Here is a 144,179-nt window from a genome sequence, read left to right as displayed (position 1 = left end):
GAACTTTCCTTGCATAGCGTGCATCTTGATGGCCCGAGAATGCCCCTTTTCTGTAACCTGTCGTCTGTTAGAATTTTTTGATGGCATAGCAGCCAGCAGAAGTGATCTATTTTTGGAATAGAAGGGAAATTCCAAATGCCAACCCAGGGGGCAGGATTGGGAGGCACGTGAGGCCACTCCATGCATTTGGTGTAGCCCTGAGCCACTGTATAGCCTGCCTGTTTCGGACCCCAGCCTCTCATATCTTTCCTCCTTGCGTGTGATGGAGCCAGCCCATGCAACATCGTTAATAGCGCAGCAAATTCTGTTTGTAATGCAGGTGGGACTGTGAGCTGTTTCCAGCTCGTCCAACTGTCGCCACTCCAGTTCGAAATGTCCCAAAGTGTTTTGATATTTGCTTCGTCCATCCATCCCTTCAGCTCGGTCATGAGGCCCGAGTCTGCCAGCGGAGGCCTGTTCATTATGCTATCATCCCACAAATTGATGCATTTGCCAGTGTGGTTTCTTTTCAGCGGGCCAGTTTTATTGCTTAGTATGCTAAAGGGGGTTCTGATGTGGTTTTTGGGCTGCTCTAGGCACCGTAGTCTCTATCCTCTGAAATATTTTCTCCACAGAGCTAAGTGAACCCATCCTGGTTTTGGAGCTTGTTGTGGCCACCAACAACCCCCCTCCTTATTTAGTATTAGCAATAACACTAGGTAAGTGGGGACCCTTAGTAAAAAATTCAAAAAATTCAATTAAAACTCATGTATTATACTCCTTAAGTAAATATCGCATCGTGTGAAGAAGATAAGACATTTCCTTGTGAGTAAAATGATAAATGCGAGAAGTGCGACGCGAAATCCATCACATCGCATGCATTAAGAAACGCTCATAAACGAAAACTTTAAGAAATCGCCGATGGCCGATATGCGACATCGCATATCGCAACATCGCAAAAACAACACATAACTATTTAACAAATTGTAACAATCTACGATCCTGCGATAATGCGATACTGCGATCGGCGATCTTGCAATCGCGTGATACAACAATCTGCGATAAATGTGATCGGTCAACCCTGCGATAACACATCTTGATGAAAATGCAATGCTGCGATGCGAATCGCAGAGATCGTCCATCGCAGATTTTCCCCGGCTCAACATTCAAGAAAAATTGAATACGCGCGTTAATGAAAATTAATGAATGTACGCCAAGTGTTAATGAAAGACAGTTTTGTGTTTTTCGAAGAGTTAGTTCACGTCAAGTGGCATGTTTTTGTACATCCGTAGAGCTCAGAGCTTTCTTGTCAATTTTTATTATCATTACTCTCTCCTTATGTGTGAACTGCAGGAATGAAAAACAGAAACAATATGAAGCAATGTGCAGGGAGCGATTAAGGAAAAAGGTAAAGCTCCAATGCTCGAAAGCAGAGAAGAAATGCCCTCATGAACGGATACTGCATGCAACAGAGCCGCAAATCCCAGAGCACTGCTGAGCTATCCATTACAGGTCTATCAGTCAGAGCCATGGTTCAATGAATAGTTGAACAATGCTAATATCAACAGGCGATTTAACGCTCAAGGTTAGAAGCTCACGAAAGCAGTATGTTTGCAAAATTTTAAAGCTTATACCCGGTGAAGGAAAGGCGCTAAAGGAAAAAAATGCACCAGAAAGGCCCGGATCAAAGAACGGAGGCAGTTTTCGATGCGTGATTCGCTGAGAAAATTGCTCAAAAAGCAAAGTCCCTAACTGCTTAGTCACTCGTAAGCCCAGAAAACGCAAGAAAGCAAAGGCAGAGGCAACTTGAGGGTTAACCAAGTGGAATTTGGGTTATTACCGAGTATACACAGTAAAACCACATAGTCAGAGATGAATCTCAAGTATATCTGCTATTTTGCTGGAAAAAATGGTGCCAGTGCTTGCCATTTCTGTTTGCTTAGCTCAACCAAAAGCGGAAGACAGTCAGCGGACTCTACCCAGGCAAATATTGAATGCTCGCAACATTAAGGAGCAAATGCAGAAATAGCTAGATATTAGATTTAATTTTTAGAAATAATTTTGCTTAGAAAAAGGGCGGTCATTTAATCTGTATCCTGAATCTGTGTAGTTAAGTTATTTAGTTAGTAGTATTTAAACCCTTCTCATGCATTTAGAGAAGGGTCTAGAAATTTATCAAAAACTTGTCCTCAGAACATGCACTTTTGCACCCTCAGAGGAGGTTTTGGTGAATGAATGGATCAAGATTTATTGATGTTTGCATTTGACATCTGCTACTGATGTTGCACTTCTATACTCTTAGTAGATGTTAGAGCAAGGAGAAATAAATCATTGTTGCTTGAAGCTTATGAGTAGGACCAGTCATAAATGATACTTTTATCTCTTGACCATTTCTGCTTATATGTTAAAGTGATATACAGTTTTTAGTTGTTTATATGTTATTGCATGAATGCTTGAGTTACCATTTGGCACTTTTGTACAGTGGTAGCTATTTATTTATGTTTAATGTATGAATAGCTTATTATGCGATATGTTGTTCACAATTGTTTTGCCTAACTTTTTATGCGAAATAGTTCATCTTAATTGATTTCCTTTCTTATAATCGCTGAATGATCTTTATTACCAGTTGTTATTTGAAATCTCTTTAGATCGCATAATAAAAGAGTTACATCCCGGGTTAGCATAGATTAGATGTGTTGTTTTTATTAGATTACAATAGCATAAAATTAGATTAAAGTTTGAATTAGAATAGCTTAGATAGTTACTGTTAGATCATCAACATCCAATTCTACACACACACCCCCATAGATTGGGAAACTGGTCCCATTATCCCCAGTCGGACCCGCTATACCAAACGGATAAGGAGCTGCCAACCAAGGTCCGGACCGGGCGGGTATCCCCCTTGTGGTCGACCCGATTTTCGGGGCTTCAACAGAGCTATGATTTTCCAAATCAATTTGGCTCCCATGGCTAAGTTTTGGGTACAGAGGTTTTTGAAGTTCAATCCTCCCTCCTGAAGCGGTCTGGAGACAATTTCCCAGTTGACAAGAGGAATTCTCTTCTCATTATGCTTGCCTCCTTTCCAGAAAAATTTTCTGATTAGCTCCTCCATCCTCTTAATGATTCCCACAGGAGCCAAAAGAACAGAGAATTGGAATATCGGTAGGCTGCTAAGCACAGATTTGATGAGCACTGATTTTCCCGCAATGTTGAGCCAGGAGGATCCCCAGGCCTGCATTTTTGCTTTGAATTTTTCTATCTGAGGATGCCAATCCTTGCTCAAGGCCCTCTTATGAAAGATGGGCAGCCCAAGGTATTTAAAGGAGGTCCAAGATGAAGATGCTGCAAAGCCTAGACATCTGGCTATAGAGCTTGCGGAAGGAGCAGAGATATTCCAGCAGTATATATGACATTTGCCCTTGTTTAATTCACTGCCCGAAACTTTACAATAATCTTCCAACACTTCTTTAAATTTGATTGCAGAAAGAGGAGTTGCAGCCCCCAACAACAAGGTATCATCCGCGAAGAGGGCGTGGTTGATGCTCTTAACCCCTCTTGCTATGCACAGGCCAACTATATCTTGGTCTTGTTGCTTCTTATCTAAATGAAAGCTAAGGACAGAGGCTTGCAGCACAAAGAGGAGGGGTGAGAGGGGGCACCCCTGCCTCAACCCTCTAGAAGCTTTGAAGAAATCAACAGCCCTACCATTCACTAAAGGTGCAATCCAGGGTTCTGAAATACAAGCTCTGATCCACTTGATAAAATTTTGACCAAAACCCAGCTTGTGCAGAACATCAAACAAAAAGCTATGTCTTACACGATCAAATGCATTAGCTAGATCTAGTTTAATGACCATACCTTTTTCTTTTCGACGAAGACTGGAATGGATCGCCTCTTGGACCAGGACGAAGTTATCTACTAGCTGTCTGCCATGTATAAATCCACCTTGATTCTCCGGGATGATTTTGGGGAGAATTTTCCTCAACTTGTTTGCTATTACCTTGGTTATCACTTTATATCCAATGTTACATAAGGATACTATCTTCATCATTTATTTTTGCTGTGATGAGCTCCCTTGGAGCCCTGAGATTGATTCCTCATCATCTTCAGGGTTTTTTCCAGTAGCTTCTCTAACGTTGGCTGGCTACACTGAAGCTTGTCCTTATAAGTTTCTTGTTCTCTTTTTTCCTTTGCAGATTTGCGTCCTCTTGTGGTTCTTCTGGGAGAAGATTGTGATTCACCTATTTCCCCTTCTTCCTCCGATTCCTCGGACTCTTGGGTTTCCTCCTCCTCTTTTGATATCTTTCCTTTGGAGGAGACCATTTTTTAGTAGTCAATTTTGTAAGATAGAATTTTTTTCAATTTTTTTAGTAGTTTTTGTTCTTTTGAGGTTGTAGGGATTTTTGTAATCGTTTTTTTTTTATTATTATTTTGCACAAAAATTAAGGTAAAAATTAAGTGAATTAGCTTAAAATTAAAGGACAAAATTTTTCGATTTGGAAAAAATTTCTACTATATGTTTTTTATCGAAAATTTTTGTTCTTTAATCAATATGGATCATAGAAGTCTCAACTCAGAAAATAGCTTAAAGTTTTAAAGTTATATTCTATAAAGTAATTTTTTACAACCAATAAGAAATTTACAACCGCTATTCCACCCACTTTGGAATTTAGAGATCTTATTTGGCCTCATATCAAGGTAAGATCTGGGTAAGCTTAGGTTAAGTTTCGATTCATTTGGAAAGTTTTTTGGTTTCAATTGATTAATGCTAACATTAATAGGTGAGCATTTTATGTTAAAATTACATGAACTTATATTTTCTAAAGGGAGGCAATGTGGTTTACACATGGCTCACCACTGTATATTGTTCCTACCTACACCTGGCAATGCGTTGTCATTGCGGTCAACCACACTTGTCAATGCGTTGTTATTGTTGTCAACCATCGCTATTATTGTCAACCACTGACCCAGAACTGTTGTGCTGGTGTTGCGGTATTGGTGTTGTTTCATTTCACTTCAGGTAGTCGGTTTTGGCTTAGGAGAGCTCTTGACCAACACAGTAAACTAGGGACGAGTAAAGCTCTTAACCAACACAGTAAACTAGGGCCGAGTAAAGCTCTTAACCAACACAATAAATTGTGCATGTTTCATGTATGATTTCTTGTCAGAATAACAATTATCATGGACTAAGTTGTTGAATCTAACATTGATATGCAATCTAAGTTGTTGGAAGCTTACCAGAGTCATTGTAGCCAATGTCGAAGAGAAACACCATTTGATTTACATGTTGCATCTACAACTCGCCTTCATTTTGCAGGTGAATCATCCTTCCTTCCTCTCCTTTATGGTCGAGCCACTTGTAGGCACCTTGTGGTTTGTCCTTGCTTTTGTAAATTTCTCATCTTGTCCTGGTCATTTAATACGTAATTAAATCATTATTGTTTTCCATTTTTGGTTTTTTTCATCAATCCCATGCAGCTAGCAAGCGCCTATCCCTTTCTCATTGAGCTTTATGTTCTCTTATAGCTTCACTGTTGTAACTACAACCCCGTGATGGCCTCTTATGCTTCTAGCTTGTCCCGCTCTTAGACAATTTCCTCTTCATTCCTTTGTAATTGCCACACTTGTATGACTATAACCAATTGAATTGAATCTCTATAAAAAGGATAGAAAATCTATATAGAGCTACACAATTTTAAAAAGTATTCAAGTTAGATATTTTAAAAAGTATTCAAGTTAGATATGTAAGTATAGTAATGATGAATAACTTGCATCAACACTTCATTTCAAAGCTCATAATAATGATTAAATTGCATCACCACTTCATTTCAAAGCTCATAATAATAATTAAATTGCATCACCACTTCATTTCACGCTCAGGTAGAACTGGTGCTAATAGAAATAAAAGTAGAGTTTAAGCATGGATTTGAGTAGTGTGATTCTACTTTTGTGAATTCAAGTTATTTTATTTGTTTGTTGACATCAATATTGTTATTTCATTTTTTTTCCAAACCCTATGTTGTGGAAATCGAAATGAATTATGTACAATATATATCACATGACAATAAATTATCCTAAATTGACTTTAGAAGTACCTTTAGTCATGTATAGAATATAAAAAAAATGATGATGATTGTTATTAGAAACAATGATGAAGGATATATAAAAGGGATTTTAAGGTAATTCTTGGTCTTTTCATTTTTGTCTTCTTGAAAATGGGATGATAAAGGGCATATGGAATGGGTGTCTCACAAATATTTATACACCACGTATTCATAACAAAATAGAGTGCGTCATTGAATGTCGAACCCTGTAACTTCCTCTGTTCGAACCCGACAACTTCCTTTGTACGCGCCATGCTTCTCAGACAGGGTGAGTTCTCCTTAGTTTCACGACTATTTATGCACCAATTATTTTCATAGAAGAACAGAGTGCGCCATTGAAAGTTGGGTCGATCCACCAGTGTTGATTGCTACGAATATTACCAACGAGACATATAACTACCCCATATAGTCATATTTAAATGCCACAACTTCATGTGTCTTCATCCACGTATTTCATGACATGTTATGGAAAATACAGTGAGGCAAGTGGAATTAGGGCATGTTGTGGAAACTAGAGTGGTGAGGCAAGTGGATCCATGAGGGTCCCACATGGCCAGAGGTGGTAGTTTAAATATTTGGTTCAAAATTATTTCACAAATCACTTTGCTGGGTCTTGTCATAATATAATGTTATAATGTCTGCATGGATTGCAAGTGTCTTACCGTGAGAGAAAAGGAATCGTCTAAATCCCATAAATATAAGTAGCTTAGAAGATTACAGTAGGAATTGTAGTTTGGTCCCAAGAACGAATGGTGTTCTTTGTACAAGCCCCGGGTTGATTACAGTAAATCAAGGTGTGAGCAACCATGGTTTTGAAACCATTTTGTGATGGATTGGAAACATTCAACCAAGTTTCACAGGTATAACTTCTCCTAGGTACTTAAAATATAGAAATGTTTTTGTTTCTTTGGATATAGAGGAGTTTGCTAGGAAAATTGCAGATGTTTGGTGTTGCTGCAACAATAATCGAAAAACCAGTGCAATCAATTGGGATATTTCTTTAGATTTGATGAAAATTGCAGATGCTTCGTTTATAATACTCATCCTCACATTCATAAATAACTCTATCAATACTTAAGATGGAGCTATGATGCTTTGCCCAATTCAAATGTCAACAAATTGCTTCCTATAATGTGTTATGTATCCTGAAGTTTCTGAAATTTCTCTGGAGGATTTAGTGCAAATATGGATTGTAGAGGGGCTCATCAAGAGCAACCGGGATTTGCGTGAGTGAGCAATTTGATAGGGCCAACACGCATTTTGGTAAGGCACATCATGCATTTTGCTAAGGCATTTTGCAAGATATCTCTTCTTTTTGTTTTGTAGTTTCAACTTCTCTATTTCTTGTATATAAGTACACCTTATGTGCAATTTTCAAAGGTTTCTCAGGGTAAATTATGTTATCTTTTACTGCATACAATCGAACTAGCACCCTCTTCATCCTTGAGAAAACTCTCCTAGTTCCCAATTTCTTGTTGAGTATTGCTAAAGGGCTCCTAAAACTCAAAATGGACATGTAGTTTGGGTAGAAGCATCTTGCACGTTAAGACCTCTACAGAAGAGTCATTGTCATTGACACAATGTTTGCAATGTTTCAATTGTAATTGCTAACTGTGCAAAAGGAACAAGCAACTGTTTTGCTTTCCCACAATAGTAATGTGTGATCGTAATTAATGAATGACCTTAGTTATAAAACAACTTTAGTCTTGGAAAAATGACCTTTCAATCAAATTTCAGAATGTATGCAAATGTCGGTCAAACCTCACATGCAGAACAAAATCAATTGTTGTATAATCATCAACAACATTCTATATGTAGCCTTTCCATTTGGTGATAATCAATAGTTTCTTTAAGGAGGAAGAAAAATTGAAATCCTAACACACTGTCCTTTTGCAAAGCTAAAAGCCATCCTAACAACAGTCTTTGCTCCTAGAGAAGATTACCCTTAGTGCTGACACCATTACAAAGAATATTACGTGATGGCTCTTATCATCGTCGTGGAAAATCCTTTACGTTGCTAAGCCAATGTTATCAATATTCTTTCCTTTTGATATCACAATGTGTTCTTGGGCTTGCTTCTGGAAGGACATATTCAACATAGACAAAAGGGACAAAGATTCAAGCGTAAAGATATTTTGCGGATTTCCTTTTATGCGAACGGGAAAAAAGTGTCGTATTTGTCTTATTATTCAGGCATAATTACACAATTATGCTGCTTTTTACCTGTTTTTTGTATCAGAGATTCCCCGAATCTGCGCCTTTATGGATGGCATGCCTGCTATCTAGAAATACCGTTCTAGGGGTGGACTCTCTATAGGTGATTAACGGGTCGACCTTCAATATGTCTCCTGGAGTTGATACCCAAGTTACGGTAATGATGTGTGGTTTGACAATAAGTCACATGGGTGAAGCCCCGACAAACTGAAGTTCAAATCTCATTGACCTGCTATGGTGGCAGCTAGAGGGGCGGATTCCCCTTTCCCGTGAGTCTGCTCTTCCTAAAATCATAAGAACTTAGTATACCCCACTTGCAGGTGGTTGGTTATGCTCTTGGTGTTATAGTGGCAGCTATGAGGTTTGATGCTAGGTCTCCCATAGATTAGGCTTGGGAGTTACCGATTCACCATGTGGTTAAAAAAAAAAAATTGTCGTAAGTTGATCAAGATCAAGATTGCAAGTCTTTTCTAATTTGCTCTCCTCATTTTAATTGGGCCTGTTATTCGCTTGTTTCGATCAATTTCTCTAACTGAAGCTCTATTTTTTATCATTGTCATTTGGTATTTGCGCACATGTATATGGGCTTGCAAATTTTAAACGAAAGGTCGAAGAGCTCTCAATAACATTTACCTCAAGTGGCTTATGTGCTAAATCATTATGTGAATTAAAGTTGGCTCTTCAGTACTCAAATGTTTTTTGTGCTAAATTATTAGCTCAAAGAAGCTTGTCAGATATATGTATTTCAAAGCTTTTTCTGACCTCAAATCAAGAGAATTGTATAATTTTATACGGTCTTATTAGAGAGCTTTGTAGCAATGCATGTATTTTTATCACAATTGAATTATAATTGTTGTTTGATTTACTTCTTTATGTGACATGAATATGATCATGGCCCCACTTGTCATAAATCTAATATAATGAAACTCTATTTGTCAGTATGAATATTTTAGAGACTTTACTAGATATTAAATCAACTTTCATTGACTTCGAGTCTTTCATAGACATCTAAGAATTATTATGGTGCTCTTTATATTCAACACTGAAAAGAATATGCTCTGCTCCTTGTAGAAGAACCATGGCGTCGAACAAACTAGGATTTGGTATTCGCATAATATACCCATTACGCTTTTATTTATTGAAGTTTAATAGTTGCTAGAGTTTGAACTCAAAAGTCACTGGCATTTGTTCTATATGTTTCATCTAGGACCTCAACGCTTATGTCAAGAGCACAAGTACAAGAATTAGCCTTGGGATTAGCGGTTAGTGAGGACTATTTACATCACATTAAAGATCAAGACTTTCTTGTAACTTGTGACTTGGGCACCTCAGTTGAAAATGTATTGGATTGGTGCAATTTCTTTATATCCACTCGTTATGTGTTTCTTCCTTCAAGCCCTGTTCAAGGCAAGGTATTGGATTGGTGCAATTTCTTTATATCCACTCGTTATGTGTTTCTTCCTTCAAGCCCTGTTCAAGGCAAGGACTTACTACCCTGCAACCTCCCTTGTTGAATTGTGTTTATTGAATTATGTTTTAATGTTAAAGTTATTTTTTAAAGTTAATTTTCTCTCACCTTTAAAGTTACTTTTGTTACAATAATTATATATAACACTGTATACCTAAATTAAAATCAAGATAGCTAAATTTGAAATTTTGCATCCTCAACAATGTGGATATACAATTTGGATATAAATTTTCTTAACTCGAATTGAATAACTCTCCAAATTGGATAATTTGTTCTTTATCGAGATTGAATATGGATCAAAACTAGTTCTACGTAATTAAAGTAAATTTACTTTTTTCATTTTCCTATTGAGTTATTTTTTTCATTTTCCTATGTGATTGCATATAATTTTTATTTTTTTCTTAGGAAAAATCGTAATTGTTTTTTCTCTTAGGAAAAATCGCAATTTCCATTATTAAAATAGTGAAAATTACATGTTGTAAATGCATATAGCATATAAGAAATTGTGACTGTTTAATCACTCAACAAACATTTTAGTGATACAACCACACATAAGTCTGTCAAAAAAATGTAATGTAATTGTTCCTCAATGTCTAATATAAGTACAAAACTGTTGATAAATATCATTGTCCATGAACAAAAACTATAAAGTTGTCAAAATTTATGTTCGCAGGATAAGTCTGTGTTATGTCAATGAAAATAAAAAAGTGTGCTAATTTGTTCTTAGATCAGATGTCTCAAGATCTATAAAGGGGTGATAATGATAATGATACTGGTAGTGTTCATCACCAACATGTTCAAAGATCAACCATGTCTTGCGAGCCTACTGCATGCCCTCCTTGGAAAGTTGATCGAAAAGAGTGTTCTTTTCCATGTAAATATGTTGACAAGTAATAACATCAAATTGTGCGAGCCTACTGCACGCCCTCCTTGGAAAGCTGATCGAAAAGAGTGTTCTTTTCCATGTAAATATGTTGACAAGTAATAACATCAAATTGTGCTTTGATCGTGATAACCTCCTCCAATAATGTCTTGAGTGTGTGCGAGTGACATGTAGTACGAAGATTGAACCAATCAAAAACAACACGGGAGTCACCAAAAAGTTGTAGTTGTTGGCATTCCTTTTCATGAGCAAAAAATAGAAGTAATTTTAGGTTGCAAATTCGGAGAAATTGTTTGTGCCAGCACCTAGACCACATTGCAATTTGAAATAATGATTATTATTGAGATACAAAACTGCCCCTCCTCCACATCATCTATTTTGTGTGGATATGTCAAAATATGCCCAAATAATGATTATTATTGAGATACAAAACTGCCCCTCCTCCACATCATCCATTTTGTGCGGATCTGTCAAAATATGCCCAAGGTCTGGATTGATCAATAGATTCGGGGAGGACGGTGCGAGGTCTAGTCCTTAGATCTTTATCAGGTAGTAAATTGTATATAGTAAGGATTTGTGCACCAATAAGTTCAGGTTGATAATCAACATCTAGGAAAATCTTACGATTTCGTCCAAGCCAAATTCCCCAACAGATCAGAAGAGGAAGATTTTTTAATTTATCAGGGGAGGCCTCGTTCCACCATTTGTTCTAAGCATCAATATAAGTATCATCGCCCCATCTAGCACTCATGTCTAAAGCTTGGTAAATAACAAAAAAATTAAAGTATTTATTTAATTTCATAATTATATCAACTTAATTTATATTTATTTAGAGAGGGCAATTTTTTTTCCATATTCAATATTTCCAAAAAAAAGTACACTTTAAAATTTTAGCTTTTTAAAATTTTGAAAAATATAAGATGAAAATCCATATCACAAATTTATTTATTTATTTATTTTTATATGAAAAAGATTTATCTCTTTTTTTAATTAACAAGAGCCATGTTGTGGTAATGTCACTGTTTTTTGTTTTTTTAGATGTATTTTTTGCATGATATTAAACTAAAGCACTTGACATTAAAACTTGGTTGTGTATTCTCCATTTTGTAAAGTTATATTGAGTATTTTATGAACTTTTATTAAGACCAATTATAAAGATTTTGATCAATAACAAAACTCAGTTAGTAGTGAACTCTTCTGATGAACCAAAACACATTATGATGAATTTGTATGGATTGTACGTACCATAGGAGGCAAGGTAAGCTCTCTGCACGTATTAACTGTTGGTGCGCATTAACTTTACAGACATGTATTTATTGCATAAATGAGCTAAACTCCAAGTGGCAATAGCAAGTCTAAATTTTTGACATGGACTTCAAATTCTCACAATATATACTTTGTTTATTAAAGTATGTTCAACAACAACAAAGCCACTGTTAATTCCCTTTATTGGTTGAGTAGCACAAAAGCCAAGAAGTTGTTATAAATTCATTTTTTAGAGCAACATTAGGTTAATCTTGTTGGAAAAATACCTTGATTACAATGTAATTTCACATATGAATATGGAGAAATTTTATTTGATAAAAAAATCTCGCTTTATTAAAGTTTCATGATCATCCCAGCTTTACCGAGAACGTTGCCTAAAGGTGAACCTAAAACCTCAATTTCAATTAGAATTCCAAATCAATGAAAACTCATATTGTTGTTTTGATCCATTCCTACTTAAGCTTGTGCCCCTTGTCTTTTATTATATCATGTTTTTTTTGTTTCAAACAATTTGTAACATTAGAATTGTAGGTGTTTTGGATTGAACTAATACATATTTTTTCCTCTTGATATCCTAGGTGATTTGACTTAAGCCAACCCATATTTTTTGCTCTTTGCATCTAGCTCATCAGTGATTTTGCTTAAGCCAACCCCTAATTTTTTCTAATTTTAGCTTGTGGAGGTTGCATGCACAACCCACTTCTTGTATTTTTTATAAAAGAAACAATTATTATTTATATTAATAAAAGAGAGATATTACAAAACTTTTGATAACTGGAAGTATCAAATTTCCTTGAAGGTTCAGGTTAGAATGTGTAGGAACAACCCAAAACCTTACTCGATGACACCACTCTACTTGAAGATTGTAATTGGTCCACTTGAAGACTTTCCAAAAAGATCCCAAAATCCAAGTAGATTTACAACACATTTTAAGATTTTTTAGTTGTTTGGGGTTTCACCTTTCCTTGAGGGTTGTCATTCGATTTTCTTTTAACTTGGGACCAAGATGAGAAATGTAACTAGTATCGACCTTCATAATTGTATTTGAGTCATGTACTTATCAAAAGAAAGAAAATGAGAATTTATTATAAAAGAAAAATTATTTATTAGCATGGGTTTCATGCTTTATTATTTTATTTCTAGGTCAAAGCCTCCATTGAAGGCTTCTAGGGTTGAGTCACGAGTCTATGTCCATGTCATTATGGTCTAGGCCCTTATTGGAGATTTTTTGTAAAAAAAGATAAAATTATTTTAATGTAATTCTCCTCTACCATCAAGTTAGCCTACAAATCGACCTCAAGATCCTCACGTCAGCCTCAAAGAACAACCACAAACTACTATATATACCCATGGGTTCTACTTAGTTTGGGGAAGAGACAAGCAAGATTCGATCTGCCGCTGCATATTCAAGAAAATAGTGTGAAAAGGTTGTTGAAGAAAGGACTTATCATTGCATAAATAAAGGAGACCAAATGAAGAAGAAGAGAGACAGAAATTTTGTGAAGATGTCTACAATAAGACAACAAAATTGCAAGACTGAAGATACAGTACGAATTTCAGAATTGCAGAGCTGAAGTTGCAGAAGTAAACAAACCCTAGCTGACTTGTTTTAAGATGCTTTATCTTGACTTGACTTTGGAATTTTGACTTGTCTTCATGAGAGGCTGACTTGATGGATGGAAGGAGGTCTTTCTCTTGGTCAAAGGGTCTTGGTTGTCTCATTTGATTTGGTTCTTGAAGAAGAGAAGATATTTTTGGGTTTTCCCTTGGCTGGGAGCTTCCATATTGTGTCATTGATCTTCATGTTTCGTTTTGGTAATTGCTTGATGATAAGAAGACATAAATAAATTAAATAAGAATTATAAGAAGACAACTAAAATATCACAAGAAATTATCAAGTTAATAAAATCTTTCTGCCTTTATGATTTTCCAACAGACTGATTTTCCGTTGAAACTAAAGAATCACCCAATTTTGGGGGTGTTTTGTTGTTGGGATCTGCCTTTTTGGCCTGACGAGGGAGGATCATTTTGCCTGGTCCGCCCAGGATAACACCTTTCAGGGATTGACAATTGTAGATGTGAACCCTACGGGGGATTCATATCCATTGCATTTGTCCAAAGGTGAGGAAATTTGCACCTTCCTTGTCTTTTGAAGGAGATCAATAGAGACAAAAGAGTTGTTGGTTTCCTTTGCAACAACCAAAATTTCTTCAATATTGTTTTCCTTTAACATAATTGAGGATATAGCAAGGGAGACTCAAGAGTTTCATTCTTTGTCTCTAAAAATTCTATACCCTTGTGCGTACTAGGACCCTTTAAGGAAACATGGTCATCCGCCATGTAAGAGCAAGGGGAAGCATTTGTTACGTTATCCATATATGAGGTGACATAGTCTTCCACCTTTAATCTCATCTTTTCTTGATTTTCAGCTGAGTTGTTTGATTCCTTTTTCAACTTGTCCTCTCAACCAGAGACTTCGAGAGCGTTCTCCTTAGAGATGAAGAAATGATCAAAGGTGGCTCCTTCCCACCATTGAGGCTTTTGACTAGATCTCTTTGCTGGATTTTTCCTAGCTCTGGGACAAGATTTGATGGAATGTCTATGGTGGGCTCCAGTATTGTAGCAATAATGCTACAACTCCTGGAGCTTCCTATCTCTAATTTTATCAACCCGGTAGTTCGTACAAACTTGGAAGCGATGGTGCTGTATGCACAAGTACTAGCTCTTGTCGCAGTTGTCACTTGGTCAGCTGGCACAAGTCCGCTAGGGCTCAAGCCAACTTCTATAGGCTCACAGAAGAAGCTTTATGAATGATGGACGAAAGCTAACTTAAAGAAGACTAATCTAGTTGCAGAAAGGAACTGAAAGCCAACAAAGCATGTAAACCCTAGTAAACCCTAATTTGACTAGCTAGACCCTAACTATGCAAAACTGTGAATGAAACCACTACCAATAATGCCATTACTTGCTGTGAACTGAAATACATGCATCTAGGCTACTTGCATCTGGAAAGACATGTTTTTGTATTTTTTCATTAAGTGGTTGGATTTATTGTGATGATGCTTTTGATTAGGGTTTGGTTGTGCAGGAGCGGTTGGAATGGAAGGAAAGCATGGGCAAGGTCAGGATGGCTAGGGGAGGTCCCAGAGGGTCTCTAGCATCGATCCACAGAAGTCTACCACGTTCGGATGCTCAGCAACCGAGTTTGCAGGCTTCTACAGGAAGTCTGCAGGGGATCCTACAGGAAACTCAAGGATTTCTACAGGAAGTCTGTGCAATTCTACAAGGATGTTTGGCCGTGGAAGTTTTGGGGGATGGTGAAGTGTTGGAGTGGTGTGGGAGGATAGGTGAGATGGAGATGGAGCTGGTGATGGCTCAGGAGCAGAGAAGTCAGATGGAGGAAGAGTGCATGCAGTGGTTTGATGGCTTGGAAGGATGGGATCAACGAAAGGTTAAGTAAATGAAGCTACGTGGCAATAGATGAGTTGGAGGATGAATGAGCTGGACAGAGGCCGAGTGGGTGACTTGAGGAGAGATCAAGAGGAAGAAGAAGGGCGTGGAATGATATGGAGCAGTGTAAATGAAACAAATGACTTATGTCTTGCACCAAAAATGAGAATTTATTAACCTATGATACCTGTGCCATTAAACCTATGAACAGCAATGTAAAACCGAGAAAAGAAACCGTGCATGGAATGGAAAATGTAGAAGTATGGTTCAATATCAACAGTGCATGGATGGATCTTCAATGACTATGTTGCAGCTTGCATGGAAGTAAAAGACTGTGTTTCTTTTTGGTGGTTGATATGGACTGCACTCCAATCCCTAAACAAAGATGGCAGTGATCTCTAACAACCTTTTTCTTGGAGCTCCTATGTATTACAAACCTCCTATCGAATCTAAGCAACTGAAAGCAAAGTAACCATAAGCTAATCCTACTTAATCACATGAAAAAGACTAAATCAGCAGACTGTATTTTCGAAATGCATGTCAAAACAAAGAAACAAAGTGCTGAAAAATAAAGACAATAGCAATACAAGGAAGAGGAGGTCTATTGCTCTCAGGTTGGGCCCTAACCTGAGAGCTATAGCTCCCTTAAAAACTCAGAATTGAATCCAAAGCTGCCTGTCTTTATTGAATAATCATGAATCTAACATCATGCCAAAACTGGCATACAAAAAGACTAATTATCTAACCAAATTGACTAACTAGCTAATCCCAAAAATGACCAACTGAAATGAGGTCTTAAGCCCTCTTATTTATACAATTTGAGGACCCAACAGTCCTCCTAAAATTTAGGGACTTGGCTGCCCAAGACTTGTAGTTAACAGCAGTCCAACTTGACTTGCTTGGCTGCCCTTGAGCTGATTGATTCGGTGGCCCTTGAACTCCGAGCTGATGGTGGAGAATTCGAGGTAAGGGCCCATAAATGAGGGGGACACCTTCCTACAAATCCTCTAGCTTGTTCTCCCACGAATTTGGCTGCCAAGTGCTCATTAAGACCTTCAAATTTGTCTCCAAGTTGACCAAAAAGGCTACACAAAGCACCCATTAGACTTGTTGGCATAAAGACTAACCGAATTCACTCTATTAACATAAAAATAACCAAAAACATGCAATAAACAAATGAGAATGGTGGACTAAGTCAAATTAGGAGGATGAATGAGCCCAAATAATTGTACATTTTTGGGGCTCATCATCACCCCCCTACTGAAAGTGTTGCTCATCCTCTGAGCAACCAATCTCTCTCCTTGTCTTTGATGGCCCTGATGGCCTCCTTGTCATGCCAAGCTTCTGAAGTGATGTCCTCTTCTCTGTCATGAAACCATGCTTCTTTGCTTCTTCCCACTACTTGCTCCTTTTCCTAAAGAATTCTCAGCTTGGGTATGATTGTGCAAGTATATTCAATCTGATGGCGGAAATGGTGGTGAAAGGAGATGAAACCAGTGGAGGATGGAAGAAAAGAGTGGTTGCATGCCTCCTCAATAGACTTCAAGGTTCAAATCCCTCTCCATAATTGATTCTGGCCTGCCAAAAGGCTTCTACAGGATGTTTTTGGTAAAAATACAGAACTTCCTGTAGAAAGTCCTGTAGCTTCCTGTAGAAGGTTGAACCGTGACTAAATTGTGCCCGAACCTTGAAAGAAATGAGTGTTCATGGAGGGGATGGATGTGCTTAGGGTGGCCAACACAGGTGCTGCCTCCTTAGCTAAAATCTCGGCCGATTTCTCCTTTTGCTGCCCTCTTTTCAAACTTCCTGTAGAAACAGTTCGCTGGCTTCCTGTAGAAACAGTCCTGTAGTGGCTTTTTCTGTCTTCCTGTAGAAACAGTATTCACTGTTTTGGCCTGCTTGGCTGAGGGTGCCTTCTCCTCGACCTGTGTTGTGGTTGCCTTGGGTGTGTCCCTACTTGTTTTGACATTTTTAGTCCTCTCTGCCCGTGTTTGAAACCATTTCTCCCTTGGTGTTTGCGTTTTTACTCCACCCACAGCTTTGGCCTCAGCAGCTTGTCGTTTTTCTTGCTTTTCCTCTAGCTTTTCTTGTTCCTTTACCTGTGGCTTTTCCTTTGGTGGTCTGTCTGGTTATATTGCTGCTGCTGCCCCAAAACTTGACGGTTAAAATGAAATTAGGCTCTCACAAACAGAGTGCAGAGCTTAATTTTCACACCCACCATCATACATATAACCATCTAAAATTCACATTTTTCACACAGGTTAGCCCTGACAGTGATTTATCTTTTCTACAAGAGAAAAAAATGTTGTAACAGGAACTACGGAGGAGAATATTGATGCAGAACCAACGAAGAAATTTCATGAAACCACAAGTAAACTGCTATTTTGACCCACAGGAAGACTTGTTTTAACTTTCCCTACTCCAAACAATTTAATTTACCACCTTTTGAAATTTCATGCACAGGTATGGCGTTTTTCAAGCCTACCTCTCTTCGAAACTCCAATTTGTCGGAGAAAAATCCATTTTCTCTGCTTTTGAAAGCTGTGTCATACTGTCTGGAGAACTTCTTCCTGTAGAACACTGATAAGCAGGGGGGTTTTTTTTTTTAAATAAAATGGCCAAGAAAGCTTGGTTTGCTGCTATGGAGCTTGTTGCAGCTGCAAGGACGAGGATAAACTAGAAATAATAGCTATGAGAGTTCGATGGCTGTTTATGAAGATTTTCGTTGATGGAGGGTGAGCTGGCCAACTACACGTTGGCCCCATGCAGACTGTCGGTCCTCACTGTAGTGTTTAACTATTTGTTCTTTGCCTATAATCACGTCCATCAATCACGCTGAAGTTTAACTGTTCACCACTGCCCGTTTTCAATTTCCTTCCTGAGATGGCTGAGCACACGTGTCTCATTCACCCACCAAGTGCTGTTGAACTGGATGAGGGTGGCCAGTTAGCTGGCCACCAATTTGTCTAAATCCAACCATCTCATTGTTCACGCAGTTCTCGAATTACATTCATGCAACAGAGGAATTAGTTTAGTCACGTACCTGCAAGTCGACTGGCTGCTGTGAAGCTTTTTGCTGCTGCATGCTTGGATTCCTTGGTTGCATGAGGGCGTGGCTGATGATTTTTTATTTCTTTTCCTTGTGCAGGTGTCCTCTGGCCGGATCTGAGCTGCATGCAATCGTTTCCACGTTCAACTCTGCCCGTTCAAGCTGCTGCTGCTGCATGGTCACAAAACCAGAACTTCTTTTTGCCATTTCTCCCAAACGGTAGATCGGATTGATCTGAAACTCGGTGAGCATGTTCCTACCATCATTATGCATCTCCCATAGCAAATTCGTGATCAATGGATGCACGAATTTCGAGAAAAATGGAAAATGGCTGAAGATTTCAGAGCTCGATTTCTCGGAAACCGTGCATCGGAATCGGCTGAAACTGCTGGGGTAGGCTACTATCACCCAAGTGCATCTCCCCATGAAACAGGTTTTAAAACGGATGCACGGATATGGAGAAAATGCAAAAATGACTGATGGTGATGGAGGCTGATTTCTTGGAAACCGTGCACCGGAATTGCATGAAACTTCTCAGGCATGTTGTCATCAACCTTGTACAATTCCCCATAAAACGGTTTGTCAAATGGATGCATGGTTTTCAAGTTATGGCATAAACAAATTCTGCTCTATGTGTTTTTGCTTCAAGGCACTTTGCATTTTGGTTGCATGGTATGACAAAATGAATTTTGGCTGTGATGCAGGTATGGAGATGATGGAGGAGGAGTTGGAAGATTGCAGGAGGACTTCTGAACCTTTGAGGAAGCTACCATGCTTGCCAAACCACTTTTTGAAATGCATGCCTAGTTTCCCACAATTTCTACAGGAAGTTCCTGTAGAAGCACAACGAGAAGCACAAGGAGGTGAAAAAATGATGGAGAAAGGCAAGGGATGGACACACAAGTGCTTGTAGGCCTAATCAACAGATTCCCACCATCAAATTCACTTTTGAAATTGGATTTGGCTCGTCCAAAGGTTCTACAGGATGTTTCCTGTAGAAATACAGAGCTTCCTGTAGAAGGCACAAGAAAGAGTCCTTTGACCTTGATTTGAGTGCTCCTCCTGTCATGAAACGTCCTTCTTTAACCTGCAATGTCATTGCTGCAACATGAACTTATTCAATGGAGATTAGCTTTATTTTTTCTTTTTCTTTTTTCTCTTTTTTTTTTTTTTGAAAAACAACTAGGGCGCCTCATGGAGGTTTTCACCCTAATTGCCTGCCCTAGGCGCCTCCAAGGGAGGTTTTCACCCAGAGATCTTATTCTCTTTTTTCCTTTTTTTCCAACCCATTGACCGCCTCATGGAGGTTTTCAATCAATGAGCCAATCTAAGGCGCCTTCGAGGAGGTTTTCACCTTAGATTTCTATTTTCCTCTTTTTTCATTTTTTCTTTTTCTCTTTTTTTTTTTCTTTTTTTTTTTCTTTTTTCTTTTTCCTACCCTACCCTACTTGAAAAACAAAATCATTTTCAAGTATAAGAATACTTCCAATGGAGCCATGTGCACATCAAGATTAGAGACAAAATTATGTGAAGGCTCGGAATGCATGCTTTGACAACTATCCAAATTTCAGAGACAAAATGATCTGACTTTGAAAGTACAAAACATAGCTGAGGAAGAGAATACTGCTGCAACTTAGTGACTGTCTGGAACCATGTCTCAATATAGCTTTGATATCCTTGGTCCTTTTTATGATCTGGATCATTCTTCATGTCACCTTCTATCATGACTTTCTCATCTTCCTCCTTTTGCTGATCTTTCTCTTGAATACATGGAAGATCTGATGGTAACCATGAAGGAACTCTCTCGATCTCTGATTCTGATCTCTTCTCTTCATTAAGTGCAGCCCATGGTTCTTTGATCTCCTCTTTGGAATATTCCTTTGCTGGATGTGATCCTTCAATGCTTTCAAGATGATCTCTTTTGTGCAATGCTTTTCCTGAGCTGTGGTGAAGATCATTGAGCTCAAAAGGAGTCATTTGCACATGTTGTGCCTCAGCTTTGCAATTGGGTTGAGCTGCTCCATTGCATGGTTTTGGAAATGGAGGTACGGGTAGCTGAGTGGAGGTGTGAAATTGAGATGGAGATGGATGGATTTGTGGTTGGGTAGGCATTTGAGGTTGCCTTGGTGGAGGAGGAGGCGATGGTTGTGGATGAGCAGGTGGTGGAGGAAAATGAGCGGGATGAGAGTTGTACTGGGGCCTCCACTCCTGATAGGGTGCATTCCACTGAGGCTGTGGCTGAGCATAAGAGTGAAACGAATGAGCAGCTGGGCATAGTATGGATCTGTGAAGGAATAAGGAGGAGGTGTGAACCAGGAAGGATGAGCAGGAGGACCCCAAGAAGGCATGCAGGTGGCTTGATAAGGGTCATAATAGGTCTCGGGTGTCCCTTGTAGTTCCTGCTGGTAGGGTATAGGTCCAAGTGGCCTCCTTTGGTTCATATAACAGAGTGATTCAGTGGCTCCCTTGGCTCTTTGATATGTAGCTTTGATTCTGGGCAAGGAAGGGCACTGATCTGTAGGATGGTATTCTTCACAGATGAAACACACTTCTAGAGGGTGCATTGGACATTCGTTCCTAGGATGCTTTCTAGTGCACCTAGGACAAAAAATGGCCAAAGCCCTCTTGGCTTCTTCTTGCTTCTTTTGGATCCGCAAGGTATCCAGTTGCATGGCAAGAAACTGCCTCATATCACTCTTGAAATCTTCGATCTGATTTGCAAATTCATCTTTGGACAAGGGACTGCTCCCAACATTTCTGCTTGTAGCCATTTGCTTCAGAGGAATGTTTCTTCTTCTTCTCCCCTAGAGGTTCTTCAGATATGTCTTGATGTCCACCCAGGGGTTCTTTCATCACAGCCATCGAAGAAGAACGTTGGTTGTGTGAAGCAGTGGGGGTGTTGTGCAATCATTTTTCTAACTTATCTCTACTCCTACAAAGCATGAAATGAAATCTTTTTGGTTGTTTTTTTGTTTTTTTCTACTTCTACTTGCAAAACTGAAATAGATTGAACTGCAACTAACTATCTTGCTAAAATGAAAATGCGGAATTGAAATGAAAGCAGGAAAGGACTAATCTATTTTGCTCAAATGAAATTGCAGGAATGAAATGCTAGTCTACGCTTGCAGAATTGAAATGCTAATCTACGCTTGCAGAATTGAAATTGCGGAATTGAAATGCTAATCTATGAAAGCGAGAAATGCTAATCTATGAAAGCGGGAAATGCTAATCTACTTTTGCATAAACGAAATTGCATAATGGAAATGAAATAAACTACTTAGAAGAAGATTGTAGTGGAAAATAGAAGAAAAGCGACAATCACCAATACTCTGACGCTTCCCCGGCAACGGCGCCAAAAAGATGGTGGGCTCCAGTATTGTAGCAATAATGCTACAACTCCTGGAGCTTCCTATCTCTAATTTTATCAACCCGGTAGTTCGTACAAACTTGGAAGCGACAGTGCTGTATGCACAAGTACTAGCTCTTGTCGCAGCTGTCACTTGGTCAGCTGGCACAAGTCCGCTAGGGCTCAAGCCAACTTCTATAGGCTCACGGAAGAAGCTTTATGAATGATGGACGAAAGCTAACTTAAAGAAGACTAATCTAGTTGCAGAAAGGAACTGAAAGCCAACAAAGCATGTAAACCCTAGTAAACTCTAATTTGACTAGCTAGACCCTAACTATGCAAAACTGTGAATGAAACCACTACCAATAATGCCATTACTTGCTGTGAACTGAAATACATGCATCTAGGCTACTTGCATCTGGAAAGACATGTTTTTGTATTTTTTCATTAAGTGGTTGGATTTATTGTGATGATGCTTTTGATTAGGGTTTGGTTGTGCAGGAGCGGTTGGAATGGAAGGAAAGCATGGGCAAGGTCAGGATGGCTAGGGGAGGTCCCAGAGGGTCTCTAGCATCGATCCACAGAAGTCTACCACGTTCGGATGCTCAACAACCGAGTTTGCAGGCTTCTACAGGAAGTCTGCAGGGGATCCTACAGGAAACTCAGGGATTTCTACAGGAAGTTTGTGCAATTCTACAGGATGTTTGGCCGTGGAAGTTTTGGGGGATGGTGAAGTGTTGGAGTGGTGTGGGAGGATAGGTGAGATGGAGATGGAGCTGGTGATGGCTCAGGAGCAGAGAAGTCAGATGGAGGAAGAGTGCATGCAGTGGTTTGATGGCTTGGAAGGATGGGATCAACGAAAGGTTAAGTAAATGAAGCTACGTGGCAATAGATGAGTTGGAGGATGAATGAGCTAGACAGAGGCCGAGTGGGTGACTTGAGGAGAGATCAAGAGGAAGAAGAAGGGCGTGGAATGATATGGAGCAGTGTAAATGAAACAAATGACTTATGTCTTGCACCAAAAACGAGAATTTATTAACCTATGATACCTGTGCCATTAAACCTATGAACAACAATGTAAAACCGAGAAAAGAAACCGTGCATGGAATGGAAAATGTAGAAGTATGGTTCAATATCAATAGTGCATGGATGGATCTTCAATGACTATGTTGCAGCTTGCATGGAAGTAAAAGACTGTGTTTCTTTTTGGTGGTTGATATGGACTGCACTCCAATCCCTAAACAGAGATGGCAGTGATCTCTAACAACCTTTTTCTTGGAGCTCCTGTGTATTACAAACCTCCTATCGAATCTAAGCAACTGAAAGCAAAGTAACCATAAGCTAATCCTACTTAATCACATGAAAAAGACTAAATCAGCAGACTGTATTTTCGAAATGCATGTCAAAACAAAGAAACAAAGTGCTGAAAAAGAAAGACAATAGCAATACAAGGAAGATGAGGTCTATTGCTCTCAGGTTGGGCCCTAACCTGAGAGCTATAGCTCCCTTAAAAACTCAGAATTGAATCCAAAGCTGCCTGCCTTTATTGAATAATCATGAATCTAACATCATGCCAAAACTGGCTTACAAAAAGACTAATTGTCTAACCAAATTGACTAACTAGCTAATCCCAAAAATGACCAACTGAAATGAGGTCTTAAGCCCTCTTATTTATACAATTTGAGGACCCAACAGTCCTCCTAAAATTTAGGGACTTGGCTGCCCAAGACTTGTAGTTAACAGCAGTCCAACTTGACTTGCTTGGCTGCCCTTGAGATGATTGATTCGGTGGCCCTTGAACTCCGAGCTGATGGTGGAGAATTCGAGGTAAGGGCCCATAAATGAGGGGGACACCTTCCTACAAATCCTCTAGCTTGTTCTCCCACGAATTTGGCTGCCAAGTGCTCATTAAGACCTTCAAATTTGTCTCCAAGTTGACCAAAAAGGCTACACAAAGCACCCATTAGACTTGTTGGCATAAAGACTAACCGAATTCACTCTATTAACATAAAAATAACCAAAAACATGCAATAAACAAATGAGAATGGTCGACTAAGTCAAATTAGGAGGTTGAATGAGCCCAAATAATTGTACATTTTTGGGGCTCATCAGTCTAGTCTCGTAACAACCTCTACAATGAAAATAAATGTTTTCATAATCCATTTTTTGTATCCATGAGAATACAAGGCATGTTAAATTGATTTCAACAGGGAAAGCCTTACTAAATTCCATTTCCACACATATGCGTGCATATGTGGGCTTTATGTAGAATTTTGTATCGACCCCACGACATAAGAATTTTCCTAATGCATTTCCAATTGTAGTCAAAGAAGGGAGATTCTACAAATGCAAAGGCAAGTTGGGAAGCCTTCCCGAAATCAGAGAAGATGAGAGTGAAGTCGTGAGGGGATCAAAGGAGGGGAACTGATGCAGGAGCATTGCTCTCAAGTTTCTAGCATGTTGATAGACCTAGGGGTTTGATATTTACTGAGGAATAGTTTCTCTAATCTTGCAATTATTTAAATTATGTAATGAGCTTTTAGAGAAAATGAGTTAAGTGAGCTTTAAAAGAATTAGTTGGGTACCTAATCTGCATTGTTAAGTTAAACCATGAGAGGTTGTAGGAGAAAAATCTTGGCATAGGATGTAAACTAAATTGGTTAGGTTATCATTTCTATGTTTTAATATAAGCATTGTAATGAATTGGTTAGGTTATCATTTCTATGTTTTAATATAAGCATTGTAATGAATTGGTTAGGTTATCATTTCTATGTTTTAATATAAGCATTGTAATGAATTGGTTAGGTTATCATTTTTATGTTTTAATATGAGCATTGTAAGCCAATAGACACAAATAGAGGTTGGGAAAATAAAGGAGGAATTTGGCCATGGAGACAACCCAGATAATTCTGAGTAAGAATGTATGTGCATTCTTTTTTTTGCTAAAGCAAGAGTCTTACCTTCTATTTCATTAAAATGGAAAACAAATTACGTAAAATACAACAGTCCCAAAGGAACTATGGGCCAAAGAAATATCAAACCACTAAAGGCCAAGGTCACCGAGCTCAAGGCTTAAAAGCTGAGCCAAGGTCCCACAAACAAAACTACAAAACCCACAAAAAACAAACAAGAACCTAGACCGTTCGATCCCCCCTTAGAGATCTGACGGTCGAGGCTCAAAACGGGGCGAGAACATGCATCCACTTTAAAAAAGATTCGGACCCGATGAGGAAATAGGGACCATTCTAAAAGGATTTCGCGTCCGAATGGGGGGATAACCCTCGAGCATGTCGTTCGCCCGAAAACCACCGATTCCCATCATGAAGCGCAACAAGCACAAAAGATAACGCTCACCCGGACCTGCATACTTTTCCTTGATCATCGAATCACCTCGCCAGATCCAACGGCGGAGGATGATATCGCAAGACCAAAAGGCATGGAGAATGACCGCGCGATAAACGCCCTGGACCCACCAACATGCTCGCTTAATCTTGACCGTGGAATCTTCGTGCTTGATCCAATGGCTGTGGAACATATCGCACACGCCAAGAGCACCGAGAATTACTGCGCGATGAGGGTGGTATTCCTTCCTGTCCCTTGGCCACGTGTTGCTTTGTGAGTGGAATCGCTCCCAACTCCAAAAAACCACTTTCAGCTTGAAGGCCCTGCGATAAACCCGAAACCACCCTGCGAGCAGTATTGCCACCACAGAAAGAGAAACAGGGGTTTTTGAGTCTGTGCGATAAACGCCCTGGACCCACCAACATGCTCACTTAATCTTGACCGTAGAGTTGTCGAGCTTGATCCAACGGCTGTGGAACATATCGCACGCGCCAAAAGCACCGAGAATTACCGCGCGATGAGGGTGGTATTCCTTCCCGTACCTTGGCCACGTGTTGCTTTGTGAGTGGAATCGCTCCCAACTCCGAAAAACCACTTTCAGCTTGAAGGCCCTGCGATGATCCAAAAACCACCCAGCGAGTGGTTTTGCCACCACAGAAAGAAAAACTGGGGTTTTGAGGCTGCCGAGAACGCTAGAAATCCGGCCCCTCGCCCCAACCCATCTCCTCGGGCGACTGAACCAAAGGAAGCTGAAAATTCCTCCGTTCCGCCGTCTATCCAAGAAACAACGTCTGCCTAGCAAACTCCCCCAGCGCCTTCTATGATTGTTCTTGCCAGGGTTGATGAGGCCGACAGTGACCTGCATCCCAAAAATAACCTCACTTCGTAAATAACACTTCATAAATAAACCAAAACACTTCATCAATAGACCAAATCAATTAGACCCCGTCTCTGTGGCTCTGTTGCGAAACACCATTCTGTCCTCATCCGCCTGATCTTGACATATCGCCTTTAATCTATTCTGAGGCATCTCTTGCCAACTCAGCTCAACCCTGCTTTTTGTGCAGAGCACCCCTTGATTGGCCAGGATGTCTGCCAATTTATTTTCCGTCCTTAGCATGTGGGTAAAACTCATGGTGCGTAAGCCCAGGAGGTGAAACTGAATCCATTGAAAGACCTGTAGTAACCTCCAGTGTTTTGAGACTTTTTCAGGCTCCGTGCCATAGCTGATTCTCTTGATCGAGTTAATGATTAACTCAGAATCAGCTTCAACAATTATATTCTGGAGATTATTCTGCTTCAGGAATTCTAAACAATGCTCAAGAGCCATTAATTCCACCATATTATTTGTGGCTCTTCCCAAATGGCAGTGGAAAATAAAAAGGATGCAACCATTTTCATCCCTTAACACCCCTCCAAAGCCAGCAATACCCGAGTTGCCCTTTGAGGCCCCATCAATGTTGTATTTCAAAAAACCCTGTGGGGGGGGGATGCCAGTAATCCTGCTTAGTGTCCTGTGTCATTACCTTCCCATCCAAGCCCTGTGGTATAAGCCCCTGCATACCCAACTGAAGAAGTATCTGCATTTCAGCTTCTAAAGGTGGATTCTTTGGGGAAGTTCTCACAATAGTACCTACCGTCTCCTTAAGCTGTCTTAGGATCTGCTCAAAAATGCGTTGGGAGGATCTTTTTACATTTTTGAAGATTCTGTTGTTCCGTTCTTTCCAGACATTCCATATTATGAAGCTTGGCGTTAAAGACCAAGCTGAGCAAAGAAATTCATAATCAGAGAAGTTTCGTCTCCAGTTATTTAGGGTGTTGATAATGCTCCCTTTGTCCCTATCTGTCTGTCGGAAAATAGTGGCAAAAGCATCCCACAAACTGGAGGTGAAAATACAACTATTGAGAAGGTGCTCCATTGTTTCCTCCTGGGCCTCACAGAGCTGGCATCTGGAAGGACCCAGAACACCCCTCTTCCGAATGTTTTCCCAAGTCAGAATTTTCTTATGATGAACCAGCCACATGAAGAGTTTGATTTTCATCCATCCTTGATGCCTCCATAGGTTCTGCCAAACCTTGTCCGGTACATTGGAGTCCAGTTCAAGGAGTTTGCTTTTTGCCTCCTTAAGATTGAAGGTACCTTCATTATTGTTACCCCATCTAAGTTGGTCATGCCCCCCTGTCACTAAAATTTTCCTTTGGTCCAACATTTTCAGAAGTGCCTCAGATTTTGCTTTCAAGGGGCTATCATCCCTGTAACCTATATTCTTCCAGGTTCTCCATTTTCCTTCACTATTGGTTTGGTCCCAAAAATATTTTACCCTAAATAACCCTTTGGCATCTGTTTCTTTCTTGAGGTCCAGAAAGTCCTCTCTTAACAATGTAGGTTCTTGTTGCCATTTATCCTCCAAAAACAATGCAAGATCTCCCTCTCTGATTTCCCAGAAGCTATTTTTTTGTACTAAGCCTCTATTCTCCCAGGCCTTATTCCAGATGTGTGAGCCTTTTATGATGCCATTCATCCTTATGTGATCATTATCTTGCCAAGTGCTGGCATATTTTTCTTTCCAGATACTAGCCCACTGAGCTTTTGGATCTTTTACCCAACGCCACCATAATTTGGCCCCTAAAACTTTGCTTAGTGCCTCCGGATCATCCAATCCAAGACCCCCATGGTTTTTAGGTTTGAAAATCTTATCCCAGGCTACCAAGGCCCATTTCTTTCTCTACTCCCCCTTACCCCAAAGAAAGTCTCTTTGAATGGTTCTAAAATGTTGCAAAACTCCTTTTGGTGCTGGAAGGGTTGATAGCATGAAGACGGGGATAGATTGAAGAACAACTTTTGTAAGCACTAACTGACCCGCCAAGTTTAAAGATCTAATAGTCCATTTCCTGATTTTATCCTACATCTTATTAATCATCGACTCCCAAATGCTCTTGTGCAAAGGTTTGTCAGTTAGAGGAACTCCCAAGTATTTGGAGGGAAGGACATCCCTTTGAAAGCCCAGAATTTTGGAGATATTTCTCTAAATAGCAATATTGGTATTAAAGAAAAAAATCTTAGACTTGGAGAGATTAACTTCCATACCTGTAGCCATGGAAAAGTCACACAGGATTTGTTTATAAGCTAGAGCTTCTTTGACCGTGGGGATTCCCTGCAGCATGGTGTCATCAACAAATTGTTGATGGGTCAAAGCCTGTCCAGTCTCAGACAGTTGGAGCCCCTTGATGTTGCCAACTTCTTTCGCATGCTTGATTGACTGACCAAGTCCTTCCATCATGAGGATAAAGAGAAATGGAGAGAGCGGATCTCCCTGCCTGAGGCCTCTTGAAGGAGTAAAAGTCTTGGAAGGAGAACCATTAACCAGAATTGAAAAGCTAGAAGAAGTCACCAGGGCCATGATCCATCTTACCCAGTTATGATCAAACCCAAAAGCTATAAGGACCTTCCTGATATAGGTCCAATTCAACTTATCGTAAGCTTTAGCTAGGTCCAATTGCATGATCATGCTAGCTTTCCTGTTGCTTAACAATGAGTGCACCACCTCATGCGCTTGAATGATGTTATTGAGAATTTGTCTGCCCTCCACATAACCAGATTGCTCCACAGAAACTAGAGTAGGAAGAAGTGGTTTGAGTTTATTGGCAATAACCTTGGATATTATCTTGTACACCACATTGCATAAAGCCATGGGTCTAAACCTGTTTGGAGTCTGAGCATTATCTTGTTTGGGGATCAAGGAGATGAAGGAAGTATTGAGCACCTTCAAAATGGTTCTATTCATTCTGGAATCCTCCACCACATTCAGAATGTCTTGTCTAAAAATGCTCCAGCAAGCTTTAAAGAAATCCACATTGAAACCATCAGGGCCTGGCGCTTTACCATTCTGCATTTCTTTGATGACCTCACTAACCTTCTCTTCAGTCACTGGCCTATTAAGATTGAAGTTATCCTCTCTTGTTACAAGCCTAGGTATATGCCTTGTTATATCCCTGATATAATGATCTGTGTCTGAAATGGTTTCCTTGGTTATACTTCGAAAGTGCTGGACTAATGCAGCTTCTATATCTTCATGGGAATTAAGAAGATGACCTCCCTCATCCTTGATCGAAGAGATCTGTTTGCCATGGTGGATCTGTGGAAAAATCGAGTGTTTCGCTCCCCTTATTTTAGCCATTGAACTCTAGATTTTTGTCTCCAAAATATTTCCTCTTGTTTACATAAATTCTCCCAGTCTTGATGATGTTTGGTAACTTGATCATTCCTGACTTTGTCAAAGCCATCCGTGATAAGGGCTTGATTGAGTTCCTGCATTTTGTCTTCAACAGCTTTTTTTGCTTCAAAAATTTTGCCAAATTCATTCTTGTTCTAGTCTTTAAGTCTGAGCTTGATGTGCTTTAGTCTTTTGTGTAAAAGAAACATTCTTGTACCCTGAATATGCAGATCTTTTGTCCACCATTTTGCAATGTTGCTGATGAAATCTGGGTGGGTGAGCCAGATGTTCTCAAATCTAAAAGGTCTGTTCTTGGGGGTACCAATGCCCTGAACCTCAAGTTGTATAGGCCAATGGTCCGAGCCTCCAAAGGGGAGAATTCTCGCTATCATTTCCTTGTTGGTTAGCATAAGGTCCTCTGAGATTATGAATCTGTCTAACTTTGAGGCTACTTGAGACTCTCCTCCTCTTTTATTGTTCCAAGTAAAGAGGCCATTACTCATATCAGTGTCAACTAGCTTCATATTATCTATAAAAGTTTGAAATGCAATGGAGTCTTTGCTTAAAGTTCTGGTTCCTCCTTTTTTCTCTGAAAGTGATTTGATCATGTTGAAGTCCCCACCTATGATCCATGGTACTCCTACATGTCTATCTCTTAAATCCACAAGAGAATCTAGAAACCTGAGTTTATCATCCATTCTTTGAGGGCCATAAACATTTGTGACCAGATAAGTCTCCCTATCTCCCACAGGTTGAATAACCACTGATAAATAATTCCTAGATGCCTCAGCATCTATTATGCCAAGCTTTTGGGGGTTCCAAAGAGTGAGTATGCCTCCTGCTGTATTATCTGCTTTAACTTCTAGAAACTCAAATCTATTGAGCCATTTGCTGTGAATTTCTTTTATTTTTTGAATGGAACATTTAGTTTCCTGGATAAAGATCATATCCAGAGCTTCTTGTTTCATTCTATTGCTAAGTATTCTTTGTTTTCTTTTACTACCTAGACCTCTGATATTCCAAGATGTGAACTTCATTATTAAAGATTTGTAAAGGAGTAACTGGTTAGGTCTTTCATCTTACCTGAATATATCATTAGCTTTCCACATTCCATCAATAACTCGTTCTGCTTTTTTTTGCCTCTTTTCTTTCCTGGGTTTCTAGGAGCTAACCCTGGTGTGGTTTTCATTGTTTTCACACCTTCGTTGCTCTGCCTTTCATTGTTTCTTTGCCCTTCCAACCCTTTAGCCTGTGTTTTCCATAGGAACAACTACTGTACTCTGTTGAACTCTTCTTGAGGTAATGAGTCTACCCCTCCCATGGTTCCCTGTTTCAGGAACCCTTCCAGATCTAGGTGTTCTCTATCAAGAATCTCCTGCAGTTCATGATCCTCCGTATCCATCTCACTCTGGGTCATTTCTTGGTCCATCTCAAGTTCTCCATCGCTCAGCATAGGCTCTTTCTGTTTATTACTATCCTATGTTTGTTCCCTATCTTCTTCTTTCTCCTTCTCCCTTGGGCTTCCTTCCTTTACTTGATCTATTTTTGTTATCTCTTCCTCTTCTTCGAGAACTTGGAACCTGTTCAGACTGGCCTGTTGCCCTCCTGTTTGTTGTTGCTTTTGCCCCCTTTTGCCCCCTTTTCCTCTATATCCCACTTTGTGAAAGTTTTCAGTATCTTTCATTATGGTTGCTTTACTTCTGTTCTCTGTTTTACTGAGAGGGTAGTCTCTAAATAGGTGCCCATGCTCATGGCACTTGCGACATCTAAAGGGAATATGTTCATAATTTACTGTTTGCACCCATTCTTCATCAAAAGCTTCCAAGATGACCTCATCCGGTAGAGCTCCAAAGAGATCCATCTCCACACATATTCGTGCGAAGGAAGTGTATTTTCCCCTTCTGGTGGCCTCAGAGGCTTTAACAAAACGCCCTAGTTTATTTCCTATGGCAGATAACGATTCCGTTTGCCAGTAATCAAGAGGTAGGGAGTAGAGTCTTACCCAGACTGGGACCGAAGTGAAAGTCTCTCACTCCAGGACAAAATTCATCATCCACGGCCACATGTAGAGGCCTGCTGCAGCATAGAAGTAGGGTCCTCCTTCAAACACCCTGTCTTTGTCCTCAATATTTGTAAAGACCACAGTGAAGAAACCCTTTGACCCAAGATGTAGGTCTATGCTTCCTTTTGGTTTCCAGTGGTATTTAATCCACGCTTGTAATGCCTTTTCAATGGGCCATAATCCCATGAATTTGCAAATGATAGCATAGGTCTGCATGTGGTCCCTGTGCGCCTGCAGAGCAGGATCATTTAAAACTACTTTGGGAGTAACCTCAGCCTTGGGTTTACATGGCCCCTTTTGCGCCTTGTTTTCTGCTCCCTGTGTCTTGTCTTCTTCCTCATTATCTTTTGTGCTGTTTTCCTCCCTTGGTTTGGTTAAATCCTGATCCTCTTCCATGTTCCTTTTCCCTTCTCCTGAAGGACCTCTGACAGATTCTATTGGTTTCTTACCTCGGCTAGCCACTGCCTACCTGTAGGAGAGAGTGGAGCTCCCCCCTTTGCGCGCCTCCATGGAGCTCAGAAACTTGTAACCCTAGCTCTTCGTCTGTGTCCTCTGTCCATAGTCGTAGCACGAAAAACCCAACCGATCAAGAATGTATGTGCATTCATTAATTAAATGAAATATGAATTTTCATGTCATTGTATTGTATTTGTGCAAATATGGAAAACTTTTGTTTGGTATGAATTAAGAATTAATATAAGTTTCAGTGTTGGTATTTATGATTGGACAAAGTGATAACAAAAACTTGTCATACAAGAGTACTTGGGAAAATTAGGGTTTATAGAGGAGAAACCCACATGTTGTACATTGATCATCATAAGTAGAATATGCATAAGAAAAGGATATGTACCCACATAGTAAGATCAAATTCCATGGCATGATTCATAGGGGAAATTATAGATGCAAGTATAAAGAGAATGGTCGTTGTGTAAAAGTTGAGCTCGACTAGAGAATTTGAAGAAGGATTGTTGTATGATTTAAAGTTTGTAGAACGAAAGAGATTCATTATGAGAGTTGACGCTATGTCCAAATGGGCACATGAGTTTGGTGAAGACTCAAGGAAGGTAAGTATGAGAAGGCATAAGGAGAGGAAATCGATTCTTTCTGTTGTGCAGTGTAAAGTTGTAATAGAGGAGGTCTTTGTATCTGGAATAGACAAAATGAAATTTCGTTGATGGACGAAGAGGAACAACCAAGGAGGAGGAAAATGTCTTTATGTTGAATTCATATTAGAATTGTGTGAGATTGGGGTTTGCACGATGTTGGACGATATGAATAAAACCCAAGCACAAAGAAGATAAAACTAAACCAAGTTGAATTGCTTTTTGACGCAAGGCTACCTGAAACAGGGTTACCTGCGTGTCCTAGTCTTCAAAACTTTACAGTTAAGGACCCTTTAAATAAACCTTGGTGGAACAAATTCATTACATTAGCCCAGTCTTGATAAACCCATCCTTTCCTCATGAATCTTCCATTAACCCTTACGCCACATATATAATCAATTCCCACACTTCCTTATGGTAAGGTTGGACTTACACATGAAAACAACGTATCGGTGCTTTATTTCATTACAAACCCTTTATAAGGGAAATACGCATAAACATGTTATTTATACCTTTTTCCGCCTATTCCATAGCTTTTGCACAGTTCTCGAGGCTCCTTTATCGCTAATCGCAGTCGTCGTCTCTCGCGGGTTCCTTTAACACATGCCTCTATCGCATCCGATATGCGATAATGCAATAAAGGATTTCAAATCCCATTAAACTACGTCTATATATTATCGGGTCCGCCTTATCGCCTGCATCAATACTCCTCCGCCGATAAACACCATTAAATGTTGCGATGCGATCACTCCGATGATCGCGTCGGCATTCGCTGATTAAATCTCGTCGATTTAAATACCCGCCATTGATCCTCCCCACAATTCCAAAGGTCCTCGCTCTTTCGCTTGATCGCAAACGGCGATCGAGGTTATTCACGCCCTTTTGTGCTCCTCCGATGCGACAGTTAAAACTCCGCCCTTTCTCTATGATCAGATCTCAACCGTTGATCGGTCAGATCCAACAGTCCCTGAGCACTAATTCTTCAATCTTTCGCTCCTCTATTATTTGGGTCTTATAACACTTCCCCAATGTTTCTCTGTGGTTTCAGGTTCCTCAATGGTTTTGGCCCTCCACTATTTCGCTGTGCAACTCTTCTCTCCTGAGCTTAAACTTGGTGATTCTTTAGTCACGAACGCTTCAAGCATTTCTTTGGTCTTTCCTTCGAATGGATTCAATGATCCATCACGATCCTCTGCCTCGTTCTCACTCTTTCCTCTCTGTGTAATCGCTATCCTCTTTGTGTTCGCCGAATTCGCCTGCACATATATATTATATTGTACAGAAACCTTGACTCATATTAAATTCAACATTCAATCACTGACACACACATTTATATTGGTTTGAGTTAATCTTTGCATATAACAAATAAACAAAGGATTACACATTGATACTCTGTCTCTCTCTCTAGCCTGCTCTTCTAATATCAGTGGCCTCTTTTACATTCTGCCCGTAGGCTTACAATCATACTCTAATTCGGTTAACTCTCTACTCTTCTTTCTTGTTTCCTTTTCAATACATCATTAACAGTTTCTTTTACAGTTCGAGGAACTGTTCCTCAGTTATGAAACAGTTGCTCAATAGTTTCTTCAAACAGTTCTTAACTAATCCTAACTTAATCTGTTTGCCTAATTTAAGAACTAACAATGGCTGAGTCAGCCTTAATTTTAAATGAAACAAATTAAAACAGAACAAAAATATTTCCCAGCTGTCGCCTCTTCATTCGGATGCTCCTGAATCTCTTTTTATTAAACCACTTGTTCTTGAGGAATTTTAACATGAGATGGGATTATGAGTTGGGTGGCTATAGGAGAATGTAAACTCAACCAAATTGTTACTATTAGGTGTTTCATTTCTGTTGTGGCTTTCCGGTGACCACAAGGGGATTCCTATTACGGTTGTACAATTTATATTACCATATGCAGAGCACGTTGGGACTAGTTAGCTCAGAGAAAGAAGGGCTAAACAATTAATTATCAATGAATAATAGCGGTTGATTTAAATAAACATTTAAATCTCCATTTGAAGATTGAGATGCGGGTGATATTGTAGGATTGGAGTGCTTGTGTGTAACAATTCTAGTTGAGGAGTTGGAATTTTGTTGAAGATGCAGGAAATAGGAGATTCCCGCATTAGGAACCATGGTTGCATGGAGATCCCTACGCTACCCCAAAACCACGAACCAAAGTTCGAGATTTGAGATATATCTTCAGCATTATTGAAAACCACTATGAAAAATCCTCTCGCTAGAGGATAGATGTTCACTTCATCAGAAATAAAATGGGTCCATTGCTTTGAGATCTAGGAGTGAAGGTCGACCAACCTTGGCCACAATCCAAATAACCTGCATATTAATCCAACTTCGGAGAAGAATTTGGCCTCACTTATCGTCTCAACCATAATTGATACTTCGAAAATAGGAGCCTCGAGAACTAACATCCCTAAAGAGAGGGGTCCGATAGCAAGATATTTTAAAGAATCTCGATCTGACATAGAAGGAGGACCCCCTAGGGGGGCAGCGAGAGGAAGATTTAACAATTTTGTTGAAAGTCAAAAGGGGCGCCACCGAGGAGGAGCTTGCCAATCTAAAATCATTAGACGCGACACATGTCACAGAAGAAAATGACCCTAAAGCACCATTGTAAACATGATTCAAATGAGAGGAAACTATAGATCTGGGAGAAAATCCCACGGGCTTAACAAGTAGGGTCGTCAATGGAACCATCATGAGATCTAACTTAGAGGAAAGGAGAGTCACAATGAGTAACAAAACCATTGAAGAGGGGGGAGAATCCAAAACAACAATGAAATCGAAGGCCTAGGAAGGAGCTCCCAACACAAAAGAAGGGGTTTAGGAGGGCAGCCCCTGGCTGGGCCAAACACTAGTCGCCACAATAGAGCAGTGGATGCCATGATCCCAAGAAGTCGTTATGCTTTTTTTACTACCCACTTCTTGTATTGCCTTCTATACGCTAATATTATTAACATTCAAAATAAACTTTGATAATGAAAAAAAATAGACTTTGCAAATAACAAATAACAAAGAAAATATTCATTTTCTATTCCAAGAACAATGCATTGAATATAATTTATTATGCAATTGGAGATGTATTGTTAGACATTGATGGTAATGGGAGCGTTGCCATCAAAATTGTTTCACCTACATCGTGCCTTGCACAAAATATATAATCCAGGACAATTATAGTGTGTGAACGAACTAACCCAGACTGTTGCATATCAGTTACACGTTATTAACGCAAACACTATATCTCAAACATACGAACATGTTATTTGAGTGTGATTGTCCATACCGCAGGATGATTGTTGTGCCCTACCTCTTCACCGAGGTTAACATTAACATTGTAACACATTTATTTCAGGGTTGATAATATCTAAATAATTTTTACAATGCAAGAAAACCACTTGTTGTGTCCAGGAACTTCAATAATGCTTCCCTTATAATTTAAGTGAAGACAATTTATTAAAAAAATAGAAACTAAAATTAGTAAATTTTAGAAATCATGTTCATTCAAATATTGAAAATAACTAACAATAGATGAAACTTTAAAAAGGTAAAGACCTAATTCAAAGATATGGTGAAGCCATCAACAAATATAGAAATGCGACTGACCAAGCCATTGGGATTTTTATAACCAAAAGCATTCCCGGATACAACGGCTGAATCGACCTTCACGTCCCTCAAATAGGTTTATAACTTACAAATAAAAAATATAAAAAGTTAACATGTGCTACTTTAGGCGCAATAAATATGTTAAAAACAAAAATCAAATTAAAAAGAACTTTAGACTTGAGTAAATTGTTTTTTGCATTAAAGGGAAATTGAAGCCTGAGATTTCGTTCCTTCTCACTCATGTAACCGCCATGACAATCATAAAGAAAACTTTAATTTGTCAAGTATAAACCACAAGGATTTAAAATTAAAGCTAAATTTGGCTTTCTTTACAACTCTTGCTTGAAACAAACACAAATTTGTGGGATTTCTAAGTATGTCTGACTTGCCAAAGTCAATGAACGCGACAAACCTCTTATTTTTAGCGATTTTTTTTAGGATGCAGAACTGACATGCTAACCATGCCTTATAGCTATGGATGGTGTATGTCGATGTAAAAATTAATGTGTAGATTCAATACTGCTCATGAAATTTGCTAAATCACGATACTTGAAGCTACTCTACTAATCCACGGATGTTAATTCACCATCTAAAATAAGAATCATAGACATGTAAAAGGAAACATCACACATGCAAAAAGATTTATCTAGGGAAAAACAACTGCTCAAAACCCCTTACTATCTATACTGCATTAATAAGATAATAGAGAAGAAATACATTGTTTGCTCAAGCCTGAGCGCACCCTGCAAGTGTATAGTCTATCCTTTTCTTAACTGACTGAACCTGACTAACACATAGCCAAATTCAAGCCTTCCCAAGCTCCTATTTCCTTGCATAGTTCCCTTGGGAAATTGCCTCTATTTCTTAGGAATTTCACACTCTAGAATTGCACAATTTTCTTAGGTCATTCTTTGACTGCATGCATCACTTGTACACATTGGAATATGCTACAATTGATAGTACACTGCCTTGGAATTTCCATCTCAACTGGGTAACTCGAATTCTCTGCATGCAACAATTATTTTGGGTTGATTGATCACTGAGTGTGGTTGAAGTTCCACTTCCACAATGTAATGACTATCTCGAATCACAGATAAAACATGATTATTAACATTCATACGAGGCATGCATATAATAGCTACATATGCGTACATCGCATGTATTGTACTAATATACATACTAACTAATTATGAAAAATGTCCAAGTATAGGATAATGAATAAATTATGGAAGTATTAAGTAAATACTTAACTCATTAGAATATAATGAATGTTTGAGTAGGGGTATTTAATGTAAGTATCATCATCATAATATATAACTAGAATATATCATACAAATAAAAGGTAAATATGTAATGAATAAATTATGGAAGTATTAAGTAAATACTTAACTCATTAGAATATAATGAATGTTTTGAGTAGGGGTACTTAATGTAAGTATCACCATCATAATATATAACTAGAATATATCATACAAATAAAAGGTAAATATAATGGATTATATAAAATGAAAGGTAAATACAATAGATTATACAAATAAACTAGAATATAATATATATTATATAAAAAGGGAATCATAATATCTATATTAATTTGTTATCCAAACCAAAAGAAATTATAATATATATGATATTAACTAAAAGGAAATCATATTATAGGCATTATATAATCAAAATAAAATATAATACAAAGTTTAAAGGGAATATAACTCAAACATGATCTCTAAAGTAAAGATTCAGTGGTCAACCAAAGGCGGCGACCTCAAATCAATTAATCTAATTATTTTAAATACATTTCATGAGTCATTCAATATATACAGACACACACACACAAAGAACACAGGGGGACTAAAAGTTAGAAAGGATAACCAGGTGGCAAGTAGTGTAGAAGGGCCAGGGAGGCTTTATGCATGAACGGTGGAGAGACAAGGGCAGTGAAGAGAGAAAGGACCTTGTGTGAGTATAAATAGAGGAAGGGGGTTCTTGAAAAAGGGACGGAAAATTTTCTGAGCCTTTCCAGGGAAGCGAAGACAAAGGAGGTTACAAAATGGAGCAATAGACAAAGGGATAGAGTGAATTTGTGCAGAGAAGTTTGATATTTGAGTAATTGTTCTTGGGGTTTTGGGCACGGGGGCCTGAAGACTTCTGGATCTGGAGAACGAATAGATTAATTCCTAGATAGGCTGGGAGAAAAACTCAGTTTAGTGATGGGAGTGTGAGCTGGAGTTAGAGCAACAACATATTAGAAATACTTTCAAACAGATAACCAGGTATTCTTCTGTATCCCAATTATTTGAATGTATGAGTAAATTGAAAATCAGAGTATCTTTTATGGAATGTTCTGGTTTAATTTTAAAATTTAGGGCACATTTCTAGATTCTAGTTAAAATGGGTTTTACACACAACTTGACCTCCACTAGTTCTTCTGACAGTTAGAACTAGTTAAGTTGACAATAACTCAAATTAACTGAAATAGATTGCTACAATTTAGAAATCAATCATGTAAAACTGAACTCAAGCTTCCCCAACTCGAATTTGCTGAGTTAACTGAGTGAAAAGTACCATGTCACCTCAATTAAAACCTCCAAGTATTTTGCTAAAATAGAAATTTGATTTTTAATCTAGTTTGACTAAGGTAAAGTAAAAACTAGAATTTCTTGTTGCATTTTCAATAGCCAATCGATCTCGAATGAAGGCGATGGCACACAAGCGGCCATGGTTGACGAACTAAACCTCATTCATTTATATGACAAGTTTGTAAGACCAACTCACAGTCTCACTGAGTTTGAAGTTTGTAAGACCAACTCAGAGTCTCACTGAGTTTGTTAAAACCAATAACACCCCACCTATGTTTATTATCTCGTTACTCTCCACTTAGTGCAAGCTACGAAGACTCAACAAAGGTCTATAAATATATGGGCGTGAAGCAAAATTGAATGCAATATAATCCATGAAGACTTAACTGAGACTTATTAATTTGCATACACAACCATTATTGTAGAGTAGCCATCTCGTTGAAACAAAATTACTTGCTTAGAGAAGGGCAAATAATGGGTACCTGATATTTCAGTCAAATTAGGCCATCTGGAAGGGATGGCCAAGCCAACACCGCCCCAGTAAATTCCAGTGCCCTCGTTAAAAGTATTTGATTTGGAAGTTTGCTGCACATGCAGAGACTCAAACTCCACATCACAAACTTTTGAAGTTTGTTCCTAACGTTGGCCTTTTACTGTTGGTCTGTGAAGCACTGAAACCAAACACACTCTTATTTCAAGCCTTCAAACCATAATACAAATGCTCTTAACTTCGTCCTCACTGTGGTAGGAGAGTTTCAATGACTCAAAATGAGCATTGAATTGTTCCGTAAACGAGAATAAACTGTACCCACCATTATTATTACTATGGTAGGAGAGTTTCAAGGACTCAAAGTGAACATTGAATTGTTCCGTAAATGAGAATAAATCACACCAACCGTTATTTATTAACATAATAATAAGTGTCAGCCAATGCGGGAGCTCCATGGGGATGTGCCATCGCATCAGGTTTGGTAGCCTTTTTGCGACGATGCTGCTGACATAATTGCTGGGAAAAAGTCAAAAACCAAAGTGAACCATGAAAATTGCAGGAATTTTTTTGTAGTACAATCCAAACTAATACCAACACACGAATCATATATATCACTGCGTACATATAATAATAAAAACCGCACGAATCATACACAATGACATGATACATGTGCAATGACATGATAATAATTATTATTATTAATTTTTTTTTTTTTTAATAATTTCAAACTACTAAATTTTTTAATAACTTAAAATAAAAAGAGTTGTCTAATACGGCGGAGGAATTGCCTGGACGGCCAAAAGTGGCTGGAATCGGGGTAAAAAATTCAAAAAATCTTGTAGAGACAGTGTTTGAATCGTGTTTTTGATGGTGGAAATGGATTCAGCACCATCAAAAACGTTTAGGACACCTAAAATTTTGAAGTTTAACAACTATAACTTGGATTTACAAAAATCCTTACTGGATTTTCTCTAAATATGACCGGAATTTCCATAAATTTCGGGCAATTCCTTCCGCTAATTAGACTACGGCAAAATAAAATTAAAATGATTAATTTATTAATCATATTGAACACGACCATATTATCATTATTTTGAACACTGCCATAATCACATATTTGATTATTATATATTATTGATCATGTCTCAGGGAAGAATCATATCAAAAAACAACATCTTGTTGGTTGGATGAATAGAATCATGTCTCTATGGGGGCGGATGGAGGGATACTCAATTCAGCGTACCTACAGAGCTCAAAACTCCCAAGCTGATATATTATCCAAAAAAGGTCTACTATCACATAAGGGTTTTTGGAATATGGATGTAATTTTTGAAGCGGAAACTTTTTCCATTAAGGAATTCTCTCTCCCTATTACATAACCTCAAATTTTCTTTGCAGACTCCCAGATATGTCTTTCCTGCTTATTATATTTTGGGTTTTATTATTCTTCTTGATGGTTGAAATGATCCTTTTTCTCCACTAGATAATGCTGGATTTGCATTTTCACTGTCTTTCTCTCTATCTAAATTGTCTTGTCTCTTTCACAAGCATCCTACTGTCTATTCCTCTACTATGAAGATATATTTAGGCCAACCAACTTTTCTGAAATTGATATTATTCAGATTTTGCCCTGATCTATATTACAAGCTATATATGATGTAATATATTTTGTCCTTTATATATCTTACTATCGAGCTTTTTTTGCTCTGGAAAATATTTAAAATTTTCCGCATAAATTAATTATATAATAGTCTTATATTTTGTATATTAAATTTCAGGTCTTTAAATTTAAAATTTTTAATATCGATAATGATTAAACATTGAGATGATACACTATACATCATAGAACGTAGAATACATAAACATACTGCATGGCATGGCATGGTACATCATACTAAGTCTGTGAAAGAGGACAAGTGCTTGACCCTGTTCAAATAAATTCAAATGAAATATCGGAGATGTCTGTGGCCCTTGGCTGAAAGGAAGGGCTGAGTCACCCTTTTTGTAAGGTCAATTCAAAACAATTTGCAAATAATGGATTGATGAGGTGGGTCATGGCGGATGTGACAACATATTTAATGTGAATTTAATAATATGAGTGAAAGTGATGGCAGTGAGTGATTCATTCCCCCTTGGCAAATTTCAAGAAAAGGTTACTGTTTTCGCTTCCCAGGCCGGACGGTCGGTCGGTCTGCAAGACGCTTCTGAGTTTCAACTGAGATGCTTTCACACCCTTAATCCATGAATTGCTTCACTCTTCTTCCCTTCATTCCGCCATTCGTAGAGGTGCCTCGTTATATCTTGACGTATTTTATCTCAGGTTTTCTGAGCTCAAGAAAGGGAAGAAACCCATTCATTTCCTCTTGTAAGCACCGGGCGAAGGCGGGATTGGGGTTTTTGTGTTAAAGGCATGCCGGGCAAGGGTTTTGTTAAGGACACGGTACTTGACTGCTGCCGGGCAACACCTCGCATGCGATGACTCAGGGAATTAGAGCTTCTTGCTAGCACTTGGGCAGGTATTTATACGAATTATGAAACCCTCCTTCCATACCTTTTTTTTTTTCTTGATTTTTGATTTTTCATGAATTTCTGTGTCTTGTTCCCATAAGACATTTGCCAAGAATTCGTATTTTGTTCATTGATCGTGCAATTCGAACATTGATCTCATAATTTGAATTGGGGATTAGAGTGTGGTGCAAGAAACCAAGATCCATCGTGATTGCACGACAAGGGGTTCTGGTAGGGAAATTGAATATGTGAAAGGGGATTCTAAGCATCTGCCTTGGTTCCTTCTGTTTTTAAGTTTTTGTTTTGATTGTTCATTTGTAGATTGTATACTGGTAACATGCGGTTGCAATTATGAAATTATCGCTACAATATAAATTCACAGTTGTATCCCAACGTTTGCCATATTGCCTGTCAATAAGAAATTTCTAGTGTTTTGATTTGGTCGTAAACGGAATCATTAGCTGATACACAATAACGATCGAAAATTAAATTCAGAGCCGCCGATACGGACCTCCCAGGCCATTGTGAGAATGTCTGTGTCTAATTGTCAGTGTTTATGTTAGAGATAATTCCGTGAGATCTTCGCCAGTCCAAATTTAAATTAACTGTTTGCATTCAATTATTGGTATCTGAAGAGATTGCAATCAGAAGAATTGAAAGACAAATCTCAACATGAGGATGTTTCAAGAACAGAAGAAAAGATACTTGTTATAACACATAGAAACCAAGTTCGAATTTGCATCCATACGGAAAATAATCCGAATAAGCGGATAGACCACAATGAGCAAAAATTAAATTCAAAGCGGCCGATACGGACCTCCGAAGCGAATGCAGTCTAAATTTAAATTTAACGTTGTTATTCAATAATTGCTATCTTAAGAGAACTGTTATTCAATAATTGCTATCTTAAGGGATTATAGATAAAGCTCAGCACGAGATGTTTCAAGAGCTTAAAAAAGGATACCTCTTAAACCCAGTTCGAATTTGAATTCATATGGAAAAAAATTCCAATAAAAAGTTAGCTAGCATACATCTTAAATCTATTGATCCCCTTGTTCAATACTACTAAATGATAGTCATTAAATGTGTATTCAGATTTTTAAATTTAAACATTTTTATTATTTGGTGCAAATTTTGATTGATTGACTACGTAAATTTTCTGAAAACACTAAACAGCTGGAAGAAGGGCTCACATATAATATGTTATTTTGTTATCATCAACTCACTTGTTATTATCAACTCACTTGATACAATGGGGTTGATCTCCTTCCTCACTAATTTATTTAAGTCATCATTGCACTGGGATGTTACTGATTCTATTATCTCTCTGTTATTTTAATTATTCGAATAATAGGATATATTAATATATAATATTTTTTTTTTTCAATCAACATTGTTTTAGTTTTAAGATTTTTATAAAAATTCAATATATCGTGACTTTTTATTTATTTATTAGAAAGATAGAATGCAATTACACTCCCCAAACCAATCAACCAACTGAGCATCCTTATCAACTTTCCAATCAACCAACAAAACATCTTTACCAACTTCCCTTCTGGAGTTTGATTTAAAATTGCAAAGTTGTCGATCAAACAATACTAGTATCTGTTACCAAATCTATCATTATCCTCATCGTTACTGAAATCTTCATCTCATGATTTCGAAATCAAATTTTAGTTTTCCGTTCTTGTTTCCCACACTATGGGCGTTTCCTATTTAAAAAGAATGAGTAATTCTATGTATAAACTTCTGAAAACTTATTTTCTCTTTTTCACTTCTGGAACTGAGAAAAAATTGTATATTTGTATATGAAGTTGCTAAAAAATTCGTTTTATACGTGTCCATTTCAAATAAAAATTCGTTATTTTATTGATTTAAATAAAAAACGAGGTCAGCGTATACCTCGACGTCGTTTCTGAAAATTTTTGTTTTAGAAATCTTGTTCTATCTCTGGAAATTCAGGAATGTTGCTCATGTATTTTTTCTGAAGGGTATTCTTCTGCATAGTGATCTTGTCTCTTACCTAAGCTGCATTCTTTGGGAACTGCCTGCTGGTTGCTTTTCCTGTCGTTTCCCTAGGTTGCATTCTTCTGCAATTGTAAATAGCAGGGTTGTGGATTCATGATCATTAGGGTTGCGTTCTTTACGCGTTCATTTGGTAGTCAAGAGATGCGTTCTTCACATTGCTAAATGGTGCATTCGCATTTGGTGTTCTGATTGGCTGACATTTCTCTGTAATGGTTAATGCTTTCCAATGACTCTTCCTGCACAATGACATGTGGCTTTTTGTTTGTTTTATTAGTCTCAGTAGTATGTATGGACCTTTTCACATTTTGACTTCAGAAACTTGATAAAAGTAATTTCAATGATCAAAGAATGAATGGAACTTGGATTCCAACAATAACGTAATATGTTTCCACGCTTTCTCATCATAATGCAATCCAACATATCCATATGATAATACAGTCAAATCATCACATGCTTTTTGTGGACTTTTAATCTTTTGATTAATATGTTGCAGAGACCTTTATAGTTCCAATATCATGTTGGAGATTTCAGTAATAAAAAGCGCGTCAGACAATTAGATTGGAGTCACATAAATATAACATATTATTATCATTGATCATTGAATAGAATGGGTTGATCTCTTTTTATTTCAGGACTTTTAATCTTTAGATTTAAGTGGTCCAGACACCTTTATGGTTCTGATACTATGTTGGTGATTTCGGTAATAAAAAACGCATGATACAGTTAGAGTGGAGGAGCATAAATATATTATATTATTATCATTGGTCATGGCATAAAATTAGTTGATATCTTTTTATTTCATTTTCTTAAATTTTTTTAATTAATTATTTTTCAAAATCATTATTACATGTTTTTTTATGTGGTTCATTTTTTCTGGAGATTGGAGATGTCCACAGAATATTTGTACCAGGTAGATCTATTTGAAAAAATCACATGTTTCTGGCTCAACCACAGAGCCTGACCTCGAGAGTGTTGAGAAAATTGAACCCTAATCTTTCAATAACAAAGATGATTTAATAACAAGGATGATTTAATAACAAGAACAGGACTCGACCAACTAAACTATAACCCTTAAAACTAAAATCATCATTACATTATAATATAAAACTCCTATTATTAATTCGTACTTATTCCAATAGATTGTATTCGTACTTATTCCAATAGATTGTATTTTGAATACGTTACTTTATGAATTTGATCCCACATTATAAGTTCACGGTTGTATCCTAACCTTGCCATATTGCCTGTCAATGAGAAATTTCTAGCGATTTGATATGGTTGTAAAATCATAATAGACTATAAATTCATAATAATTGAAGTATAAATTCATAAGTGGCTGATGTGGACTTCCCAAGGCACGGCAAAAATGTCTCTGTTTAATTGGTTATGGTGTAGATAACTCCCTAAACTTTACCATCTCAAAATTAAAAATAATATTATCCAGTGGTATCTTTAAATATTTCTATGAGAAATATTAAAAGATTAAACTCAGCTCAAGGGTGCTCAAAATTAAAAATTATTTTGTCATTGAACTCTCAGATATGGTAAATCTTTCGATTTATGTGGTCCAGAAACCTTTATGGTTCTGATACTATGTGGAGGAGCATAAATATATTATATTATTATCATTGGTCATGGGATAAAATTAGTTGATATCTTTTTATTTCATTCTCTTAAATAGCTGTGTTGTGTTAATTTTTTTAATTAATTATTTTTCAAAATCATTATTATATTTTTTATGTGGTTCATTTTCCTGGCGATTGGTGACTGTTATGTTCACAGAATATTTGTACCAGGTAGATCTATCTGAAAAAATCACTTGTTGCTGGCTCAACCACAGAGCCTGACCCCGAGAGTGTTGAGAGAATTGAACCTGTGATCTTTCAATAACAAATGTACTTTAATAACAAGGACTCGACCAACTAATCTAACCCTTAAGACTAAAATCAGCATTACATTATAATATAAAACTCCTATTATTAATCCATACTTATTCCAATAGATTGTATTTTGAAAATGCTGCTTTATGAATTTGAATCCCACATTATAAGCTCACGGTTGTATCCCAACCTTGCCATATTGCCTGTCAATGAGAAATTTCTAGTGATTTGATATGGTTGTAAGATCATAATAGAATATAAATTCATAATAATTGAAGTATAAATTCATAAGTGGCTGATGCGGACTTCCCAAGCCACGGAAAAGATGTCTCCTGTTTAATTGGTTATGGTGTAGATAACTCCCTAAACTTTACCATCTCAAAATTAAAAATAATATTATCCAGTGGTATCTCAAAAAATTTCTATGAGAAATATTAAAAGATTAAACTCAGCTCAAGGGTGCTCAAAATTAAAAATTATTTTGTCATTGAACTCTCAGATATTGTTATCAGAAAAAGTAAAAGATAAAACTCCACCCGAGAATGTTTAGGAAGTAAAAAAAGGATGCTGGTTTCAACACACAGGATTAAGTTCAAATTTGAAGTCATACTGTAAAAAAATCAATTAGAAAACATTCCCTTAGTTAAAAAAATAGATATTATACATATTAGATATTACTGACATTGATTTTGATATATTTATTTATTTTTAAAGTTAGGTAGGTGAAATTATTCATGAGATGCATTTAACAATGCACCTATTCACTGGTGACTATCCATTGGCACAATCTGTTTATCTATGCTTTAGAGCAATTTTACTTCAATTTTTTTTATTAGCCCAATATCATATCCAGAATAGCAATCACATCAACATGATAGTAAAATGCAGATAGAACATAAACAATAACAGTAGAAGACAAGCCAACACAAGATGACAGAAGATATGGCACCAATTAGGGACAAACCCCAATGTGGGGAAACCCTTGATCAATTCTTTTTATAATTCTTCAAAAGTTCAGCAGAGAGAGAGTACAATTTACAATATTCACTTGCCCAAACTGATCAGTCAAAACAGCAGAAACAGAAAGCCCTAACCAGAAAGTCAATGCTGGTCAACAGGGCTGAAATTGACCTCCAAAACAGCTCGGTTAGCTTTGGTTAATTTGGTCTCCAACAGCAAGATAATGCAGCCCAAAATAGTCGGAAAATAACCAGTAAAATCTGGTCAACAAAAATCAATGCAACAACCTGAATTAGGGCAGTCAATGCTGGTCAACGCAGGGGTCAAACTGCCTCGGTTTTTGTGCCCAGAACAGCAAACAGAAGTCTCCCTCACAAAACCGAGGTCAAACAGGGTCAATGCTGGTCAAAGTCAGCCTCCTGAAATTTTGGCTTCCTGAAATTTCAGTAAAATCTGGTCAACGCAGCAACTAGAAAAGACAGTCTTCCTTTCGCATGTGTGGAGAGAGAGAGGCCCAGAAATCCGTACCCAATCAAGATGAGAGAGAGAGATGAATGAGATGAGATGCCAAAATGAGGAGGAGGCACTTTGTATCTATATGCAACGTTGAACGCTGGAGGATGCTAATTTGATGGCTGGTTGACCTTGACAATTTGTCCATAATCAAAATAAATTCATAATTTCATTTGTACATGTCAAATGGGATGATCTTTAGATCAATCCTACACTTTTGGAAAGAGGAATCCAAGAAAAATATCAGCTGCCTCATAAGAGCTGTCCAAAGAGATGTTAGGCCCTAGTTGCCAAATTTAGCACTCCCTCTCCACTAGGGAGAACATCACCTGCCAAATTGTCTGACAATCTGTACCATCCCTGTCACTGCAATGCTCTGCTAAACCATGAAGAAAGAAGAAATGATCGAGAATGTATCATACCATTCTCCACTGACCCGAAGTTAGTCTCCAACAACAGATTGTGTCATACCACTCTTAATTGACCCGTAGTCAATTTCCATTGATCCCAGATCAATATCAACATCTTAGCATAGGGATTATGGTAGTACATCATGCGTCCATTGGTAGTACTATGGTCCCTATTCTCATTTCCCTACTCATTGGCCAAATGAGAGGTACTTTCCATGAGTCCCAGACTGCATGGGTACGATGTGCCGACAGGAAGAGGTGAACCATTCATCCTGCTCATATGCCAGAGGGGAGGGTGAACCTCTTAGCCTATGCATATGCCACCATGGAGTATCACAGGGTAGGTGAACCATTCACCCTGTACACAGTGCACCACTAGGGGAGGGTGAGTCACCCTATGGTCGCTCATCGCTCCAAGAAGTACCCCAAGCCCCCGGAGCTCCCAGAGCTCACTATCCATCTCATACAGGACCCTCATAAGAGGGTCTTTCCACGACTCCAAATCGTTCACGGAAGGTTAAGAATTTGACCTTCTCAAGGGGCTTCGTAGGAATATCGACGACTTGCTCATCGGTCCCAATATGATGGAGCCTTATTGCTCCCCACTGTACCATATCCTGGATAAAGTGGTACTTGATATCAATATGCTTGGAGCGATCATGCAACACGGGATTCTCAGAAAGACGAATCCCACTCTAGTTGTCACAAAAGATCACGGTGGTATCCAACACATGTCCAACAGCTCACTAAAGAGCTTCCTCAACCAGACAACTTCATCGGAGGCCAAACTAGCAGCAATGTATTCAGCGTCAGTGGTGCTTAAAGCAATCAACTTTTGCTTCTTGCTTATCCATGACAGTGAAGAAAAACCTAGAGAGAAGCAACATCCTGTTGTGATTTTGCGATCTACCACACTGCCAGCCCAGTCTGCATCAGAGTAACCATGGAACCTCACATTCTCGACAACGTATCTCAGTCCATAATTCCAGAGATATCTCAAGAGATTCTTGGCAGCAATCCAATGAATATGATGAGGCTCGACCATAAACTAACTCAACGTGTTCATTGCAAAACATATGTCCGGACGGGAGTTCACCAAGAACATCAGGGCCCCTATGAGTTGACGATACTCAAAAGGATTTCCCAAATCGGGCTCGGCAGCACTTCTGCATAACTTCTTGAAGTTAAGTTCCATCGAAGTAGTCACGGACTTGCAGTGCACCATCCCAAATCTTTCAAGTAGCTTTACAACATATTTTCCTTGAGAAAGGAAAATCTCATCTGGCTTTTGCCAGACCTCCAACCCTAGGAAGTAATGCATCAATCCTAGGTCCTTCATATCAAATTTGGAAGCCAACTCTCTCTTACATTGATGAATAAGAGGGTCTGCACCTGTCAGAAAGAGATCGTCCACATAGAGTACCAAGATGAGAGGTCTATTATTCTCAACCTTAAAGTAAAGGTTCAGATCAGCTTCACTTCTTGTAAATCCCAACTTCATCAAATAGCTATCGATCCTCTCATACCAAGCCCGGGGTGCTTGCTTCAACCCATAGAGGGCTTTCTTCAACCTGCATACATGTGTTTGACGATCATGAACTTCAAACCCCTCAGGTTGTTCCACATAGACTTCCTCCTTAAGTGAACCATGCAAGAAGGCAGTCTTGACATCCATCTGGTGTAGATTCCATCCTTGCAAGGCAGCAAGGGCTATAATCGAATGGATGGTGGTGTAGCGAGCAACGGGTGCAAATATCTCATCATAATTTACACCTTCCTTTTGAGAGAAGCCTCGAGCAACAAATCTGGCCTTGAACTTCTCAACACTTCCATCAGCACCATGCTTGATCTTGTAGAGCCATTTAGAGATGACAATAGATTTGTCCCGGGGTCTAGGGACCACATCCCAAACATCATTCTTCATAATTGACTCGTACTCTTCGTTCATAGCATCCTTCCATACTTGTTGCTTCACAACTTCTTCGAATGAGCAAGGTTTAGACTAAATAATGGTGCTCATAGCAGTTAAGTACCCTTGGTACCTATTAGGCTTCTTGCTTTCACGAAAAGTATCCTTCGGTGCAACATGTCTCTCGGCATCTTCGAGAGTTTCCCTTAGCCATGAGGGTCTCCTTTTGGAGGAGGAGGGCTCATGAGGAGAAGGATCAATGGGATCCATCGGATCTTCAAAATCGGGCATCGACTCATCCTGCGAATCTCCCTGATTTCCTACATTTGCTTCTTTGCCCTTCCTTGGAATAGGAAGGTTGCTAATCTTCCTTAGGGCAGCATCTTCATTGAAGGTGACATCATGACTCAACTCTACTTCTTTTTGACCAGGCGCATAGATTCTATATGCCTTAGACATTTCACTGTAGCCCACAAAAGTTCCTTTCTTCCCAGATGCCTCCATTTTACTTCTCTTTTCTTTTGGCATATGAAAGTATATAGGACTACCAACAATTCTAAAATGAGAAACATCAGGTTTCTTACAGGTGAAAACTTCTTCAGGAGTTTTGGAGTCTAATGCTTGATGAGGGCATCGATTTTGAGCGTACACAACAATGTTGGCAGCTTCTCCCCATAGGAACTTTGGAAGTACTTGATCATGAAGCATGGCAAGAGTGGCTTCTATAATGGAACAATTCTTCCTTTGAGCAACACCATTTTGCTCAAGAGTATATGTAGTAGTAGTCTCCCTCTTAATGCCAACTTCCCTACAATAGTCATTGAATTCATTTGACTCATACTCGGTTCCATTATCAGTCCTTAATATCTCTTCTTCCCTGTTTGATTTTCCACCAAGGCTTTGAAGCCATGGAACCATGAGAATATTTCGTCCTTCTTCTTCAAGAAATACATCCAAGTTTTGCGAGAGAAGTCATCCACAGACAACATAATATAAATATCCTCCTAATGATGTCACAGGCGACATACCAGATAGATCAGAATGAACCAATTGCAAAATGTTTGTGGTCTTGCTATCACTTGAAGGGAATGGTTCCCTTGTATGTTTTCCCTCGGCACATCCCTGACATACACCTTCATGCTCTATTTTGAATTCGAGCATACCTGTAACCATCTTCCTTGCATCGGGGAGAGCCTTATAGTGAAGATGAGCAAAACTCTGGTGCCATAGTTCGGATTGAGGAGATGTGTCGCAAGACATGGCTCCTAGTGGACTTCCTCCAACTTGATATAAACTGTAAACCCTGAATCCAAGAATAATTGCTTCTTTGAAATTTCTTTTCCACACACGTACCTTTCCATCGATGAATGCCACCTTGAATCCTTTATCTTCCATTGCCGAGATAGACACTAGATTCTTCTTTAGATCAGATACATATAGTACTTCTTGAAGATGAACGGTGTTACCTTGATTCAATTGAAGGGTAACATTCCCAACTCCCTTCATGAGATAGGTGGCATTGTCTCCAAGGATAATTTCGAAATTTTCATCCTTCTCTATCAGATTTGAAAGAGCTTCCTTGTACCCGGTGAAGTGCCTTGAAGCACCACTATCAATCAACCAATTTTGCAAAGTATTCGGAGGAGAGGCAGTAGAGAGGGTAGATATAAGATAAAATTCCTTTTGCTTAGAATTTACAACTTTAGACTCATCATACCTGGAGTTTCTTTTTCTTTTAGAAGCTTGATCATTTCCAAGTTGTGTAGCAGAAGCATTCCTTTTCCTTTTGTTGTTGAGCCTGCCATTCCTTTGGTTGTTGTTGTTGCCCCTGGAATGATTGTGATCATCATCATGAGATTTGTCCCTTCTATTTGGATAAGTCGTGGCATTGTGACCAAACTTGTTGCAAAGGAAGCATCTTCCCTTGCTTCCATTTTTGAATCCCGGTCTTCCTTGACTTTGCTTCTTTAAACCTGCATTGTTCTTCCTCTTGCCATGAGCGGAGAATGTGGTAGGATTATTCCTATTCAAAGGCATCTCCAATTCCATTATCCTTGTATCTTCTTGAGAACATCTCGTCAATAATTCTTCAAAACCTGGAATTTTGTTGTTATTGAGAATAGTAGTGTTGAACACATGCCATTTGGGAGGAAGACCTCCAAGGGCAATGAGAGTGAGCTGCCCCGTTAGCAATGGCATTGCCAATCGAAAGAAGATCATTTTTGATGACGGAAATCCTCATGAAGTAGGATTGAATATCCTCACCTTTTCCCTTCTTTATATCCTTCAGCTTGTTCTTGAGGAAAAGAATTTGATTTGCATTGGTTAGATTTGAACATGCCAACCAACTTGTCATATATCTCCTTTGATGTATTCAAATTGGAGATGTAAACAACTAAGTGCTTAGGAATAGAATCCCTGATGATCTTCTTGGCTTTGACTTCACCCTTCTTGTACTTTGATTAGTAGCAACTGGTGCATTTGAAGGAAGTTCCAGAATCTTTCCCTGCACATAATCCATGGCATCTTGCTCTTCTAAAGTCAAATCAAGAGACATTTTCCATGCATGATAATCAGACTTATCATATGACTTGAAGTAGGATGTGGAGGTCATTGAGACTTGTTCTTGATCAATGATTGCTCCTCTTAGTGATTGCTCTTCACTCTTGTTTGGGCTTTGTCTTCACCTCAGCTCTAATACCATGTTAATTTTAGGATAACAATGGTATGTTCTATGCTTAGAGCAATTTTACTTCAATTTTTTTTTACTAGCCCAATATCATATACGGAATAGCAATCACATCAACATGATAGTAAAATGCAGATAGAACATAAACAATAACAGTGGAAGACAAGCCAACACAAGAGGACACAAGATATGGCACCAGCCAGGGATAAACCCCAATGTGGGGAAACCCTTGATCAATTCTTCTTATAATTCTTCAAAAGTTCAGCACAGAGAGTACAATATACAATATTCACTTGCCCAAACTAATCAGTCAAAACAACAGAAATAGAAAGCCCTAACAAGAAAGTCAATGTTGGTCAACAGGGTTGAGATTGACCTCCAAAACAGCTCGGTCAGCCTTGGTTAACTCAGCCTCCAACAACAAGATAATGCAGCCCAAAATAGTCCGAAAATAACCAGTCAAATCTGGTCAACAAAAGTCAACGCAACAACTTGAATTAGGGCAGTCAATGCTGGTCAACAAAGGGGTCAAACTGCTTAAACTTTTGTGCCCAGAACTGTGGCCTGCCTAAACAGTAGTCTCCCTCACAAAAGCAAAGTCAAACAGGGTCAACGCTGGTCAAAGTCAGCCTCCTGAAATTTCGGTCAAATCTGGTCAACGTAGCAGCTAGAAAAGACAGTTTTCCTTTTGCATGTGTGGAGAGAGAGAGGTCCAAAAGCCCTACCCAATCAAGATGAGAGAGAGAAAGATGAATGAGACGAGATGCCAAAATGAGGAGGCACCTTGTATTTATATGCAACATTGAAGGCTGGAGGAGGCTAATTTGATGGCTGACCGATTTTGACAATTTGTCCATAATCAAAATAAATTCATAACTTCATTTGTACATGTCAGAATGGGATGATCTTTGGTTCAATCCTACACCTCTCGGAAAGAGGAGTCCAAGAAAAATATCAGATGCCTCATAACAGCTGTCCAAAGTGATGTTTGGCTCTAGTTGCCAAATTTAACATTAATTCACCAGGCCTTTGGCCTTGCGGGGTAGAGTGCCAACACAGAATGCCGCACTTATAGATGCCACAAGGGCTCACGGCTCTGGATAGCAGAACACACGGATCTCTAAATGAGGATTGGAAGGCCTAATTCACTCGCCAGACTAATGTTGGGAATTATAAATTTTAAAGGTAAACATTATTGAAAACTTATCGAATCAGTAGTTTTAAACTGAACAATTTGGTTGAACAAAATTATCAGCAGATTTTTTTTTGGGCCGCTTCGATTAAATTTTGTAACTATGGTTATAGCACATTGAAACCAGAATCAACACATATTTGAACATTGTGGCATAGGTAGATGTTGCCCCTTCTTCTCAGTTGCAGGTCTTCATAACTAATTTTTTTCCGCAACAGACAATGAAATAGAAATATGTAAATGGTAATTTTGAGAATATATCATTTGATGTTGCTGGGAGTGTTTCCTATGCCCTGAACAAACATACTGTTGCTGTGCTGCAGTAAGAGGAATTCCTTGCGATTTCAGGCTTTCGTCGAGTTTGTGCTATTTGAGTAAATGAATACAGCAATCTCTCGGCAAAGAAAATGCATCCAAATTTGAGCTTTCTGCCTCCTTTCAAGCAATTTCAGACTCTATAACAGCCCATGGGTCATTTCATTTTTGCATTTGGTGTGCACGTCTTTATGGCATTTAATTCTCCACTCATTTAAGGAGTTTTGTCTGATGTAACAGCTTTAAATCCATAGTTCTTAAGTGGCTTCCAAGGTAACTGAGGGTGCCTGAAGGAGCAATTAAGAATGTTCTTTCGTAGCTTATCAATAAGAGATGCAAACCAAAAGGAAAAATTGCAATAACTGAAGAGATTGGCATTCATCATTTTTGTTACAGAACAACATTTTTTCAACTACTTAAACCCTTTGTAAGATATCCTCTCTATCTTTTAAGAGATCAACTTGTTCACCTGCTTAAAAAGATCGAGTTTACATAAAACTTTGCCTAGAAGAATTAGTAAGCTGCAAGAAAGTATCCTTCAGATGTGTTTTACCTATACTCAATCTTCTGTTTCTTGAAAACGTCATTTTTTTTTTACTTTATAAAATTACCCTCCCACACTTTCGTAGTGAATGAAGATGATGGGTGGTAGAAGCGGGAGGCGTTATTCTTTGCCCCGACGATCAAACAGAGAATCAATATGCATGGTGCTCGGGTACAACATCCAATAATCAAGTTGAATTCCTAGCACTATGGCAGGGCCTGAAAATAGCAGTTGAAAAGAAAATTTCCAAAATATCAGTGTTTGGAGATTCTATGATTGTGATTAGCCAAGTGCGGAAAGCTAAAGGACCACAAAATCAAGCTCTCCCACCTATTCTTCAAAGAATTGCATTGCAAATATTTGAGATTTGAACAAACTGATTTGGCGAACTTCAACCTTGAGATCCGAATTTTGGCGAAGCTTAAATTTTTTTTTGAGGTTCAACGAACGTCATCGAACCTCATAGCGATTGACCAAGTCCATAAATCAAAACTCATAACCTCATGTCACAACTCAAACTTGTAATCTATCCCTGCAATTTCCATGTTCGTGATAACATTTTATTTATTTATTGATGTTGATATCTTACTAGTCTATCCTATATTTCATTTTAAATTTAATATATGTATATATATATATAGAAAATGTATATAGACGAACCTAATGGCGAACCTCATCAAAAAATTCGAACACGAAACGAACCTAATCATTACCGAACCCAAACTCGAACCCGAACCATGTGACTTAGTTTATAGAATTTTGAACAAAAAAGCAAATGTAATGTCCCCATTTTCAGTTTCCTCTATAGTACAACCATGATGGATTTTCATGATACGGGATGGCTAGGTCAGGGGAGCAGGATTCCATCATAAGGAGTCCCAATGGGGTTTTGAGGAGTTTTAATGGGGTCCGACGGTGTTCGCTTGGCATTTTCTACCATCAAGAGCAGTTCAGTACATTTTCTTTTGGTTCCATTGCATTATGGTGATTTTTGTTATTACTGAGTGTAACTTAATTAATTACGCTTAAGTTGGCATTCCAGAAGGAATATCTGATAGAACCACCTTGGTGTAATAGCTTGTTGGAACCAAAGACCTATAAGATGGGATGTCGAGGAGTCGCTTTTAGTTCCTAAGAGAGTATGGTGGGTGATTTACCATTTTCCCGGATTAAAAGTGACTTTAATTAGTCACATAATTATTTAAAATAAAAATGGTAAAATGACTAATTGGGGAAAAAGGCCAAAAGTGACTTAAGTAAATTAAAATTAAAAGGTCACTTAGATGGAGTCTAGAAGGAGCTTCTAGAATGGTAATAAAATAATAAAATACGACACTTCTAGAAGTTTGGAGATCTATCTATTGGATCTATAAAAAGAGGAGGAAGTGATCATTTGAAACATTTTGGTCTTGAGTATTTGCCTTTGGTGTGGATTGGAGAATTCATTTCTCTACCATAGTAGTCCTAGGACGAAAACCATCTGGTGATTCAGTGAGAGTAGGCGAGAACCCATCTCTCTCCTTGGTGAATTCATCCAGAATTCACAGGTCATTCAACTATTCAACTATTTTTGTAGGCCTGATATAGTTGCTGTAGGCTTTTGGGGAGGCCATCGCCTTAGCCATTTCCATATTATTGTACTAGCATGTGATATCTACTGCATATTAATAAAATAAGACTTAATTTTTCTGCACATTTATATTGTCTATTTCAGTGGCAGATTCTATTTCCAGTTTTTGCCATTAATTTTGTGGTGTAATTTGTGTAAATAATTTATGGAGTGGATAGCTAAATTTTCTAAAGAAATTTCTTGCTAAATTTATATTCGGAATATTACAATAGACTCCTTGACGAATAGAGGTACCACCATGGAGCAAGGGGTCCTAGAATTGGATCATTGAATATTAAATGCCCATCTTCCCTCAATTATTAGCAAAAAATGAAGGGTGTAAAATATGGTTATTTTTATAAACATCATACACAAAGGAAGGGCCAAGTGAGCAATAAGAAGTAAGGAGTCACATTGATCCTGGTTAAACAGATTAAGATCAACAATATGATGATCGCAGGGATGGAAGGGTGAACAACATTTAATTTCTAGCCATGCAAATCAATGGAAATTAACTCTCGTCTTTTCCAGCTTAACCACTGGCGTTAAGTGGAAAATGCATGTGGGCAGAGGAGGCCTTTTATTTTAATTTATCGAGGAAAGGAAGCACTCACACAAACAATTAGTGCCTCGAATTTGATACAACATTCAATTCGACATAGTTTGGAGTTAATGTACCATCCTCTCTGTATCCTTCGATCGTTAATCCAAGCAATCAAACAGGGTACTAAGATGGATTTGGCAGCATTCCAATTCAATGCTTCAGGATGAAGGGATAGGCACATTGAGGTTATATATGGCTCATCATAGTTCTTCTACAATCACCCTTTCCAATGTGAAGCTACTCCATTCGAGCGCAGATGTGGCTATTATTCCTTAGTGTTAAGAGCACGAAACAACATAGTTGCACCATGGTGGAGATCGAGACATCAAATAGAGAGGAGGAATAGGCTCATTTGAACCAGCTCTGGGCTAAATTCTCGGAGACACTCGAGGGTCTGTTGATAATGCTGAATTACAGATCCGTGGAAGAAAAGGAGGGAAACCTTTCAATTGTTAATGAATACCAAGTTTGTATTGTTGCATAGCAAACTAGAGATGTTTCATGCAAAGGTTCGTTCCCAATTGAAAATTCTGGGTAGTAAGGCGACTGAAATTAAAGGAAATTCTAGCAGTGGTGTTCAATTTGCCAATGAGGAAGTAGGGACCAACGCAGAGTCTCAGCGGAAAGAAGACATAACATCTCACGATGTAGATGTAGCAGACAAAGAATAATACACTTAGGATTTAGATGCACCAGCTGAAGCATGGATCTCTTTTGTCAGATAACTCATAATTTGAATTTTACCAATGTTATGTAGATACAAGCTTTTGTTCGATGGTTTTTGTAAGGTTTATTGTAGGCATTTTTTTTGGAATTATAGGAAAAAATAGCCATAAGAATAGGCTAGCAATAGTATGGGCTTCTGAAAGCAGTTTAATCCTTGAAAATGAAGACTTTTGTACGGGTTCTGGCCCATAAACCAACTGTTTATATTAATGCAAAATCTACTCACTCTTTTGAAAAAAAAAATGAATGAAGAAAATGGTACCTTGCCAGAGCCATTATGTGGGTTCCCCCATCTTGTTAAATTTTCATTGAACCTAACACATCGACACTTTATTAACCTAGCAGATTATAGGTGATTAGATATACTGAATAAAGGCATGACTAAGTTCTTAACACAATTAGCGGAAGCAAATTTACATGAATTTCAATTAGAAGTGACACAAGCAGATTCTGCCCAATCAATAGTTTTTTATTAATAACTCATAACCTACTTGGGATTTTGTCCTAGGATAATAGTCCAACTGAAGAAAATACAATTACAACATACCCTAGATCTGATCCAGCAGATTTGGCCCTAGATCTGATCTAGCAGATTTGGCCCTAGATCTGTCCTCGATCTTGGTTGATTTAGATCTCCTATGTTGCAATTTTGCTCTTCCTTGGGCTCGATACTTTTGAGTATCACACTCCTCAGTAGAGAAATTTTTCTCTCAATGGCTAGTGACACTGTATGGTGTGTCTTTCTCCTCTCCTTAGCTTCACTTTTATAACTTTACATTGAGCTAAATCCCTAACCCTAATCTCTAAAGTGATTGACGACTGAGATTAGATCTGGCCTCACTTAAGATCAATGGTTGAGATCAAACCATAATCACTAAAGTAAATTACTTTACTTCTCCTAAGTTTCTTTAGCCAACATAATTAATTATGTGCTTTTTCTAAGTTAGCCTAACTTACAATAGCAAATGTCCTAAGGAGACTTTAGGAGACTTCCGCATGCCTAGACACTTAAGCCAATGCAAAAGTACCTTCTCCAGCTACAAACATCAACACTCCCTCTTAGTGAGGGAGGTACTTTTGCCCTTGGAATTGGTTTCGATCCTAGAACTACATCCGCTGCCATGGCCGCTTCCTCTGAACTATAAGCCTTCCTTGCACCTAGTTTTGAAATATCCTCGAGGACCTATTTCTTTTGGTCTTGTTCCTAGAAGCCTCTTGTTTCTGAACATCTTGTAACGTTATCTTATATCAAGAGACATTTTTGACAGACTTGGTGGAATTTGTTGATTGCTCCTCCACTTGATCTTGAAGGCTGACTCCCTCTAAACTGCTTAACCTTTGGAGCTTCTTGCTCCTTGTTCTCTGTCACTGCTCTGCGTCTTGCCATTGCTTGAATACGTTGGCTCTTTAGCCTATACAAATTGCTCTCTCTAACTCCGTTGTTGTGGCCCCTGCTGGAGCTAGATCTCATGGGCCTGAGTAGTGCATGCCTATTCTGGAAAGCTCCACAAAACCCCTTCTTCTCTATCATAGATTTTGAGAGCAAACTCCATTTGAGTTTTGACACCCATAGCACGTCCTTTACATCCAATGTGCCTCTTGGCTCAAGTTGGAATATTAATGTTCCAACCCCCTTCACTGCATGTTTGGTATCAACACCAAACTCCACATGCAATTTTGAGTCCTACTTGGTCAGGCTGTCAAACAACTCTTGTGCCCCTGACATATGTTGTGTGGCTCCACTATCTAGTAGCCACGCACCAATTGGTAAGGTGCCTGAGGAAAGGTTGGAAACAAGTCCTTCTTCCTCTCTAGACACTATGAAGCATAGTGCCTCATCTTATGATAGGGAAAACACTTGACCTTGGTCAAGTCCTTCTTCTTCTTCGGTTGTGAGGAAGACTCCTCACTCTTGTTGCTCGAACCTTTGCCTTTGCTCCTCGTTGCCCGACTGGCAAGAGCATGATTCTTATCATCACTCTTGGGCTGGCGTCCTAATAGAGATTCCTTCCAAATCTCCTTTTGGATGAAATCATGCCACAGTCTATCCCAATTAGGAAGTTTCTCTCGTGTTATGATCCCCTTGATGAAAGAGCCCATGGCTTGGTGAAGCTATTCAGGATTGTCCTTACAATTTGTTTGTCTATCACTTTCTCCACAACTACGGCCAACGCATCCTGAACTTGTTTGATCTTGGTGAAATAAGTAATCATTGTATCTAATTTGGTTATTTTGGTGTTCCCGACCTTTTCTGTCAACACCATTTTCTTATTGCTGTTAGGGATGGGTTGGAATGAGATTCGGTGATACTTTGTTTTTGGGTTAATTGCACAAAAAGTTTCTTTGATTTATGCATGCTCTATCATTAAGCTTTCTTGGCACCTTTAAAACAATTCGCAACAATGTAAGGCATATATCAGGCTTCCTTTGGCAATGCTATCCCAAAACACTACAGAAAATTTAACAACATTGGCTGCAACAACAAAATTTAAAAATAATCTCCATTGTTGATGCTGAGTTGACTATGTATACTCCTGTATGTTCAGGAAAACAAGAAATAGGAAAGTAAAGGCATTCGTGTGGTACAAACAGTGTTGAGTTCTGAGATGCCAACAAAGTCTTGCTCATAATGTTCACACATACTTGCTACATTCTATTCTTTCCTACCTGTAAAACACAAAAGTTGTTGCGAGTATGTTGAAATTGTTGAATAATCTAGGGCAAGTGGGATTAATGTGATTCTTCTAGACTTGATAACAATTTGTGAAGTGCTTTTGCAATTTATCTTAGCTTGATCTTCTTCTTATTATTAGTGTGTGTGTTTTCTTCATCAAACTGCTACCAAAACAAAGAGACAAGAACACAAGATGTTTGGCTTTCTGCCAGGGCCAAAACCTCTCCCTCTTGGAGAGGAAAACCCGCACAAAATTATTCTTATAGAGATTCTAATTGACGACTACCAAGACCATGACCCTTGACCTATCAAGCCACTCCAAGACCAAGACACCAATCCTCTTCTTACTGCTGAGATCATCATCATCATTACTGCTTTACCAAGATCATCATTGCTGCACCTTGACTGCTCACTGAGATCACCACTGTACCTTTACTGAGATCATCTCTGCACCTTCATCACGATCACCATCATAACATCGAGGTCCATATGTATGTTACTATGTATCCATGAGAGCTGCACCGAGAACTTTTACAGGATCAATACTTCGTGACTATGTCTTCAACATATTCATGACAGAGACCGAGATCATGACTGCATCCAGATTATATGTCAAGTTAATGTGTGTCACTGTGGGATCACACCAAAACATGTCACTGCGAGATTGAGAGTGCTACTGTAGGATCACCGAAATCCTCTTCATCACAATTAAGCCGGGACTGTAACTGTACCGAGATAGTATACTGAGAGTGTAAATATGCCAAGACAGTGACTGCAACTAGGATGCTGAGAGAGTGGTACTCATCCGAAAAATACACAAGCTGTATCATGGACAGACTTAGACATTACCTTACTGTGGCATATGAAACCCTTCCTGTAACTGCCATCCGAAACTTCAGAGGAATGCGAGTTCTGCACCTATTCTTTTGCGAAGACCCTAGCCGCATATATATAGTGGTCAGCCTATGCATTTGAGCCGACATGACAGTGTGAAACGTTGTGTCTTTTTATTGAGCCGACATGACTGTTCTTGTTAATTCATTTGCAGGCCAACATGACTGTTCTTGTTAATTCATTTTGCTTGCTGCCTTCTTCAAGGGGATTGTGCTTGTCTTGGAGGGCTTGATCTAGACACTAGGTTGACTCATTTACATTACATATAAGCTCAAGAAGAGCATGACATTGACTCTTTGACTTTCCTAGACCTATGAAATGAGCAAGAAACTCATTCTTATAATTTACAAAAAATAATATTTCTTTTTCTTGACAAGTACAAAGATCAAATTACATTTGTAAATTCTGAACCTAGTTACACTTTCTTCAACAGAAATGTATAGAAGCATATACAGAAGTATGGTGAATTTAGTGTTCTGGAAAATGGAATACAACCAAAAGTGCAGAAAAATAGAAGATGAAATTAATAATGTTTATGTAGTTATATAATAGCTAGAACTGCAGAAAAATAGAAAATGAAATGAATAATGTTTATGTAGTTATATAACAGCTAGAAAACATACCTGATAGGTAATCACCATTTATAGACAAAAGCTGCCTATAAATAGCTTCATACAGTTATAAATATTTGGATACCAAAGTGTACCAAGACCCACTATTTTGCCTCAGGAAAGTTCAATATATTAAAGATTTTTCTTAGCTTTTCTATTTTGTGTCTAAAAATGAAATACAAAGATGCATTACTTCCCTGGACCTTTGGTAACTTTGTTTCATCACTGTTCTGCTTATTGTTTGTCTGAACCCTGAAATGATGCCAGAGGCAACACATCTTAATAGTATCTTACTACTACAGTGGTTAATATAGTGTCCATTAACAATACTATAAAACCCGAGCAAAGCTGAGCTCTACAAACCGTACAAAAGAAACCTGAACCCTGAAACAATGCCAGAGGCAATGCATCTTCGTAGTATCTTGCTACTGCTGTGGTTAATATGGTGTCCATTAACACTATTATAAATCCTGAGTAAATATGAGTTCTGCCGGTATGATAACTTATGCCAGATTCTACATGATTTCCATGTGTTCATATTGTGTCACATCAGCAACCGATACCGTGGTCTGTAATCTGCTAAGAACTCATCTCAGTTCTTTTTGGGATTACACAGGTGGCAGATATATATTATAAGCCTGTTTTCATGTATCAACTTCTTGATATCTAATTATTTATTTTCGATTATATCTTCTGGAAGCGATGCTAAAAAGAGATTCATAGAATATGATAATGTTGGAATATCCGTTAATGTACATTGTACAATGGCTAATGTAAGGTTTTGTACCCCTAACTCACCTTCACTTTTTTGCAGAGCAAGGAGCATTCGACTGCCTTTGCTGAAACAACTTCGTTGTGAGACAAGCTTTGCAGTGATTGTTTTCTATCTGATTTTGGACATGGTATGGCCTCTTGATGCACTGCATTGAATGTTGTTTCATGAGACATTGGGTTTTCACACATTCTCACGTAGGCAAGCATCTTGCTTTGATCTTCTTTGGTGGCTATCATTTCCTATTGCACATTTGCTCATGGTCTTCAATGTAACTCTTAACAAAATTCCACCATGAGATAAAGTAGATGAACCTATATTACCCAGAGCATTGGGGACAGGTGAGACAAGGTTCTGGACCCTGGTATGACAAAGAGTTTGAGATGTGGAAATTGTTTTTAGGATTTAAAAATCTGGAAAGTAATTTTGATGGATTTAAAACAATAAAATGCATGAAATTGAACATCAAATAGATTATTGGACTTGATAATAATAATAATATATTTTTAAGGTCATAGCAAGGTTACTTGGGAGTGGGAGCAGGGAGTGACATTTTCAAAAGCTCCCGATTTGGTAGCGAATTTTTATATAATATATATTTTTATATATTTTGATGCATATATGTTAACAAAAGCATGTAGAATGATGAACTAGGTATAAAAAGCATAAAAACATGGATTGAACAATATAACATCAATCATCTAGAAGTTATAATCTTCATCAACTGTGTTCACAAGTTAGTAACATACAACATATCGAGTCTCATGATTCATCAATCTTAAAGTTTCAAGCTTTCAAAATTCGATATATAACATTTATCATAATTGATCACAAAAGTTGTAACTTGTAACCATTACCTTTACCAAGTAACCAAACGATAACAAAGAATATCTAATATGAAACGAAATGTTTCAACTTTCAACTTTCACGAAGCATCATATTCATAATTCATTACCAATGAGTTATAAATGCCAACTTCAAACTTCAAACTTAAATTGTCATATATTGTTTACAAAAAACGCCATAATAATCATATATTGTTTACAAAAAATACCATAATAAATATGAAAGGGTCAATAGTTATAAAAAGTACTAGAAACTAGAAAAGACAAGTAAATGTATCATCTATTGCTTGATCCTCTTTGCCACGAGAAATTTCTAATTTCTTGTCTCATGCTTTATTGGGACTCTCCTCCTGCATGGTCGAATGACCTTGGTGCCCCTGATTAAATACATGTTCCATACCCTAGTACCCTAGGTGCTCTTGATTATTGGGAATCTCCCCCGCATAGAGGGCTTGGTGCTCTTGATTAAATACAAGTTCCATACCCTAGTACATGACAAAATCCAATGGAAACATTGCAATCCCTCCAATCCTGAAATCTTGAAAAAATGATAAATCTGTTGGATTTTGAGTGAGATCTAAAATTCCACTTTCTCCATATGAAATCCAATGAAGGTCGGAACCACTCTCAAACATCTTGAGTCATTTCATTGTAATGTTAAAAATTTAAGTAAAATTATGAAAATTAAAGATAAATGAGAATGAAAGATAAAGGAGAATGTCACTTTTACTTTAAGAGTTTAACATTACCACAAACTGCATATCATCACTAGGGCCAAATTCTTGTTTCCAATTTTCAATAGATCCCTCTATCACTCCTAAATTGGCGGCCAAGCCAGATACCAGATTGGTGTACGAGACCCCCTTGATTGTGGGACAAGCGACCTGCCTCCGCACAACAATTTGATTGTTAAAGTCTATGGAGGTATACATACTCTACCCTAGATGGATTTGAACCTGTGACCTTTTAGGAGGAAACATATGCTCTTAACCATCAGGCCCGTACATACTATGATACTCAAATAAGGTTATATTGAAAATTATGTAGTGATATAAAAAACAAAAAAAAAAAAATTAATGGCATTGGAAATACAGGGACATTTGCAGTATGTTTGGGATGTACCTTGACTATTCTTGGTTTGTCAACACGTTGATCCAGTACTGAGGATTTCCCTGTCACCATTCAGGAATGTTCCCTGATGGCCACACATTCACGGGACTGTGGGAAAGTAGTGGATGTGCCCCTGACCCTTGGGGATGCATCCTGAGGTAACACATAAATGAATAAATATTAAGGTGCACATAACCTTCCCTTCAAGAGAGAGTAGCCACTTCGGAAATTCTTAAGCACAATAATGAGCTTGGGCCCTAGACCCTCCTCCAGTGACCAAGAGTGAAATGTCTCACATTTAGCTGGAGGCTTTATCCTTAGACTCTCTGTGGTTTGTTGCTTCAGCAGATGCTTGTGGCATGTTTTCAGCGAACTTTTCTCTTGGCTTTTGATCCAAGCCTCAACCTAAATCTTAACGTTGCCCATAGCTGCCTAAGCTAATGCAATACACTAACTGATAGATGTCTCAATTAACTCCTCCTTTCAGTATGGTGCTTTTTAAGATTTTCTTCTCACTGGCCTTATTTGATGGTCAACCTTAGGAAAACCAGGGTGGTGATCTTCAACTGTTCTAACTTCTAAGAAGTCCCTTTCAGGTTCCCACTTTTACTTTAAAGCGGCGGAAGTTGATGTTACTAGCACATACACATAGGGTTTAGTTTTTAGGGCCTAGGTTCAAGTTGAGGCAGGCTCTTCAACCCCAAGTGAAAAAGGGGTATGTGTCCCTAAATTTGCAGGGGTATGGGGGTCAAGCTTGTTTGAGTAAGATTGGGCCCATACTGAGAGAGTTCAGACCCTTTTACTCCGTTGCATCATCAAATGCAAGAGGATGGTCCCGTGACCCATCATCTAGGCAGAGTTTTCGGTGCACCCTTTATGGATCAAGATTGTCTTCAAACTTGTAGATCTGCTATATGGCCTCTAGAGATTTTCTGACTTGGTGACAGGAAGAGATTGAGACTCATATCTTGTCCCAATCTTTAGCATTTTTATCAAAACCAGAGGAGTCGTCGAACTGGTAAACCCCAAAAATGTGAATCGGATTGGAACTAGAAAAATGTCAGGGTAAAAAATCGATTTAGCAAAAGATGCATAAAATATTCAAATTTTGAAAGAAAACATACTTATTCATTTGAATCCATGTGAATTCAAGCCATTATACACAAATATGCAAAGTTTCTCATATATACAGCAAGGGCGTATATGACAAAAATAGTGCCAAGTGCAATCCATCTCTGAACCAAAATTACATCAACAAAGAGGATCTAAATGGCCTCTGGAGGCCAAAAAAATCGTGCTACAACAAACAACTACATATCATTGAAATCATTGCCTATATTGGGATCCTCATCATCAATACCACTCTCTAGGAATTAAAATAAGATAGAAAAAGCTAAACATGCCAAATCAATGATTTTGTTTGATTGAAGGGTACATTTTTACTACATTCATGACATAGGAGTTCAACAATCAATGCCACCAACATTGAAGTACATAGAGGGCTGGGTGCTCATGATTAAATGCTAATTCCATACCCTCATGCATGACAAAATCCAATGGAAACATTGCAATCTTGCCAAATCCTAAAATCCTGAAAGCTGCTAAATCTACTGAGTTTTTAATGGAATCTTAAATTCTATTTTCTCCATATGAAATCCAATGAGGTTAAAACCAGCCTCAAACATCCCGAAACAATTAAATGTTACAAGTTTAAGCAAAAGGATGAAAATGAAAGAATTTAATGTAACCATTAATTATTAGGGTGAGTGAATTTAAGTGAGGGGGGTCTCTTTACGTAGCATTAATAGGGCTATAGGGTTGAGTATTAGGTTGCCCCATTCAAAAATTATTATTTAAAAAAAATTGAAATTTGTGGGTCCTAATTGTGTCGTATGGAACTCGCCCGTTTGGTACCAAATTGGCTTAAAACTATCTAAAACCACTGATTGAATTGATTCTCCTTTAAAATTGATTAGATTGGACAGTTTCGTTGGTCTAGATCTAGTTTTAATAGCACTGATCTTTAGAGGCCATCATTCAATCCACCACCCCTTCCAAAAGAGCATGATGTTGATATTCAGAGGTTTCTTGTTTCCTTGAGTTAGCTAGGATATTGGTAGACTACCTTCCCTCATTTAGTAGTCCTTGGATGATCCTAGTTACCTCTTGCCTAATAAGTACGAGATGAATGGGATTATCAAGGAGGATATTTACAAGCAGTAATATCTAGGTCACTTGAATCACCCCCTTTGGGGGTTTGGGACCTAAGATGGCCTTTTATGCATAGCACTTTGTTGGTCTCATAGATGACCTCATAGTGTGTCTCCCTTACACACTTCTACAATGGATGCATGGACTTAGCATCACCCTAGGCCAGTTTCAAGTGGGTTCTCATTGGCTTCGGTGGAGGTTGAGCACTAGATACCACGAGAGGATAGGATATTTTAGGTCTGTCATGTACAAGAGACAGAAACAGAGGAGCACTTTATTTTCAAATGCCGCCATTACTAAAAAATGTGGTTGGTCCATTGCCCGTTCAGGGAGTTCCATAACTCCCTCTCCAACTTTATTTAGTACCTAGAATAGTGTTACCTAGCCTTATACTTAGGAGAGGCTGTTAGGCTCAGAGTTCACATTCCCTTTCCTTCCCCCTCACCTCTTTGATAGGAAATTACTGAGAGGATCATAGTTTTCTTCTTGGTGTTTTCAGATAGGGGCATGAAGAGGCAACTCAACCCTTGATAGAGAAACCCATGCAGAAATGTCATATGGGGTTTCAAGATAGTTCACACCACATTGGCAGGCAACACCCTTGTACTAGCTCCCAATGGTGGCTTCTAGATAGAGACATCCTCTAGACCAAATATATCTTCTCCAACTAGTTTTATATATAGAGTTTCTTTCCTTCAGCCTTGAATGGTAGGAGAGCTTCCCTTTCAACTTCAAAGAAGAAACCCCTTTCCTTTGTCTGATAGCGGGCCCTTGGAGTATTGAGGCTCTTTCCCTTGTGCTCAACTCCGGAGCATTGTTTTTTGTCTTTTTTGGCATTGTATAGTGTAAATTTTAGGATAACAATGGTATGTTCTATGCCTAGAGCAGTTTTACTTCAATTTTCCTTATTAGCCCAATATCATATCCAATGTAGCAGTCACATCAACATGATAGTAAAATGCAGATGGAACATAAACAATAACAGTAGAAGACAAGCCAACACAAGAGGACACAAGATATGGCACCAGTCAGGGACAAACCCCAATGTGGGGAAACCCTTGATCAATTCTTCTTATAATTCTTCAAAAGTTTAGCAGAGAGAGATAGTACAATTTACAATATTCATGTGCCCAAACTGATTAGTCAAAACAACAGAAACAGAATGCCCTAAGCAGAAAGTAAATGTTGGTCAACAGGGCTGATATTGACCTCCAAAACAGCGCTGTCAGCCTTGGTCAACTCGGCCTCCAACAGCAAGATAATGCAGCCCAAAATAGTCCAAAAATAACCAGTCAAATCTGGTCAACAAAAGTCAATGCAACAACCTAAATTAGGCCAATCAATGTCGGTCAACGCAGGGGAGCGGCATGCCCAAACAAAAGTCTCCCTCACAAAACCGAAGTCAAACAAGGTCAACGCTAGTCAAAGTCATTGTCCTGAAATTTCGGTCAAATCTGGTTAACACAGCAGCGAGAAAAGACAATGTTCCTTTTACACATGTGGAGAGAGAGAGGCCTAGAAATCCGTACCCAATCAAGATGAGAGAGAGAAAGATGAATGAGATGAGATGCCAAAATGAGGAGGAGGCACCTTGTACTTATATGCAACGTTGAAGGCTAGAGGAGGCTAATTTGATGGCTGGTCGACCTTGACAGTTTGTTCATAATCAAAATAAATTCATAAATTCATTTTTACATGTCAGAATGGGATGATATTTAGATCAATCCTACACCTCTCGGAAATAGGAATCCAAGAAAAATATTAGCTGCCTCATAAGAGCTGTCCAAAGTGATGTTTGGCCCTAGTTGCCAAATTTAACACTCCCTCTCAACTAGGGAGAACATAACCTGCCAAATTGTCTGACAATCTGTACCATCCATGTCATTGCACTGCTCTGCTCTATTGAATCATGAAGAAAGAAGAAATGATCGAGAATGTATCGTGCCATTTTCTACTGACCCGAAGTCGGTCTCCAACAACAGAGAGAGTGTCATACCACTCTAAATTGACCCGTAGTCAATTTCCATTGATCACAGATCAATATCAACATCCTAGCATATGGAGTACGGTACTACACGATGTGTCCATCGATAGTACTATGGTCCCTATCCTCATTTCCCTACTTATCTGGCCAAATGAGAGGTACTTCCCATGAGCCTTGGACTGCATGGGTAGGATGTGCCAATAGGAGAAGGTGAACCATTCATCCTGCTCATATGCCATAGGGGAGGGTGAACCACTCAACCTATGCATATGCCACCATGGGGTATCACAGGGGAAGGTGAACCATTCACCTTGTACACAACGCACCACTAGGGGAGGGCGAGTCACCCTATGGTCGCTCATCGCTCCAAGAAGTACCCCAAGCTCCCTAGAGCGCCCAAAACTCACTATCCATCTCATACAGGACCCTCATAAGAGGGTCTCCACAATTACAAGTCGTTCACAGAAGGTTAAGAATTTGACCTTCTCGAGGGGCTTCGTAAGAATATCGGCCACCTGCTCATCGGTCCCAATATGATGGAGCCTTATTCCTCCCCGCTATACCATATCTCGGATAAAGTGGCACCTGATATCAATATGCTCAGAGCGATCATGAAATACGAGATTCTCAGAAAGACGAATCCCACTCTGGTTGTCACAGAAGATCATGGTGGTATCCAACACATGTCCAAACAACTCACTAAAGAGTTTCCTCAACCAGACAACTTCACACAAGGTCAAACTAGTAGCAATGTATTTAACTTCAACGATGCTTAAAGCAACCGATTTTTGCTTCCTGCTCATCCATGCTATTGAAGTGTAACCTAGAGAGAAGCAACAGCCCGATGTGCTTTTGCGATCCACCACATTGCCAGCCTAGTCTACATCAGAGTAACCATGGAGCCTCACATTCCTGGTAGTGTATCTCAATCCATAAGTGATTGTGCCCCGGAGATAACTCAAGAGATTCTTGACAGCAATCTAATGTATATGATGAGGTTTGACCATAAACTGACTCAATGTGTTCACTGCAAAACATATTTCTGGACGACAGTTCACCAAGAAAATCGGGCCCCTATGAGTTGACGATACTCAAAAGGATTTCCCAAATCGGGCCGACAACACTTTTGCATAACTTTTTGAAGTTAAGTTCCATCGAAGTAGTCACGGACTTGCAGTCCACCATCCCAAATCTTTCAAGTACCTTCACAACATATTTTCCTTGAGAAAGGAAAATCTCCCTTGGCTTTTGCCATACCTCCAACCCTAAGAAGTAATGCATTAGTCCTGGGTCCTTCATATCAAATTCAGAAGCCAACTCTCTCTTACATTGATGAATAAGAGGGTCTGTACATGTCAGAAAGAGATCGTCCACAGAGAGTACCAAGATGAGAGGTTTATCATTCTCAACCTTAAAGTAAAGGTTTGGATCAACTTCACTTCATATAAATCCCAGCGTCATCAGATAGCTATCGATCCTCTCATACCAAGCTCGGGGTGCTTGCTTCAACCCATAGAGGGCTTTCTTCAACTTGGATACATGTGTTTAACGATCTTGAACTTCAAACTCCTCAGGTTGTTCCACATAGACTTCTTCCTTAAGTGAACCATGCAAGAAGGCAATTTTGACATCCATGTGGTGTAGATTCCATCCTTGCGAGGCAGCAAGGGCTATAATCGAATGGATGGTGGTGTAGCGAGCAACAAGTGCAAATATCTCATCATAATCTACACCTTCCTGTTGAGAGAAGCCTCGAGCAACAAATCTGGCCTTGAACTTCTCAGCACTTCCGCCAACACCATTCTTGATTTTGTAGAACCATTTAGAGGTGACAACATATTTGTCTTGAGGTCCAGGGACCACATCCCAGACATTATTCTTCATAATTGACTCATACTCTTCGTTCATAGCATCCTTCCATACTTGTTGCTTCACAACTTCTTCGAATGAGCAAGGTTCAGACTGAATAATGGTGCTCATAGTAGTTAAGTACCCTGGGTAATTATTAGGCTTCTTGCTTTCATGAAATGTCCCCCCCGATGCAACATGTCTCTCGGCATCTTCGAGAGTTTCCCTCAGCCATGAGGGTCTCCTTTTGGAGGAGGAGGGCTCATGAGGAGGATCAATGGGATCCATCGGTTCTTCAACATCGGGCATCAGCCCATCCTGCAGATCTCCCTGATTTCCTACATCTGCTTCTTTGCCCTTCCTTGGAATAAGAAGGTTTCTAATCTTCCTTAGGGCAGCATCCTCATCGAAGGTGGCATCATGACTCAACTCTACTTTTCTTTGACCAGGCACATAGATTCTATATGCCTTAGAAGTTTCACTGTAGCCCACAAAAGTTCCTTTTTTCCCAGATGCCTCTAAATTACTTCTCTTTTCTTTCGGCACATAAAAGTATACGAGACTACAAAAAATTCTAAAATGAGAAACATCAGGTTTCTTATCGATGAAAACTCTTCGAGAGGTTTGGGGTCCAATGCTTGATGAGGGCATTGATTTTGAACGTACACAGCAATGTTGGCAGCTTTTACCCATAGAAACTTTGGAAGTCCTTGATCATGAAGTATGGCACGAGTGGTTTGTATAATGGAACGATTCTTCCTTTCAACAACACCCTTTTGCTTAGGAGTATATGTAGTAGTAGTCTCCCTCTTAATACCCAACTTCCCTGCAATAGCCGTTGAATTCATTTGACTCATACTCGGTTCCATTATCGGTCCTCAATATCTTGATCTTCTTCCTGTTTGATTTTCCACCAAGGCTTTGAAGGCACAGAATCATGAGAATACTTTGTCCTTCTTCTTCAAGAAATATATACAAGTTTTGTGAGGGAAGTCATGCACAAAGAGAACATAATATAAATATCCTCCTAATGATGTGACAGGTAACATACCAGATAGATCAGAATGAACCAATTGCAAAATGTATGTGGTCTTGCTATCACTCGTGGGGAATCTTCCCCTTGTATGTTTTCCATCGGCATATCCCTGACATACACCTTCATGCTCTATTTTGAATTCAGGCATACCTGTAACCATCTTCCTTGCATTGGGTAGAGCCTTATAGTGAAGATGAGCAAACCTCGTGCCATAGTTCAGATTGAAGAGATGTGTCGCAAGACATGGCTCCTAGTGGACTTCCTCCAACTTGATTTAAATTGTCAACGATGAATCCAAGAGTAAATGCTTCTTTGAAATTTCTTTTCCACACACGTACCTTTCCATCGATGAATGCCACTTTGAATCCTTTGTCTTCCATCGCCAAGATAGACACTAGATTCTTCTTTAGATCAAGTACATATAGTACTTATTGATGATGAACGGTGTTACCTTGATTCCATTGAAGGGTAACATTCCCAACTCCCTTCACGGGGTAGGTGACATTGTCTCCAAGGATAGTTTCCAAATTTGTATCCTTCTCTATTAGATTTGAAAGAGCTTCCTTGTACTCGAGGAAGTGCCTTGAGGCACCACTATCAATCAACCAATTTCCCAAAGTATTCGGAGGAGAGGCAGTAGAGAGGGAAGATATAAGATAAAATTCCTTTTGCTTAGAATTTACAACATTAGACTCATCATACCTAGAGTTTCTTGTTCTTTTAGAAGCTCGATCATTTCCAAGTTGAGTAGTGGAAGCATTCCTTTTCCCTTTGTTGTTGACCCTGCTATTCCTTTGATTGTTGTTGTTTCCCTTGGAATGATTGTGATCATCATCATGAGATGTGTCCCTTCTATTTGGACACTCCCTGGTATAGTGACCAAACTTGTTGCAAACGGAGCATCTTCCCTTCCTTCCATTTTTGAATCACGGTCTTCCTTGACTTTGCTTCTTTGAACCTGCATTGTTCTTCCTCTTGGCATGAGCGGAGAATGCGGTAGGATTATTCCTATTTGAAGGCATCTCCAATTCCATCATCCTTGTTTCTTCTTGAGAACATCTAGTCAACAATTCTTCAAAACCTGGAGTTCTGTCGTTATTGAGAATAGTAGTGATGAACACATGCCATTCGGGAGGAAGACCTCCAAGGGCAATGAGAGTGAGCTGCCTGTCAGCAATAGCTCCACCAATCTAAAGAAGGTCATTTTTGATCTTGGTAATCCTCATGAAGTAGGATTGAATATCCTCACCTTTTCCCTTCTTATATCCTTCAACTTGTTCTTGAGGAAAAGAATTTGTTTTGCATTGCTAGATTTGAACACGCTAACCAACCTGTCATATATCTTCTTTGATGTATTCAAATTGGAGATGTAAGCAACCAAGTTCTTATGAATAGAATCCCTGATGATCCTCTTGGCTTTGACTTCACCCTTCTTGTACTTTGTCTTAGCAGTAGCCGTGCATTTGAAGGAGGTTCTGGAATCTTTCCCTGTACATGTTCGATGACATCTTGCTCTTCTAAAGTCAAATCAAGAGATATCTTCCATGCATGATAATAAGACTTGTCATGAAGCTCATCATCATACTTGAAGTAGGATGTGGAGGCCATTGAGACTTGTTCTTGATCAGTGATTGCTCTTCACTCTTGCTTGGGCTTTGTCTTCACCTCAACTTTGATACCATGTCAATTTTAGGATAACAATGGTATGTTCTATGCTTAGAGCAATTTTATTTATTAGCCCAATATCATATCCAGTGTAGCAATCACATCAACATGATAATAAAATGCAGATAGAACATAAACAATAATAGTAGAAGACAAGCCAACACAAGAGGACACAAGATATGGCACCAGCCAGGGACAAACCCCAATGTGGGGAAACCCTTGATCAATTCTTCTTATAATTCTTCAAAAGTTTAGCAGAGAGTACAATTTACAATATTCATTTGCCCAAACTGATCAGTCAAAACAGCAGAAACAGGAAGCCCTAAGCAGAAAGTAAACGCTCGTCAACAGGGCTGAAATTGACCTACAAAACAACTCGGTCAACCTTCGTCAACTCAGCCTCCAACAACAAGATAATGCAGCCCATTGAGACTTGTTCTTGATCAGTGATTGCTCTTCACTCTTGCTTGGGCTTTGTCTTCACCTCAACTTTGATACCATGTCAATTTTAGGATAACAATGGTATGTTCTATGCTTAGAGCAATTTTATTTATTAGCCCAATATCATATCCAGTGTAGCAATCACATCAACATGATAATAAAATGCAGATAGAACATAAACAATAATAGTAGAAGACAAGCCAACACAAGAGGACCCAAGATATGGCACCAGCCAGGGACAAACCCCAATGTGGGGAAACCCTTGATCAATTCTTCTTATAATTCTTCAAAAGTTTAGCAGAGAGAGTACAATTTACAATATTCATTTGCCCAAACTGATCAGTCAAAACAGCAGAAACAGGAAGCCCTAAGCAGAAAGTAAACGCTCGTCAACAGGGCTGAAATTGACCTACAAAACAACTCGGTCAACCTTCGTCAACTCAGCCTCCAACAGCAAGATAATGCAGCCCAAAACAGTCCAAAAATAACCAGTCAAATCTGGTCAACAAAAGTCAACGCAGCAATCTAAATTAAGGCAATCAACACTGGTCAACGCAGGGGTCAAACTACCTTGGTTTTTGTGCCCAGAACAGCTGTCTGCCCAAACAGAAGTCTCCCTCACAAAACCGAAGTGAAACAAGGTCAACGCTGGTCAAAGTCAGCCTCCTGAAATTTCTGTAAGATCTGGTCAACACAGCAGCTAGAAAAGACTGTCTTCCTTTCGCACGTGTGGAGAGAGAGATGCCCCTAGAAGTCATACCCAATCAAGATGAGAGAGAGAGATGAATGAGATGAGATGCCAAAATGAGGAGGCACCTTGTAGTTATATGCAACATTGAAGGCTGGAGGAGGCTAATTTGATGGCTGGCCGACTTTGATAGTTTGCCCATAATCAAAATAAATTCATAACTTTATTTGTACATGTCAGAATGGGATGATCGTTAAATCAATCCTACACCTCTTGGAAGGAGGAATCCAAGAAAAATATCCGCTGCCTCATAAGAGCTGTCCAAAGTGATGTTTGGAACTAGCTGCCAAATTTAATATATAGTCATGCTTAGAAGCACAAATCCTTGTCTTTTTGGCATTGTATAGTCATGCTTAGAAGCACAGATCCTTGCTTTTATAGGAGTGGTCTTTGCACTCCCACTTTGTATTGCCACTTGTGTATTGAGCAGTCCTGTTGATCTACCTTTTGGTCACTTATTGGACATTAATAAACTCATCTTATCTTATATATCTACGGGAAATAGTTTCTTCTCTGGGTTTAAGAGCAAATATTGCCGTGTTCTGCTGTGTTACAGGAATGCGGAAGCAAGAGTAACTGATTACTAAAATCTCATCAAGATGGAGTCATGTAACTGCATAGATCCGCCATGGTCAGCAGATGATCTGCTAACAAAATATCAATACATATCGGACTTCTTTATTGCACTTGCATATTTTTCTATTCCACTTGAACTCATCTATTTTGTGAAAAAGTCAGCAGTTTTTCCTTACAGATGGGTGTTAGTGCAATTTGGTGCATTTATTGTGCTTTGTGGAGCAACACACATGATAAACCTCTGGACTTTTCATGTGCACACAAAAGCAGTTGCAATGGTTATGACTATATCTAAAATATTGACTGCCGTTGTATCCTGTGCAACGGCTCTCATGCTTGTACATATCATACCAGATTTGTTGAGTGTAAAGACCCGAGAACTGTTTTTGAAAAATAAGGCAGCAGAGCTTGATAGGGAAATGGGTATAATACGGACACAGGAAGAAACTGGAAGGCATGTGAGGATGCTGACTCATGAAATCAGAAGTACCTTGGACAGGCATACAATTTTGAAGACCACCCTTGTTGAACTGGGGAGAACTTTAGCTTTGGAGGAATGTGCTTTGTGGATGCCGACACGAACTGGTTTGGAGCTTCAGCTATCCCACACTCTTCGACAGCAAAATCCTATGACTTTTACTGTACCCATTCAACATCCTAGCATCAGCCAAGTATTCAGTACAAATCGAGCAGTGGTGATCTCTCCAAATAGTCCAGTAGCAATGATTCGACCACGGACAGGCAATTACATGATTGGAGATGTGGTTGCAGTTCGTGTGCCCCTTCTGCATCTCTCAAACTTCCATATTAATGATTGGCCGGAACCCTCAAAGAGATGGTATGCACTCATGGTCCTTATGCTGCCCTCTGATAGTGCTCGCAGATGGCATGTTCATGAGTTAGAGCTTGTGGAGGTTGTTGCAGATCAGGTTGGCATGATTCTTTGTCTTTTGTTTTTCCTATTTTATAAAGTAAACAGAAACATGACAGATGATAAATTACAAAATATCTATTCAAGGGAGGAAACTATTTTTATAGGATCTTAATTCTGAGTTATTGTATACTTTTCTGGTTCCTAGATTCTATTAGTGCTTGGTTTTGTTCTTCCATTTATTTGGAAGTTTGTAATGTTCTCCTTTCTGTTCTATGGCATTACCTGTAATTGATGCTTATTTTTATAAATTCTCGAGGACCTTGCTTTCAGAATCTGCTTTTTTGCCAAAGCTACCACAAGACATATTTTACAAGAAAACAAAATTTAGGCACCAAATGGATTTGAAGTTGAGTTTTCCAGATTGTATAAAGCTTTTATGGTTACCTGTTACAATGAGAAATATTTGAAAACATGTTTTAGACCAAAACAATATAGTATAATACATAAACATTCCACAATTTTTTTGTTTTTTAATAATGAATTTTATATATCATCCTCCTCTGTTTCCGTGGATATTTTTTTCAGGAGTTAATTTTGCAGCAGATCAATAGTAAATGCCTGGACTCCTCTCTATTTATAAGATGCCAGTTAACATGCATTAGACCATATCATGTACCCAATTCTGTCTGTGGTAACTTTAATTTGCAAATTTACAGTGTAGATGCTTGTCTGTAATGTCTCCTTATTGCACATACTTGTGAGGCTTATTGAAATTTTTGGAAAAATTGATAGAACTCTCTTGCTTTTTATAACTTTTTCTGTTTTGATTTTTACATACAGAATTGTTGCATAGATTTTTTGGGTACCCATTTTAAAGCATTGGGAGCTAGTCTTATTTGCTGGTGTTTTAAGGAGTATCCTTGTTAGTGATGGCTTTATTTCCAATCTGACTAGTTAAGTGGACTGTTTCCTCATCTTATGTATGCCTGGATACCTGTGTCCTTGGCATTGGTTTTAGTTTCAAGAATGAGGTGGTGATCCCTTGTCTAACCTCTAGTTCATTCATATTGACTCTAAGTGGACGTCATGCTTAAAATGTTAAATGCTTCTCTCCCAACTTTCATTTGTCGCATTGCACTAGATTTGTTAACAAATTCAGGTCTGCCAGCTGTCAAGCCAATACAAACCTACCATGCATATTTTCTTTGATCTGCCCATGATCCCTGTTACTGCAAAATCTAGCAGTCTAGTGCAAAGCCTCACTAGGCAACCTAGGTCCCAGGGCAACAAAGAGATCAGCCACCACTGTTTCCTCAATGGCTTTTCTCTGGCTGTTTTGTGGTCGGATATTATTGTAATGCCCCTTATTAATTTTTATTTGCTTATACTACCAAATTTCTTTCCAAAATGTTTTCCCGGTGTTTCAGACAAACACTTTCCACTATTTATATATTCAAATATTTGGCACGCAAATAAAAGATAATTTTCTTTGCAATAAAATCAAGTGTTGAGTTTTGTAGCTCGAAAGGTACTTCTAGTCTCGTGTCTTGACTAGAAGGACATTGATTTGCATTTTTAGGAGCTTGCATGTGACATGTAGAGTGTGCAAGTGAGTTGCACGCATGCAAATGTGTTGCATGTGACATGCATGAGATGTGCATGTAAAGCAAGCTAAATTTATGACTTGTACTAGAGTTGAAGTAAAGAAAACTAAAGATAGGAAAGTTAACTAAAGTAAAATCACTTATCTTTAGTTAACTTGACCAACTAATTTTGGTCGTCAATCTTAGCTTAAGAAAGTTGTAAATTGAGCCTAATATGAGGAGCTAAGACACAAAAACAACACAAGATTGAGAGATGCTTCTTAACTAAAGTAAAGTCACTTATCTTTAGTTAACTTGACCAACTAATTTTGGCCGTCAATCTTAGCTTAAGAGAGTTGTAATTGAGCCTAATATGAGGAGCTAAGAAACAAAAACAACACAAGATTGAGAGATGCTTCTCAATGAGAGTGTGTTGGGTCCAAGAGAGTGCGGAGAGGTTGGTGATCAATTTTGTAATTTGTATTTTCTCAGTTGGGCCATTATCCCATGATGGGAGGCCAAGTAAGTTATGTGATTAATTTATTAATGAAGAACTATTGATTGGGCATAAATTTGTTTATGTGTATGATTCAAATAGAGTAATTTTGCTTCTGCTAAATATTTTGGTTAGGAACTTAGCCGTGTATTCGCTCAGTTAATATTTGCTGGAAACCGAATACCAGGTGCTGGGTTCAGAAAGTCTAACATGGTATCAAAGCCCCAACTCTGAATTGATCTTGGAATTACAATTGACAAGTTTGTATTGGATCGCTGGAGACAAGTCAAATCGGATCTTACGAACATAATTTTGTTTTTAAAGGCAACGAGACTTTTTCAAGGCTGAGAGGAATAATTTTATGAGTTTTTTATTTTATTTTTTATTTGTTTATTGTTTTTCATTTTCTTTCTAATCTAATTTGTTTGTTTTTTCTATTTTTTTTATTTTTTATTTAATTTACGAGCGAAAAAATCGTAAAAAATGGCTAGTATTTTTTAAAAGAAAAAAAGGGGTGAAAATTACAGTTGGTGAGTGGGGTTTGAGATGACTACTGGGTTACATTATGAGGATCAGTTGGACATGGTAGGAAATTTCAGCCCATGGAAGGTGCGGATTGTTCTGTTATTTGAAGAGCAGGATTTGTGGGATATCGTGGAGAAGGCCATCAAAATACCATATATCTTACTCAGTTGGCTGAGTTTAATAAGAATAATGCAAAGGCCAAGAGAATAATCCTAGACTCCATCAAAAACCATGTTATACCTCGTGTGACGGGGAAGAAGAATGCCTATTGACAGCGTTGCATCATACCTAACCAGGTTCACTAAGATTAGAGATGACTTGGCAACAATGGGGGAAACTATTGATAGTAAAGAGTTGGTCAGATCAACTTTGAGTGGCATTCCTCTGAAATGGGATGTAATTGTTGATGGGGTCATCACACGAAAACATGTTGCCTAGTTGGGATAGATTGTGGGATGATTTCGTACAGGAAGAGACAAGGAGACATTTTGAAACTGCAGGCCAACAAGATGGTCGTGATAATGAGGGAATTTTGCTCTTGCTATGAAGGGCAAAAGTAAAGGGAAGTGGGGGATCTACTTCCGTGAAAGACACGAGCAAAGTGAAGTGCTTTGCATGTCACTAGACTAGTCACTATTCGAGCTAGTGTCTATACAAGGAGGAGGAGGATTAGGTGGTTGCATAGATTGATGACTTTATAAAGGAATTTGAGAAAGAATTCTCTTGTTGCCTATACTTCTGACAGTAGTATTGTTGTTTATGAGGACAACGGGTTATGGCTAGTGGGCAATAGAGCGTTCAGTCATGTGACGGAGATGAAGTCAATGTTCCAAAGTGTTTCAAAGACAGGCTCATACTGCAGTATGTTTAGTGGGACTAGTGCCAACCATGCAGTGAAGGTGACAAGGGTGTTGTTTGTTCTAGGGTCCGATGGTACACGTGCTCTCGATATCAACCTTGGAGGATGTTGGATATAGAGTTTTGTTTTGGGATGAACAAGTGCTTTTATATTTAGAGGGAGTGACCTTGGATGCAGCTATAGTGCTTGGCATAAGACAATGGGTAGTCATACAGGTTGTTGGGACAACTTGTGGGTATATCGGAGGGGATCTTTGATACAGGATCATTGTCAGTTGCTTAGAGGGAGTAGGTGGCGAGGAAGAGTGATTCTTTAAGTATTGCCAAGAGCCTCAGCTGGTATGATATGACATTGTTAGATGCCTAAGAGCAGGATCCTAGGAGCATGGTTGGAAGGAATAGGTCTTCAGGTTAGATTCCGTAGCAGGTAGCAGGGAAGTCTTCTTGTTTGAGGAAGCAGTTACAACAGTGGATCTAGGTGGAGGAGGTTCTGTCAAAAGTACCTCCCTTGCTAAGAGGGAGTGTTGAGTCTTGTAGCTTGGAAGGTACTTCTAGTCTTGTGTCTTGACTAGAAGGACCTCGATTTTCCTTTTTAGGAGCTCGCATGTGACATGCAGAGTCTGCAAGTAAGTTTCACACATGCAAATGTGTTGCATGTGACATGCATGAGACGTGCATGTAAAGTAAGCTAAAATTATAACTTCTACTTGAGTTAAAGTAAAGAAAGCCAAATATAGAAAAGTTAACTAAAGTAAAGTCACTTATGATCAGTTAACTTGAAGAGCTAGTTTTGGCCGTCAATCTTAGCATAGGAAAGTTATAAATTGAGCTTAAAATGAGGAGCTGAGACACAACAGTAGCACAAGCTTGAGAGAGGCTTCTTAGTGAGCGTGTGTTGGGTCCAAGAGAGTGTAAAGAGGTTGGTGATTTGTTTTGTAATTTGTATTTTCTCAGTTGGGCCATTATCCCAAGACGAGATCCCAAGTAAGTTTTGTGATTAATTTGTTAATGAAGAACTGTTGATTGGACATAAATCTATTTATGTGTATGATTCAAATCGAGCAATTTTTCTCCCGCTAAATATTTTGGTTAGGAACTTAGTTGTGTATTCGTACAGTTAATAATTGTCGGGAATTGAATACTAGGTGCTGGGTTCGAAAAATCTAACATGAAGGGACCACTAACCATAAATTTTCCCAATAAGAATTTCACAAGAAAACTCCAATCGATTTTATTATACTAATTTTGGAAAGTTACATGCAATTAATTTTATTGAACATGGTAGTTGCTACAACAATGGCACGACTGGTTCCTCCTGGAATCAATTCGGTCTTCAAAGAAAATTCAACCTTTTCAGAAAGTACTCCAACAACTGAATAAATCGCCCCACTTGCAGTAATTTAGGTTTCCTTACAATTCAACCCTCCTAGGGAATTAATTTAACCCCACAAATCAATTCGTCCTCCTTTAATTATTTAACTCTGACGTTAAGGTTAATCAACCGCTGTAATTAAAAACGACCCCCAAGATGATTTGATCCCTTGTATTCAATTCATCCTCCAAAGATGGAATTATGCGCTGTTGTAATAAATAAATCGTAGCCCCTTCTAGCGCCCATGATATTTGGTAAATGAACTTCTTTAGCTGAGCACCTATGAGAAATATGGATGATTCCTCCTCCTAGAATGGCTAGGGTGTGTTGATCACTAGGATGATTCCTCCTCCTAGAATGGCTAGGGTGTGTTGATTACTCTGTGTCAACTACCCTCTAACAATTCACATTTTTTCTCAAAGCATTCCATCATGTTCGAGCAGTCGGACATTCAATGGTCATCATTATTCTTCAACAATTTTGTCAAAATTGTAATTCAAATTGTGCAACCCTGTGTGACCATTGTAAAAATGATTCTAGTATGTTTATAAAGCCATGTAAAATAGCTAGGTAAGCTTAAGATTTTCAGCAAAGAGTTTCACCCTAGGGAGTTTTTTAACCTCAACTAATTATTTGTTTTTTCCTAAACATCAAATAATTAGTGGGGGTTTTCTCCCAAATATACCCTAAAGCTAGGGTGGGGCTCAATTGTGATGTCTTTGGTGAGTTCTACATTGGTATCATGGATTGGTTATGTTAGGGCATGCAAACATCATTTCTTATGTAGACTTTACACAGAGGTTGATAGATCGATTTAATCGAAAAAACTTGGATATACACTTTAGAGCGCTGGCACAACTCAAATAGACAGGGTCGCATGAAGAGTCTATCACATAATTCAAACAAATCGAAATCATGGTGACAAACATATGTGAAGAAGGGTTAATCATGCTCTTCACAGACGGATTATCCGAACCCCTATAGGTCTGGGTTAAGGCATTCAATCCAACAACCCTACAGGATGCCATAAAAGAGATTCGAGATATGGGAAATGCAACAACCAAATCTAAGACCCCTTCCAAGCCTTTCATCCCTTAAAATTACAAGCATAAAAAGTCCTTTCAATGTGATTGGCCTAAGAAGGATGATTCAAACGCCAAAACTTGAAGCGAGCTAGGGAGGAAGAAATTATGTTTCACTTGCAAGGAACCCTGAGACCTAGGACACTGATCCTTAGGCAAAGGAAAAATTCATTACATTGAAGTAGTCTCTAACGGTGAGGATGAAGAAGAGCCCACCCCATATGATTAGCCTAGTAGCCCAAGGGACGAACAATGACAAGGGGAGGCTAAAGAAGAAGAAAAACCCTACGAGGAGGAGAAACCTCGATCGAAAGTGAAGATTGCTTCTCTATTAGGAATCCCCAGGTATTACACTTTCAAGACCAGGGAAGTTATCAAGGGACAACACATTACAACCTTGGTTGATGGGGGAGCTAGTCACAACTTTATCGATGTAGCATTAGTAGCAAAAAGTAGTCTACCCACAGAAAAATTCGTAGGCCTTAATGTGCTAGTAGCAGATGGGTACAACATGGATTGCACACAAGTAATTCTAGGTTTGAGCGTAACACTCAGTAATTACACTTTCACTAGTGATTTTTATGTAATAGATCTTGCATAGTTTAATTTGGTGTTGGGGGTTCAATGATTATACTTGTTGGGAAAAATCACTATGGACTACTAAGCAATGGAGATGTAATTCAAAGCATCAAATGGCAGCAAAGTAGTCTTGAAAGGCATGGCAAATGGAAACCTTCAAGTTGTTTCTGCCAAAAGAATGGAGGCCATATTTCGGCATGGAGACATAGCGTACGCTGCAAAATGTGTGATTACAGGCCAAAAGACAACCAGTTGTAGCAACTCATAGTACAACACAGACATTCAACAAGTGTTGAATAAGCATGGCCAAGTATTTGATGAGATTCCCCCATGACTACCTCCCAAAAGAGGGTTTGAACATACCATAGAGTTGGAAGAAGCGGCCAAGCCTGTAATCACCACACCATATCGACATCTAAAGAAATTTAGGAATGAGATAGAGAAGGCAATTCAAGAATTCCTAGCTATGGGCCACATTAGGCCCAGCTCAAGTCCATTCGTTTTGTCAGTAGTTTTGGTGAAAAAGAAGGATGGCACATGGAGGATGTGTATTGACTACAAAGCACTCAACAAAAAAGGCCCATCAAGAACAGGTACCCCATTCACAAGATCAGTGAATTACCAGATGAATTAGATGGAGTTGTATACTTTTCAGAGATTGACCTACAATCAGGATATCATTAGATTTGGGTTCGAGAGCAAGATGTGCCAAAAACAACGTTTCGATCTTTGTTAAAACTGGCAACTAGGGCCAAATTCCATCTTGGGACAACTCATTTGATGGAGATGATGATTGCAATTGGATCCCTCTTTTCGAGAGGTCCAAGATTGGTATAAAGAGCATCTCATTCGGACAAGCAGAAGTGTGATTTTGAATTTATGCCCACACATGTCTAAATTGATCAGGTTGACTTCATTATTATGTAGGCTCAAGAAGCCCAATGGGTGTGTCTCTTCACCTACAACGAAGTGTATAAATACAAAATACCTCATACCTCATTGGACATCCATCACACACACATTTCTTCTCTCTCTCTCTTCATCAGATTGGTTCGTACAACTCTTGGGAAGCTCTCTCTCTCTCTCTCTCTCTCACACGTGTGGCGAGGAGGACAGATTTTCTGGGCAGAAATTACAAGCCGAATTTCAGACTTCAAGGACATGTTTGACCAGCATTGACCAAAGCATTTTTGACTGAGTTTGACTTCGATTTTTGGGTCGGATTTGATTTTTCCAGATTTCATTGCTGGGCACAAAAACCGAGGATTTCTGGGTTGGTTGATGTGCTTGGATTTTAGGGTTGACTGCTGTTTGACTGCAAAATATTACAACAATCTTCTCTCTCCTTTGACTGAGTTTGACTGAGCTGTTTTGGGCTGAAATTGACCTCCTAATCAGGCTGAGTTTGACCAAGGAAGACCGCGCTGCTTCAAGGAAGAATACTGTTGTTTTAACCAATGTTGACTTTTTGGTTAGCGCTGAAGTTGATCGCAGAATTTTACAGGGTTGTTTTGACTTTGTATTGGGCAAGTCAATTTGACTTTTGTACTCTCTCTCTCTCTCTCTCTGTGTTGAACTTTTGATTTAACAATAAGAAGAATTGATCAAAGGGTTATCCCCACATTGGGGTTTTTCCTTGGCATCGCCAAATCTGGTGTCCTCTTGTCTTGGCTTGTCTTCTGTAGTTTGTTTTATGTTCTATCTGCTTTTACTGTCAATGTGATTATTGTGATTGCTATTGGAAATTTGAAATTGATATTGGGATGCTAAGGAACATTGAAGTAAATTGTGCTAAGCATAGAACATGCCATTGTTAACTAAAATTTAACATGGTATCAGAGCCTAGGTGACGAGAAAGCCTAAGTAGGGGTGAGAAAAGAAATCACTAAGGAAAGTCGTTGGACAAGAATTTCTAGCTAGCTTCCATGACAACTAAATCATACTTCAAATCTTAGGACAAGCTTAAGGACAAGTCCGACTATCATGCATGGAAGATGTCTCTGGATTTGACTTTGGAAGAAAATGATGTTATGGACTATGTAAAGGGAAGAGTGGTGGAGCCTCCTTCAAATGCACCTGCTGTCGCAAAAACGAAGTACAAGAAAGGAAAACAATGCAATTCAAGTCCTCTTTCTCAACAACAAGTTAAAAGACTTCAAGATGGATAGAGGAGAGTCCATTCAATCCTACTTCATGAGGATTACCGAAATCAAGAATGATCTCCCATCTATTGGAGAAGTTGTTGGTGACAGGGAGCTCACTCTTATTGCACTTGGAGGTTTTACAAGAGCATGGGATGTGTTCAACACCACCATCCTCAACAATGACAGGATTCCGGGTTTTGATGAATTATTGGCTAGATGCACTTAAGAAGAAATAAGGATGATGGAGAGATACAAGCCCTCAAATGGAAATGATCCTACTTCTTTCTTCGCTCATGCTAAAAGGAAGAACAATATTGGTCCAAGAAGACAAGGTCAAGGATTTAAGCCGAGATTCAAAGAAGGAAGAAAAGGAAGATGCTTCAATTGCAATAGGTTTGGCCACTATGCTAGAGAGTGTCCTCACAAGAAAGATACTCCAAGGGATGATGACAACAACAACCACCATAACTATAAAGGCAATGGCAATCAAAGGAACAACAGTGCAACAACAAAGGAAAGAGGAATGCTCCCACTGCTCGATATGGAAATGGTTGTCCTCCCAAAACAAGAAATTCTAGGTACGAGGAAAGTAATGTTGTAGAAAAACAAAATGAATTTTATCTTATTTTCGCTTATCTACTGCATCTCCTCCGGATACATTGGATCATTGGTTGATTGATAGTGGAGCCTCAAGGCACTTCACTGGGTACAAAGAGGCCCTCTCAAATTTGGTTGAAAAGAAGACTAACTTGTAAATCATACTTCGAGATAATGCCACCTTTCGCGTGAAAGGAATAGGTATCGTCACTCTTCACTTGAATCAAGGTCAAACCATCCATCTACAAGAAGTATTGTATGTGCCCGATTTGAAGAACTTGGTATCTATTTTTGCGATGGAAAATAAAGGCTTCAAGGTAGCATTCTTTAATGGAAAAGTACGTCTTTGGCAAAGAAACCCCAAAGACGCATTTACACTTGGATTTAGGGTTGATGGTCTTTATCAAGTCGGAGGAAGTCCTTTGGGATCCATGTCTTGCGACACTTCTCTTCAATCCGAATTGTGGCACCAGACATTTGCCCACCTTCATTGCAAAGCCTTACCTGGGGTAAGGAAGATGTTCCCAGGTATGACTGATTTCAATGTGAATCATGAAGTTGTTTGTTAGGGTTGTGCAACTGGGAAACTTACAAGGGGACCATTACCCTCAAGCGAAAATTAAACTTCTGAGATTCTTCAATTGGTTCATTTTAACCTATTTGGTATGTTTCCCTTAACATCATTAGGAGGATACTTATATTGTGCTATTTTTGTGGATGACTTCTCTCGCAAAACATGGATCTATCTCTTGAAGAAGAAGGATGAAGTATTCAAATGGTTTTATGCTTTCAAAGCTTTGGTGGAGAATCAAACCGGGAAGAAGATCAAAATATTGAGGGTCAACAATGGGATTGAATATGAATCAAATGAATTCAATGACTATTGCAGAGAAGCTACCATTAAGAGGGAGACAACCGTCGCATACACTGCTGAGCAAAATGGAGTTGCTGAAAGAAAGAATCGTACGATCATGGAAGCTATCCATGTCATGCTTCATGATCTAGGTCTACCGAAGTTCTTATGGGGAAAAGATGCAAATACCGCCGTATATGTTCAAAATAGGTGTCCACATCAAGCATTGGATTTCAAGACGCCTGAAGAAGTTTTTACTGGTAAGAAACTTGATGTTTCTCATTTCAGAATATTTGGTTGTCCCATATATTTTCATGTGCCTAAAGAGAAGTGATACAAGTTGGGAGCATGCGAGAAGAAAAGAACTTTTGTGGGCTATAGTGAAAAGTCAAAGGCATATAAAATCTACGTGCCTAGTCAACGAGATGTGGAAGTAAGTCATGATGTTACATTCGATGAAGACACTGCTCTTGGGAAAGCCAGAGATCTCCCCAGTCGAGGAAAAGAAAATGATGATGCTATAGGAAAGCAGGAAGAACCTTCGTCCGATGAGCGTATGCTCGATGTTGAAGGTCCCATTGATCCACATCCTAGTGATCCCTCTACCTCAAGGAAAAGACCATTGTGGCTGAAAGACACTCTTGAAGATGCTGAAAAGCGTATTGCTCCAAGAGGGACATTTTGTGAAAGTAAGAAGCCCACCAGGTATCAAGGATACCTTGTTGCCATGAGTACCATTGTTCAATCTGAGCCTTGTACGTTCGAAGAAGTCGTGAAACACGAAGTATGGAAGGATGCGATGAATGAAGAGTACAAATCCATCATGAAGAATGATGTCTGGGATGTGGTTCCTAGACCCAAGGACAAGTTTGTGGTCACATCTAAATGGCTTTAAAAAATCAAACATGGAGCTGATGGGAGTGTTGAAAAATACAAGGCTAGGTTTGTTGCTCAAGGCTTCTCTCAAAAGGAAGGGCTGGACTCTGATGAGATATTTGCACCAATTGCTGGATATACCACTATCCGTTCGATTATAGCTCTTGTTTCCTCTCAAGGATAGAGCTTACACCAAATGGATGTTAAGACTGCTTTCTTGCATGGCCCGCTTAATTAAGAAGTCTACCTGGAACAACCTGAGGGGTTCGAAGTACAAGATCATAGGACACACATATGTAGGTTGAAGAAAACCCTCTATGGGTTGAAGCAAGCCCCAAGGCTTTGTATGAGAGGATTGATAGCTATCTAATGAAGCTGAGATTTACAAGGAGCGATGTTGACCCTAACCTATATTTCAAGGTCGAGAATGACAGGCCTCTCATTCTTGTCCTTTATGTTGATTATCTCTTTCTGATAGGTGCAGACCCTCTCATTTATCAATGCAAGAGGGAGTTGGCTTCTGAGTTTGAGATGAAGGACCTAGGACTGATGCACTACTTCCTAGGCCTGGAGGTTTGGCAACAACCAGGTGAGATTTTTCTTTCTCAAGGAATATACATTGTGAAGTTGCTTGAGAGATGTGGGATGGTGGATTGCAAGTCTGTGTCTACTATGATGGAACTCAACTTCAAGAAGCTATGTGGAACTGTTGCTAGACTCGAATTGGTGGACCCTTTCGAATATAGACAACTTGTGGGGGCCTTGATGTTCTTGGTAAACTCTTGTCCTGACATATGCTTCGCTGTGAGCATGTTGAGTCAATTTACGGTCGAGCCTCATCACATACATTGGATCGCTGCTAGGAATCTCTTGAGATATCGCTGGGGCATAATCTATTATGGACTGAGATACACTACTGGAAATTTAAGGCTGCACGAATATACAGATGCTGATTAGGATGGCAGTGTGGTGGATCGTAAGAGCATGCCTGGATGTTGCTTCTCATTGGAATCTACTTCAATTTCTTGGATGAGAAGGAAGCAGAAATCAGTTGCATTAAGCATTTGCCGAGGCCGAATACATTGCAGCTAGTATGGCCTGTTGTGAAGCTGTTTGGTTGAGTAAGCTCTTCAGTGAGCTATTTGAACGCGTGTTGGATACCACCGTGATCTTCTGTGACAACCAAAGTGGGATTCGCCTTTCAGAGAATGTTGTGTTCCACGACTGCTCCAAGCAAATTGATATTAGGGACCACTTTATCTGGAATATGGTATAACGAGGAGTAATAAGGCTCCTACACATCAAGACTGATGAGCAGGTCGCATATATCCTCACAAAGCCTATAGGGAAGGTAAAGTTCTTAGCCTTCCGAGAGACTTGAAGTCGTGGAAAGACCCTCACATGAGGGTCCCGCTTGAGTTGGACACTGAGCTCGGGGGGCTCTGGGGGGCTTGGGATACTTCTTGGAGCTATGAGCGACGATAGGGTGAGTGGTTCACCTTCCCCTATGTGGTGCACTGTGTATAGGGTGAGTGGTTCACCTTCCCGTATGTGGTGCGCTGTGTACAGGGTGAGTGGTTCACCTTCCCCTATGATACCCCATGGTGACTTGTGTGTACATTGTAGGGTGAGTGGTTCACCTTCCCCTACTAGACATATGTGTGTAGGGTGAGTAGTACACCTTCCCCTACGATTGACATATGCATAGGATGAGTGGTTCACCTTCTCCTATGGCATATGAGCAAGATGAGTGGTTCACCTTCTCCTACTGATGCCTTGGCATACATCCTACCCATGTAGTCCCGGACTCATGGGAAGTACCTATCATCTGGCCAATGAGTTTGGAAACGTGGATAGGGACCATAGCACTACTGATGGACGCATCGTGTACTGCCGTACTCCCTATGTCTAGGATGCATGGTGTTCAACAACTTGATCTAGGATCATTTGAGGTTCTACATCTGGAATGACTTTCGTCAGTGAAGAGTGGTAAGGTCTTGTGACTCACTCTCGATTGATTCTTCTTCATTATTACTTCATGGTTCAACAACGTAGAGATGAGATGATAGAGATGGTACCTGACGACAGGATGGCATGATGATGATAGATAGATTGGCCGGTGGATTCTCCCTAGTTGAGAGGGAGTGTTAAAATTGGCAACTAGGGCCAAATTCCACCTTGGGACAACTCATTTGATGGAGATGATGATTGCATTAGATCCCTCTTTTTGAGAGGTCAAAGATTGATATAAAGATCACCTCATTCGGACAAGCAGAAGTGTGATTTTGAATTTATGCCAACACATGTGCAAATTGACCAGGTTGGCTTCATTATTATGTAGGCTCAAGAAGCCCAATGGATGTGTCTCTTCACCCACAACGAAGTGTATAAATACAAGAGACCTCAAACCTCATTTGGACATCCATCACATACACATTTCTTATCTCCCTCTTCATCAGATTGGTTCATACAACTCTTGGGAAGCCTCTCTCTCTCTCTCACACGTGCGGCTAGGAGGACAGATTTTATGGGCAGAAATTAGAGGCAGAATTTCAGACTTCAGGGACATGTTTGATCAGTGTTGACTAAGACATTTTTGACTGAGTTTGACTTCGATTTTTGGGTCAAAGTTTCAATTTTTCCAGGCCGTATTGCTAGGCATAAAAGCCAAGGATTTTTGGGCTAGTTGACTTGCATTGATTTCAGGGTTAACTGCGGAAAATTACAACAATCTTCTCTCTCCTTTGGTCGAGTTTGACGTAGCTGCCTTGGGCCGAAATTGACCTCATGATCAGGGCGAGTTTGACTAAGGAAGACCACACTGCTTCAAGGAAGAATTACTGTTGTTTTAACCAACGTTGACTTTCTGGTTAGGGCTGAAGTTGACTGCAAAATTTTACAGGGTTGTTTTGACTTTGTATTGGGAAAGTCAATTTGACTTTTGTACTCTCTCTCTGCAGAACTTTTGATTTGATAATAAGAAGAATTGATCAAAGGGTTTTCCCCACATTGGGGTTTTTCCTTGGCATCTGCCAAATCTGGTGTCCTCTTGTCTTGGCTTTTCTTCTTGTGTTTGTTTTATGTTCTATTTTGTTTTACTGTCAATGTGATTATTGTGATTGCTATTGGAATTTGGAAATTGATATTGGGATGCTAAGGAACATTGAAGTAAATTGTGCTAAGCATAGAACATACCATTGTTAACTAAAATTTAACAATGTAACTATGGACACTTCGAGTTTCTCGACATGCCATTTGGACTAACAAATGTTCCCGTCACATTCCAATCTTGTATGAATAACATTTTCAAAAAACAATTAAGGAAATTCTTATTAGTATTTTTTGACGACCTCCTCATATACAACAAGACATGGGAAGGGCACTTAAAACATCTATACTACAATTTTGGGCATAATGAAGGAACAATCACTCTATGCCAAGCCATTGAAGTGTGAATTCCAGATGACAAAAATTCTTTATTTAGGACATATAATCAATGCGTAAGGAGTGCAGGTACATCAAAAGAAGATTCATGCTTTATTGGATTGGCCTCCACCCAGGAACTGATTGAGTTATGAGGATTCTTTAGAATTTATAGTTAACACCGATTGTTTGTCAAAGCATTCTCGCAATTAGGTGAACCTTTAATAGATTTGACAAAGAAAGGAGCATTCAGGTGGACGGAAGAATCAGACAGGGCATTCAATAAACACAAGGAATTAATGAGCTCATGCCTAGCATTGGAACTTCTCGATTTCAGTGAACCTTTTGTATTAGAATGTGATGTGTCAGGAGCAGTAGAGTTGTACTAATGCAACGAGGACATCTGATTGCATTCGAACGCTGGAAACTCCAGGATTCGTAGAGGATTTACTCCATATATGACAAAGAGATGCTAGCTGTTATGCATGCTTTGGCAGAGTTCAGGCAATAATTGGTAGGAATCAGGTTCGCAGTCAAGACAAACCACAAAAGCTTACGTCATTTCTTAAAACAAAAAGACTTTAACAAAAGACAACAAAAGTGGGTAAGTAAGGTCCAAGCTTATGATTTTGATATTGAATACGTAAAGGGTAAAAAGAATATTGTGGTTGATGCACCTTCCAGAAAACCCTCATGGAGATCATTGAAGATTGGAAGGCTCACCTATTGGTAGAATACTCCAAAAACAAGTTTGCCTGTGCTCTAACGGACAAACTCATCCAAGATGACAGGTACAAGATAATTAATGACATTATTTTCTATAAAAACAGGATATATTTGGTCCCTGAATCCATGCTCAAGGAGAAAATCTTGAAAGCTACGCATGACATGCCATTAGCAGGACACCTGGAGTTCTTCAAAACTTATTGAAAAATTAGGGAGTGGTTTTCATGGAAGGGTCTCAAAGAGGACGTACCAAAATACGTCAAGGAATGCATAATATGTCAGCAAAATAAGGTCGAGCACACACTTCTTGCAGGCTTACTCCAACCTAGTGTAGCACGACTCTCATAAGACCCGCGAGTACCCGCGGGTCTTGATGGGTTTTATAGCGAGACGGGTCACTCGCATAGAACTTGCGGTTTCTACCTGTACTCGCCAAAACTCGCATAAAACTCGGCTACCTGGTTTGAGCCCGTGAAGAACTGCATATGACCTGCATAAGGCCTGTGGAGACCCTCAAAATTCATTTTTATTTTATTTTATTTTTTTCGAGATCATGTGGAAGGAAAGGAAAAATGGAGGGAAGAAAATGGAGGCCGAGTCTTATATGATTCTTCTACGGGTCGTTCCCGAGTCTTATACAGGTTATCGAGTCAATAGCCAAACGAGTCTTATACGAGTACGAGTTGTGCAACATTGCTCCAAACCTTAAAAATTCCAGAACAAAAATGGGAAAGCATCTCAATGGACTTCATTACAGGACTGCCCAAAGTACAAGGCAAAGATTGCATCTACATAGTGGTTGATAGGTTAACAAAATTTGCACATTTCTTTGCAATTCCAACTGATTATTCGACCAAACAGGTACTAGAATTATTCTTCAAGGAAGTCTTCAAACTCCATGGACTACCAAAAAATATAATCAGTGACTAGGATATCAAATTTATGGGTGCATTTTAGCAAGAACTCTTCAGGATAGTGGAAACATAATTGACCCCTAGTACTAGTTATCACCTGCAAACTGATGGCCAAATAGAGATCGTGAATAAGTGGATCGAGGGATACTTGTAAATACGTAACTAGTCAACAAAAAGCATGGATCAAGTGGCTATATCATGAGGAACATTCTTACAACACCACTTATTATTTGTCTATTGGGATAACACCTTTCAAAGCACTATATGGATATGGCGCTTTGTCTTTTATCGACTTAACGTTTGGAGATAGCGGGGTCCCATTGGCTAAAATTTGGATACAAGAAATCTAAGACATTCTCAAGATACTCAATGAAAACACGTAGGCTGCCCCAAACCAGCAAAAGCTATACACAGACCAACACCGAACAAAACGTATCTTTGAGGTTGGAAACTTTGTTTTCTTAGATTGCAGCGATATAGACAATCTACACTCAAGAAAAGCGGTGCAGAAAAGTTGAAACCAAGATTTTATGGGCCTGGAAAAGTTCTTTGAAGGGTTGTTGAAGTGGCTTGTGAGTTAGAAATACCAAGAGAAAATAGAATTCATAACGTTTGCCATGTATCATGTCTCAAGAAGGCTGTTGGGAAACAGGGCACTAGTTCCACTGAATTGCCCACTTTAAATGAAGGACAAATGTAGATAATTCTAGAAGAAAACATGGAAACACGAGAAAAGACACTGGGAGACAGAGTAAGTTTAGAATATCTTATTAGATGGAAAAATCTACCAAAAGAAGACGCCTCCATGTTGCTTAGAAACCCTAGATTGACAAATCGATATCACTTTTTTGGTATCACATATTTTGCTTGGTTGTTGTCTATGAGAATTGCAGGCATAAAGACTATGCTAAATTCAGAGGGAACACTTCAATAAAGGAAATCCTACAAGGTTTGTAAAAGGAGCAACTCCAGGTATGTCTAAAGTATAAGATTTGCAACAAAACTTCCTCATTAAAGTATTTTTGAAATTTGTCTTGTATAACTAACTTTCTTATATTTAGGGTTTTGAATCTTAAAGATTCTTGTTAGGGTGATTAATCATTAGATTGAATCTACCCTTGTTATACTATCTCTTGCCATTGATCATGCTTGTGAAACCCTAACCTTTAGGGTTCACTGTAAAACCCTAGCCTATTATTGCTAAGGGTATGTCAATGTTGATTATGAAACCCTAGTCTTCTTAGGGTTTGTTGATAAAGTCTAGAACATATGATGAAATCCTATTCTTTTGAAATTTAGGGTTTTGATAATGTCGTGATAAAAACCCTAGTCCTTTAGGGTTTGTGGTTATATAATGAAACCCTACGTCTTTAGGGTTTGGTGAATTTGTGTTTATGAACAAACCCCTTGTAATATCTACCAGTAAGATCCTAGGAATGAAACCCTAGGTGTATATTCGTTTGTATGACTGAAACCCTAGCTTGGTCAAATTGTTGTATTTCTAACATCATTGTATTGATGGTTATATCATAGATGTAAACTGATAATGAAATCTTAGATATATGCAAGTATACTAACTCAATTGTTGATACTCATGTTTTAGTTTGTAAAATCTAGCGTTTGTAACAAAACCCTAGTAGAAATTGATATTCTAGGACATGATGATATTGTTTTCAATTATTGATATACTAGGGGTTTGCAACAAATCGTAGTAGAGTATGACATATAATTCTAAAAGCATATTGTTGAAACCTTGGATGTATAGTACTATGATTATTTGATTGAATTGCTGATATCTAAGGCTTTATGTCTTGAAGATGGAGTCTAGGGTTTATGACAAAACCCTAGCAAGAAGTTGAAGTCTAGTATGTAAAAAAGGATGGGTCTCTTGCTGATTATGAACCCAACTAGGTTTAGGTATGTAATGTCTAAAGCTCGAATGTTTTGATGCTTTCGTTATTATGAAACGATTTTGATATGATTGACTTCATGCTTCTGTATTTGGTTGTACGTGCTGTTAAAGCTTTGTAGGTACAAAATCTTCAAGATTTTCATAATGATGAGCGTGATGAAGGAAGCTATGAGAATGATGATAATCAAAATTGACCTTGATGTCATGAGAAAGAAATAAAGCCTTCATGAAGTTTCTCCGATATTATAAAAGAAGGACGCTGTTGATCTCCCTAAGTTGAGAGGGAGCTTGGATAGAAGAAAGGATATATCTCCCCAATTAAGAGGGAGGGCATATTATCCCAGGAATAGTAAATATCTTGAAGAAAGAATGAATGAAGGTATTCCAGATTCATGAAGTTGCAAGCAAAAGACTTGAGAAGTTCTAAGACTGTATTTACTGATGAAAGAAGAAAGCTTCCGACATTTGTGTTTTGATGTTGATATAAGTAGCATCAAAATGATTGAAGACCTCGAAGGTTTGTGTTTACTTGTATATATATATTTAAAAGGTTATTATTGATTGGGGTTGTGATTGTGCAGGATCTCTTCGTAAAAAGGTTGAACGTTTGAAGCATGCTTGGATTGATGGATATATTTGGTTTAGTTGACAAGGAGAGATGAAGCATCTTGTGGTGGCAAGATGCTTGGGAAGACATCTGGCCGACCTATGTGTTGATATCTAGATTCTGAAGTAGGGTGGGTGGCGTTGGCCATGGAGCTCCAACCTTGGATACACACCTAGATCCATGGGTTGGTGTTAGAGCTTAAAAACCTGATGGTACCTAGAGTGGCTAAAGCTTGAGTACACCTTAGTCCCACCCGATTAGAGTACCTTGGTCAGGGATGTAATTTGTAGCACTATGTGTGCTAGAACTCTTCATAGTTCATATCATTTTGAGATCTTCCATCTACCTATATATGTATGTAATTATGAATACCTCCCTAGTTAAGAGGGAGTGTTGAAGAATGTAACTAGTGTCGGTCTTCACAATTGTATTTGAGTCGTGTATTTGTCAAAAGAAAGAAAAGAACGATTATTTATAAAAATAAATTTTATTGACTTATTAAAGCATGGGTTTCATGCTTGGGCCAATGGTCAATAGGTCAAAGCACCCATTGAGTGCTCTAGGATTCTTTTATTAAGTGAAAGTCAAAGTTTTATGTAAAAGACCCTTTTAGGCCTCATTATGTCAAAGAAATTTATTTATTTTATCATGTCAAACCCTTCATCCATCAAGGTAGCCTTAAATTGGTTCCAACTTCGTCCTCTATAAGCTAACCTCTACTATTATTCATGTTGGCTCGATATACAGGCATAAACAACTCTATTTACTAAAGTGAACTCGACCCAATTGATGACTTGTAATGGAGTTCAGATGGATTACAGGACAACAAAGTTAAATGTATTACATCACAACGAAGTTATGTGGATTACATGACTGAAGAAGTCGAAGTTATATGAGTGCAAAGAAGGATGAGCATCTTGATGAACTACTTGTTGTTGCTTGATAAAGAAATGAACTAACAAATGTGCTATTTTTGAACAACGCTGACTTGATGGATGGAAGGTGCTGTTGGTCTAGGTAAGAAGGGTCGTGGTCATCTCAACTTGATTTGAATTTACTATTGGAAGAGTTTGACTGGGTTTTCCCCTCCCTAGGGGTTTTGCCCTGGCTGTGCGCTAATCCTTGGTGTCTTTGTGATCTTCTTGCTTGGCATTTGTCTTGATGATGTAAAGGAACATAATAAAAATAATAAAGAAGTAAAATAATCACAAGAACTTGTCAAGGTATAAGGGAAATCTTGTTAAGAATACTCAACTGTATGTTGCCCTAGATTTCTCAACAATTCAAACACCTTTGAGGCAAAAAATTGATGGTTTCTTGAGGTAAGTTCAAACATCTTTGAGGACAGTTCAAGTGGTTTTTTGGGTAGACGAGGATGCTTAAGTAATCTGGGTCGCGGGGTGGAATCTACAGTGCGAGCATTGTGAGGTAGCAAGCACAAATCCAAAATTTCTTTTGACATAGCAGGCTAGTATTTGGCCCATCTAGGGCTGTGGATCATTGTAAGAGACACAACTGAGTTCCGCAAGAGCATCTATCCATTGCGAGTTGAGGACAGACGTTACGAAGGCTCCATCTCTGGTTGCAGGCACCCTCAGGAAGGAAACCAAACTGATTGCAATTGTTCTTCCAAGTTTACAAATTAACATAGGTGACTGTTGTAAGAGTCTAGGGTTAAATTGCAGTGAGTAGACTTAGTGAAATTTGGTTTAATATTGGAATTGGTTGAATCATTGACAATTTAAACAACATTGTACTTGATAGAATATTGGTTGTGTGCATTCTTTGTTTTATGGGTAGTCAACTCCATTTATTGTAAATTCGAGGTGAATCGTATTCATGTATTGCTATTGTTGAATGAATTGTTTATTGCATGAAGGAATATCCACTGTTGAATAAGTGAATGAATTTTGTGGAAACCCTAGTGAATAAAAAGCCCTAGGATAACAAATTACCCTAGGACATCATAGTGAGCTCTTCATTGTGTGAACAATTATGGCAAAAATTAGAGTTGATTTGACTCTGACTAGCCATTGCCAAAATGTTCCATGCTTTTCATCATTAGAGGCATAAATATTGGTTAGTGCTAGTAGTGGGTTGTTTAAATTGAGCAAAATTCATGATAGTGACTGGGTTGGTTTAGAGCCCCGATCAACAATGCTAACGAACTATGGTGTGAGGAGAATAACAACACCACCTTTTTTCCTCAAAATGATCATAACATAAGTACTTTGCCCAAGGGTAGTATGAAGCAAAGGCCCTAATGATTTGATTTCTTACAAACACAATATCTATCTCGCCCGTAGATTTCAACACCAAGTAGATAATGCATTTTCTTCTAGGGTCATTTATACCCTAGAGATTCCACAAGGTCACTTTCATTAAAAACTTACAACATCTTGCATCTCCACCATGGTATTTTTGAGGTCCTTTAGAGCATGGAAGGAATTAATTGTAGAAGATGGGTTCAGCCTATTATCACCTAGAGTTTCCTTTTGTGGCCATTTTTGATGGCCCTTGACCTCAAAAAATTACTTCACTGTCTTGTGGGTGGAGGAGAGTGTGCTCTTTGTCGACCAATTCCCTGTTTCAAGACACTATAAGGTGCTTTATCGACTATTTTTGCTCGCTGTTGATTAGGTTTGACCACGGTTGTGGCCTTTGGCACCATAGCCTTCAGAGTAGGGGTCTTTAGGGTGGGGCTTTTGCTATGACATTACCTTTACTTTTATGAACGGGTTTAGTGTAGATACCTTCATCTACATTCATTACCTAGAGAGCTTTGGGGGTAGGGAGGTTTTCGATGGGTGGAACCACCTTTAGGCTAACTTGGGTGATAAGTGGACAATCATGAATGCAACAGTTTGAGCTTTGATGTTGGAGAATTGATGTAATGAACCTGCCAGTGATGAGTTGGGTTACCAATCGATGAACACGACTTCCTTGGGGCCTTTAGACAAATTAACCCTTGCTTGAGCTCCACGCTCCACGTTGAGAGTGAGGGTGGATAAATTGCGAAGGCTCATGTTCAATAAATGCCTCTAGATCACAGTATGATGATATGCAAATGAGAGTTGTGGCATATGTATAAGTAATTGAAGTAGGGCACTACCACTTGGAGGAAGTAACAGGCCTACATGTACAAGTTTGACTAGGTTGGCCTTAACCACTCCCTAGTATTACGATAAATGATAATAAATGATCAAAAGATGGCTTAGCCATGATTACAAGTACATTAATGATATATTTGAGTGTGTCATGGCCTCATGAGAAGATTACACCCATAAATCTAACACCTCGTCTTAATTTGAACAAGGTTGTGGAGAGAGCATTATATCATAAGATTTACTTGTCCCTTTTAGTGGTAGATCTCCAACACCAGTACAATGTTATAAGCTAGTGAAGGTGGGCGTAGACAAAATTTGGGTTGACAAAAAAACTGATCCTGTAACAGCTGTAGGCAAGGAACCTGAAATTGTCTCGCTGTTTTAGGAATCTGCCCATAAATACATACGCCTTTAGTGCTGAGTCCAATAATTCTATTAACATCCAGCAAGGAGGTCACCATTGAAGCTTGTAAATAGTAAATACCCTTCTCTCGTGCTTCCTTTGCTGACTGCCCATGGAACTAATAAGGCGGTAATATAAAGATATATTTCTCATAAATCAGAAATTTTTTCATGCTTACTCGTCTCCCCAAAATTCCTCTTGAAGCATATCTAATGTATTTATTTGATGACTGCTGCACATCATTCTTAACAATTACGATTTGGTCTGCACATAACCAGATATTTGTACTAGTCTCAGAACATCCATCTCAGCCTTGTTGAGAATTCAATAGGGCAATGAATATGTTAATTCTCTTAACTTGATAATTGTTTGTGTTAGCTTTTACTTATTAGCTTTTTTCATTATTATTCCAATGTGCAATACATCAAACAACTACCAAAACAGTAAGAACAGTGACATAGTATGTGGGGAACAACCAGTCACTAATGCTACTTAACACATTACTATAGTATGTCGTTCTTCATTCCTAGACCAACATATCTGATGAAATATGCCACTCGTTGCACAAAAAAAAAACACATTTTTTCTTATAAAGGACAACTTTATTAAGCATTTTCCAAACTACATTGCCAATTGCAAAATTAATCTAATTGACATCCTTGAAAAAAACTACTCACACCCATGGAAATTATATCTATATTATTACATTTATACCAATTGTTTTCCAAAACAATTTACATTTACAACTTTCAAACACTTTCATATAAAAACAAAATAATGCTTTGCATCTCTTACGAAATTGTTGCTCATAGAAAATCAACAAAAATGACAAATAAAAAAATAACACAAACAAAAAATAACACGCAAAATCCACTTTTCAACCTCAACTACATTCCTTTTTTTCCCTATATCACTCTCGTTGCTATGTAATTCCCTTTGGGTTAACGACTATGTATTTCCCTTTGGGTTAACTACTCATGCTGAACTAACCTAGGGCCAACACCCCCCGTCTTGAGGGGAAAACCCGTAAATCTCTTCTTTGCTTAGATCTTTCAATTGACGAATACCATGACCTAGAGACTCAGACAAATACCCTCCAAGATCAAGTCTACCACGACCTCCTGCTGCAATATCTTTGACCTCCTAGTAGATCGGAAATTTTGCTCCTAGCAACTGCTGCTGCTTCTTTAGGAGACTTTGATCTCCCTCTAATAGCCTTTTTCTTGATTTCGCTTACCTTGTCTTGAGCCTTAGGGCTACTAAGATTGTGTAAGAGACCTTCGCTTGCCTTCCCTTCTCTTCTGCTTCCAAAATCGAACCAGAAGAGATCCCAATGTAGAAACCCTAACTTCGATCTTCCCAAGAGAGATAGATAAGGCCCATAAACACTTCGACTTCTTCGACTTCCTCTTCTTCGCACTTCCTTCTTCGACTTCTTCTTTTTTTGCTTCTTCGCATAAGAGATGAGTGAGTGAGTGATCCAAGTGGGAAGACAAGTTCCTATATATATATAGGCTTCTTCAAGGGTGGATGTAGCTCTTCATGTAGGCCAACTTGATAGCTCATTAGGCCTACTTGATCTTGGAGGTATTTTGACACTTTAAAGACAAAATAATTTTTTTTCTTTACAATTTACAATGTTCCCATAGGGTCTTCAATATATGACAATGACTCTTATACCTAGGACAAACCCTAGAAGCACTCAATGAGTGCTTGACTTATAAAACAAAATAACTTGAGCATGAAACCCATGCTTCAATAATAATAACAACTTCTTTTCTTTTTATATTTACAAGAATACATTTCACACTTATGAAGACCGAACCTAGTTACACATTTTTCAACACTCCCTCTTAATTAGGGAGGTATTCATAAGAGGTACATGGTCATTCTCAATTTGAAGAGATCTCATAAGAAGAGACAAATTGGTAACCCATCTGTCTAGCATCATATTAACCAACATTGTCACATAGCAAGGCCTTGACTAACAACTCTATCTCTCCACAAGATCAGAGCACAATGTTGGTGAGACCAATGATGTATAGACACCATTCGTCATTGTCTCCCAAGGTACATACTCCATCCGAGTGTTCACAGAGTATGACCTTCCATTGGACTATTCTTATCTTGGGTAGCTAATCCTCAAAGAATATCGGTCCACGACTACTCTTATCTTGAATGCCCTACCACATTCTCAAAGAGTATCGAATGCCAGATGGTTACCCAATCCTCCATTCTTTCTTCCCAAGTGAAGGCAAGAATGTAGTGTCTATCTCTCCCTCAATTAGGGAGGTAAAATCAACCAAACCAAGCTTGTCCCTCAAGTATACAAGCTTTTTGTTTGGAAGTGATTTCGTCAATATGTTAGCTACCTGTTCATTAGTGGAGATATACTGTAGCTGCAACACACCATTTTGTACTAGCTCTTGAATATAGTGATACTTGTTGTTGATGTGCTTTGTCTTTCCATGAAACACTGGATTCTTAGACAAACGAATACAACTGGTGTTATCACAAAGTATCACTGTAGGGTTCATCGATCCTTCAAACAAGTTGGATAGCAACTTTCTTAACCATACTGCTTCTCTACTTGCTTAACATGCTGCAATATATTCAGCCTCAGAACTACTCAAAGCAATGATGTCTTGCTTTCTGCTCATCCATGAGACCATGGAGGATCCTAAACTAAAACATCCTCCTGTAGTGCTTCTTCCATCATGTTCACTGCCTCCCCAGTCAGAATCTATATGTCCAATCAATTGGACATCATTCCTTCTATGATATTTCAGACAATAGTTGATGGTTCCTAGCAGATATCTCAGAATATGCTTTGCTGCTATCCAATGATCATGCTTCGGCTCCACTTGGAATTGACTAAGTACATTTATTGTAAAACATATGTTTGGTCGAGTATTCACCAAGAACATCAATTAGCCAACAAATGTCTATACCTGGAAGGATCCACATGGCTTGATTCAGAACTTCTCAATCTCAGCAAGTTTGTGATCATCGGAGTGGTTATAGGTTTACAGTCCATCATGTTGAACTTCTTTAGAATCTCGATCACATGCTTTCCTTGACCCAAATAGATTTCATTCAGTCCTTGCTAGACTTCTAGTCCCAAATAGTAATACATCAACCCAAGATCCTTCATGTCAAATTTTGCTGCTAGTTGCTTCTTACATTCTTCAATTCGACCTTCTACACTTGTCAAGAGAAGATCCTCTACATACAAAAGAATAATAATAGGTTTATTATTTTCAACCTTAATATAAAGGTTCGAGTCAGCGTAACTTTTTTTGAAGCCTATTCTCACTAGGTATGCATCCATTCTAGCATACCATGCCCTTGGTGCTTGCTTGAGGCCATATAATGTTTTCTTCAATCTGCAAACATATGCCTTCCTATCTTTGACTTCAAATCCCAAGGGTTGTTCTATATAGACTTCTTCATCTATGGTGCCATTCAGAAACGCAGTCTTGACATCCATTTGGTGGATGTTCCATCCCATCGATGTTGCCAAAGAGACTAATGATTGAACCATTGTATATTTTGCTATTGGAGCAAATGTTTCTTCATAGTCGATGCCTTCAAGTGGAGAGAAACCTCTAGCAACAAATCTTGCTTTATACTTATCTATACTTCGATCAGCTGCATGCTTGATCTTATAGATCCACTTGGAAGTAACCATAGATTTTTCTTCGGGCTAGGTATGATCTCCTAGACTCCATTATAGATTGATACTCTTCATTCATGGCATCCTTCCATTCTCGATGTTCTATAGCCTCTTCAAAGGTGGATGGTAATGCTTATATTAATTTTGTCATGTGTGCAACATACCCATAATATTTCTTGGGTCTCTTACTTTCTCTAAATGATCCTTGCGCTGCCCCATGACCTTCTGCATCAAGTAGTTTGGATTTCAACCAATTAGGTATTTTCCTTGTTTCTGGAATGACAATGGGTTGAACATGTTCACTAGGCCCTTCTTCTTCATGGTGTGATTTTTCTCCTTCATGGTCAACTTTCTCCTCAAATATCGAAAATTCTTCATCATCAGAATCTATAGAAAGTTGTTTTGACTTCTTGAATGCTATACTCTCATCAAATATGACATCACGACTAACTTCAATGTGATGTCCATCTTTCATATAGATTCTATAAGCTTTCGATGAGTTACTATACCCAACAAATATACCTTTCATACTAGAAGGATCCAACTTCTTTCTTTTGTCCTTTGGTATATGAATATACACAGGACACCCAAAGATCTAGAGATGATCTACAGACGACTTCTTTCCAGTGAACACTTCTTCAAGAGTCTTGTTATCTAGAGATCTGTGAGGACATCGATTCTGAATGTAGACCACTGTCTTTGTTGCCTCTCCCCACAGAAACTTAGGTAGATCTTGATCGTGTAACATTGCTTTTACACTTTCTTCAATAGATCTATTCTTTCTTTCTATGACTTCATTTTGTTCGGGATTGTATGGGACTATCAAGTCCCTCTTAATCCCAGACTCCTTACAGAATGCTATAATCTCTTTGGATATATATTCTCCTCCATTATTAGATCTTAGTATCTTGATTCTTCTTTCTGTAAGATTCTCCACCTCAGCCTTGAATTCTTGAAATTTTGTAAATACTTCATCCTTGGTTTTCATTAAGTAAACCTAGGTCTTTCTTGAATGATCATATATGAATGTGACATAGTATAGATGGCCTCCAAGCGGTTTTGGAGTCATAGGGCCACACACATCATAGTGAATGAGATCCAAGATTTCTTTCGACCTCAAAGCACGACTTCCAAATGGTCTCTTGGTATTCTTGCCCAAAGCACATCCCTTGCAGACACCTTCATGATCTTCCTTTAGATTTGAGATTCCATCTACTATGGAACTTAAAGCTGAAAGTATTTTGAAATGTGGATGACCAAACCTTCGATGCCAAAGTTCACATGGACTAATCTCAGTGTGAACTAGGGCTTGGTTTATAGGAGATATTAATCTGTAAAGCCTTCCTTCTTGGATACCAATAACTTTAGCTTGATCTAAGCATGAGTCTTTTCCCCAAACAATTACTTGGCCATCAATGAAGGCTACTCTATCTCCTTTGTCTTCTAAACTTGAAATAGAAAATAAATTTTTGTGCAAACCTGTAACAAATAGAATGTTGTTGAGTGGATGTTGCTTCCATCTTCGAGTTTTATGGAAGTTGATCCAATGCCCTTCACATGATACCTTTTGTTGTCTCCAAGTTCCACAAAGTAAGCGGATTTTTCTTTTGATAAGGTCTTCAATTGGTTGGAGTGGCCAGTCATGTGCCTTGAGGCACCACTATCAATTACCCATATGTCTTCGTCTTGGAATGTATGAGAGAGAGCCGAGAAGAGACCTTCATCCCTTTCATTGATTGATGCTTTCTTTGGAAGGAATAATAAACTCCATGCTTCTTTGATACCTTTCTTGAGTTGGCTTGCAATTTTCTTGATGACCTTTTTTATTGTAGAGGAGATCTTCATGATGCCCTTAGAGAACCAAAGCTCTGATAACATGTTGAGAATTCAATAGGGCAATGAATATGTTAATTCTCTTAACTTGATAACTGTTTGTCTTAACTTTTACTTATTAGCTTTGTTCGTTATTATTCCAATGTGCAATACATCAAACAAATACCAAAACAGTGATAACAATGACACATTATATAGGTTGCAAGCTAGGGCCAAAACCCCTCCTCTTGAGGGGAAAACTTGTAAATCTCTTCTTTGCTTAGATCTTTCAATTGATGAATACCATGACCTAGAGACTTAGACAAATACCCTCCAAGATCAAGTCTACCACGACCTCCTGCTGCAATATCTTCAACCTCCCAGTAGATCCGAAATTCTGCTCCCGAGCAACTGCTGCTGCTTCTCTAGGAGACTTCGATCTCCTTCTAATAGCCTTCCTCTTGACTTCGCTTTCCTTGTCTCGAGTCTTAGGGCTATTAAGATGCCCTAAGATACATTTGCTTGCATTTCCTTCTCATCTGCTTCCAAAATCGAACAAGAAGAGATACTAGCACAAAAATCCTAACTTCGATCTTCCCAAGAGATAGATAAGGCCCAAAAACACTTCGACTTCTTCGAATTCCTCTGCTCCACACTTCCTTCTTTGACTTCTTCTGCTTTTGCTTCTTTGCATAAGAGATGAGTGAGTGAGTGATCCAAGTGGAGGAGGAGCTCCTTTATATATAGGCTTCTTCAAGGGTGGATGTGACTCTTCATGTAGGCCGACTTGATCTTGGAGGTATTTTGACACTTTAAAGACAAAATAATTTTTTTTCTTTACAATTTAGAATGTGCCCATAGGGTCTTCAATATATGACAATGACTCTTATACCTAGGACAAACCCTTGGGGCATGTTGTGGAGTATGACGACATCTTATATTGCCTTCTATAGGGTGATATGATTAGCCATCACCTGGTTGACCCTCCCTCCTATAGAATCTCTACATGATGTCATCTTCATCCTGAGCCATGCTCTTATATTTGTTAATATGGTCTGCATACATCTCTATGCATCAAATCATCTCGTCCAAATTCATCCAAATGATCCATGGGTTCCAGCTGCAAACTCCATCAATGTGATAAAAATCACAATGTGAAGCCTCACACAGTACGAGTGAGGTGTAACATAGGGTGCGCTTACCAAACTTTTCCCTGTTTCAGGGGCTTGAGAAGAAGACGATGAAGTACCCTCACAGTAGCAATTTAGTAGTAAGTCTGTTCTGAACTTTCCAGCTATGCTCTATTTACTTGGCTATAGTTTCAGCCAAATGCTAAATTAAGGTTGTAACTCAGCAAGTTTTCAATCTATCCTGCTAGCCATTGCAGTCTGAGAACAACTGGAGTTTCCACTGTCTTGAGAACCTTGAGTTTCTTACACGTTGGAGCTAGTCCCTGCCTCCATTTTTTTTTACAGGATGGCTGCCAGGGACTCAGTATGGAAGTTTAGGTGCACCTCTCTAACCGTTGAATGCCCATTTCTGCAAATTTTATCATGACTGAAATAGCTTGGTCTTCACAAGTTATCGCTGGATCTTTCCTGAGCACACATGGCTCCTATTTGATAAGTCTCTATCGTTGTAGCTTTCTTTTGAGCCTACAGGCTCTTCTCTAATCAAACAAGAGGGAGAGAAACAGATTTACTGTTTTTTCTCCCAGGTTTCAGAAATCATCCCCATTATGCCCCCAGACAAAGTCTTAAATCCTAATAGCATTTGCTGCATCTGATTTTGGGGAAAAGGTTGTTGGCTTCAGGTTCTGCTGGCTTTATCTCATAGCAGACAGATAATGGTGACCACATGGTTTTGTTACTGGGAGAAAAGGCGATCAACATGAGCTGATTTACACTTTGAAAGAGGTAGGTGGAAGCTAACGATTTCATTTCATCACCACGAGCAGGGGGAAGTCACTAACCTCTGCGCTTCTGCTTGATTCCTTCAACCTGTGTCAACATACTATCTTGATCGTAGTAATATTTAAGGCCTTGCTTTATTTGTTATGTTAATATTTTGTTATTTCCTCTTTCTTAATATCTAGTCCTTATTTTGCCAAAGTTTCTATTTAAAGTTCACTAAATGGTGAATTCTATTTGAGGGCTGTTTGATTATGATAAAAATATTATTTAACTTTCAGAAGGTTGATGAATCAATGGAAGGACAGCCCCCTCAGTAGATCTGTGGTGTAAATTTTAAAATTATTATATTGGCTATATTTCAGAATATTCATAATTCACTGCGTTGATTTTCATTTTCTATTATCACCGTTAGTTTGACAATGAATAAATCTTTCAATTATATCATCTAGTAATGAATAAACATAGTGTTTTTTTGTTTTTAATTTATCTAAATGCTAATTTCAATGATTGTCCTTTTATTTACTTCGTTGTGAGGCGTGACAGAAGGTCATACGATTTGAAGATCGATGTTTGCTTTCATATAAGCAAATCGTCATAAATCGGCAGCTTCTTTCAGTATGTAAATAGTAAATACTATTACTGTATGCTTCTGTTATGAAGTTAAAGATTGCCTTAATGTTTAGCTGTATGTACTGACGTCAATGGGGGCTTCTTATGTGGTAATTTGATTTCGTCAGCAAATTCTATAGAAAGCAATGTTACATTTATAGTTATTGGCAATTTATCGTCCGGGTCCAAAATTTAAATTATCAGCAATATCTGGGAAAATATCGGGAAACTTAAAAAAATATAAAAATAATCATTTTTTTTTCAAATTTTTATTCTTTTAAAGCAACATAAAAAAACAGTGTCACACATATGAAAATAGAACTAAAATATAAAATGTATGAGATGCCAAGTGGTACATCGTTGATAGTAGAGACTGAAATATGATATCTGTCCCCAGTCACAAGTCATAAGTTCTGATAAGATAATACAAAATCACATTAAAGCAAAAATAAATGTATCTAAACCAAAAATAAATGTATCTTATGAGATGATCATCATGAAGCATCTAGATACCATAACAATCATCTGATAATAATAATAATACACTAAGAAGGTATGGCCAAGGATTAGGTTTCCTTCGCCCTTGAAAAGCCTATGGTTCCCATGCATTTCCTTGTTCCTCCTTCTAATCTCTCTTTCTAGCCGTATCAAGAATTGAGTTATTTACAATAAGGACAATGTTCGGGGTAGCTATAGGGAAAATATCCAGTCCATGCCCTGGGATTTTGGCAAGGTGGTATTTCAAACGGGTAATTCCACCAAACATTTCCATTCCACATAGCTTGCAACTCAGCTTTGTTCTATTATCACCCTCACATGGTTCACCATACTCCCACATTTGGTCCAATGACTTTGCCATTTTGTAGAGCTCTGATTAAATTTTTGAATTTTGGATCTAGAACATAGAACAAGTATGGAAATTTAAAAGAGGGTGTGAAGAGGCAGACTCTAAATTGATACTAATCTTGGAAAACAAAGAAAAAGAATGCATTTTTTTTTATATACCTGGAAATATGAATATGGTATACTGGAGTAAATTTCCACTCCAAAAATGCTCGGTTGATGGCAAAGAAAACTGTGGATTTTCCCTTGTTTGCTTGATGAAAAATAGTCTCAAGACTCACACAACCCTCAGCTCAATCTCAGCACAAGAGAAAACGAAAATGATCCTAAACAACCCAAACCGGAACTTTCTTTTCCAGCAGCAGGGTGATAATTTCCATTCAACTCGCAATAATCCCAAAATTTTCACGATAATTTCGAAATTATTGTGATAATTTGAGGCCATAATATCGGTGAATCTGATTTTGGCTCTAGTATCACAATAATTCCAATATTTTCACGATATGTGCAACCATGATAGAAAGAACTAAAGCAGTAGGTTTATTGTTTGCAGCATCATAAACCCAGTTTGAAAGCATACAAGTAACAACTACCTTTTTACTATTTGCTTTCAATACTCATTTCAACTTTTCAACGTAGTTGTGTAATTAATAAACAATTTCAAAAGTATACAAAGCAACTTACTCCTGAATTGTTGTTTGTTGTTGACATTTTTCATGGTTTAAAGTCACTTCTAACTTTTTGTTTATTGTTTACAGGTAGCGGTGGCTCTCTCACATGCGGCAATTTTGGAAGAATCAATGAGAGCACGAGACCTGCTCATGGAGCAAAATGTTGCACTTGAGATAGCTCGACAGGAGGCAGAAACAGCTATTCGCGCTCGCAATGATTTCTTAGCAGTTATGAACCATGAGATGCGTACTCCGATGCATGCAATTATTGCTTTGTCATCGCTTCTTCAGGAGACAGAGTTGACTCCTGAACAACGATCCATGGTTGAGACCATCTTAAGGAGTAGTAATCTCCTTGCAACACTCATCAATGATGTTTTAGATCTTTCAAGGCTAGAGGACGGGAGCTTGGAGCTAAACATTCGGATATTTAATCTCCCCAGTATGTTTCGTGAGGTATGTGTTGGGGCGTGTGTCCGTGCTTTTTCTTAAAAACAGGTAAAGCAAAATGACAAGGGATTTCAGGGATATTTAATGAAAACAAAAACATGCTTTTCTTTCCATGATTTACACTACAGCATTCTTACTCGCTAGTTCTGTTTAACAGGTTCACAATTTGGTAAAGCCAATTGCATCTGTGAAGAAGTTGTGTGTATCAATGAATCTCGCTTCAGACCTGCCAGAGTACGCTGCCGGTGATGATAAACGTCTTATGCAAACTGTTTTAAATGTGTTAGGGAATGCTGTGAAGTTTTCTAAAGAAGGTAGTGTTTCAGTGACGGTTTTATTAGAGAGGCCAGAATCCTTGCGAGATCCACGTGCCGAATTTTACCCAGTGCAGGGTGATCGCCATTTCTATTTGAGAGTGCAGGTATTATTTATGATTTATTGTGGCTTTTAATGCTAAAAATTTCAAGTACTGAAGTGTAGCATAAATTATCAATTGGAAAAAAGAACATGCGTCAGTGTAGCACAAGGATACGTATCCCTACAATGGAAGTCCCATGCCTCGTGAACCTCATCTACCCTTGAATGTGTATAACCTGGAACTCCATTATATGTTTCGAGTAGTGGGAAATAGTTTTGTTGTTATGAAGTGCAACCTCTTTGTTATTTTATTCTTACAGTACCAGCGGTTTAATTGGATCCACAGGTAAAGGACACTGGTGCTGGAATCAATCCTCCGGATATTCCAAAGCTTTTTAGCAAATTTGTGCACTCTGACACAATGACCAGGAATTATGGTGGCACTGGTCTTGGACTAGCTATTTGTAAGAGGTAAAGATCCTCGAGGAAGTAGAGGCTAACAGTTATTTGAAGTTGCTTTCTTCTTTGGAGATTCTTAGCTTTTAATACAAGCTCTTTACTTTATGGTGGATGCTTTGTTCTTATTATATATGGGATCCATAACTCAGGTTTGTGAACCTTATGGAGGGTCATATTTGGCTTGAGAGCGAGGGATTAGGAAAGGGCTCAACTTGCATATTTATTGTTAAGCTTGGGATTCCAGATCCTATACATGAAATGGAGCATCAATATGTGTTTCCCATTCCATCAAATTCTACCCGTAAAGATTTTCCTGGGCTGAAAGTTCTGGTGACAGATGATAATGGGTAAGTGATTTCCCCGTTTCAGTTTTCCCCCTTCTTGATGTTAAGAATAACCATGTGCTGTTTGCTTCAGCAGTTTTCTTAGGTATAAGAAAAAGGCCCGATTACATTGAATTTATTAATATGAATCTTAACATTTCTCTGTGTCATTAAACTGTGTTTATCTCAATGCATATTCATCATCTTTGTTAATTCAAGCTGGCAATTCCAACATAGATGCTATTTGTACATCTTGTGTTGATGGAAACTGAATTTGTGTTCTTGTCTCATTTGAAATTTGAATTTTTTTTGCAATGTTTGAACTGTATATCTTCTGCTTTCATTGCTTAATAGCTTATATGCGACAGGTCTAAATTCTGTGGATAAGTTGTTAGAGGCTTTGATGGAAATCTATATGATTTATATTGACAATTCATATCTTGACAACCTAGCATGCAGTAATACAGTATGTTATTTTGCCTGTTTTATAGTTCATAAAACATTTAGCTTTAAAGTTAAGGATATAAACTCTTGTATTTTTATTCCAAACATGAATTACGTAGGAGGTTTGACATGGATTAGAGAGTTTGTATTATATTCCAGTGGCCGAAGTTCTTGTTATTTTGTGTAAGTGGCTACTCTAAATTTGAATTACTCTCGCTCTCTATCTCGGTAAGAGTATCGAGGTCCTTTTAAATTGTTTTTTGGAGCTTGAAAGGGAGGAAATTGTTCATAAAACATTTAGCTTTAAAGTTTAGGATATAAACTATCGTATTAATTTTCTAAACATGAATTACATAGGGGGTTTGACATGGATTGGAGAGTTTGTATTATATGCCAGTGGCCGAAGTTCTTGTTATGTACTGTAAGTGGCTACTCTTCAATTGAATTATTCTCTATCTCTATCTCGGTAACAGTATCGAGGTCCTTTAAAATTATTTTTTGGAGCTTGAAAGGGAGTAAATTGTCATATGTTCTGTCAATTTTATTTTGAACAGGCCTTACCAGCAAATTGCCCTTCTGCAGATTTTAAAGGATTATGTAGTTTAGGGCTTAGGATTGATTTCCAATTTGCCACCACTAAATGGGGTAGAAATGCTTACTATGCTGATGCAGTTAATTTCCAAATTTACATACTCGAAGGATAATGACCTTTGTCTATTCAGATTTTATGCCTAGTCTGGTATGCTTACTAGTATGCTGATGCAGTTAATTGCCAAATTTACATACTCGAAGAATAATGACCTTTGTCTATTCAGATTTTATGCCTAGTCTGGTATCAGGAATTCTGGTTTCTCAGCCTTGATTGCAGGTCATTAGAAAATAATTTTAGGTGTTTCAAAAAGGAATGCTAATGATTCAAGGTTCTGGAAGATAAAATGTGAACAGAATTGAAAAAAAAGGAGATGTAGCTCACAAGTGAGGCCTGCACCTGGAGACTACACTCGGGAGTCAGAACAGAGAGATCACTCTCGTACACTCTATTACTCATCAATGAAAGATTACATCATTTAAGTGCAACACTAGGAATTAGGAAGTTGTAACCAAACCCCTAAACTCTAGGAACTAATCCTAATCTAGGGAGATACGTTACAACTATGTAACCATTTTTTCCATTAATACAAAATAATATAATTATTTTCAACTCCCCCCCTTAATGGAGAAAGGGTTGTCCTGGACTCCTAGCATCCTTCTAAACAATTCAAACTTCGCACGTGCAAGTGGCTTTGTAAAAATATCAGCCATATTGTCACAAGTTTTACAATATTCAACAGTAATTTCTTTTGATTGTATCTTCTCTCTTACAAAATGGAACTGAGTGTCTATATGTTTGGTGTTTTTGTGAAACACTGGATTGTATGCCAATTTAATGGTGCTCTGGTTGTCGCTTTTGATGGAAGTGGAATTCTTCTGTTCTTTTCCTGCATCATTGAGAAGTCTTCTCAACCAGATTGCTTCACACGTCGCTGCACACAATGCTTGATACTCAGCTTCACACAAAGACAAGGCTACAGTACTCTGCTTCTTGCTGCTCCATGCTATGACCCCGGATCCTATGCTGAATGCGTAACCTGTGATGGATCTTCGATCATCCAAGTTACCTGCCCAATCTGAATCTGAAAAACCTGCTAGAATAACATCAGATGCGTCAGTGTATAAAATGCCATAATTAACAGTACCACAAAGATACCTCAACACACTTTTTGCTGCTACCCAGTGACTTTCAAGCGGTTTTGACATGAATTGGCTCAATACACTAACAGAGTATGCTAAGTCAGCTCTGGTTGTTGTAAGATATATCAAACTGCCAACCAGCTGTCTATACATTGTAGCATCAACCTTTTTAGTGCCATTGTCACTGCTCAACTTCAGATTCTGCTGCAAAGGTGTCGCTGCTGATCTACACTGATCCATACCAAACTTTTCTAACATATTTCTGGCATACTTCCCTTGGGTAAGAAAAGTTTGCCCAGTATCTTTGCATACTTCTAATCCCAAACTGTAATGAAGTCTTCCAAGATCTTTCATCTCAAAAACTTGTGCCATAAGCCTTTTGATTCCTCTGATTAGATCATCTACATCTCCTGTTATAATCATGTCATCGACATACAAAGAAATCAGAATATTTTGCCGCTGCTTATTGTACCTGGTATACAAATTTGGGTCATTTAAACTTCTATGAAAGCCATACTCTAAGAAGAAAGAATCAACCTTTTCGTACCAAGACCTGGGTGCTTGCTTTAAACCATATAAAGCCTTTTTCAATCTGCAAACAAGATGTTCCTGCCCCTGCTTTACAAACCCTTCTGGCTGTACTAAGTAAATTTCCTCCTTTAATTCACCATTTAAAAATGCAGATTTGACATCAAGCTAGTGTAGCTCCCAATTATATTTAGTAGCTAAAGCAATAAGCATTTTGATTGTATTTAACTTTGCTACAGGTACAAAAGTATCATCAAAATCTATACCTTCCTGCTGTGAATATCCTTTTGCAACCAACCTAGCTTTTAATTTCTCTATACTTCCATCTGCATTCGTTTTTGGTTTAAACAACCATTTACATCCTATGGGTGTTTTATTCTTAGGCAGTTCAACTAAATCCCAAGTGTCATTTCTAAGAATTGATTCTATCTCTTCATTCATTGCAGCCCTCCACTCTTTAAATTGACTAGCTTCTTTATAATTAGTGGGCTCTACAATGTTTATAACATTTGACATCAAAGCATAGTCTCTCAATTTTAATGGTAATTGAGTCATCCTACCAGATCTCCTTGGTAGGGGACTTACCTCAAATTTGTTAGCTCTAAATGGGCTTGCTTTATCACCTTTTTCCTATTCTTCTTTATGCTATTCTTTCTGCTCTTGCTCTCTTTCATCCTCGTTGCTTTCATCCATCAACAATGGAATGTGCCAATCATCATCAGTGTCATCTTTCCCTTCTTGTACCTGTTCATGAAACACTACATCCCTGCTTGCAAATATCTTATGAGTCTCAGGATTGAACAATTTATATGCTTTAAATTCTGTGCCATAACCAACAAAGATGCATTTCACAACTTTAGGATCTAATTTCTTCCTATCAGCTTTGGGTATATGGGCAAATGCTTTTGACCCAAATACTCTTAGATGATTTACTGCTGGTTTGAATCCATATAGAGCTTCAAAAGGAGTTTTGAATCTAAGATATTTGGTAGGACTTATGTTCTTCAAATATACAGTAGTATTAATAGCCTCTGCCCAAAAGCTTTTAGATAGATCCTTACCTTGTAACATGCTCCTTGCGCACTCCACTAAGGTTCTGTTTTTGCGTTCTGCGACTCCATTCTGCTGTGGTGTGTGTGGCACTGTAAACTGCTGAACAATCCCGTGAGATTTGCAGAATTTCATGAATTCCCCTAGCTTGTATTCTCCCCCTTGATCGGATCGGAGAATTTTTATACTCTTACCAAATTGTTTTTCCACCAAGGTTTTAAATTCTCTAAAGCACTGGAAAGTCTGACTTTTCTTACTCAGAAAATAAACCCATGAATATCTAGTGCAGTCATCAGTAAATAACAAAAAATAATATGCTCCACCTAGCGACCTTGTCTGCATGGGTCCGCATATATCAGTGTGCACTAGTTCTAAAATATCTGTTTCCTTCCTCCTATCATGCACAGGAAACTGTTCTCTATGCATTTTACCTAAGGCACATCCATCACAATTTAACTGAATATTACGAAAGATAGGGAGCCCCTCAACCATACCTTTTCTCTGCAATAGCATGAGGTCCTGCAAATTCAAGTGACCGAATCTCTGATGCCAGATTTGTTCGGCTGTCGATCCTCCTGCAACCATGGCTCGCTTTGATATGCTTTTCACATCTAGTCTGTATAGGCTTCCAACACGCACGCTTGTTGCAACTATTTCTTTCCTGCAATCCTTTATCACACAGTGAGTCTTGAAGAACTCGACTTGCATATCTTGATCAGTGATCGTGGATACAGATATCATATTTTTCTTAATTCCAGGTACATATAAAACATTATGAAGATGACTAATTTTTCCATTTGGTAACTTGACTGGAATAACCCCATAACCTTTAATCTCGTATCCACTATCATAACCTAAATAGATTTTTGATCCATATGTACTTTCCTCAAGACTATCAAAAAATTCCTTTTTACCTGTCACGTGAGAGGATGCTCCGGAATCAACATACCATATATCGTCCTGATCAGATGCTGAAAGGGCATGGTCGACTATGAACAGTGGAAATTCATGACTGAAATCTTTATCTTCTTCAACAAAGTATCCTCTGTGCTTTGCCTGCTTCCTCTTTGCATCATTAGCCTGCTTCTTAAAGCATACACTCTATATATGGCCCTTCTTTCCACAATAATAACATTTCTTTATGGAATCATTTGCAATCATACCTTTATGTGGACGCTTCTGCGATGTTCCTCCTTTCTGCTGTGATTGCTGCTGTGGCTGCTTCCCTCTGAATGATCGTTGTTTCGCCATCAGCGCAAGATCATCACTCTGGGGGTTCAAGTTCTGCCGCCGCTCCTCCTCTTGCAGCAAGATCCCTGTCAGATCATCAAATGTGGGCGCTTTCTCCCTTGCCGCCAATCCAGTGATGAACATTTGAAATTCATCTCGCATCCCGTTCAGTGTGATTGAGACAAGATCAGAGTCAGACACCGCCTCTCCGATGTTCCCCAATGCATCTTTCACATCTTTGATTCACGCAACAAATGCAGCAACAGTCTCATTTTCGTTCATCCTCATCGAAAATAGCTTGCTTTTAAGTGCCATAACTCGGCTTGTGTTCTGGGTCTGATACAGATTTTTAATGGTCGTCCAGATCTCCGCGGACGTTTTACAATCTCTGATGTGCGGAATAACGTTGTCCTTCACAGACATTTTCAGCAAAACTTTCGCCTTGTTCTCTCGCTTATCCCAGTCTTGCTCCTGCGCCCCCGCATTCACCCTCTGCTCATCACCTGTAACTATGGACCAAGCATTCACACCTTCAAGCAAGGTCTGGATCTTAAACTTCCAGTTCGTGAAGTTAGATCCATCGAGTTTGCCAGACTCGTGGAGGTAAGATTCCATCGTATTACTCATTCTGATCAGGTTTACAAAAAATGAATCTACCCAACAACAACAAAAAATCGATACCTTTCAAATCGATTTGTCACCGATCTGCTGATTTCGTGATGTACTCACTGATTCAGATCCGGCAATATCTGACAACTCAACAAAATCAATCGCGCTTCGATGAGCAAATCCGTTGTTTTTCAATATAGCCAAAAAATCGATCTTATCAAAAACTGATCCGATCTGCCTCTCGCGGATAGATCTGCAACTTCTCTGATCTGCTCCCTTTGCAAATCGCCAAACGAAGATGAGGCTTCCCGCAGATCTCCTTGAAGGTGGATTGGCGCGTCCCGAGCGTATTGGCGCGTTCCCGAGCGAAAAATCCGCGCCAAGAAAAAATTGCTTAGAGTAAAATTTGTTGGCGCGAGAGATCCGTGATATTTCGCGCCAATCGGGTATTTTGGCGCTCTGGCGCAATTAATAGCCCGACAGTCGCGCCAATTGCCCTTCCTGGTGCTACTGTCAGCGCGAAAAACGCGCCAATCCCCTTCTATTCAGAAAAATTAAAAAACATCCAGTCCGAGCCAGGTGTTCTGCAGTCCACCTACTCAATTGAGCACAAAGCTCTTTGTGTACACGCGGCCACAGAGGCACCTCACACCACACAGGCAATTCTACCACAAGGCAAGCTGGCCACAAAGGCACTTCAGTCACAAGAGGTGATACAAGATCAGGCTCACCCAATCTGAGCTCTGATACCAAGATAAAATGTGAACAGAATTGAAAAAAAAGGAGATGTAGCTCACAGGTGAGGCCTGCACCTGGAGACTACACTCAGAACAGAGAGATCACTCTTGTACACTCTATTACTCATCAATGAAAGATAACATCATTTAAGTACAACACTAGGAATTAGGAAGTTGTAACCAAACTCCTAAACTCTAGGAACTAATTCTAATCTAGGGAGATACGTTACAACTATGTAACCATTTTCTCCATTAATACAAAATAATATAATTATTTTCAACTCTGGACTGGAGGCCTTTATGAAATGCGTGGAACACCTGTGATCTATTCTTTGGGCAGAATATAAAGTTATGCTGGAACTATCTGAGGATGCTAGTGTGATGATGAAAGTTGTTTCTTGTTGAACATGCAGGGTGAACCGGATGGTTACAAGGAGCCTTCTTGCTCGTTTAGGGTGTGATGTGACAGTGGTGGACTCTGGTCATCAATGCTTGCAAGCAATGTCACAGGCTGGGCAGAATTTTAAGGTATTATTTCTTGATGTATGCATGCCGGGTATGGATGGTTATGAAGTGGCCATTCACATTCAGGAGATGTTTCCTAATCGGCATGAAAGACCATTACTTGTGGCTCTTACCGGAAGTACTGACAAAGCAACCAAGGAAAAGTGCATAAAGGTTGGAATGGATGGCGTGTTATTGAAACCAGTGTCTCTTGAAAAAATGCGTAGTGTACTAGTTGATCTCTTGGAACATGGGTCAGTATGTGACAGTATACAGAGGCTATGACTGTGTTTAAAAAGTGGAAGTTGGTACACGTAATGCTGTGCCATTGATCTTATGGAGCTGACAAACAATGCACTGATTTATTCGTATGAGACCAAAAAGTCTCTGCAATCAATTTAACATAACAAAGTTTCGAGATTTACTAGATGCCAAATTTAGTGATTTGCTAGCTCAGTGGTGAGCATATTTTGGTCTTCGAGTTGATGTACACTTCCCAGCATCCTTTACATTGGCTAGTTGTCGATAACTGTGGGCTATTCTGCTTTGTCAGGAGTTATAAGAACTGTTCAACCTTCTAGCAAATCTGTTGCCCTAAAATATTGCACCGTCTTTGAAGTGCCACGCATGACATATGGAACTGTACAGTATAGTGGCTATATGCGACCTGAATGATGGACAGATTTAAGTAATTCCATTATTCTTTGGACCCATTAAAATGTTTTCTGCATATCTGCTTTTGCTTATGCCCTTGGTCAACTGCGTGAGTTAACTGCATGGAACTTTTAATGAACAAACTTGATTCGATCTAATGTGATTGGCTGATATTAAAGTTGAATCTGCCCAGAACTTCCCAATGGAGCTTCTACATTTCTTTCCCACGGTTTTGAGGCCAGGTTATATAGGGAATGCTAATTTTTGCTATATAATTGCTGGTAGACTCTTGTGTGAGACTGAAAGGGTTAGATCACATCTTTTGTGTCTGGACACGGGCATCTTGATTTAGATTTTGGGCAAACTATATGAATAACGAGGAAGGGGCAACTTCTGAAGACATTGATCTAGAAATATCCACATACACGCAATTTCATGATATGTTTATGCATTTAGAAACAGTTTGGTGCTTGTCTCTATTCAATTCTCAAGACTTGCAACGTTGGTATATCTTAATCTAATACTCTTCATGCACATTTATTATTTTTCCTAGCTGTAGCCAACATTAGCACTAAATAAATTATTTTTGAAGTCTCTCACAAGTGTGATTTGTAGCTTGTTACTATTCAATTCTCAATACTTGCAATGTTCGTATTTCTTAATCTAATACTCTTCATGCACATTTATTATTTTTTCTAGCTGTAGCCAACATTAGCACTAAATAAATTATTTTTATGTCTCCCACAAGTGTGATTTGTAGCTGGTATGCATCCGTAGTTTTTTGCTACCTAAACTGGAGTAATGATCAACTTACGGGAATAGGTTTGCAAATAATGATGTCTGGTGAATGGTATTTGAACTTTAAACTTAAATTTTATGTGCTTGATCTTTTAACTTGTTTTTCGTCGAGAAACATGTATAAAAGGGTGGATGGGGTTGGATGTGATTTCTCAAATTTTGTAATGATAATAGGACTAGGGTTATTGCACTCAGAGGTGTTTTGGAGTTTACTATGGAAGAGATGATTATGATGTAATATTTTGTTAAATATTTTGCCTTGGTTAAACTAAACAAAAATACAAATAAAATAAATAATATTAATAATTATTATTAATAAAACATTTTGATTTTGTCAAATTACATAAAATTAAATATAAATTTTAAATTTAAATTAAAAATAAAATAAAATAAAATAAAATTAATAATTATATTTATAATCATAATTATAATTATAATTAATAATCAAACCAACTTAGATCCATTTTAATTCTGGATCTACCAAGCGCTGAGAGGGATCAAATCTCGAGGTGTAAACTTCTTTTAGAGGAGATTTGATCCCTCCTAGTGCTTGGTAGATTCGGAGTTAGGGTGGATCTAGGTTGGTAGATCGTTCTCTAAATAAATCCAATGATTTATGTGGACTAAATGTATTAAACGTTTTTTTGTTATGAAGAAACATGCATAACTTTGTGGATGTTGTGAATTGTGATTCACCCAATTTTTTAATGGTAAAATGATGGAAGTATTTAGAATTAATATCTAATTAATCAAGGATTTTTGTTGAACCCTTGTGGGGATTTCCATTATTGGAAATCTTACTGGAGTGGGGGAATGCGTGAATGTGTTTTATCAAATAAATTGCGCTTTAGGTTTTGTCATTTCCAAGGACGTAAAATATAATTTGTTCCACTATAGATGAGTTCAATTGGTTGTAAGGTGAGAAGACAAGCCTTGAAACTAAATTGACAAGGTAGACTACCTTAGATGCAAGATGATGAAACACATGTTGGTCAGTGACTAGAGTAACTTACCTACTATTTGTCCTCCAATACACGTGAGTCATATTTATATGCTTTACTTTTTAAATTTTGGTGACATGAAAATTTAATGCATCAAATGGCGTTACATAGTTGATAAATGTTTAAACAATTTTTAAAGTGCTTAATGTCTGCAAGCTTAAAAGTTTCAATGATCTTTAGACAAAGATGCCTTGTATAATGTCACATGTGATTAACTCAGTAGAGTTTAATGCCAATCTGTATGTATTTGATTAATTGCCTCATTATGAGTTTGGATTTTCTCTCCTACCCCTTTGATTACTATTAACGAGAAAATGTGGGTTCCTGAAGACATTTGAAGTAGTGATACAATTATAAAACACTCTGATTACTACTAGCAAGAAAATGTCATCATGTGAAAGAATCTAATAAGTGGTGGTATGGTTATCAAATAGTTACTGTGGAACAACAAAGAGGTTGCAAAAATAATTAGGTGTTTTCAGAGGAACAAGAAGGATCTTGCATAAAAGTGTTGTTTTTTTCACAACAAAATTGAAGTGATAAGGTGAAATTGCTAGTGTGTTAGTGAGCAGTTGGAGGCATTTAAATAGGGTTGTAGTTTTTGAAGAATTTCTTGCACAAGTAATTGGTGTGTTTCGAATCAATCTCAACATCAAAGAACTATAGTAGTTTTTTGGACATTAGCAGGTTTTAAGGATGAACCTCTATGTAGAGGAGAGAAATGGGATGAGATCTGATAACACCATGAACGCACAAAAGAGCAAAGAGTAGGAAGAGAGAAATGACTTATTAAAAAGATACACACAATCAGACTTGGAAAATTCATTCAGTACCTTCATTTGAGGGAATGCATATCATTAACTTCAAATGGAATTGGGGTATTATAGCTGAAAAACATTAGAGTGAGTATATTGAAGATAAATTTTTAAATTTGAAATAAAGGAAATATAACGAGTGAGAACAATGGATCTTCTGGGATATGTTTCATGTATTTATAAGAAGAGTCAAGTTGCAAAGAGAAAAGTGCATTGCATTATTTAAAATTAAGCTACCCACTGGGCATAGAAGACAAGGTGTAACACAGACACAAGTATTGTTAGCCCTAGCTGAAAAAGAGATAAATCATACGTAACTAATGGAGAGATGTACCTTTTAGGAGGTAAAATCAACAACAAAAGCAACCTTTTTTAACTCGGATTCAAAAACTTACATTCAACTTCATCCCATTTGATTTAGGTAAAGTGAAGTTGTTCCCTTCTAAGAAAAGTTAAATATGGTACTATGGTTCTTATTATTAATGCAATGATAAGAGTCGAATTCAAAAACTTCATTCAACCTCATCCCATGTGATGTAGGTGAAGTGAAGTTAATTTATTATGTAATCAAATCACAAAAACATAAGAAAAAGTAAATCAACGAGTTGAAAATAAGCCTCTTCGAGGAAGCAACCTCCTTTTACATCACATAAATGAACAATTTTTGGATGATTTAAATGACATGACCTCCTTGGTATATATAAGAGTCTAAAGGGTTAAAATATAGGGTCAAAATATAATTAGGGCCTACCTAGCAATAATAATGTAAGGACACACAATAACAATAGTGGGCTTCTATGGGGCACAATAATAACAATATTGGGTTTCTATGGAACACAATAATAACAATATGAGGGTTACGCTAATATTGTAGGGACTTAATACGCCCCTCTTTTAAAAAAACGTTGTCCTCAATGCTTAAGGAGTTCTGGATGTTTCTGTATAAAATACTCATCCTCCCATGTGAAATCTTCAACGAGTAAGTTCTTCCACTTAATTAGATACTTGAAATTGATCGATTCTATATTTGTCATATTTTTGTTTTCGTGATTGCTTAAAGCTCCAATATGATTTTTCCGTTTTCATCAAGTCCAGACCATATAGTTTGAACTGGAAGCTTGTCAACTATAATCTTCAAACATGAAACATGGAAAATTGGTGTATTCACGAAGATGCATGTAAATCCAATTTGTATGCCATAGTACCAATCTTTTGCAATACCTTATAAAATCCACAGTGCTTGGTGATAATTTATTATCCTTCTTAGCTTGCTTGAGTGGCATTTGTTTGTATGATTGTATCCATAAAAATACCCCATCGCCCATGTCAAAACTTTTTTCACTTCGATGTTAATCTTCTTGTAGCTTCATTTGATTCTCTGCTAGAGTCAGATTATCCTTTAAAAGTTGGAGAACTTCTTGTTGATGCTCGATGTGATCTTTCATTTCTTGAACCTTAGAACTGTGTCTTAGAGATGATGTGATGGACGGTGGATGATATCTGTAAAGTGCTATAAGTGGGGTCATTTTTGTTGTGGTATGGAAGGAAGTGTTATACCATCATTTTGCCAGAGTTAACCACTTGACCCATTGTGTCTATTTATTAGATACAAAGCAATGAAGATATCCTTTCAAACCCTTGTTCACTATGTCAGTTTTCCCATTTGATTGATGATGATAAGATAAACTATGAGCCAATTGAGTACCAAGACAAGAAAATAATTCTGTCAAAAAATTTCTAATGAAAATTGGATATCTATCACAATAATCTTTGGGTTTCCATGTACCTTTTGAATTGTTTCCACAAATGTAGTAGCAATTGAACTGGATTTGAAATGATGAAATACTGCACAGAAGTGTGCATACTTGGTAAGTCTATCAACTATCATTATGAGGACATTCTTTCCTTCGGACTTGGGTAGACATGTGATAAAATCTATTGAGACCTCCTTCCAGTGTTGACTTGGAATTGCTTATGGTTGTAAAAGACCTTGGGCTTTAGTTGTCTTGACTTTATTTTGTTGGCAAACCAAACATTTAGCCACAAAATTTTGAACATTATTTAAGGCCATCCCAAAAATTCTTTCTTGACCTGTGGTAAATTTTTAAAAATCCCGAGGACCCTTATATAGGAGGGGTGTGCAATTCCAAATATATTTTTTGTTTGAGTTTGGACTTCTTACATAGATATAAGCAATCTTTGTACCATAGTGAGTCATTTTTCCAGATAAAAATATCAAATGCACTGAGATCTTGTTGTAATTTTTGATGCGTGTCCACAATTGTCATTTTTCCATTCATCCCTTGCTTCATTGATCCAATTGGGTTGGATAATAGAAATAACACTCCACATCCTTGTCATTTCTTGAGAGTGCATCTGCAACAACATTTTGCTTCCCTTTCTTGTAGATAAGTTCAAAGTCGTAACCCAACATCTTTGTGACCCATTTTTGTTGCTCTTCTGAAGATATTTAAGATTATTGGATAATACTGGTTTCAAAGAATTTAAGACTATCATGATCTGTTTTTACCTTGAAGTGTCTTCTAATTAGGTAAGGGTGGCATTGCTTTAGCGCATGTAGAATTGCTAACATATCCTTCTCATAAACGGGTTTGTGTAAAATTCTTTCCTTTCATTGGATGACTTTCAAAGGCAATGGGTTTTCCTTCTTGCAATAAAACAAAACCAATTCCATTTCCCGAGGCATCATATTTCACAATAAATATTTTTGTGAAGTCTGGCGTAGCTAAGACTGGAGCTCGACAAATTGCCTCTTTAAGATGCTCAAAGGCCTTAGTTGCTTTCAGAGTCCAAGAAAATTCATCTTCTTCAGTGATGTCGTAAGAGGCATTGCTATTTTCCCACAATTCTTAACAATCTTGTGATAATACCTTGTCAACTTGAGAAATCCTCGAAAATGCCTTAAGTTTGTGTGGATTTTCCATTCCTCAATAGATTTAATTTTGTTAGGGTCTACCTTAACACCCTTATGAAATACAATATGACCCAACTATTCTACCTCTTGTACCGTAATAAACATTTGGAGGTTTTTGCATACAATTGTTTCTCCTCCAATAGTTTGAGCACCTTGTCAACATGTTGAACATGATTCTTCCAAGACTACTTGTAGATTAATATATCATCAAAAAATATTAACACAAATTCTCTAAGGGTGGTTTTGAAAATGGAATTAATCAAACCTTGAAATGTAGAAGGGGCAATAGTAAGGCCAAAAGACATGACCAAAAATTCATAATGACCTTCATGACTTTTGAATGTTGTTTTCAGAATGTCTTCAGTTTTCATTATAATTTGATAATATCCTGAACGAAGATCCAACTTGGTGAAGTAAATTGAGCCATGTAATTCATCCAACAATTCATCAATGACAAGAATGATAAATTTATCTTTAATAGTGAGTTTGTTAAGCTCCATATAAACCAAACACATACGCTATGGTCCCTCATTCTTGCGTACCAATACTACTGGAGCAAAGAAAGAACATTGGCTAGGTTGAATTATATTGGCCTCTAACATATGTGCAACCATATGTTCATGCTGGGATAGGGTTCCCTAGGATCAATTTTGGGGCAAGAAGCCAAGTTTTGTTGTAAAGAATGTAAAGTCTCCGCAAGATGTGGTTGCGGAGCTCGTAGATAATAAAGTGTCATAAGGGTTTTACCCTTCTTTTATGTAAGTTGTGTCGGCTTAAGTAGATCTGGATTGTATAACAATGAGAGTCTTAGAGAGTCTAAGGGAGGATAACTAAGGATAGAGATGAATGTAATGGGTCATTAAGGGTAAGAGCAAAGAAGTCTTATAGTAGAAGAGAGGCTTTGCAGATGTGTGCGTAGAGACCTAGAGTAGAGTTCGCAGTTGAGTGTGTGGACCCCCACCGTTGAGTGCGCGGAGCCCTGCAGCTGAGTGCGCTGGGAAGTCTTGAGTCTGTAAGAAGAACATAAGCATTAATAAATAGATTATTCCAGCAATTCCTTTGTTTTGTCTATTTATTTATGTTATGAATGAATGCGCTATTATGTTATGATGAATGACGAGTTTATGAATTAATACTGTATTGATGCACGATTTTACATGATTTACATTGTCATATGAACATAAGTAGTAATCACTGTTTACGCGAAGAATATCTTGTTGCATGTTAATGTTATCAAACACTCAAGCCGATTTGGGTAAATACAAAACTAAGGGTACTTGCAGAGGTGCGTAAGTGGTTGATTTGCCTGTTTAAGGTCCGCGAAAAACAATCATATACCTTCACGAAGGTCTAGAGGTTAGTTAAAGGAAGTTATATCGGATCTGCGTGAAGGCAGGTTTAGGGCACAAAACGATGTTACACTAATATCTAGGTGCGGAAATTTGGTTCCAGCGTCTCCCAATACTGGTTCGGGTGAGACTTCAGTGCGCACTTCGCGGGTTGATGCCGAAAGAGCCAGTAGTGTAGGGATTTGTTTGGAAAACTTAATTCTGAACTTGGGTGAGGACCCACTAAGCCAACAAATGGTTCCATTGCCGGGACAAGGATCTGCATAAAGAGATGTGTGATGTCGCATCACTGGAATCCAACAAAGAAAGAAATTGAGGGGTGGTTGGACAGAAATATCCACAAATTCGTGACGCAAGAAAACAGAAATCCACGATTGACGAAAGAACAGTGGTTGGACAAGTATTTGTACATAGAGATACATTGAATTTTCTTATGTTCCTTCCCGATTGAGCTATACGAGTGGATCACCAAATTGGCAGACGACCAGGGAAGGTGGAGGCTTGACAGTCCAATAGTGTGGACCCTAGAGTTAGTGCAGAGATTGGAAGCCTCTGCAAATAAGATTGCGCACGCTATCGATCATTGGTTTAATTGTGTCATTGATGGATTTGTGACAGAGTTTGCGGTTGATACCTCGATTAGCTACAACGAAGCAGAGCAACGCTTCTTCAAATGACCACGAGGTAAGTATTTAATATCTTTGAATACTTGGATTAAAATGCTCTTGTGTGAAAGGCAGGTTATGCAATACCTTGATGTTTGGAGTTACGCGAAGTAGAAAGTTATTCAAGGATAGAGGGAGAACGGGGCCTAAATATAGCCGCTGATTGAGCCTCCTCTGGGTGAAGGATGAATGAGCATCACAGGCTTCGCCGCAGAGCGTTGTCCAATTAATAAGGCAAGAGTTCCCGTGAATACCCCATCTGCCCACACCACCTCCATCTTCACCTCCATAGCATACACCTTCTCCCACACTACCACCACCTCCGCCCACACTGCCACCACCTCTGCCACCATTCAATATGGCGAATGTAGTGAAGTTGCCCGTTTTCAAGGGCTTGGGAAATGAGGATCGGGACCAATTTTGGTTCGTTGCGAACGTCGTATGGACAACCCAGAACATTATAGATGACTAGATGAAGAAAGAAACGTTGGTTACTACTTTACAGGATCACGCGCTAACGTGGTACTTTAAGTACTACACCGATAACCCGATCGCTGCGTTGGCAGACATTCAGACTGCGTTGAATAAGGAATTTAGTAGACCCAAGTCTGAAGCGCAATCAATTGTTGGATTCAAGGAAATCATGATGAAGCCTAGAGAGACACCTTGGGCGCTGGATCAGAGATTGAAATACAAGATCCGTGAAGCTAACGTGAATCTTACGGATGTACAACACTACGAATGGTTTGTAGCTTCACTCTTGCCTCACCTAAGGGTTGCTTTATCACAACAAAAAATTGGGACCCAGGCGGAAGCCCTAGAGATTGTGATGAGACTGCATGAGACGCTGATTCAAGATGATGCTTTGGGAGTTCAGTGGATTCACACGGAGTTGCAGAATATTTGCCTAGAATTCCAAAGTCTGAAGAAGGATAGAGTGGCTCGGCCAGTGGTGCGTGAAGAAGTTTGGTGTCCGAAATGTAAAGGTTAGGGGCATGATAAAGATCACTGCCTTGTCTTCGCGAATTACATTTCAGGAGGAGGGCCGATGCCTCTAAGGTTGGAAGCTCACGCTGGATCAAGTACAGGGCCCACGCTGTGGTGTGCTATTTGTGAGGTAGCTGGAAAATATGTTACAGACAATTGTCACTTGCTGTAGAAATTTATGCAGACACCGCAACAAATCTTCTGCAACTTCTGTAAATTGGTGGGTCACGACGAGTGTAATTGCCGTAGCTATGAGTTAGTGTTGGACAGAATGCCCGTGTATTGGATGCAGACAAAAACTTGGCCTCTGGATCAAGGCGCTAGGGCAGTGCGAGGAGGATATTAGGGGTGCAGACGAGGCCGAGGCGGAGGACCTGCGAGAGGTCGGGGACAAGTTATTTACTACAATTGTGGAAGGCCGGGACACTACGCACGAGAGTGTACAAAACCGATGCGCCTATCGTGTCGATACTGTACTCAATTTGACCATGCGATAGAAGACTGCCTTGTATTAATTAATAATATGCGGGAAAAGGGGACGCAACTTCAGCAGCCTACCCAGAACCTGCAGATGATGAGCGCTAAACCTCGCGAAGAGGATCCTAATGTGAATATCATGATGCGAAGTGGAATGACGACTGACAAAGATAAGGGAAAGCAACCTGAAGAAAATGAATGGGTCCGCAAAGCTCCAAAAAAGGAGGTTGGATTTGATTTAGAGCACGCGAAAGAAACCTTCATGGAAGCGAAGAAAAGCTTCGCTGAGGCTTCTACCTCAGGAAGTTAGGATAAACAGTCTGAAAAATGGACCCATCGATGTTTACTACCTTTTTGGAGACATGTATGAAGCTGCTACGCGATAGCAAGGCCGTGAAAGGATTACATGAGTTGATAAATAAATGTGTCGGTAAAGAAAATGCTCCTGAGGGACCACATGTCGCTAGGAAAATTGGTAAGCATAAGGCAAGAACAGGGTGTGAGATGAGGCTCGCTACGCAAATAGGAGAGTATGAAATGGACCAAGTTATTCTGTATTTGGGGTTGGATGAAAATGTATTTCCTAAACAGACATGGGAACGAATGGGGAGACCTGCACCAGAGTGGTCTCTGATTCAACTGATGATGGAAAATCAACAGAGGATTATCCCCATGGGAAGATTACAGAGATATTGAAGGCGCGAGCGCGTTGGATGATTTCGAAGTGATAGAGATTGTCGATGACAACAATCCTTACTATGCACTTCTTGGGATCGATTGGGCTATTGACATGAATGGAGTAATCAATTTGAAGAAGCGGACAATGTCATTTGAGAGGAAATCGCTCTACGTAGTAGTAACTTTGGACCCTGCAGAAGGACCACGTTATACTGAGCCGGTCCGCGATTATGAAAGTGACTATGATTTGGACCAGATCTACAAAATAACAGTGCGAAACCAAGATTGGGTGAATCCAATAGCAGATGGACACATTGCCTGGGACCGTGAAAGTTCCTGTACATCGGATTTAGATGAGGAGTTAGAACACTGGCGTAACAGGTTGCATGTAGTATTTATGCTGCACTGTAACATGATGACTAAATCCATGCTTTGTGTATCATTGGAGGTAAGGAGTTTGCCTTACTATGATGGTCTAATTGATGTAGATAAATTTTTGGATGCATTTGAAAGGGAAGTTCTTGAGAAGCATCGCTTCCAAGCACTGGATTTGGCGTTGCGCGCTACGCCCGCAAGATGGTGGGGTACGCATAAAGACAATTTTGACGGATGGCGCGAATACAGAAGAATGATGAGGGTGCGGTTTGGTTGCCCAAAAGTGCGATTGATAGAGAAGTATGATGGAAATGATCTGCGCGATCACTTAGTAAAATGGATTGATGCTTATGGAGCAGAGTCGCAACCGGAGTGGGTGCATTTGTTCTGTCACACTTTGGATGTAATGCCAATGAATTGGTACTTGGAAACAGAGCTATGCCATGACACTGATGAGTGGGACATTTTGAGACAGGGATTCGTATTGTTATACAGATTTGAGGATGGATTCGAGTGCATCGATGAAGCATTGCAAGAGGTTAAGGCAACGATCTTCAGAATACCACAGGATCCCTTGGATTTGACCCAACGGCGCCATGCGCTGGAGCGCTACATTGTGACTGCTGAAGAAGAAGAGGATCCAATGAACATTAATATCCCAGAGGCAGAAGGTCACTGCGAAGTTGAGGGACCGCAGATAGAGAATCCAGATGTCATTGCGCCGTTGAAAACTAGACAAGTGAACATTGGAACAGAGGTGGAGCTGGAGTTTGCAAAGATAAGGGACTATTGGGATGATGCTACTCTGGATAAGGTCGCTGAGTTGCTTCGCGAATATCAAGATTTGTTCCCTATAAAGGTTTCAGACTTAAAAGGCATCATAGACAATTTGAGAGTGATGAAAATACCGTTGAAAACAGACGCAAATCCTATTAAGCAGAGGCCATATTGCCTTAATCCTAAGCACAAGGAAAAGGTCCGTTTGGAGCTGGACAAGATGTTGGCAGTGGGTATTATTGAACCAGTGGAGAAATCCAATTGGGTGAGTCCAATGGTAGTTCAAGAAAAGAAGCAGAATGATGAAATAAGAATTTGCATAGATCTCAGGAAGTTGAATGATGCTTGCGTTCATGATCCTTTTCCAACTCCGTTCACAGATGAGGTATTGGATAATGTTGGCGGACATGAAGCATATTTGTTCATTGATGGGTTCTTTGGATACCATCAGATAAAGATCGCACCAGAAGACAAGAATAAGATTACCTTCGCGACTGAATGGGGATGCTTTCAGTATATGGTAATGCCTTTTGGACTTAAGAATGCGCTGAAAATCTTCTTGCATTTAGTCATTGCAACATTCAAAGAATTCATTCACAAGTTTTTGGAGGTATATTTTGATGATTGGATAGTGTTTGGACTGGTAAAACTCGAAGTAGCTAGTTTGCGCTTGATGCTGGGTACGGGCCGGAGGTATTAGATCGCGCTAAGCTTGACGAAGTGTTTATTTTGCGTCCCTTTCGGAATCTTGCTGGGTCATGTAGTGTGCAGAAAAGGATTAAAGGTGGACCTTGCTAAGATCGCGGTCATAATTAATTTGGAGGCACCAAGTAGTGTTAGACAGCGGCGTGCAATGCTGGGTCATACTGAATATTATCGAAAGTTCATCAAGAGTTATGCTCAGATTACCGCGCTGATGGAAAAAACTATTGAACAAGGATGCTACATTCTGTTGGAATGAAGAATGCCAGCGGAGCCTGGATGTGTTAAAGGAGAAGATGGTCATCGCGCTGATCCTAGTCTTCCCGGATTGCAAAGGAATTTCATTTGCATGTGAATGCGTCATGTATTGCGCTGGGAGCAGCACTGACACATGCTGGTGAAGGAGAATTGTATCACCCGATAGCCTTTGCAAGCTAGAAGTTGTCGAACGCTGAAAAGAATTATTCGACGACAGAGCGTGAAGGGTTGGTTATGGTGTACATGCTCCAGAAGTTCAGGCATTACTTGCTAGGTGGACACTTTAAAATGTATACAAACCATTATGCATTAAAGTATCTAGTTAACAAGCTTTTGTTGGGGGGCCAGGGGGGGAATATGCAGATGGATGTTGTTATTTCAAGAGTATGATTTCAAAGTCATTGTGAAGCCAGGGAAATTAAATGTAGGGCCAGATCATTTGTCGCGCATTGAAGCATGAGAGGAGCCTATTAATTTGGAGGAACGACTGACCGACGCGCGGCTCTTTGTAGTACGCGTGGTAGACAATCATTTTGCAGACATTATCCACTTCCTGACTACAGGAATGACTCCAAAAGGATACACGAGTCAACAAAAGAAGGAATTGGTGGTGCGTGCGGCATGCTTTTCCGTTATTGCAGGGCACTTGTATAAGATGGGATTGGATGAGATACTGCAACGTTATGTGCCTGATTTTGAACGAAGCTGTATCATAGTTGAAGCTCATGGAGGAGCTGCGGGAGGCCATTATGCAGGAAAAGCAACAATGCAGAAGATTTTGCATGCTGGGTTGTGGTGGCCAACATCGCATAAGGATTCCAAAGCATATTGTAGGGTGTGTGATGCATGTTAGAGAACCAGAAGTCCATCACAGAGGGATGAGCTGCCTTTGAATCCACAGGTATCATTGCAGCTATTAGAGAAATGCAATTGATTTTGTAGGATTGATTGAACCTCCATGAAAGAAGACGGGTGTGCGGTACATCATCACCACAACAGAGTATTTGACCAGATGGGCGAAGGAGAAACCCGTGAAGGACTGTACCGGGGCAACAACTTGCGAAGTTCTTATTTGAATATGTGTTGACCAGGTTTGGTTGCCCGAAGATTTTAATGAGCTATCACGATACACATTTCCTTAATGAAACGATTAATGCGTTGACCGAAAAATTCCAAGTTTATCATCAAAAGAGTACGCCATATCATCCTCAAGCCAATCAGACAGTTGAAACGTTTAATAAGATATTGGAGAACGCGCTCACAAATGTTTGCAATGCACAAAGGAATGACTGGGATGTGCGCATACCAGCTGTGTTATGGCCCTATAGAACTACTTGTAAGAAGCTTACGGGTCAGACATCGTTTAGGTTGGTCTATGGCGTAGAGGCTATGATGCCTATGGAGTATATCGTGCCTAGTCTACGGATAGCGTATTCACAGGGATGGCGTACCGCGAAGCCTTAGAAGAGAGGCTCGTGCAACTGACAAATTTCGAAGAAGATAGATTTTTTGTTGGATTCCATCAACAGGTGCAGAAGGAACATGAAAAAGCTTGGCACGATCGACACATCAAATTGCGTGTTGTAGCATTTTTTTGGTTTTGATAAGTTAAAATAAATTAGTCCAAAAAATGGAAATATATTTCAAAAAATATTAAGCTAGGATATGGACAAAAAGAATACTGAATAAAAATGTTAGGAAATATTTTGATAAATATGTTCATATCAAAGAAAATGTTAGAATAGATGCCCTAAAAATTGAAGGCAAAAATAAAATATTAGGTTAGAGAGAAGAAAAAAGAAAAAAACAGATCATGAAAGTGTGCAAGTTCAAGTGCCACTACTTTTTACTTTATTATGCAAAATAATGGTTGTGTGCAACTTGTCATAAATGCCACAACCCATTATAGTCAAATAGCTTAATCTTGACTAGTTAATGCTTTAAATTTCACGTTTATAGTTAGAGAATAAAGATCTAGCCAAACTATTTAATTTTGGTAGATTAGTAGTTAGGTAAAGAATAATAATGAGCTCATCAGTTTAATCCGAGCCTTTGGATGTTATAAGGTTAGAATTAGATAGTTTTCTTTTTAAAAGAAAAAAGAAAGAAAATGGTTTGCTAGCCTAAATGCACCCAATTAAGTGAAGAAAAAATGTTAGGATAAGTAAAGGGTAGGTAGAAGAAAGGTTGCAGAAGTACAAAGTTAATTGGAGCATAAGCACATTTATCATGCTTAATTCAATGTTTCAGTGTGCAAGAGCAGTTATGAAAGTGAAAAGATGTTCACAAGTTGATTTAGTTAACTTCCCCTCATTTCATTTCATCCCCCATTATATACTTACTAATTTCCTCATTATCCCATAATTTCTTAAGAAAATATCTTTTCTCTTCATTTTCATCCTTGGCCCTTGGTTTCACACATTTTCCTACCAAATTACCCTCCAAATGTCATTCCCCTACCCAAAACACCTTTTCCTAGCGTGAAACCCTTTCTCTTTGAAAAGCTCACTTTTCCCTTGTAATTTCCCTAAAAACCCATAAATACCCCTTATCCTAAGTTTTATTCCCCCCTCCGCTTTAGTTAATTAAACTCCGCCATTCATGTTTTTCCCGACAAAACGCCTAAAAACCCATAAAACCCTTTATCCTAAGTTTTGTGTGCCCCCCGCATTACTTAACAAATCTCAACGATATTCATTTTTTCCCGATATATAAAACCTTTTAACCCACCCCCTTGGTGCAGTTAACAAACCCAACTACTTTTAAACCCTTGTCCCATTTTATTAAACCCGTCCATTATATTTTTAACCCGCTTTATTCATTATTTAATTACAGTTAAGTGTAATTAATTCCCCTGGGTTCCGCAAATCTCTGCATGAGTCACCTCCATGCAACTTCATCGCGCGATCACTATTAGATTTTTCACCCCCAGATCTAATGATGCACATCCCTATTGCGCGCTCCTGATCTCCGACCTTTACCGGCCCGAGAGCATGCGAGATTTGTGGTTTTGCTTGGGCCCCTTGCGGTTACATGACAACTTTACATTAACTCGCGTGCTCTCCAAAAAATACCGCCCTTCACTCAAAAGCGGTGCGATGGCCTCCAAAACCGCCTCCCCGCGTGGGCCGAAACCATCCACTGTTCACTTATCAAATTCCGCGCGAAATTTTAAACTTTACCTGTTAAAACACCGGAGACCCTTGTTTTCGCTCTTTTCGCCTGTTTACATAGTGAAACCTGCCTAACCCTTTCTGCGCCACCCTGAACCTCTGAAACCCAATTTGACCTCTGATTACCTTCCAAACACTGCCAGGATTTCGTCCATACACTTTCCTGTTCCCTGAAGCCATTATCACCTCTCTGCCAAGCCGTGTTTTTTATTAATGATTGTTTTATTGTGCAGGTGATTAGAAGGCCAGAAGCCTGGATAAATAGTTTTGATACTAGTCCCAAACCTGTTTACTCTAAGATACTCAGGAAATCTATTCAAAGGCTTCATTTAACAGAAGTTTTGTGTACAAACAGAAAATCGAGTTTAAACCAGAGACAGAGTAGAAAGAAGTCATTTACATAGAAGGAAACAAATTTACATAGTAAATGTTAAAACAGACAATTTACACAGTAAAAGATAAAATAGAGGAGGCAGATAAAGAAATACAGTTGAAAGACAAATACCGATAAAGTGTATTAGATGAAAGGTCATAAGTAAATATGACATCCAGCATGAAAATTAAACAACATTAAGTTTTTGGAGGAACAGTTAGCCAGCTTCAATAATTTTCAGTTTTTTTAGTGATAGTCACCAACAACACAACATCTAAATAGTGCCAGATCAACTAGCAATATTTATTTTGATTTTATAATAATCTATTTTTGTAAAAACAGTTTAGGATATTTTCTTAGTTCTACTGTTGTATAAATAACTCTTTTCACGAGTTGTTAAGGGTTGCACCCTTGATGAAGCATTTGAAAACATTTGATGTACTTGAATTTTCTGGAACCTTAATACAAAGCAAATGATTTTAAATTCTGTTTTACACAGTTTGTGTTTCCTGTAAGTTTTCCCAGTATTACTCATTTTTTTTTTTTCATATTCTTATATGTTACATAGATAATCAGGTAAGAATAATTGTGTTTCAATTTATTTCTATAAGCTTCTGAAGTGATAATCTATAAAGAGAATGAATTAATGGATTGTTTGTTTAATCAATTCCCCCTGAATCAATAAATCATCAACATCTTTTGTAAGCTTAAGCATATTCTCTTAAAATTTCTGAACATTGTTTAAAGGTTTTCATACTTATGATTATTTAATTTTCAGTTTGGAAATTGTGATAATCATATTATTTCTTTGTTTCTGCTCACAACCATACAAGCTATATCATAGTGTGAAATGTTATAGCAGCCCTCTGTTTTGATATTAATATTATTCAAAGGGTTAGGAATATCAGTGTTACATCTGTTTCATTCATTGGTCCTCCAAATTAAAACAAAACCCCCCAAAACAATTATGTTAGATGCTCTAGCATGATAGCTGACCATTATCATCTCAGAGATACAACATCAATCTGGCGCCATTGCTGGGGATTCAAATCTCATTAAGTTTTCATGGGGAAATCATATTCATTCTATTCCTTTAAGGTGATTAAAGGTCTAGAAAGGTTAAAATCCTTCACTTGGCGACTCCACTAGCCCAAACTGGCACCTTTTAAGCACACCAGATCTCATTCGGAATCTGACTTAGTTAATCCTTTGTCAGATCCTGATTTTTTTTTGAGAAAAGCCAGCTCTAAAAGGAGACATCAACCACCTTCTTCTTCCTCTTCAGCCTTGCAGTTTGAAGATTTAGTATCATTTGATCCTTTTAGTAATATTCCATCTGATCCTGATTGGACACAAATACCTCCTAGGGTTTCTGAACTATTGGATAGGGGAGTTGATTTAGATTTAGCTTTCCTCATTCATTCTTTTGAAATGCATCTAGAACCCCCACTACCACCAGGATCACCTAAAATTGAGTTTGACTTGGGTGTTCATTTCCCTGAATACAAACCCATAGATTTCATATCCCCTACCACTTATTCATTTCCTTCCAGTTTTGAACAACCTGAAGCTTTTACTTTTGAACAACCTGAAGAGACCCTCTTTGTATATTCAAATCCACTCTTTCAAACAAAAGAGGGTATCCATTCACCAAAAGGGGGTATTCATTCAAAGGTCCAAAAGTTAGTTCTTAATGCTCCTTTAAAGTTATTCAGGAGATCCCCTCCTTCTTCACCTCCACATAGTCACACACCCCCTCAATCACCTTCTTTTACCTCTTCTTCATCATCTTCTTCTTCATCCACACAAACACCTCATACACCACCTTTTACTATGGCATTTCAACCTATTGTACAAGCTAGATATGCAACTTTAGTCTTACCTGCTAACCTCGATGCATTCCTAGTTGGGTACTTGAAATACCTTCCCAAGTATAATGGAGAAACTGGTCCCTCAGCTGAGGACCATCTTCAAGCTTTTCTAGACTTTGCTGACAACATGAATATCAAACAAGAAAATTTTTACATGAGATTGTTTGTACATTCACTTGAAGGAAATGTAAGAATCTGGTTTACGCAGTCACCTGTAAATTCCATTAGAAATTGGGAAGAGCTTACAAAAATATTTAAAAATCAATGGGGTGTAAAGAAAGATTCTCTTTACTTTCTTACTGAGTTTGAAGAACTTAAAAGAAACTCTGGTGAACCTGTATCATATTTTATCAAAAGAATAAAAAAACTTTATTATAAGATGCCCTCTGATTGTAAACCCCGTGTAGCAGCAGCTAAGTCTAGGTTTTCTAAAGCCTTTGACGATGATTTTGCTGTAATGTTAAGAGAGATAACTCCAAGAAATCTTGAAGATATGCAAACAACCTTAAAGAGGAAAAGGCCCAAAGAAAGCTCAAATCTATTCAAGAAGCCTCTAGTTCTTCTAAGACTAGAACAAAAGATTCTAAAATAGATGAAATAAATTCTCTTCTTAGAAATCTATCTAATAGAATTTCCAAGATTGAGACTCAACCTAGGACAATTCAACAAACAGTTACTAGACCCCAAAATCAAAATCAAGGTCAGTATAAAAGGAATCCACAATTACAAATTCTTCAGAGACCTTGCAATGATGAGCATGTTCCCACTCCTTTACTAATAGATGATCAACAACCTGATGAAAATACTATGACTATTACTGAAGATATCAATAACATGGATACTTCTTCTAATCAAACAGTTTTTATTCCTCTCTCACAACAAAATCAGGTTCAAGAAGATCAAGAATCCTCACAGGTTTCTAAATACCATGCCTTCTCTAAATTTTTAATTGCAGAGTTGAACAAGAGATATGATCTTAGGCCTAGACCTGGCCCTGGAAGACCTCCTAAGGAGACTCCAATAATTGAACCTCGTACCAAAGCTGTTGAAACTCAAACAACTGTTATTCAACCATTAAATCAGTGAACTGATACTACTCAAAATGATAAAAATGCTTTGATTACATTTAATGTTGAAAAAGAGTTAGAAAGAGTTAAAATCCCAATTCCACTTTTAGAACTTTCCAAAAACCATGGGTATAAAAATCAAGTTTCCAAATGGATACAAAACTCCTCGGCTGATGCTGAAAGTGATATCATTAGTATGCAAGATGAAAAACCAGCAGTTGTCTTTAGTCCTAGCTCAGATATGATAGATAAAATAGTGCCTCCTTTCTATGCAACTCTTAAGACAAATGATTCCATGTTATATAATTGTATGCTTGATTATGGAGCATCACATAACCTCATGCCAAAAACTATCATGGACCATTTGAAACTTGACATAACTAGACCCTATCCTGACTTGTGCACCTTTGATTCTAAAAGGGTGCCCTGCTTAGCATTGATTAAGGATTTAGTATCACCCTTGCGCAAATTCCAGTGAAAAATGTAGTGCTTGATATAGTTGTCACATATATTCCTCCCAAATTTGGAATGCTCCTTTCTAGGTCTTACTGTTCCAAATTAGGGTGAACTCTTCAGATGGATATGTCTTATGCTACTATTCCAGTTTATGGGGGAGAACAACTAAGGTTATATAGAGAGGTAAGATTTGTGCACACTATTTGCAAAATAGAATAGCCAAGGAACCATCCCATTGATGCAATTGATAAGGATTTTGGTTGCTTTCAACTCTCTTCAAACCAAATACATGAAACTCAAGTTAAAATAGAATATGTAATTGAAAGTCCTGTACTAAATCAAACTGATGTATGGAAGCTATTTTTTGATGGTTCTTGTACAAAATATGGAGCAGGAGTTGGGGTAGTTTTAATTTCACAAGAAAAAGAAAATATCATCCAATCATGCAAACTCAACTTCGAAGTTACAAATAATGTGGCTGAATATGAAGTTTCCTTCTGGGACTATAATTAGCCAAAAACTTAAAGGTTCAAAAATTAAGTGTTTTTACTGATTCAAAACTTATTATCAAACAAATGAGAAATATTTGCCAGACTAAGCATCCTAGACTTAGGTCTTATCGAAATGAAATTTGGGATTCAGTCGAAAACTTCTTTTGATGCTTTTAATTTGACTTATATCCCAAGAAATCAGAATATTCACGCAGATGCCTTAGCTGTTTCTGCTAGTTCATTTAAAATTATTGATCAGACCAATGTACTCTATCAAATACAAGTCAAGTACAAACCATCCATCCCAGACAATCTAAAACACTAGCAGATATTTGAATATGATGAACATTTGAAATCTTTTCTGCAGATTATAGATGAATTTTTAGTTCCACAAATCGATGAACATAAAACAGAAATAAATGAAAATACAAATGGAAATGATACTTCAAATTTCAATTCAAAAATTGCTAATCATGACATTATTCAATTGTCTAACAATTTTATTCCTAAAGGCCTCATTCCTTTAAAAAAGTTGTTTGATCAAAATGATGTCCTTCGAAACCCTCGGTCCATTCATTCACAAGATGACATAGAATAAATTAATATTGGAACAAATGATGATATTAATAACATCAAAATTTGTGTATCTTTAGATCCTGAGATGAAAGCTCAATGTATTAAGTTGCTTCAAAATTATAAGGATGTTTTTCATGGACTTATGCTAATCTAAAAACCTATGATACTTCATTAATACATCATAAGATTCCTTTAAATCCAGAAGCAATTCCTTATCAACAGAAACTTAGGAGGATCAATCCAGCTCTTCTACCAACTGTAGAAAAGGAAATTAAGAAAATGATAGATGCCCAAATCATTCTCCCTCTTAGAAATTCTAATTGGGTTGCAAATTTAGTTCCTGTTAGAAAGAAGAATGGAGAAATTAGACTCTGTGTGGACTTTAGAAATTTGAACAAAGCATCATTAAAGGATAACTATCATTTGCCCAAAATGGATCAGTTACTTCAAATGGTGTCAGGAGCACAAAGACTTTCTATGCTTGATGGTTGTTCAGGTTATAATAAGGTAAATGTTGATTCAACAGACAAAGAGAAGATAACCTTTACTACACCCTGGGGTACATCCATGTATGCTAGAATGCCATTTGGCTTAACCAATGCTGGAGCAACATTTCAGAGAGCTATAGATGTAGCTTTTATGGGTCAGGTAAATAAATTTGTGGTCATTTATCTTGATGACATAGCTATTTTTTCTAAATCTGATCAGAAACATCTAAAGCACTTAATGAAGGTTTTTGACAGGTGTAGAAAATTTGGAATACCATCGAATCCTAAAAAGTCTTTGTTTGCTATCAAAGAAGGAAAACTGCTGGGCCATATAATTTCAAAAGGAGGAGTGGTGATTGATCCCAAGCATGTGTCTGCCATTAAAACATTGACCTTACCTAAAAACAAGAAGGAGATTCAAGCTTTTCTAGGCAAGATTATTTTTTTAAGGAGATTCATCCCAAATTACGCTGAGATTGTAAAATATATAATTGACATGCTCCAAAAAGATCATGAAGTTAAATGCACTGTCTCTTTCAGGCATGCATTTTATCAGGTCAAGAAAGCTATCTTTGAAGCTCCCACCTTGGCCAACCCTGCTTACACTAAACCATTCAGTATCTTTTCCTTTGCTTCAGAAACAACCCTCATTGCTATTCTACTACAAAAGAATGAAGATTCCCATGACCAACCCATAGAATTTTCAGTAAGGTTATGAGAGATGCTGAGCTTAAGTATGACATAATTGAGAAGCAAGCCTATGCCCTTATTCAAGCCCTGAAATCATTCAGGATGTATGTCCTACATTCTCCTATTACTGCTTATGTTCCTAACAGTGTTGTGAAAATAATTTTAACTCAACCAGACACTGATGGAGAGAGAGGTAGATGGATCACTCAAATATTGGAGTTTGACCCAACTATCAAAACTACAAAGCTAGTAAAAGGCCAAGTATTAGCTAAGCTTCTAGCTGAATCTAACTGTAAAGTGCTCAGAATCAATTCTGTTTTAGAGATACAAGGGAAGAATCCACATGAACCTTCTCAAACTTCAGATAATAAGAATACACAAGAATCTTCTGTAACCTTCCCTTCATCCTGAAGAAAAAGTCCACCAGAACCTTTACCTTCAAATCAGATCCCCCCTTTATACATTGATGACAAATTTCTGTTGTCAGATTGGTACCAAGACATTGTAAATTTCTTGATCCATTTTGAATGTCCAACATCATTCTCCAAAAGCCAGTGTAAAACTCTCAAACTGAAAGCAGTCAAGTACTGTATCATAAATGAAAATTTGTACTGGAAAGACCCACTAAATATTTTGTTATTATGTTTAACAGAATCAGAAACTGAAGGAATCATTGACCAGTTTCATACAAGATTTTGTGGAGGACATTATGCTTGGAGAGAAACAACATATAAGATATTAAGGGGAGGATTTTATTGGCCAACATTGTTCTTACAAGTAGGAGAGGTTGTGTTCCTTGTCAAATGTTTGCTGGTAAGCAAAAATTAGTAGCTCTCCCACTGGTTCCATTAATAGTCTCATAACCTTTTCTCCAAAGGGGATTAGATTTTGTTGGAGAGATTCATCCCACTTCAAGTAATCAACATATATGGATCTTTACTGCAACAGACTACTTCAATAAGTGGGTGGAAGCGATTCCAGTGATAAATGCTATTGATTCAATAGTAATCAAATTTATTGAAGAGAACATCTTATCTAGATTTGGTTGCCCAACTCAAATTATCACTGATAATGCAACAACTTTTTCTAGTGTTAAAATGATTGAATTTTGCCAAAAATATCAGATTCTGTTACATCATTCAACTCCATATTACCCACAAGGTAATGGCCTTGCAAAATTCTCAAATAAAAGTCTGGTAAAGGTAATCAAAAGGACTCTAGCAGATCATCAAAAGAGCTGGGACTCTCATTTAATTTATGCAGTATGGGAAAACAGAATTACTCCAAAGAGATCTACTAGAAAATCTCCTTTCGAGTTAGTTTATGGGAAAGATGCAATCTTCCCTACCAATTTGGCCTCCCTGTTTTAAAATTCTTGCAAGATTCAACAAATGAACCTGTCGATTTTTCAAGGAGAATAAATCAGATTATTGAACTAAATGAAAACAGAGATGAAGTTTAATACAAATTGAAAAAGTATCAGAATAAGATGAAGACCCTGTTTAATAGAAGAGCTAGGGAAAGAGACTTCAAGGAAGGTGATCTAGTTTTAAGATGGGATTCCAAGATAGAAGAAAAGGGAAAACATGGCAAGTTTGACAACCTGTGGTTTGGACCTTTAGCAGTTTTTGAAGTGAAGGGAAACAACACTTTTGTGTAGAGGGGCTATATTCCACTTATCCTGTAAATGGAAGGTTTCTCAAACATTGCATTCAGTACTGAGAAGTTGAAGTAGATTTCATTACTACCATTGTAAAATCTCCAGTTTCTTTTACTTTTCAAGCTGTCAGTGTGATTTTTTACAACAAAAGACTCCATAGCCCGAGGAGAAGGCACATGGATCTGCAGGTTCTCTGCATTCTACAGGATAAAGTAGTCCCCATATGGAGCCAATGTTGTAGCATTTTTTTGGTTTTGATAAGTTAAAATAAATTTGTCCAAAAAATGAAAATTTTTTTCAAAAAATCTAAAGCTAGGATATGGACAAAAATAATACTAAATAAAAATGTTAGGAAATATTTTGATAAATATGTCCATATCAAAGAAAATTTTAGAAGAGAAGCCCTAAAAAATGAAGGCAAAAATAAAATGTCAGGTTAGAGAGAAAAGCAAAAAGCAAAAAATAGATTATGAAAGTGTGCAAGTCCCAATGCCACTACTTTTTACTTTATTATGCAAAATAATGGTTGTGTGCAACTTGTCATAAATGCCACAACCCATGATAGTCAAATAGTTTAATCTTGACCAGTTCATGCTTTAAATTTCATGTTTATAGTTAGAGAATAAAGATCTATCCAAACTATTTAATCTTGGCAAATCAGTAGTTAGGTAGAGAATACTAAGGAGCTCATCAATTTAATCTGAACCCTTGGATGTTATAAGGTTAGAATTGCATATTTTTCTTTTCAAAAGAAAAAGGAAAGAAAAGGGTCTGCTAACTTAAATGCACCCAATTAAGTGAAGAAAAAATGTTAGGATAAGTAAAGGGTAGGTAGAAGAAAGGTTGCAGAAGTACAAAGTTGATTGAAGCATAAGCACATTTATCATGCTTAATCCAATGTTTTAGTGTGCAGGAGCAGTTATGAAAGTGAAAAGATGTTCACAAGTTGATTTGGTTAACTTCCCTTATTTCATTTCATCCCCCACTATATACTTACTAATTTCCTCATTATCCCATCATTTCTTAAGAAAATACCCTTTCCCTTCATTTTCACCCTTTCCCCTTCGTTTCACACTTTTTCCTAGCAAATTACCCTTTCCCTTTGAAAAAATCATTTCCCCCTTGTAATTTCCCTAAAAACCCATAAATACCCCTTATCCTAAGTTTTGTTCCCCCCTCCGCTTTATTTAATTAAATGCCGCCATTCATGTTTTTCCCGGCAAAATGCCTAAAAACTCATAAAATCCTTTATCCTAAGTTTTGTGTGCCCCCCGCATTACTTAACAATATCTGCGATATTCACTTTTTCCGATATATAAAACCTTTTAACCCACCCCCTTGGTGCGGTTAACAAACCCATCTACTTTTAAACACTTGTCCCATTTTATTAAACCTGTCCATTATATTTTTAACCCGTTTTATTCATTATCTAATTACAGTTAAGTGTAATTAATTCCCCTGGTTCCCACAAATCTTCGCATGCTTCACCTCCATGAAACTTCATTGCGCGATAGTCGTTAAATCTTTCACCCCTAGATCTAACGGCGTGCATCATATCGCGCGCTCCCGATCTCCAACCTTTATCGGCCCAAGAGCACGCGAGATTCCTGGTTTTGCTCGGGCCCCTTGCGGTTATGTGACAACTTTACGTTAACTCGCGTGCTGTCCAAAAAATACTGCCTTTCACTCAAAAGCGGTGCGATGGCCTCCGAAACTGCGTCGTTGTGTAGCCCAAAACCATCCACTGTTCACTTATCGAAGTCCGCGCCAAATTTTAAACTTTACCCGTTAAAACACCGAAGACCCCTGTTTTCGCTCTTTTCGCCTGTTTACACAGTGAAACCTGCCTAACCCTTCCTGCGCCACCTTAAACCTCTGAAACCCAATTTGACATCCGATTACCTTCCCAACACTGCTAGGACTTCGTCCACACACTTTCATGTTCCCTGAAGTCATTATCACCTCCCTCCTAACTTGTGTTTTTTATTAATGATTGTTTTATTGTGCAAGTGATTAGAAGGCTAGAAGCTTGGATAAATAGTTTTGATACTAGTCCCAAACCTTGTTTACACCAAGATACTCAGGAAATCTATTCAAAAGCTTCATTTAACAGAAGTTTTGTTTACAAATAGAAAAGCGAGTTTAAACTAGAGACAGAGCAGAAAGAAGTCATTTACATAGATGGAAACAAATTTACACAGTAAATGTTAAAACAAAGAATTTACACAGTAAAAGATAAAACAGAGGAGGCAGATAAAGAAATACAGTTGAAAGACAAATACAAATAAAGTGTATCAGATGAAAGGTCATAAGTAAATATGACATCCAGCGTGAAAATCAAACAACATTCAGCTTTTGGAGGAACAGTCAGCCAGCTTCAACAATTTTCAATTTTTTCAGTGATAGTGACCAACAGCACAACGTCAAAATATTTCCAAATCAACTAGCAGTCTTCATTTTGATTTTATAATAATCTATTTTTGTAAAAACAGTTTAGGATATTTTCTTAGTTCTACTGTTGTATAAATAACTCTCTTCATGAGTTATTAAGGGTTGCACCCTTGATGAAGCATTTGAAAACATTTGATGTACTTGACTTTTCTGGAACCTTAATACAAAGCAAAGGATTCTGAATTCTGTTTTACACAGTTTGTGTTTCTTGTAAGTTTTTCCAGTATTACTCATTATGTTTTTCTTCATATTTTTATGTCTTACAGAGATAACCAGGTAGAAATAATTGTGTTTCGATCTATTCCTATAAGCTTTTGAAGTGATAATCTATAAAGAGAATGAATTAATGGACTGTCTGTTTAATTAATTCCCTCTGAGTCAATAAATCATCAACATCTTTTGTAAGCTTAAGCATATTTTCTTGAACCTTCTGAACATTGTTTAAAGGTTTTCATATTTATGATTATTTAATTTTCAGTTTGAAAATTGTGATAATCATATTATTTCTTTGTTTCTGCTCACAACCATACAATCTATATCATCGTGTGAAATCTTATAGCAACCCTTTTTTTGATATTAATATTATTTAAAGGGTTAGGCATATCAGTGTTACATCTGTTTCATTCATTGGTCCTCCAAATTAAAACAAAACCCCGAAAACAATTTTCTTAGATGCTCTAGCATGATAGCTGACCATTATCATCTCAGAGATACAACATCAATCTGGCACTGTTGCGGGGGATTCAAATGTCATTAAGTTTTCCTGGGGCAACGATATTCATTCTATTCCTTTAAGGTGATTAAAGGTCTAGAAAGGTTAAAATCCTTCACCTGGCGACTCCACTAGCCCAAACTGGCACCTTTTAAGCACACCAGATCTCATTCAGAATCTGACTTAGTTAATCCTCTGTTAGATCTTGAAAAAATTCTGAGAAAATCCAGTTCTAAAAGGAGACATCAACCATCTTCTTCTTCCTCTTCAGCCTTGCAGTCTGAAGATTTAGTATCATTTGATCCTTTTAGTAATATTCCATCCAATCCTGATTGGACACAAATACCTCCTAGGGTTTCTAAACTATTAGATAGGGGAGTTGATTTAGATTTAGCTTTCCTCATTCATTCTTTTGAAACACATCCAGAACCCCCACTACCACCAAGATCACCTAAAACTGTGTCTGACTTGGGTGTTCATTTACCTCAATACAAACCCAGAGATTTCATATCCCCTACCACTTATTCATTTCCTTCCACTTCTGAACGACCTGAAGCTTTTACTTTTGAACAACCTGAAGAGACCCTCTCTGTATATTCAAATCCAATCTTTGAAACAAAAGAGGGTATTCATTCACCAAAAGAGGGTATTCATTCACAGGTCCAGAAGTTAGTTCTTAAGAGTCCTTTAAAGTTATCCAAGAGATTCCCTCCTTCTCCACCTCCACATAGTCACACACCCCCTCAATCACCTTCTTCTACCTCTTCTTCATCTTCTTCTTCTTCATCCACACAAACACCTCATACACCACCTTCTACTATGGCATTTCAACCTATTGTACAGGCTAGATATGAAACTTTAGTCTCACCTGCTAACCTCGATGCATTCCCAGCTGGGTACTTGAAATACCTTCCCAGGTATAATGGAGAAACTGGTCCCTCAGCTGAGGACCATCTTCAAGCTTTTCTAGACTTTGCAGAAAACATGAATATTGAACAAGAAAATGTTTACATGAGATTTGTTTGTACATTCACTTGAAGGAAATGTAAGAATCTGGTTTAGGCAGTTACCTGTAAATTCCATTAGAAATTGGGAAGAGCTTACAAACATATTTAAAAATCAATGGGGTGTAAAGAAAGATCCTCTTTACTTTCTGAGTGAGTTTGAAGAACTTAAAAGAAACTTTGGTGAACCTGTATCATATTTTATCAAAAGGTTCAATAAAATTTATGATAAGATGCCCCCTAATTGTAAAGCCCCTGTAGCAGCAGCTAAGTCTAGGTTTTCTAAAGCCTTTGATGATGATTTTGCTGTAATGCTAAGAGAGAGAACTTCAAGAACTCTTGAAAATATGAAAACAAATGCTATAGAGGTGGAAGCAAATAAGGTTGCTTCGACTTCCTTGAAAGCTAAAGAGGAAAAGGCCCAAAGAAAACTCAAATATATTCAACAAGCCTTTAGTTCTTTTAAGACTAAAACGGAAGATTCTAAAATAGATGAAATAACTTATCTTCTTTGAAATTTATTTAATAGAATTTCCAAGATTGAGACTCAACCTAGGACAATTCAAAAAATAGTCACTAGAGCCCAAAATCAAAATTAAGGTCAGTATAAAAGGAGTCCACAATTACAAATTCTTCAGAGACCTAACAATGATCAACAAGTTCCCACTCCTTTACTGATAGATGACCAACAACCTAATGAAAATACTATGAATATTACTGAAGATATCAATAACATGGATACTTCTTCTAATCAAACAATTATTATTCCTCTCTCACAACAAAATCAGGTTCAAGAAGATCAAGAATCCTCACATGTTTCTAAATACCATGCCTTCTCGAAATTTTTAATTGCAGAGTTGAATAAGAGATATGATCTTAGGCCTAGACTCGACCCTAGAAGACCTCCTAAGGAGACTCCAATAATTGAACCTCATACCAAAGCTGCTGAAACTCAAACAACTATTATTCGACCATTAAATCAGTCAAACGATACTACTCAAAATGATAAAAATGCTTTGACTACATTTAATGTTGAAAAAGAGTTAGAAAGAGTTAAAATCCCAATTCCACTTTCGGAACTTTCCAAAAAACCTGGGTATAAAAATCAAGCCTCCAAATGGATACAAAACACCTTGGTTGATGCTGAAAGTGATATCATTAGTCTGCAAGATGCAAAACCAGTAGTTGTCTTTGGTCCTAGCTCAGATATGATAGATGAAATAGAGCCTCCCTTCTATGTAACTCTTAAGACAAATGATTCTATGTTATATAATTGTATGCTTGATTTTGGAGCATCACATAACCTCATGCCAAAAACTGTCATGAACCATTTGAAACTTGACATA

At 38.3% G+C, this 144,179-nt stretch overlaps 1 protein-coding gene across 3 annotated transcripts; it reads left to right on the top strand.

Moving 5' to 3' along the window:
• The first annotated feature begins 41,291 nt into the window (after nucleotides 1–41,291).
• ETR1 (Signal transduction histidine kinase, hybrid-type, ethylene sensor) lies at nucleotides 41,292–116,188 on the top strand. 3 transcript variants are annotated; one of them, XM_089438909.1, is made up of 8 exons: nucleotides 41,292–41,687; nucleotides 62,052–62,139; nucleotides 74,454–75,402; nucleotides 107,016–107,384; nucleotides 107,536–107,799; nucleotides 108,082–108,206; nucleotides 108,344–108,541; nucleotides 115,260–116,188. In XM_089438909.1, exons 3-8 carry the CDS (start codon nucleotides 74,497–74,499, stop codon nucleotides 115,633–115,635), a joined length of 2,238 nt encoding a protein of 745 aa, XP_089295035.1. In that variant the 5' UTR covers nucleotides 41,292–41,687; nucleotides 62,052–62,139; nucleotides 74,454–74,496; the 3' UTR covers nucleotides 115,636–116,188. The 3 variants fall into 3 exon arrangements, with proteins under 3 accessions (XP_089295035.1, XP_089295036.1, XP_089295037.1); XM_089438910.1 differs by lacking the exon at nucleotides 62,052–62,139; XM_089438911.1 differs by lacking the exons at nucleotides 41,292–41,687; nucleotides 62,052–62,139 and adding an exon at nucleotides 62,202–62,350.
• Nucleotides 116,189–144,179: the final 27,991 nt, after the last annotated feature.

Source organism: Pinus tabuliformis, chromosome 9 (genome assembly GCF_031772625.1).
Source record: "Pinus tabuliformis cultivar Carrire ecotype Pingquan chromosome 9, CPIR1, whole genome shotgun sequence".
NCBI lineage: Eukaryota > Viridiplantae > Streptophyta > Pinopsida > Pinales > Pinaceae > Pinus > Pinus tabuliformis.
Note: the sequence above shows the minus strand (reverse complement) of the source record. Positions and strands in the feature narration are given on the sequence as shown.

What these genes read in the sequence shown, in the direction of transcription:
- ETR1 (XM_089438910.1), top strand. Translation starts at nt 74,497, where the DNA reads ATGGAGTCATGTAACTGCATAGATCCGCCATGGTCAGCAGATGATCTG. An exon ending in TCCCCAGTATGTTTCGTGAG is followed by an intron (nt 107,385 to 107,535) that starts GTATGTGTTGGG and finishes TCTGTTTAACAG; the next exon opens with GTTCACAATTTGGTAAAGCC. An exon ending in ATTTCTATTTGAGAGTGCAG is followed by an intron (nt 107,800 to 108,081) that starts GTATTATTTATG and finishes TTGGATCCACAG; the next exon opens with GTAAAGGACACTGGTGCTGG.